General features: G+C 41.7%; 4 protein-coding genes and 1 long non-coding RNA gene across 19 annotated transcripts; 3 read left to right on the plus strand and 2 right to left on the minus strand.

Annotated features, from left to right (window-relative positions):
* The first annotated feature begins 2,068 nt into the window (after positions 1-2,068).
* LOC115156927 (high affinity cAMP-specific 3',5'-cyclic phosphodiesterase 7A) lies at positions 2,069-58,714 on the plus strand. 14 transcript variants are annotated; one of them, XM_029704760.1, is made up of 13 exons: positions 2,069-3,010; positions 37,280-37,349; positions 38,249-38,338; positions 39,748-39,902; positions 40,020-40,083; positions 40,453-40,548; positions 40,696-40,796; positions 41,091-41,222; positions 42,840-42,931; positions 55,919-56,063; positions 56,299-56,395; positions 56,525-56,605; positions 56,918-58,714. In XM_029704760.1, exons 1-13 carry the CDS (start codon positions 2,873-2,875, stop codon positions 57,142-57,144), a joined length of 1,488 nt encoding a protein of 495 aa, XP_029560620.1. In that variant the 5' UTR covers positions 2,069-2,872; the 3' UTR covers positions 57,145-58,714. The 14 variants fall into 14 exon arrangements, with proteins under 14 accessions (XP_029560620.1, XP_029560621.1, XP_029560622.1 ...); XM_029704761.1 differs by having other exon boundaries at positions 38,252-38,338; XM_029704762.1 differs by having other exon boundaries at positions 37,280-37,340.
* Positions 58,715-58,854: 140 nt separating this feature from the next.
* On the plus strand, positions 58,855-67,366 carry LOC115156928 (armadillo repeat-containing protein 1). The gene is made up of 7 exons (XM_029704776.1): positions 58,855-59,456; positions 60,005-60,192; positions 60,429-60,520; positions 62,705-62,894; positions 63,126-63,242; positions 64,448-64,522; positions 64,811-67,366. The coding sequence occupies exons 2-7, from the start codon at positions 60,031-60,033 to the stop codon at positions 65,000-65,002; spliced, it is 828 nt and encodes a 275-aa protein (XP_029560636.1). The 5' UTR covers positions 58,855-59,456; positions 60,005-60,030; the 3' UTR covers positions 65,003-67,366.
* An 8,158-nt stretch (positions 67,367-75,524) lies between these two features.
* LOC115156930 (uncharacterized) lies at positions 75,525-95,039 on the minus strand. Of its 2 annotated transcripts, none has more exons than XR_003868348.1 (3): positions 94,902-95,039; positions 86,593-86,727; positions 75,525-75,746 (listed from the first exon to the last, which is right to left on the minus strand). It is a non-coding gene; the product is annotated as an uncharacterized LOC115156930 (long non-coding RNA). The 2 variants fall into 2 exon arrangements; XR_003868349.1 differs by having other exon boundaries at positions 94,849-95,039.
* cyp7b1 (cytochrome P450, family 7, subfamily B, polypeptide 1) lies at positions 94,036-106,065 on the plus strand. Its single transcript, XM_029704759.1, has 6 exons — positions 94,036-94,278; positions 100,401-100,537; positions 100,761-101,360; positions 103,245-103,451; positions 104,521-104,699; positions 105,333-106,065. The coding sequence occupies exons 1-6, from the start codon at positions 94,202-94,204 to the stop codon at positions 105,636-105,638; spliced, it is 1,506 nt and encodes a 501-aa protein (XP_029560619.1). The 5' UTR covers positions 94,036-94,201; the 3' UTR covers positions 105,639-106,065.
* Positions 106,066-106,736: 671 nt separating this feature from the next.
* On the minus strand, positions 106,737-108,019 carry LOC115156929 (class E basic helix-loop-helix protein 22-like). Its single transcript, XM_029704777.1, has one exon. The coding sequence runs from the start codon at positions 107,795-107,797 to the stop codon at positions 107,093-107,095; it is 705 nt and encodes a 234-aa protein (XP_029560637.1). The 5' UTR covers positions 107,798-108,019; the 3' UTR covers positions 106,737-107,092.
* Positions 108,020-144,179: the final 36,160 nt, after the last annotated feature.

Genomic DNA, 144,179 nt, shown 5'->3' on the forward strand with positions numbered 1-144,179 from the left:
GCTGTATTAGTGACTTCCTGGCTGGCTCCTCAAGGGTCCCACTGGTGAAAAGCATGTCTACGCTGGGACTAGTCTGTGGTGAAAACACTGTGTTGGGGAAGTCATTAATTGAAATGAATACCCTTTTACTTGGCCGTTGGAATAATATGTGTAGTAAAGCTTCAGTTACAATCATAGAGAACATGAAATGATGTAGAAAAGTGTATTAGTGTAAACAGATCTTATATCCATTTAACGAATCCTTAAAAAATGTGAAACAACCTTTTGCTTGTGAAATGGAGTACCTACAAGGTTGGTGTTATTTTTCACTTTGATTCCTCTATCTGTCTTGATACAAGCTAGCTGCCATAAGGTCTGTACTGTATGCGGTGAGTTCATGTTGCAGCATCAGCACTGTAACTTAGTTTAGCTGCAGATGTAAATCCTTGCCCCATAGCTTGCCTTTGCTGGCCTGGAGCTCCCATGCATGACCTACTTTTGGACTGGAACACTCTCTCTCGCTCGCAGGCAGGCAGGCAGGCACGCACACACACATACACTAGCACAATGTTACTGTACCAAATAATACCTCCCCTATCCTATCATGAGCTCATGGTTTGATGAGGCTTTTTCTCTCTCTCAATGTCCAGGGGTCAGAAGTAGTACACTATATAGGGGATAGGGTGCCATTTAGGAAGGGGACAACGTGTTTAATGTTCTGTCAGGCATGATTCCTGTGTTAAGTCAAAATTACTCTCTGTAAATGACATATTTGTTTAAAGGGACAATCTGCAGTTGCCACATCCATGTCTGGATTTATGAATTAATTATATATACTCATTGATTTTTTTGTTTATTTATTTAACCTTTATTTATCTAGGCAAGTCAGTTAAGGACAAATTCTTATTTACAATGACGGCCTACCCCGGCCAAACCCGGACGATGCTGGGCCAATTGTGCCCTATGGGACTCTCAATCACGGCCGATTGTGATACAGCATGGAATCTAACCAGATGCAGTACCATAGACCGCTGCGCCACTCGGGATTCTTGAAGAATATAAGTTATAAATGACTCATGAGCTTAGTTCAACTGTCGTACCCCATCAGAACCCGAAATATAAGCTTGTTTTACGCCAATGTTTGTAAACAATTGAAATGTAAACAAACCCTGTATAGCCTCAACACATTTAAAACGATCATTTTGATATATTGGATGGTCAGTCTTTGCATCAATAGCTCTGTCTATGAATTTAAGAATGGTTACATTTCTCCAGGCTCATCGCTCAGCTTTTTACCAAAACAGAGGTGGGTTGTCCGCTTTGTTATTGATTCTTCTGCCCCTTTAAGAAGGTTTGCCTATACTCCTCACCCCTATTCCATCTAGACTGTCCTCTAGACTTCCTTTGGAATCTGAACAATGTAGACCAACAATGCAATAAACACACACATCAAGTAAAAACAGTAGTTTCAACTAAAATGTGTCCAGACTAACATATAACTGATTTAGATTTCTTCCAAAGTAGGCCTATACATATCATGACAAAGTAAGCCACATTTACATTCTGTTCTCCATTGATTCAGCAGCTATCTCTGCAATAATCCACTAATCATGTTACCTGTAGTTTAGGGCTGTGCACAATTGGCCCAGTGTCGTCCGGGTTAGGGTTTGGCCAGGGAAGGCAGTCATTGTAAATAAGAATTTGTTCTTAACTGACTTGCCTAGTTAAATAAAGGTTAAATAAATAAATAGTTTACACTGTACAATTGGTATTTTAATATAAGAAAACCTAGGTAGCGTATAAATACATTATATCTGTGACAGGGTCATCTGGGGATAGGATAATCTGTGATAGTAAGTAAACAAACAAGACCTACTCAATCAAATACGGGGTCCTAGTTTCCCTGGTTGGGAACCACTGTACTACAGTGACAAAATGGGACGAGAGAGCGCTGCGCTTTTCATGCTGCCAATAGACTTCTATGTATTATATGAGCAGTTCATCTTCATCCAATCACAAAGAGGGTAACATCCCATAGATAAATACAATTGGACGTTTCAGACAGGGCGCATTAGATAGTCGACAGCTCCACCTACCTCTGGTGGGAATTTATGTTTGGGAAGAAGGTAGAGTCAGCTAAAGGAAATACACGGACTCCGGTGGCGTTGTAGTCTTTGTTGTTACTGTTAATTATTGGACCCATGGTAAATGATTTGTTTCGGAGTGTACGGTCATGAAGAACCCATATTAACCCCGTGTTGCTACATGGACAGTCTGTGCGCTACGGTAATCTATGCCAGCAACGCGGTGAAAATGGACTGAATGCATGCAGAATACTTTCTCTACCACCACCACTTCAAGCAGGGACAGAATAAATACACATTTAGTTGTACATTTCCTTTTTATATAACATTGTAGATGAAGGCTCTTATTTTCTGAATATTTTTTCCGTCTACGTTTTCATCGTCTGGTTTTGATTTGCTTTGGCGCGCACAGTCCCCATTAAACAAGGATATATATTGTTAAATATGAGGAAGCAATTTATTACAGAGATACCAAAAAGAAAGAGGCCTTTCCGTTTTCAGGCCCGGATTTGAGTTCAGTAGGGGAATAATGGTGAAAAATCCAAATGGATGAAATATGGATATTGGAACACAATATTAGAGCAGTTGGATTGCTATCGATAACGTGACGTGCAAGTTTGATGCATCAAAAAAAGAGAACAACCCATTTCTTCTACACTCAAATCTATTCGACTCAAATAAAGGGAAGTGGAACTGTTATTGGAATTACCACATTTTCAGTTGTGCCAGCAGCTTAAATGCACATTTTTCTATGCGTTTTATGTTGCTTTTTTATTGCAATTTGAGCTGGACCGAGCATTGACTGTTCAATGGAAGTATGTTATCAGTTACCGGTTTTGCCTCTAGACAGGCCGGTTCCTAAACATGTTCTCAGCCGCAGGGGAGCCATTAGCTTCAGCTCCAATTCTTATTTTTTTGGTGGACCTGCCCCAAGACAGCTGGCCAAGGTAAGAGCAAGGGAAATAGCAATCTGGGGAATAAACAAAAACAATTTGATGCTTTCATTTTCAGCTATCAAATCAAGATTGGGGTTGTGCTTGCTGCCAGGAAATATTTGTATAGTTATATATTTTTGATGGAAACAAAGTAGCCATATTCCTTTATCTGTTTACATTTTTAGTGGCCCACCAAATTAATTGTTATCACAATTGTTATCGCATCATATTGATCAAGTTGACCCTTCCACAGGAATGCTCACAGTGGACTGACTGATCTATCATCTTTATTAATCTTTATCATAATCTCTTAGATCAGTGAGATGCCTGACTTGACCTGGGTGACAAAACCCTCATCCCTAATAATGTGACCAAAGAAAACATTACCGTGATATTATTGTACTAATGTTTTAAGCCCCTCCTTATCTGTAATGCAAAGAGGTTTTGATCCATTAAAGCTGATTGAAGTGGACCAAAACAGCTCATCTGTCTCAAAGTGAACCACAATATTCCATGTACTCTCTGGTCTGGGCTGTTGACAACATTGCACAGTAGAGGTCTTGTTTTTCATGCCATGCGTTCAAAACAGTTTTTGACAAGTGTTTCTGTATGGCTCCAACAGCTCTGGATAGCTTGTAAAGATGGCACAGTAAACTTTTTAACTAGTCCAAATCAAGTTTTATTGGTCACATACACATGGTTAGCAGATGTTATTGCGGGTGTAGCGAAATGCTTATGCTTCCAGATCCGACAGTGCAGCAGTATCTAACAGGTGGTATCCAACAATTCCACAACAAAACCTAATATCTAACAAATTCCACAACAAAACCTAATACACACAATCTAGTACATTTACATTTTACATTTAAGTCATTTAGCAGACGCTCTTATCCAGAGCGACTTACAAATTAGTGCATTCACCTTATGATATCCAGTGGAACAACCACTTTACAATAGTGCATCTAAATCTTTTAGGGGGGGTTAGAAGGATTACTTTATCCTATCCTAGGTATTCCTTAGAGGTGGGGTTTCAGGTGTCTCCGGAAGGTGGTGATTGACTCCGCTGTCCTGGCGTCGTGAGGGAGTTTGTTCCACCATTGGGGTGCCAGAGCAGCGAACAGTTTTGACTGGGCTGAGCGGGAACTGTGCTTCCTCAGAGGTAGGGAGGCGAGCAGGCCAGAGGTGGATGAACGCAGTGCCCTTGTTTGGGTGTAGGGCCTGATCAGAGCCTGAAGGTACGGAGGTGCCGTTCCCCTCACAGCTCCGTAGGCAAGCACCATGGTCTTGTAGCGGATGCGAGCTTCAACTGGAAGCCAGTGGAGAGAGCGGAGGAGCGGGGTGACGTGAGAGAACTTGGGAAGGTTGAACACCAGATGGGCTGTAAATGAATGGGATGAGAATATATAAGTATAAAATATATGGATGAGCAGTGACAGAGCGGCTAAGATGGAATAGACAGTATATACAATATAATAGATAGTGAAGGATACAGTATATACAGTCGGATGTTTACATACACTTAGGTTGGAGTCATTAAAATTTGTTTTTCAACCACTCCATACATTTCTTCTTAACAAGCTTTAGTTTTGGAAAGTCGGTTAGGACATCTACTTTGTGCATAACACAAGTCATTTTTCCAACAATTGTTTACAGACAGATTATTTCACTTACAATTCACTGTTTCACAATTCCAGTGGGTCAGAAGTTTACATACATTAAGTTGACTATGCCTTTAAACAGCTTGGGAAATTCCTGGAAATGATGTCATGGCTTTAGAAGCTTCTGATAGGCTAATTGACATAATTTGAGCCAATTGGAGGTGTACCTGTGGATGTATTTCAAGGCCTACCTTCAAACTCAGTGCCTCTTTGCTTGACATCATGGGAAAATCAAAAGAAATCAGCCAAGACCTCAGAAAAATGTGTAGACCTCCACACGTCTGGTTCATCCTTGGGAGCAATTTCCAAATGCCTGAAGGTACCACGTTCATCTGTACAAACAATAGTATGCAAGTATAAACACCATGGGACCACGCAGCCATCATACCGCTCAGGAAGGAGACGCGTTCTGTCTCCTAGAGATGAACGTACTTTGGTGCGAAAAGTGAAAATCAATCCCAGAACAACAGCAAAGGACCTTGTGAAGATGCTGGAGGAAACAGGTACAAAAGTATCTACATCCACAGTAAAACGAGTCCTATATCTACATAACCTGAAAGGCCGCTCAGCAAGGAAGAAGCCGCTGCTCCAAAACTGCCATAAAAAAGACTACGGTTTGCAACTGCACATGGGGACAAAGATCGTACTTTTTGGGGAAATGTCCTCTGGTCTGATGAAACAAAAATAGAACTATTTGGCCATAATGACCATTGTTATGTTTGGAGGAAAAAGGGGGAGGCATGCAAGCCGAAGAACACCATCCCAACTGTGAAGCATGGGGGTGGCAGCATCATATTGTGGGGGTGCTTTGCTGCAGGAGGGACTGGTGCACTTCAAAAAATAGATGGCATCATGAGGTAGGAAAATGATGTAGATATATTGAAGCAACATCTCAAGACATCAGTCAGGAAGTTAGAGCTTGGTCGCAAATGGGTCTTCCAAATGGACAATGACCCCAAGCATACTTCCAAAGTTGTGGCAAAATGGCTTAAGGACAACAAAGTCAAGGTATTGGAGTGGCCATCACAAAGCCCTCACTTCAATCCTATAGAAAGTTTGTGGACAGAACTGAAAAAGCGTGTGCGAGCAAGGAGGCCTACAAACCTCACTCAGTTACACCAGCTCTGTCAGGAGGAATGGGCCAAAATTCACCCAACTTATTGTGGGAAGCTTGTGGAAGGCTACCTGAAACATTTGACCCAAGTTAAAAAATTTAAGGCAATGCTACCAAATACTAATTGAGTGTATGTGAACTTTTGACCCACTGTGAATGCGATGAAAGAAATAAAAGCCGAAATACATCATTCTCTTTGCTATTATTCTGATATTTCATATTCTTAAAATAAAGTGATGATCCTAACTGACCTAAAACAGGGATTTGTTACTAGGATTAAATGTCACGAATTGTGAAAAACTGAGTTTAAATGTATTTGTCTATGTAAACTTCTGACTTCAACTGTACATATGAGATGAGTCATGCAAGATATGTAATCATTCTTAAAGTGGCATTAATAAAGTGACTGGTGATCCATTTATTAAAGTGGCCATTGATATCAAGTCTGTAGGTAGGCAGCTACCTCTCTGTGCTAGTGGTGGCTGTTTAACAATCTGATGGCCTTGAGATTGAAAAATAGTTTCTATCTCTCTGTCCCAGCTTTGATGCACCTGTGCTGACCTTGCCTTCTGGATGGAAGCGGGGTGAACAGGTAGTGGCTTGGGTGGTTATTGTCCTTGATTATCTTTTTTGCCTTCCTGTGACATCAGGTGTTGTAGGTGTCCTGGAGGGCAGGTAGTTTGCCCATGGTGATGCGTTGTGCAGAACGCACCACCCTCTGGAGAGCCCTGCGGTTGTGTGCGGTGCAGTTGCCGTACCAGGCGGTGATACAGCCCGAAAGGATGCTCTCAATTGTAAAAGTTAGTGAGGGTTTTCGGTGACAAACCACATTTTTTTCAGCCTCCTGAGGTTGAAGAGGTGCTGTTGTGCCTTCTTCACCACACTGTCTGTGTGTGTGGATCATTTCAGTTTGTCGGTGATATGTACACCGAGGAACTTAAAACGTTCCACCTTCTCCACTGCTGTCCTGTTGATGTGGATAGGGGGGCGCTTCCTTTGCTTTTTCCTGAAGTCCACGATCATCTCTTTTGTTTTGCTGACATTGAGTGAGAGGTTATTTTCCTGACACCACACTCCGAGGGCCCTCACCTCCTCCCTGTAGGCTGTCTTGTCGTTGTTGGTAATCAAGCCTACTACTATAGTGTCGTCTGCAAACTTGATGATTGAGTTGGAGGCGTGCATGGCCACGCAGTCATGGGTGAACAGGGAGTACAGGAGAGGGCTGAGAAGACACCCTTGTGGAGCCCCAGTGTTGAGGATCAGCGGAGTGGAGATATTGTTTCCTACCTTCACCACCTGGGAGCGACCTGTCAGGATGTCCAGCACCCAGTTGTACAGGGCCGGGTCGAGACCCAGGGTCTCAAGCTTAACTTCTTACATCTAGACGTTCCGCTAGCGGAACACCGCTCCAATATCCAATGATAGGGCGTGGCGCGAAATACAAACTCCTCAAAAATCCGAAAACTTCAATTTTTCAAACATATGACTATTTTACACCATTTTAAAGACGACTCTCCTTAATCTAACCACACTGTCCGATTTCAAAAAGGCTTTACAACGAAAGCAAAACATTAGATTATGGCCTGCCATATGAGTTCTGTTATAATCACAGACACCATTCAAACAGTTTTAGAAACTTTAGGGTGTTTTCTATCCAAATCAAACAATTATATGCATATTCTAGTTTCTGGGCAGGAGTAATAAACAGATTAAATCGGGTACGTTTTTTTATCCGGCCGTGAAAATACTGCCCCCTATCCATAACAGGTTAAAGATGAGTTTGGAGGGCACTATGGTGTTGAATGCTGAGCTGTAGTCAATGAACAGCATTCTTACATAGGTATTCCTCTTGTCCTGATGGGATAGGGCAGTGTGATGGCGATTGTATCGTCTGTGGACCTATTGGGGCGGTAAGCAAATTGGAGTGGGTGGAGGTGATATGATCCTTGACTAGTCTCTCAAAGCAATTCATGATGACAGAAGTGAGTGCTACAGGGCGTTAGTCATTTAGTTCAGCTACCTTAGCTTTCTTTGGAATCAGCATCTGTAACTGCCACTCCTTGGTGTTGAACCATCCATGCAGAAGGGGTACATATTGGGTTGGCCTACTGGGATGGTCTGGTGTACTCTGGAGGTTTCTATGCCCCATATGACCTCTGTCTGCATCTGTATAGCAGATATACTGTAGTAGAAGCCTGCTGACACTTTAACAAACAAACCTACAGAAGAAGGAAAAACGCATAATAACCACAGCATAAGCCTAAAATATACACAAAGCTGTTATTTTAATTAAAAGGTGCTCAATCTAAGTAGCCATAATAAAGGACATTGGATAACACTTAAAGTGGAATTGACAGCCCTTTAATTACTTTGCAGATATGAAACAAGTGATTAATATTACATTCCCAGTTTATGCTACAAAACCAACTTTATAAGAGGTTTTAAAAATAGGTTCTATTTGGCTCAACGTTCCATGACTTACACTAAGGCATTGCGGGCAGAATAGATGGATGCAGTTCAATGCATGTTTAATATAATTCACCAATACATTTCTTGCTAGTCCATAAAATATTGCTATCAGGTTGTAAATCACAGCTGGCCTGGTACATTGTTTGCTGCCTCCATTTGTGATGCACTGTTTCAATGACTCAATATTTTGGACAAAAACGGACGAATGTAAGTAAAGCTGGGAATGTCAATACAATCAGACTAGCAAGGGCAATGATCAGAAGTGGTGAGTGACTGACTTTTTCCCCTCAGCGTTTTTTCGGTGGCTATACACCGCTAGAGATGCAGGTGTCATTTGGTTAGCAAGCAAGAACCTGAATGACTGTTATCCAGTTAGCTAGCATATCTCTTGCGTTCGCAAATGCACTCTGGCTATCTAGCTACTCTGATTTCAGAGTACTCTCGTCTGAGTGTGCCAGAGCTCAGAATAACTGATGAATTTACGAACGTGCAACACCCGCTGAATATGACCGTGTCAATAAACATAGGCAGGCCAAAAAAAATTATAGTTAGTAACAAATGCTCTGGATAACATGTAAACAGCCTAACCAACTCTGTTAGGGTGAGTAAAATGATCAGAGTGGGGTGTTCTCACATTGTATCTGTGAGTAGCAAGCTAGCTAACTTTAGCCAGTTAGCCTGGGTACTTGGTTGGGACAAGCGTGCATTGGCAGGCAAGCTGGAAAAGGATGAGTAGGCTACAATTCCCCATCGTTTATCAGTGCAGCATTGATAACCTAGCTGAAAGTTGGAGAGGGTTTATCTAATGTTCCTTCGTTAGATTTTAGCACATCTTGCTCTGTGCATAACTGAGGGGGAGAGAGCCTACCTTTTCACAGTTGTTTGATCAATAGGACTGTAAAGTTCCCCAATGTAAGAGGACTCCCGTGGTATTTGCAGAAATCCATTCAGGTGTATTTTGTGACATTTAGTGAATGCATTCTAATGATCTAAAGTTGCGCTGTTGCAACTGCCTGTGGCAAATGGCTTGTTTGTATAAAGGCCTACTGTAGCTCTGACTGGCTATGGCATATAGGTCTGCGTAAACTCTGGTCCTGGACGAGACATGTTTTTATTCCGTTTTATTTACTGCAGTGTCTATTAATCGCTTTCCCACTCTATATTGCTATAGAATTTTCACAAATGCCTTAGTATACGTATACCCAATGAAATGACCGTATCTCAGTGCTTGCTTGTCAGAAAATGTAAAAAAAAATAAAAAAGTGTCATATTCTTTCTGGGCGTGTATATGAACAGATTTTAATAAGACATTTGATAAAATGCTGTCAGTTCCACTTTAAGGTGGTTGTAAAGATTAAAAAAAAATATTTGGTGCATGTGACCAATAAAAGTTCATTTGATTTGAAAGGGTTTATGATAGAGGTCGACCGATTATGATTTTTCAACGTCGATACCGATTTATTGGAGGGCCAAAAGAAGTTGATACCGATTAATCGGACGATTTTTATATATATATTTGTAATAATGACAATTACAACAGTACTGAATGGACACTTTTATTTTAACTTAAAATAATACATAAATAAAATCAATTTACTCTCAAATAAATAATGGAACATGTTCAATTTGGTTTAAATAATGCAAAAACACAGTGTTGGAGAAGAAAGTAAAAGTGAAATATGTGACATGTAAAAAAGTTCCTTGCTCAGAACATGAGAACATGTGAATGCTGGTGGTTCCTTTTAACATGAGTCTTCAATATTCCCAGTTAAGAAGTTTTAGGTTGTAGTTATTATAGGAATTATAGGACTATTTCTCTCTATACCATTTGTATTTCATATACCTTTGACCAGAGGTTCTTCAACTATTTCAGCCTGGGACCCAAATGAGAAATTCTGTTTTCCTGGGACCCAAGCTTAGGAAAATATGCAACTATATGTAAATATCGGTACATTTCATTGCCCTTATGCCTAAAAAAATGCAATATAGACAAAAACAAATAACAATGAAATACCCATAAATCTTTTCATGTTTATTTTTCCCCATTAAAAACACTTTTACATACCTGTCTAGGTTGGAACTGTTGCGGTTAAAATACATACTTTTTATTCTGAACTGGAATAAACTGATTGATCACATCACACAGATGTAGACCAGAAAACACACACATACACACAGTCCTAATGAGAGGTGTGTGGCTGGTTGAAGTTTTCAACAAGCATGTCTATTCTGGGCTCAGTTTTTGACAGTACAACACTGAGGTGATGCTCAGCATTGACACTGTTTCTGTACTTGAGAACTCTGACTTGCATAGGTATGTGGTGCCAAACTGGATCAGAACATCTACTGCTTTCTCAGTCAGGTGAGGAGACCACTTCCTGCTGCAGATGAGCAACCCAGAACTGTATGAGTGTTTATATCAAAAAGCATCTTGCTTTAATCAGTTTATTCCAGTTCTGAATAAAAAATATTACTTGTAACAGCAACAGTTCCAACCTAGACTTGTTATCAACAATTTATACAGTAAAATGTACAGTAGGCCTGAATTTTTCATCTTCATCTGTACTGTTTCTTAGGGTTGCACTATCAGTAGCTAGTTAGCTTCCTTTGGCTAACGTTAGCTATTAGTTAAGTAACGTTACAAGGCCAGGGGATTGTTTGAAAGAGAAACTCACATCTACTACTATGAGAGATAGTACTCCCTTATTTCTGCTTGTCATCACCTGTTATAAAATGACAACAATGCCTTGTTAGTTGACTTACTTTTCCTCTTTCGAAGCACTGTTTCCTGAAGCATTCTGCCCTGTTCTGAAATAACTCCCTGGGTTTACTGTCATGTTGTGCCTGGATGTTTGGTCAGGACGTGTAGTTTTATTCATTTGTTCGTTTTGAGAGACTCATTACTAAGCACTTCCCCACACAAAACACATTGTGGGCACTCCTCGTTATTTCTCAAAGTTTGTATGAAAGAGACACAAAGTCATCACTGTATTTGTGTTTCATGACCTCAGTCAGAACTTTTGGCTAGCATGAGTCCATTTCATGACAGCGGTGAGTGATGGCGAGCGGGAATAAGTCAGTGGCTTGAACGACAGCGCTGCAGCGTGTGTGTCGCGGAGTGATCTTCAAGAAAACTGCAGAAAAAAACATCCGGTAAACCGCGAAGCACACAGGCATCTCCCTCTCCCAGCTGCCAAACAGAGCAGAGACCGCTGCTAAACAGAGAGCGCACTGAACCGAGAGCGCAGTTGCACTTGGCCAAATCAATTCCAGTAATGAATGAAATAATTATACATTTACGTCGCGAGCCACCATTAACAGGTCCGCGACCCATACTTTTTAGAAACGCTGCTTTTGACTATTAGATGTTCTTATAGGCACTATAGTATTGCCAGCCTAATCTCGGGAGTTGATAGGCTTGAAGTCATAAACAGCACTGTGCTTCAAGCATTGCGAAGAGCTGCTGGCAAACGCAGTAAAGTGCTGTTTGAATGAATGCTTACGAGCCTGCTGCTGCCTATCACCGCTTAGTCGGACTGCTCTATCAAATATCAAATCATAGACTTAATTATAATATAATAAACACACAGAAATACGAGCCTTTGGCCATTAATATGGTAAAATCCGGAAACTATCATTTCGAAAACAAAATGTTTACTCTTTCAGTGAAATACGAACTGTTACGTATATTATCGAACGGGTGGCAACCCTAAGTCTAAATATTGCTGTTACATTGCACAACCTTCAATGTCATGTCATAGTTATGTAAAATTCGGGCAAATTAATTACGGTCTTTGTTAGGAAGAAATGGTCTTCACACAGTTCGCAACGAGCCAGGCGTCCCAAACTGCTGCGTATACCCTGACTCTGCTTGCACTGAATGCAAGAGAAGTATTGATTTTAAGAAAGGCATTGAGGTTTATGGTGAGGTACATTGGTGCAACGACTGCTTTTTTCGCGAATGCGCTTTTGTTAAATCATCACCCATTTGGTGAAGTAGGCTGTGATTCAATGATAAATTAACAGGCGCCGCATTGATTATATGCAATGCAGGACAAGCTAGTTAAACTAGTAATTTCATCAACCATGTGTAGTTAACTAGTGATTATGTTAAGATTGATCGTTTTTTTATAAGTTTAATGCTAGCTAGCAACTTACCTTGGCTCCTTGCTGCACTCTTGTAACAGGTGGTCAGCCTGCAACGCAGTCTTCTCGTGGATTGCAATGTAATCGGCCATAATTGGTGTCCAAAAATGCAGATTACCGATTGTTTTGAAAACTTGAAATCGGCCCCAATTAATCGGCCATGCCTATTAATCGGATGACATCTAGTTTAGTTTATAAGTAGTTAATGCCCTTAATTATTAGGTAAAATCTAGTTGAAAAGTCATTAACAAGCAGTTGTTTTACTACTTTTATTGAAAGAAAACTGTAGACTATACTTGATTTGTTTCTTGCCTAGTGTTAGCGCAATGACTGGAAGTCTTTGGGTATCTGCTAACATGCTAGTAGATACCTATAGACTTCCTGTCATTGCGCTAATGCTAGTTAGCAGTGGCTCATGAAACTACCTCAAACTTCCTTCATACTGGACACAGAGACATAAAAATGGTATCCACAAGTTCATCTGACTCTGGTGAAGTAGATAAAGGGCTTCATGGCCAAAATCCCGAAGTATCCCTTTAAAAGTTTCTGAGAGGTTTCTTTCTTTTAGTTGAAGACATCATCATTGTATAAAGTTGTTTTCTGTTATTAGAGATATTCTCTTCATATTCATACTTGATCAATGGAATCTTTATCTACTTTAAATTGTTATATGTTTACATAATACGATTGCAAATGGAACTATTCATGAGGTAGATATGACATGATGGTTCTTACCTCACACTTCACCTCCAACTCCCCTGCAGGCTTAACAGCCCTGCATCACTCTGTGTTCTGTGAGAGGCCAGTAAGGGTCTGTGATTAGTTTATGAACCCCTCACAATGCTCCAGTACAGACTGTTTGCCTTTCCCCTATATTGCTGATTGTCTTTTATGGCCCTCCATGAGCCAGACCTCATGGTCTGTTCCATTAAGAGAAGAGCCCATCCAGTACACACACAAACACCCTCTGAAGTGGGATTTACTACAGGTAACGCACTGAAAGGAATGTGGAGATGCTCACGCTACTCTCCACACTGAAGTGCCACAATTCATGGGGATACTTTAAATTTGTGAAGCACCTTAGAACAGTTTTAGCTCTTGTTTCTTTTACAGTTTAGAGACCGCATGTGTTTTGGGGACAGGACACACAGAGGCTAAGGGAGAGTTCATCTGTCCTGTACTTTCCTCCTCTTTTAGCTTTATTAGTTACATCTCTGTAGTCAGCCAGCCCACTAGAACTGATATGGGATAAACCTGAGCAATGCAAGGTTTACTTGCCCTAGAGTAATAGCCCAGACTAATAAACCTGATTGGTCTGTCTGCTTGATTGATGGATACAATTCAGATTTTAAATGTCAAGGCACCTCAAACACCAAGTCGTTCGCTGCAATGGACTTAGTGTACAGCTACAGCATAATTTTATTTTATTTATTTCACCTTTATTTAACCAGGTAGGCAAGTTGAGAACAAGTTCTCATTTACAATTGCGACCTGGCCAAGATAAAGCAAAGCAGTTCGACAACATACAACAACACAGGGTTACACATGGAATAAAACAACATACAATCAATGATGCAGTAGAAAAAAATAAGACTATATACAATGTGAGCAAATGATGTGAGATAAGGGAGGTAAAGGCAAAAAATGCCATGGTGGCAAAGTAAATAAAGTATAGCAAGAAAAACACTGGAATGGTAGATTTGTAGTTTGAAGAAAGTTCAAAGTTAAAATATAAATAATATGGTGCAAAGGAGCAAAATAAATAAAATAAATAAATACAGTAGGGGAAGAGGTAGTAGTTTGGGCTAAATTATAGATGGGCTATGTACAGGTGCAGTGATCTGTGAGCTGCTCTGACAGCTGGTGCTTAAAGCTAGTGAGGGAGTTATAAGTGTTTCCAGTTTCATAGATTTTTGTAGTTCGTTCCAGTCATTGGCAGCAGAGAACTGGAAGGAGAGACGACCAAAGGAGGAGTTGGCTTTAGGGGTGACCAGAGAGATATACCTGTATATAGAGATATACCTATATATAATGAAGATTACAGTCCAGGTATTTTCTGAGTCGCTCAGTGACGCAGATGCTATGCATTTTTTCAGAAGCACGCCAGAATGTGTCATCTGCTGTGGAAGTGAATAATCTGTTTTAGCTGTCTAGTCATGTAGCCAGCCTGCCGGGCTACTCATCAGACTAGCTTGTAGTTAATAGATATGGCTGTCTAAGGTGTGTGTATACTAAACTTTGCTCAGATGTTTAGACCTTATGAATAATACAGGATGATGCAGATGGAGATAAGGAGACTGCTGTTGAATGGGCCAGTGACGTCAAGAGGTGCAGGATGCTGTATGAGTGATGTGGGTAGGACTAGGGAGCCTGTTTAAACATGAAAGCCAAAGCCCCTGTGACTGTGTGATTGTGTGTCCATAGTTGAACCACATCAAAGGCATCTGATCTGACTGACAAACAGTCATCTGAACATGTACATTGCATTGTCTGTCCTCTGCAGCAACAACATAGTATTGGATTGCAGGTACTGTCTCTAGCTAAGTCAGGGATGGGCAACTTTGAGAGAAAGAGAAAAACTGCTGATGCACAACCAAATTTTGAAATTGAGACCCTGACTGAGTTTTTTTTACTATTTTCTACATTGTGGAATAACAGTGAAGACATCACAATTGTGAAATGACACATGGAATCATGTAGTAACCAAAAAAGTGTTAAACAAATCAAAATATATTTTATATTTGAGATTCTTCAAAGTAGCCACCTTGGCGTTTTCTCAACCAGCTTCATGAGGTAGTCACTGGAATGCATTTCAGTTGGCAGGTGTGCCTTGTTAGAAGTACATTTGTGGAATTTCTTTCCTCCTTAATGCGTTTGAGCCAATCAGTGGTGTTGTGACAAGGAAGGGGTGGTATACAGAAGATAGCATTATTTGGTAAAACACCAAGTTCATATTGTGGCAAGAACAGCTCAAATAAGCAAAGAGAAATGACAGTCCATCATTACTTTAAGACATGAAGGTCAGTCAATCCGGAAAATGTCAAGAACTTTGACAGTTTCTTCAAGTGCAGTCCCAAAAACCATCAAGCGCTATGATGAAACTGGCTCTCGTGAGGACCGCCACAGGAAAGGAAGACCGAGAGTTACCTCTGCTGCAGAGGATAAGTTTATTCGATTTAACTGCACCTCAGATTGCAGCCCAAATAAATGCTTCACAGAGTTCAAGTAAAAGACACATCTCAACATAAACTGTTCAGATGAGACTGCTTGAATCAGGCCTTTGTGGTCAAATTTTCTTCTTTACATTTAACCAGGCAATTCAGTTAAGAACAAATTCTTAACAGTGGGTTAACTGCCTTATTCAGGGGCAGAACAACTGATTTTTACCTTGTCAGCTCAGGGATTCGATCCAGCAACCTTTCAATTACTAGCCCAAAGCTCTAACCACTAGGCTACCTGCCAAATTGCTACAGAGAAACCACTACTAAAAGGCACAAATAATAAGAAGAGACTTGCTTGGGCCAAGAAATATGAGCAATGGACATTAGACTGGTGGAAATCTGTCCTTTGGTCTGATGAGTCCAAATTTTGAGATTTTTGGTTCAAACCGTGTCTTTGTGAGACGCAGAGTAGGTGAACAATACCCCATAATGTGAAGGAAAAATGGCGCCGGAAGAAATGGCAGCAGTTTTGCGGCGCCCAACCAATTGTGCTATGTGTTTATTTTCGCGTTGTTTTTAACTTATTTTGTACATAATGTTTCTGCCACCGTATCTTAAGGCAAAAAAGAGCTTCTGGATATCAGGACAGAGATCACTCACCTCGGATTAGACAAAGATTTTTTCTACAACAAGGAGGACGCACAATACATTCTCCAAATACCCCACAGGGCCGACATCCCCGTTATTTGCAAGAGGAAGCGACACAGGTACAGAGGACAAAGAGCCGGATGCCTGGTCAGGACCTGGAGAAAGCGTTTGGAAAGCTGCCATTACCGTCAATACTACTCGCCAATGTGCAATCATTGGACAATAAATTAGACGAGTTACGATCACGAATATCCTACCAACAGGACATCAAAAACTGTAATATCCTATGTTTCACGGAATCGTGGCTGAATGACAACATGGATACTCAGCTAGCGGGATATACGCTGCACCAGCAAGATAGAACAGCACACTCCGGTAAGACGAGGGGGGGCGGTCTGTGCATATTTGTAAACAACAGCTGGTGCATGAAATCTAAGGAAGTCTCTAGATTTTGCTCGCCTGAAGTAGAGTATATTGTGATAAATTGCAGGCCACACTATTTGCCTAGAGAGTTTTCAGCTATACTTTTCGTGGTTGTTCATTTACCACCACAGACAGATGCTGGCACTAAGACCGCACTCAGTCAGCTATATAAGGAAATAAGCAAACAGGAAACCACTCACCCAGAGGCGGCGCTCCTAGTGGCTGGAGACTTTAATGCAGGGAAACTTAAATCAGTTCTACCAAATTTCTATCAACATGTTAAATGTGCAACCAGAGGGAAAACAATTCTAGATCACCTGTACTCCACACACAGAGACGCGTATAAAGCTCTCCCTCGCCCTCCATTTGGTAAATCCGATCACAACTCTATCCTCCTGATTCCTGCATACAAGCAAAAATTAAAGCAGGAGGCACCAGTGACTCGGTCTACAAAAAAGTGGTCAGATGAAGCAGATGCTAAACTACAGGACTGCTTTGCTGTCACAGACTGGAACATATTCCGGGATTGTTCCGATGGCATTGAGGAGTACACCACATCAGTCACTGGCTTTATCAATAAGTGCATCGAGGACGTCGTCCCGACAGTGACTGCACGTACATACCCCAACCAGAAGCCATGGATTACAGGCAACATTCGCACTGAGCTAAAGGGTAGAGCTGCCACTTTCAAGGTGCGGGACTGTAACCCGGAAGCTTACAAGAAATCCTGCAATGCCCAGCGACAAACCATCAAACAGGCAAAGCGTCAATACAGGGCTAAGATTGAATCATACTACACCGGCACCGATGCTTATCTTATGTGGCAGGGCTTGCAAACTATTACAGACTACAAAGGGAAGCACAGCCGCGAGCTGCCCAGTGACACGAGCCTACCAGACGAGCTAAATCACTTCTATCCTCGCTTCGAGGCAAGCAACACTGAGGCATGCATGAGAGCATCAGCTGTTCCAGACGACTGTGTGATCACGCTCTCCGTAGCCGACGTAAGTAAGACCTTTAAACAGGTCAACATACACAAGGCTGCGGGGCCAGACGGATTACTAGGACCTGTGCTCCAGGCATCTGCTGACCAACTGGCAAGTGTCTTCACTGACATTTTCAACATGTTCCTGATTTGAGTCTGTAATACCAACATGTTTCAAGCAGACCACCATAGTTCCTGTGCCCAAGAACACAAAGGCAACCTGCCTAAATGACTACAGACCCGTAGCACACACGTCCGTAGCCATGAAGTGCTTTGAAAGGTTGGTAATGGCTCACATCAACACCATTATCCGAGAAACCCTAGACCCACTCCAGTTTGCATACCGCCCAAACCGATCCACAGATGATGCAATCTCTATTGCACTCCACACTGCCCTTTCCCACCTGGACAAAAATAACACATATGTGAGAACGCTATTCATTGACTACAGCTCAGCGTTCAACACTCTAGTACCCTCAAAGCTCATCACTAAGCTAAGGATCCTGGGACCAAACACCTCCCTCTGTAACTGGATCCTGGACTTCCTGATGGGTCGCCCCCAGGAGGTGAGGGTAGGTACTAACACATCTGCCATGCTGATCCTCAACACGGGAGCTCCCCAGGGGTGCGTGCTCAGTCCCCTCCTGTACTCCCTGTTCACCCACGACTGCATGGCCAGGCACGACTCCAACACCATCATTAAGTTTGCAGACGACACAACAGTGGTAGGCCTGATCACCGACAAAGACGAGACAGCCTATAGGAAGGAGGTCAGAGACCCGGCCGGGTGGTGCCAAAATAACAACCTATCCCTCAACGTAACCAAGACTAAGGAGATGATTGTGGACTACAGGAAAAGGAGGACCGAGCATGCCCCCATTCTCAGCAGGAGCAGGTTGAGAGCTTCAAGTTCCTTGGTGTCCACATCAACAACAAACTAGAATGGTCCAAACACACCAAGACAGTCGTGAAGAGGGCACGACAAAGCCTATTCCCCCTCAGGACCCTAAAAAGATTTGGCATGGGTCCTGAGATCCTCAAAAGGTTCTACAGCTGCAACATCGAAAGCATCCTGACTGGTTGCATCACTGCCTGGTACGGCAATTGCTCGGCCTCCGACCGGAAGGCACTACAGAGGGTAGTGCGTACGGCCCAGTACATCACTGGGGCTAAGCTGCCTGCCATCCAGGACCTCTACACCAGGCGGTGTCAGAGGAAGGTCCTAAAAATTGTCAAAGACCCCAGCCACCCCAGTCATAGACTGTTCTCTCTACTGCCGCATAGCAAGCGGTACCGGAGTGCCAAGTCTAGGACAAAAAGGCTTCTCAACAGTTTTTACCCCCAAGCCATAAGACTCCTGAACAAGTAATCAAATGGCTACCCGGACTATTTGCATTGTGTGCCCCCCCAACCCCTCTTTTTACGCTGCTGCTACTCTCTGTTTATCATATGCATAGTCACTTTAACTATACATTCATGTACATACTACCTCAATTGGGCCGACCAACCAGTGCTCACACACATTGGCTAACCGGGCTATCTGCATTGTGTCCCACCACCCGCCAACCCCTCTTTTACGCTACTGCTACTTTCTGTTCATCATATATTCATAGTCACTTTAACCATATCTACATGTATATACTACCTCAATCAGCCTGACTAACCGGTGTCTGTATGTAGCCTCACTACTTTTATAGCCTCGCTACTGTATATAGCCTGTCTTTTTACTGTTGTTTTATTTCCTTACTTACCTATTGTTCACCTAATACCTTTTTTGCACTATTGGTTAGAGCCTGTAAGTAAGCATTTCACTGTAAGGTCTACACCTGTTGTATTCGGCGCACGTGACAAATAAATAAACTTTTCGCACCAAAGTACGTTCATCTCTAGGAGACAGAACGTGTCTCCTTCCTGAGCGGTATGACGGCTGCGTGGTTCCATGGTGTTTATACTTGCGTATTATTGTATGTACAGTTGAACGTGGTACCTTCAGGCATTTGGAAATTGCTCCCAAGGATGAACCAGACTTGTGGAGGTCTTGGCTGATTTCTTTTGATTTCAAGCAATGAGGCACTGAGTTTGAAGGTAGGCCTTGAAATACAGGTATAAAATACAGAAATACAGTAGACATTGTTGTACATGACTATTGTAGCTGGAAATGGCTGATTTTTAATGGAATATCTACATTGGCGTACAGAGGCCCATTATCAGCAACCGTCACTCCTGTGTTCCAATGGCCCGTTGTATTAGCTAATCCAAGTTTATCATTTTAAAAGGCTAATTGATAATTAGAAAACCCTTTTGCAATTGTGTTATCACAGTTGACAACTGTTGTCCTGATTAAAGAAGCAATACAACTGGCCATCTTTAGACTAGTTGAGTATCTGGAGCATCAGCATTTGTGGGTTTGATTAAAGACTCAAATTGGCCAGAAACAAAGACTTTCTTCTGAAACTAACCAGTCTATTCTTGTTCTGATTAATGAAGGCTATTCCATGCAAGAATTTGCCAAGAAACTGAAGATCTCGTACAAAGCTGTGTACTATTCCCTTCACAGAACAGCGCCAACTGGTTCTAACCAGAGTAGAAAGAGGAGTGGGAGGCCCCGGTGCACAATTGAGAAGAGGACAATTACATTTGAGTGTCTAGTTTGAGAAACGGACGCCTCACAAGTTCTCAACTGGCAGCTTCATTAAATAGTACCCGCAAAACACCAGTCTCAAAGTCAACAGTGAAGAGGCAACTCCGGGATGCTGTCCTTCTTGGCAAGAGTTCCTCTATCCAGTGTCTGTGTCCTTTTGCCCATCTTAATCTTTTCTTTTTATTGGCTAGTCTGAGATATGGCTTTTTCTTTGCAACTCTGCCTAGAAGAGTTATATAAACAAACAAACATAGGGTTGGAAATGTGTCCGCTGGCCAACAGACTAGGGTCGCCAGTTGCCCATCCCAGAGCTAAGTTCTTCTGAAAATATACATTGATATTTGTCATTTCAGCTTTTGCATATGTTATTTCACCTTTCAGCGCAATTGTCATTTTAGTTTTGTCGCCCTACGCCCTAAGGTTCTATGCAAAATAGGGGGGAGATTACAGTACGCTACATGTTACAGTATGCTTTCCACGGGCCTGTACTTGATAGAATAGCCTTGTTCGAGCTTCAGGTAAATTTACCTGTCATACTATTTGTGGACGAGTGTCCTGTCAGATTTGAATATATGGTCAACTTTAGTTTGCATGAAGTCTGAATTTGCATATTTTGACAGCTTTGAGGCCTAAAGGAAGGTTGAACTGATACTAAACGCAAGCCAAGGTTCCGTCCTAATAATCTGTCCTTTGATAAAGAAAAGTTTGTCTTCTGACCTTATTTTCAACCAGTTTCATTTGCTTGTTTGTGTCATGCCAAACCTGAATTACAGTTCAAACTAGTCTTCTTTCAATCCAGCTCACACATGCTTTCAAACTAGTCTTCTCTTCAAAGCTGATTTCAGAAAGAAATGCCTTGTAAATTCTTGAATGGGAGGGCCTAGGACGCATCTTAATATCTTATTGTAGCTCTCCCCAACCCGCCAGAAACATGATGAGCTGGAAAAACCTGTGTTATGCTGTTTCCTGCACTCAGATGGCTTTATCATCATCACACGTGACTATGGGACAGAAGCTATGTCGAAAAATGGCACCCTGTTCTCCATATAGTGCACTATTGACCACAGCCCTTTAGGCCCTGCTCAAAAGTAGTGCAAAGGGGTGCCATTTGGGATGTAGACAGACGTCCAGTATGAGATGGTTTGCTGTCATCACATTATTCAACTGGAAAGTATTATGTGGAATATTATCTATAGTGCGTTCGGAAAGTATTCAGACCCCTTGACTTTTTCCACATTTTGCTACGTTACAGCCTTATTATAAAATGGATAAAAAAATGTTTTTAAATCCTCATCAATCTACACACAGTACCCCATAATGACAAAGCGAAAAACCATCAACCCCGACCAACCATCCTCCTTTCGTTTTTTGCCTTAAGAAACCTTCTGTCTTATGTAACCATGCTAAACGTAACATATCATACTAATTTGAATGTCCAGGATTTACTTTTCCTATGTTACATCTAGTCTATGAGACCAGGTTGCCCACTCAATCTTAATCGGCTCCTTAGTTGCTGGACTGCCACTAGGCACAGATGGTATGTGGTTTTGTAGGCTTTCCAATGTGTACAGTGCCTTCAGAAAGTATGGATTAAATAACAAAAAATCCTCAGCAATCTACACAAAATACCCAATAATGATAAAGCAAAAACAGGTTTTTAGAAATGTCTGCAAATTTATATTAAATAAAAAAAATGAAATACCTTATTTACATATGTATTCAGACCCTTTGATAAGAGACTCGAAATTGAGCTCAGGTGCATCCTGTTTCCATTGATCCTCCTTGAGATGTTTCTACGACTTGATTGGAATCCACCTGTGGTAAATTCAATTGATTGGACATGATTTGGACATGAAAGGCACACACCTGTCTATATAAGGTCCCACAGTTGACAGTGCATGTCAGAGCAAAAACCATGTCATGAGGTCAAAGGAATTGTCCATAGAGCTCCAACACAGGATTGTGTTGAGGCACAGATCTGGGGAAGGGTACCAATAGATTTCTGCAGCATTGAAGGTCCCCAAGAACACAGTGGCCTCCATTTTTAAATGGAAGAAGTTTGGAACCACCAAGACTCTTCCTAGAGCTGGCCGCCTAGCCAAACTGAGCAATCGGGGGAGAATGGCCTTGGTCAGGGAGGTGACCAAGAACCCGATGGTCACTGACAGCTCCAGAGTTCCTCTGTGGAGATGGGAGAACCTTCCAGAAGGACAACCATCTCTGCAGCACTCCACCAATCAGGCCTTTATGGTAGAGTGACCAGACGGCAGCCACTCCTTAATAAAAGGCACATGACAGCCTGCTTGGAGTTTGCCAAAAGGCACCTAAAGGACTCTCAGACCATGAGAAACAATATTCTCAGGTCTTATGAAACCAAGATTAAACTCTTTGGTCTGAATGCCAAGCGTCACGTCTGGAGGAAACCAGGCACCATCCCTACGGTGAAGCATGGTGGTGGCAGCATCATGCTGTGGGGATGTTTTTCAGCGGCAGTTACTGGGAGACTAGTCATGATCGAGGGAAAGATGAACGGAGCAAAGTACAGAGAGATTGTTGATGAAAACCTGCTCCAGAGTACTCAGGACCTCACTGGGGCAAAGGTTCACCTTCCAACAGGACAACAACCCTAAGCACACAGCCAAGACAACGCAGGAGTGGCTTCAGGACAAGTCTCTGAATGTCCTTGAGTGGCCTAGCCAGATCCCGGACTTGAACCCGATCTAACACCTCATGAGAGATCTGAAAATAGCTGCGCAGCGTCTCACCCCAACCAACCTGACAGAGCTTGAGAGGATCTGCAGAGAAGAATGGGACAAACTTCCCAAATAAATCAAATAATATGTTATTGGTCACATACACATTTTAGAGTCATAGCCAAGAAGACTCAAGGCTGTAATCACTGCCAAAGGTGCTTCAACAAAGTACTGAGTAAAGTGTCTGAATGTAAATGTCATATTTCAGTTTATTTTTAATACATTTGCAAAAATGTCTAAAAAACAGTTTTTGCTTTGTCATTATATTTCAGTTTATTTTTAATACATTTGCAAAAATGTAAAAAAAAACAACAGTTTTTGCTTTGTTATTATGGGTAATTGTGTTAGAATAAGGCTGCAACGTAACAATGTGGGAAAAAGTCAAGGGGTCTAAATATTTCCTGAATCCACTGTATCTCTTAGGTGAATTATCTATGAAAGAGCTTATTTTACACAGTTGCTCTGAATGCACCCGTTTTTGTAGGACACTGCACATTTAGTTTTTATATTCCCATTTCCACCAAATGGAAAAGAGGAAGTTAAATCTACAACTGACATTTGGTTGATATTTAGGCTTGCTTTCAAATGTCTGCAATCTTTTTTAATAAAAAAATTCTAGTAACTAACCTTTTGAAATATGACATGTTTAACATTGAGGTCTGATGTTTGTCATTTTAATATTTTCTAGGAGTAGGCATTTATCGTAGAGAAATCGGAACTGTCTTCACCACTAGTGTATTAGTGGCCCCTCAATGACACTGAAGTCGAGGGAATAATCAGGAAACATCCCAAGTGTCCTGTTAGCTAGATTTTAGAGTGGAATGTTTGCGTAGCTGTCCTAACAGGACACTTGGGATGTTTCCTGATTATTCCATCGACTTCAGTGTCATTGAGGGGCCACTAATACACTAGTGGTGAAGACAGTTCCGATTTCTCTACGATAAATGCCTACTCCTAGAAAAGGAGGATGACAATTTCCCAAGCCGTGTGTGTTGAGTTCACAAGACTTCCTGTGCCGTTGGTTTGAGGCCCTTGCCTGATGATGGTGTGTGATGGTGATCTATTTCTGGTCCCCGTTCACCAGACTTATCAGCTGTGATGTCGACGTATGTTGAGGGTCTAATTCAGGCTGTGCGCTGCCTGAGTATGACTGCATACCTAACCCCTGTTTTGGGACAGCATTTATTCAAGGCTACAGACCCAGAGCGTCTCAGAGAAACTTTTCCCTTTGTCTCTCTTCCTACAACAATCTGCCAGACTGACTTGTATTGTATAAGATTGTAACTTATGTTAATGGTATAACTGAATCTTTCTCTAAGTTTATGTAGCGAAAGGAGCCACATTGTTCTGATGACGTTAAGTGCATAGTAGAACAGAGACTTGGGAACGTCAGTGATCTCTTTCCCCTCGTTTAATTTGGGCTTATTATCAGAGATAATTTCTCATAGTATAAACCTTTTGTCTTCATCTTGGCAGCAGAACCCACGTTTTTACATTGTTGGACTCGTGTTGCTGTGGCAAACTCAAATACCTGTACCTTAAGTGCAGGGAAAGAACACTGGTATGATCCTCTGCTGGGAGGTCCAATGGGAATTGTACCGATCTGGTCCTTGGTTGTGATTCTAACAAGGGGGATTTCCTAGAAGGTAGGTCATTTGACCCCAGCACACAGTCCATTTGGACTACTAGGTATCACTGCCTTTTTATCAACACAGTTGATTTGACTAAAAGGATATCTCTGTCATTGTGTGTCCCATGTTTCATATTGACAATTCATATGTACTGTATGCCAACTCCCCAAACCACCATGCCTTTAGCAAGGCACACATACTGTTGAAGCCAGGCTATGCAGTCATCTCCTTCTGACCTTTTTGGTTTCTCGAACCCCTACGTCATGAATAACGTGACATTGAGGTGTAGTAATGTTGGTACACCTTGTCCCCTCTACCCCCCACCCCCTTCTCTGTGTCAGAGTGTTTATGATGGTGTTTGGCCGTTGCCACAGTGCAACACCATCCGTCCATATGGGGCTGAAGGGAGAGAGTGTGGTGTGTACCCCTCACACCAGCCCTTCGGTCGACTGGCAGTGAGTCAGCCAGCCCAGCCAGTCAGTCTGTCAGGCAGTCCCAGGAGTGTTAGGACTGGGCAGTCAGTCAGGTGATAGGTAGCTAGCGCTGGAGCTAAGACAGCTGCACAAGGCTCTGCTTACTCTCTGTCCGTCCCCTCCTGCCTGCCTGGGCCTTGAGCTGTCCTTCGTCTGCCTGTCTGCTAATATTTATCCGGGCTGGACCCACGACACAGAAACACCCATGTACATCCAGGGAGAGGGAGTATGATCCTCGGCCACACGGTCCAATGGGAATTGTACTGATCTGGTCCTTAGTTATGATTCTAACAAGGTGGATTTCCCACAAGGTAGGTCCTCTGACACTAGCAGACAGTCAGTTTGGACTACTAGGTAAACTGCCTCTTTATCAACACTGAGTTGATTTGACTTTGAAAAGGATATCTCTAGCGCAGACAGATGACTGTGTCTGTTTACTGCCTTACTAGGAAAGGAGGTGTGGTGAGTTACTATGAGCTCACATTGTGATGGTGTGTACAGTATGTCTGCAATTTTCAGGGACTGATATTTTGAGGGTGTTTTTATTTTGACTGGTTTCATCAGGAACAGTTAAGACTTGGTAATGATACAGCGTAAGCAGAATACCACATTGGATTTAAGTAAAATATTGTTATGAGTAGTTTTGTCAAGTGTTTTTAGTTTAGGACACCAGTGGGGACCTGTTAAGGTTCCATCATGATTTGAGTTTTTAATGATAAAAGCTCTGTCCAACATCATTGAGGCATCTTTGGGTGGTGGGAAAGTGAGTGGTGCCATTGGAGTGGTTCTCTTTGCTCCATGTGGTTTGTGTGATTTTCCCAGTGGCAATACCGAAACCCATCCTGTTGCTGCTAATTAGACAGCATTCTCTGGGTGAGCAATTTCCCACAGGCCAGCTGTGTTTAGCTTCATTAGCTGAAACTGAGCTTGGGCAAGGGTTTGGACAACAGTTCTGGGAATCTTTCACAGATCCCTTTAAATACCATTAACTACATACTTTACCAAGAAGAGGCACATTTAATTGTGAGTTTGTATTGAGAGTTTGACTACCATCTTAATTATAGGTCTAAGTTAAAGACAGTGATTTTTGTGTATGTAAGAAGTGGTAGTTATAGTTGTTGTAGTAGGGTAAATCCATATGAATTCAATTACTTTTTGACAACATCCTTTTTGATTTAAACAAACATTTCCATGCATGTTTGCCCATGGAAGAAGTGGTCAGAAAGTAACTTTTAGACCTGAATGCCAAAACATTCAGGAGATAAAGATGCTCAAAAAAACAAAAACCTCAGATTATATAAAATAGGGTCTAAGCTACAATTTATGAGAATATGAAAAATGGGACTTTGTGCATTTTTTGATCATTGACAATTAAGCTTAATAAATTGTATAAGAACAGTTTGACAACCCTGTTTGTAAGCTTTTAAATAATATAAATCTCAACCGTTTCTATTTTCCAGTGATGAAGACATGGATGTCTCATGGTATGGTGGGGTATGCAAAATGGGTCAACTTAAAACACCTTTATCCCTTGAATGTTTTGGCATTCAGGTCCAAAAGCTCACTTTCTGACCACTTCTTCCATGGGCAAACATATATGGAAAGTTTTGTTTAAATCAAAAGGGATGCTGTGAAGATGTTATTGAATTCAAATGGATTTACCCTATTGTAATATTAGTAGCAGAAGTAGTAGTTGGTTTATTGATTTAGCAGTAGAATCATAAACATATCATCCATTTCACAAGACATAACATATACTGCACATCGTGTACATTGCACAGTTATTTTTTGCATAATTTTATTGGTGGCTTAAAAGATGTAGTCTTGAAAGCACAGGCCATTTGTAGCTTGTCTTAGGAGTTTGTGATGGATAATTGAATTGAAATAAAATATCAGAATTTGATGTTGAGTTGGAAGAAATTATGGGTAACAAGGAATACCATTGCATTTCTGTTCATTCACCAAACTTGCTGGGTTTTCACAACACTGTTCCACTGTGTGATGTTTAAAAGGATGTTGTATCTGTACCAAATGTCCGACAACCATGGAATCAATCACGATGACGTACTGAGATTTACTGAATTATGAAGCCAGTCCACTTGCATTGAAGATTGCATTGAGAGCAGGAGCCATATCCACAAATCGTCTGAGCAGAAAATATTTTACTCCTACTCTTATGGGTAAAAACAAAAGCTATGCGTGAAGCCTCTTTGATCATAAGAGTCCCACCTAGTTGACAGATATTTAGGAGACCTCATGAGGTGTCCTAACCAGTTAAGAGTTAACAGAAAAATTATAATAGAAAAATGCAGCCAGTCAGTGGTTACTGTGTCACATGCAGTTGCTTTAGAATTGTTGAAAGAATGTTTTGATATTTAATATATGATCAATCCACATATAATCTCGACCTACATGTTTTTGAAAATTATTTCACATTAGCCCTATTTCACATGATATGCCACATAGGGTAATAAATCATGTCATTTTTCTTTAAATTATTTAATTAACCGACATGTTATTTCATTCACAAGTGAACATACGTTATGCCTTTGGAGCACAATAACAGGTTGTTAAAAAATATGCCTAGAAGTTGGGCAATTAAAAGCATCTAGGGCCAATGTTAACTTTGTATTGAGTGAAAATTATAGACCCTTCAAATGTTTTATGCAACATTATCGGCAAGTTTTTGGATGCCAAACTGTGCCAAAGCGTTGTTAAATGGTAGTGACAAGTGTGTTGATATAACGGTAATATTATAGGACCTTTTCTGAGATGCTTTGTGGATACGGGCCCAGAATCGTGAGCAGCAGTCATGTGTTGACTTGTGAATGTAGCATTGAATGTCAAGCATTTTAACAGGAGCGAGTGGCATGAGGGATGGAGGCATATGTCCGTCCCAGCCTGACAGACGCCACGGTGTTTGGAGTGCAGCGAGGCAAGCCGGTAGTGACGCACGCTGGGCTTGACACAGCCCACATAGCGCCATGTGAAGGGAGATGCCAGTTGCTTGTCTGGATAGCTTGTGTGAAGCACATATGGGCATGGCAAGGTTGGATGTCTAACAGCCCCCGTCCCTGTGAGAGCCTGATATACCCCGGCTCTGGCTGCCATAAACAGAACTGATTTGTGTGAACACTGGCATTGTTTATGTAAACACTGGCGCCTTCAAACCAAGGTTTTTATATACTGCTTTGTCTGTTTAGTTCATATTTGATTAGCTTTTTTAAACAAAAGCCTAGGCTGTATGTAATGTAGTAGTATTGTGTCTGCCCATAAACTACGACCCTGCTGTTTGTGTAATTGCCAGTATCTGGCTTGAATTGAGGATGATAAACTAGAGAGAGGATGAGTTGGACATCGACGTCTCGCTCTCAGACAAATTAAACAACTTCTTTGCGAGCTTTGAGGACAACACAGTGCCACCGACACGCCCCGCTACCAAAGACTGTGGGCTCTCCTGCAATGCGGCTAATGTGAGTAAAACATTTAAACGTGTTAACCCTTACAAAGCTGCCGGCCCAGACGGCATCCCTAGCCGCGTCCTCAGAGCATGCGCAGACCAGCTGGCTGGTGCGTTTATGGACATAATCAATCCCTATCCCAGTCTGCTGTCCGCACATGCTTCAAGATGGCCACCATTGTTCCTGTTCCCAAGAAAGCTAAGGTAACTAAACTAAATGACTATCGCCCCGTAGCACTCACTTCTGTCATCTTGAAGTGCTTTGAGAGAATAGTCAAGGATCATATCACCTCCACCCTACCTGATACCCTAGACCCACTCCAATTTGCTTACCGCCCCAATAGGTCCACAGACGATGCAATCGCCGTCACACTGCACACTGCCCTATCCCATCTGGACAAGAGGAATAACTATGTAAGAATGCTGTTCATTGACTACAGCTCAGCATTCAACACCATAGTACCCTCCAAACTCATCATTAAGCTTGAGACCCATGGTCTCGACCCGGCCCTGTGCAACTGGGTCCTGGACTTCCTGACAGGCCGCCCCAGGTGGTGAAGGTAGGAAATGACATCTCCACCCTGCTGATCCTCAACACTGGGGCCCCACAAGGGTGCGTTCTCAGCCCTCTCCTGTACTCCCTGTTCACCCATGACTGCGTGGCCATGCACGCCTCCAACTCAATCATCATGTTTGCAGACGACACTACAGTAGTAGGCTTGATTACCAACAACGACAAGACAGCCTACAAGGAGGAGGTGAGGGCCCTCGGAGTGTGGTGTCAGGAAAATAACCTCTCACTCAACGTCAACAAAACAAAGGAGATGATTGTGGACTTCAGGTAACAGCAGAGGGAGCACCCCCCTATCCACATCGACAGGACTGTACTGGAGAAGGCGGAACGTTTTAAGTTCCTCAGTGTACACATCACGGACAAACTGAAATGATACACCCACACAGACAGCGTGGTGAAGAAGGCACAACAGCACCTCAGGAGGCTGAAGAAATTTGGCTTGTCACCTGAAACCCTCACAAACTTCGACAGATGCACAATCGAGAGCATCCTGTCGGGCTGTATCACAGCCTGGTACGGCAACTGCACCGCCCTCAACCGCAAGGCTCTCCAGAGGGTGGTGCAGTCTGCACAATGCATCACCGGGGACGAACTACCTGCCCTCCATGACACCTACAGCACCCGATCTCACAGGAAGGCAAAAAGATCAGCAAGGACAACAACCACCCGAGCCACTGCCTGTTAACCCTGCTATCATCCAGTACAGGTGCATCAAAGCTGGGACCAAGAGACTGAAAAACAGCTTCTATCTCAAGGCCATGAGACTGTTAAACAACCATCACTAACATAGAGAGGCTGCTGCCAACAGACTCAAATCACTGGCCGCTTGAATAAATGAATTTAATAATGGTATCACTAGTCACTTTAAATAATGGCACTTTAATAATTTTTACATATCCCACATTACTTATCTCATGTGTATATATTGTATTTTATACCATCTATTGTATCTTGCCTATGCCGCATGGCCATTGCGCATCCGTATATTTATATGTACATATTCTTATTCCATCCCCTTGCATTGTGTGTGTGTGTGTGTGTGTGTGTGTGTGTGTGTGTGTGTGTGTGTGTGTGTGTGTGTGTGTGTGTGTGTGTGTGTGTATAAGGTAGTCGTTGTGAATTTGTTAGATTACTTGTTAGATATTACTGCACTGTCGGAACTAGAAGCACAAGCATTTAGCTACCCTCGCATTAACACTTGCTAACTATGTGTATGTGATTTGATTTCACACTGATTCAGCCCCATACAGTATGATGGAATAGATTACTCTCACTCAGTAAAAGAATAGTGAAGTAGTACAATGTCCAATCTGTGTCAGCATACTTTATCATTAGCTGCCACATAAACACAATAAGAAAACACTCCGCTAACAGACACAGGGAGCAGCCAGTATTAACAATAACACTGTCAAACTTTGGCAAGGCTTTTCAATTTTTGAAGTTGACGTAGGCTGTGATTCGATGATAAATTAACAGGCTCCGCATTGATTATATGCAACGCAGGACAAGCTAGTTAACCTAGTAATATCATCAACCATGTGTGCAGTTGTGGCAAAAGGTTTTGAGAATGACACAAATATTAATTTTCACAAAGTCTGCTGCCTCAAAATTGATGGCAATTTGCATATACTCCAGAATGTTACGAAGAGGGATCAGATGAATTGCAATTAATTGTAAAGTCCCTCTTTGCCATGCAAATGAACTGAATCCCCCCAAAACATTTCCACTGCATTTCAGCCCTGCCACAAAAGGACCAGCTGACATCATGTCAGTGATTCTCTCGTTAACACAGGTGTGTGTCGACGAGGACAAGGCTGGAGATCACTCTGTCATGCTGATTGAGTTTGAATAACAGACTGGAAGCTTCAAAAGGAGGGTGGTGCTTGGAATCATTGTTCTTCCTCTGTCAACCATGGTTACCTGCAAGGAAACACGTGCCGTTATCATTGCTTTGCACAAAAAGGGCCTCACAGGCAAGGATATTGCTGCCAGTAAGATTGCACCTAAATCAACCATTTATCGGATCATAAAGCTCCAGCATGATGGAGCACCTTGCCATAAGGCAAAAGTTGATAACTAAGTGGCTCTGGGAACAAAACATCGATATTTTGGGTCCATGGCCAGGAAACTCCCCAGACCTTAATCCCATTGAGAACTTCTGGTCAATCCTGAAGAGGCGGGTGGACAAACAAAAACCCACAAATTCTGACAAACTCCAAGCATTGATTATGCAAGAATGGGCTGCCATCAGTCAGGATGTAGCCCAGAAGTTAATTGACAGCATGCCAGGGCGGATTGAAGAGGTCTTGAAAAAGAAGGGTCAACACTGCAAATATTGAATCTTTGCGTCAACTTCATGTAATTGTCAATAAAAGCCTTTGACACTTAAATGCTTGTAATTATACTTCAGTATTCCATAGTAACATCTGACAAAAATATCTAAAGACACTGAGGCAGCACACTTTGTGAAAATTAGCATTTGTGTCATTCTCAAAACCTTAAGCCACGACTGTAGTTAACTAGTGATTATGTGAAGATTGTTTTTTAGAAGATAAGTTTAATGCTAGCTAGCAACTTACCTTGGCTCCTTGCAGCCACAAGGTCCTTTTGACGCTGCAGTCGCGTAACATGTGGTCAGCCTGCCACGCAGTTTCCTCATGGATTGCAATGTAATTGGCCATAACCGGCATCCAAAAAGGCAGATTACCGATTGTTATGAAAACTTGAAATCAGCCCTAATTTATCGGCCATGCCGATTAATCGGTCAACCTCTTATATATACGTACGTACACACACACACACACACACACACACACACACACACACACACACACACACACACACACACACACACACACACACACACACCAACAGTGCCTTCGGAAAGTATTCAGACCCTTTGACTTTTTCCGCATTTTGTTACGTTACAGCCTTATTCTAAAATGTATTAAATGTTTTTCCTCATCAATCTACACACAATACCCCATAATGACAAAGCAAAAACAAGTTTTTTGAAATTTTAGCAAATGTATTAAAAGTAAAAACTGAAATAGCTTATATTCATAAGTATTCAGACCCTTTGCTATGAGACTTGAAATTGAGCTCAGGTGCATCCTGTTTCCATTGATCATACTTGAGATGTTTCTACAACTTGATTGGTCCACCTGTGGTAAATTCAATTGATTGGACATGATTTGGAAAGGAACACACCTGTCTATATAAGGTCCCGCAGTTGACAGTGCATGTCAGAGCAACAACCAAGCCATGAGGTCGAAGGAATTGTCCGTAGAGCTCCGAGACAGGATTGTGTTGAGGCACAGATCTGGGGAAAGGTACGAAGGGCCTTGGTCAGGGAGGTGACAAAGAACGTGATGGTCACTCTGACAGAGCTCTAGAGTTCCTCTGTGGAGATGGGAGAACCTTCCAGAAGGACAACCATCTCTGCAGCACTTTACCAATCAGGCCTTCATAGTCAAAAGGCACCTAAAGGACTCTGACCACGAGAAACAATATTCTCAGGTCTAATGAAAACAAGATTGAAGTCTTTTGCCTGAAGATCAAGCGTCACGTCTGGAGGAAACCTGGCACCATCCCTACAATGAAGCATTGTGGTGGCAAAATCATACATTGGGGATGTTTTTCAGTTGCAGGGACTGGGAGACTAGTCAGGATTTAGGGAAAGATGAACGGAGCAAAGTATAGAGAGTTCCTTGATGAAAACCTTCTCCAGAGCGCTCAAGACCTCAGTCTGGGGTGAAGGTTCATCTTCCAGCAGGACAACAACCCTAAGCACATAGCCAAGACAATGCAGGAGTGGCTTCGGGAAAAGTCTCAATGTCCTTGAGTGGCCCAGCCAGAGCCCGATCGAACATCTCTGGAGAGACCTGAAAATAGCTCTGCATTGACGCTCCCCATCTAACCTCACGGAGCTTGAGAGGATCTGCAGAGAAGAATGGGAGAAACTCCCCAAATACAGGTTTGCCAAGCTTGTAGTGTCATACCCAAGACAGCTGGAGGCTGTAATCGCTGCCAAAGGTGCTTCAACAAAGTACTGAGTAAAGGCTCTGAATACTTATGTACATAAAGTATTTCCGTTTTAATTTTTTGCACAAAAAAATAAAAATGTTTTTGCTTTGTCATTCTGGGGTATTATGTGTAGATTGATGAAGGAGAAAACAACTATTTAATCAATTTTAGAATAAGGTTGTAACGCAACAAAATGTGGAAAAGGTCACATACATACATACATACATACATACATACATACATACATACATACATACATACATACATACATACATACATACATACATACATACATACATACATACATACATACATACATACAATACCAGTCAAAAGTTTGGACACAGATACTCATTCAAGGGTTTTTCTTTAGTTTTACTATTTTCTACAATGAAGAATAATAGTGAAGACATCAAAACTATGAAATAACACATATGGAATCATGTAGTAACCCAAAAAGTGTTCAACAAATCAAAATATATTTCATATTTGATAACAGCTTTGCACACTCTTGGCATTCTCTCAACCAGCTTCATGCGGTACTTTTCAATTAACAGGTGTGCCTTGTTGAAAGTTAATTTGTGGATTTTCTTTCCTTAATGTGTTTGAGACAATCACTTGTGTTGTGACAAGGTAGGGGGTGGTATACAGAAGATAGCCCTATTTGGTAAAATATAATTGAAGACTTTTCTTTGTGTCATAAAAATTTATTTAAATTGCTTAGGAACTTTGCACACTCCAACCCTTATCATTTTTTTGTCTTATGTTGCACCTAGCCCACATTTTCAATGAGTAGTCTTATCGTGTAACTGAATGTATCCAGAGTGTTCTCAGATTTCGTTATCAACAATGTACAGTAAATGTAAAATGCACATAAAATCAACAGTTTAATGTTTGGATTCAGTTTTGTGTCAGTTGAACTATTGTGTTCTCACCTTTTGATCTAATCATTTCCCCATTATCTCCAAACACTGTTGCCTTTAAATTGCTACCATGGTTATGCATATACTTTTCATACTTTCAATTTAGCCCTATCCATATAGGCCAATTCCCACGAGTATAAAGGATTAAAGTAACAAATTACAGTATGTGTGATGCCCTAAGCTAAGCACACAACACAGGCTTGTCCATACATGCACTAACATGGTTGATTCTAGTTCATTGCTGTGCTGGTTGCCTGCTACTCACGATCAGTTGGTTTCATATAGCGAAGAAGCGCTTGATGACCCACCACCACAGTTTTGTGTCGTCTGTCAGCTGGGCCATTCCATATGAGGTTGGTCCAAAGATATTTATGATGTTTAGGATCTTACTGAAATGAAATCCATAGAAAGGTCATTTGGTGGAAGGATGCATTTGGCATACCTTTTTAAAATCTGAATCCAAAATAACTATTGAGAAATAACAAATTCAATTTAGGAAATGCGGTTTTGGCCTTACCCAGGCCTTCTTTAAGACACTACAATGATGAGTCTGTACATGCTACAAAACCAGTCTTTGGTGTCATTTGAAACTTACTGTGTGCTCTGAACTGTAAGTACTGTTTAGATAAAGAATACAATTTCTGTGCATTCATTTATGGAAACTAAAAAATATATGTAAATATCTTTAAAGTACCCTTTTTTGATTTTGTAAATTTTTCTACATATTTTTTAAGCAATATAATCTACATGCAATGTTCCCTCTAAGCTGCGCACCGGCTCCCCCGGGACTGCTGCGCAGAAGAAATATCAGCCGTTCTGCACAAGATTGAACTTCACTCAACCTTCTAAATTTCCCCTTTAGTTAACACTAACAACATTTCCTTCTACTGTGGGAATTGCCAATATTAGCCACTTTCAATAAAACATACAGAAACAAAATTAACTATGCAATACTTAGTATGCAAGGAATTTTCTTGTAGGCTGAACGCACTGGAGAAGGATTCTATTGCATTGACAGGCATGATTCTACAGACCAGCGCGGCATAACCAATCAGAGCTGCAGTATCTCTATATTCAAATAGACCATTGCCATACAGTATATGGATCTGTGCCATTCCTTTGAACTGGACTGTGTTTACAGCATGAGTGGTCGCAAGTAGATGCGCTTGTTTTGAGATCTGCATGTAGCCACTTGTTTATATTCTTTGCTAGTGAGTTAGTAGCCCAGTTATAGATCATTTCTAGTTATAAATGGGGGTGTGGTTGCTTCTGAACAGAGCACTTAACGTGTGCATTTCTAGCCATCTTTAAAAAGCGAGTCAGGTAAAGAAATGTTTTTCTGTCTTAAAGGGGCAGTGTTGTATTTTGAGACAGGCTTGAATAAGCTAAGTAGCCAATAGGCAGAGGGTAGCATAGTTTGTCTGATTCACTGTAATAATGGTATGGGAATAATAATAATAACTTTATTTTGTAAAGTGGTTTCTTTCATCAAACAACAAATCTTCAGTCACTTCCTTGTCTAAAAGACAAGTGGATAAACAGGTTGTCAAGCCCTGCATATTTTTTCCAAAAGTCTCACGGAATCGAGGCCTACATTGAACACCACACATTGGCTGCTACTGTAGGCTGAATGATTGAAAAGCTATTTCCATGTTAAAATGTTATGGGATGCATTTTCTCTATTGTTTATGTTAGGGCACTCTGATAGGCATACATTATGATCCAATAGCCACAGTAGCCTACTTGGCCATGGTTATAACTGTAACTTAAAGCGGGTACAGTCTGTGTTCACAAAAAAACGCACGCCAGAAGTTGCACAGAATTTTTACAACCTTCACGTTTCCATTCAGCAGGCTTGAAATGTACTCAGTGCTGAAAAAAATGAGGGAACATTGTCTACAAGTACCACACATTTCAGGTCTTGTATTCTAAACTCAGTGCAAAGTCACATGCAAGACTGTATAAGTACAGCCACTGGCCAGAGAAGCCGGTATGGCATATGTCTTAAGCCTTTGCATTCAACAGCACTTATGCGACTAGGGCTTGGCTGATGGAGGAATGTAAATTATGCAAATATGTTGAGGAGATTGACGTCATAGTTCGAAGTTTATGCCATCTGGGGACACCCCGGTGAGCTGAGAGAGCATTTGCATCAGAGGGCGAGGGGAGGAGCAGAAAAAGAGAGGAAGGGACGGGGAGGAGAGGAGCATAAAAAAATACTGTTAGAGGTTTTGTCAAATGTAGTTTTTGTTGTTTATTGTTTAGGACACCAGTGGGGACCTGTTAGTGTTCCATCATTTGAGTTTTTAATGACAAAAGCTCTGTCCAAAATCATTGAGGCGTCTTTGGGTGGTGGGAAAGTGAGTGAGTGGTGACATTTGAGTGGTTCGCTTTGCTCCATGTGGTTTGTGTGATTTCCCAGTGGCCAATACCGAAACCCATCCTATTGCTGCTAATTAGACAGCATTCTCTGGGTGAGCAATTTCCCACAGGCCAGCTGTGTTTAGCTTCATTAGCTGAAACTGAGCTTGGGCAAGGGTTTGGACAACAGTTCTGGGAATCTTTCACAGATCCCTTTAAATCCCATGAACTACTTTGCCAAGAAGATGCACATTTAATTGATAGTTTGTCTTGAGAGTTTGACGAGATGGATAACTGAATTGGGACAACACAGAGTTGAAATAAAATATCTGAATGTTTTGTTGAGTTGGAAGAAATAGTAACAAGGAATAACAGTGCATTTTCTGTTCATTTACCAAACTTGCTGGTTTTTGGAAGAAACTGTGGGCTCCAGGGGCCTCTCTCTCGCTGCAGGGAGCTCTGCATGACCCCTGAAGTATAAAGAATGACTGGGTCCTGCAGAGGGCTTTAATGTCCTCCACTGTCACATGGTTACAGCTGCATGTGACACAGCAGAAGGGCACCCCTCACCTCCCCTGACTGTTACAGTAGAAGTGCTGCAGGGCAGTCACTAGGGGAGGAGAGGCGGTTCGTTCAATGTTTCTGTTTTTACTGCGTATTATGTTACCAACTCTGTGAAATGTGCGTCGCAAATGCTTTTGTAAGACCACCCACTGTAGATGTCTGACTGCGAAATTCTTCACACGATTCTACATGTAAGATTGGTGCGCACTCGGCCAGCAAACTCTATTGGTGTGTCTGAGGCCTTAATGATCCCTTCCTTGTGTCCTTGCAGAGACGAGGGGCGATCTCTTATGACAGTGAGAATCAAACAGCTCTCTACATTCGGATGCTCGGTACGTATGGTATGATATTCACTTGATTTTTCTCAATCCATATATAGAAACATATCGTATGACCTTTTTCAGCACACATATGAAAATTGATGATTTAAGTAATGTTTTGATGCATGTTTGTTAATTAGTAGATAAGCAATAGCTCTACTGCTGTTCCATGTCTAATCTTGTATGTACATCTATGGGTAATCTTACCCAGCAAGGTGGCTGGTAGCCTAGTGGTTAGAGCGTTGGGCCAGTAACTGAAAGGTTGCTGGTTAGAATCCCCGAGCCGAAAAGGCTCTGTCGATGTGCCCTTGAGCAAGGCACTTAACCCCAATTGCTCCTGAAAGTGGCTCAGGATAAGAGCGTCTTCTAAAAATGCAAATATAAGGTCTAATAGTACTTTAGACATACTGACTAAGAAAGGGTATGTGTTTCTGTTTTACGATCCTGTCTCTTATGAATACAGGATCTTTAACATGTACTCTTTCTTAGTCAGCATGGCTAACAGTTCTTAAGATGTTTTATATCACAGGCGAGGAATGTAAGATGTCTCCCAACTAAATAACTACCTAACTCTATCTAATATAACTGCAGAGTCTGTTTTGATCTAGTCTGAATAGAGAAGGCTTCCTCTTCTCCAGCTCACTGACACCAGTGTGAATACTAATGTGTCAAAGCCATGCTTCCTCTTCAGCTGTGTCTGTGTTGCCTCAGCCTTTATCTCCCAAAGGGCACCCTATACCCTATGTTGTGCACTACTTTTGACCAGAGCCCTATGGGTCCTGGTCAAAAGTAGTGCACTACATAGGGAATAAGGAGCTATTTGAGACGCAGCCTCAGTCTCTGCAGGCCCAATGCTTTATTAAATGAAACACCTCTTTATTGCCAGTACCTTGAGGACCGTGTTTTCCCATTCCTTCTAGGAGATGTGAGAGTCAGAAGCCAGGTGGGGTTTGAACCGGAGCCAAGAGGGTCCCATCCCTACTTGTATGTCGATTTCCGAACTTTGCACTGTAAGTATGAACCAAAAACTCCCATTCATTGTGTGACCACCCCTTAAAACCCCTTCTATCAATAAAGAAGCTGAACCATTTTACAACCCATGATTTGTTGCTTGTTGCTCTTATGATTGAAGTAACCCTGTATGATAACTTGGCTTATGAACTAAATGGCAGATGTAAAGTGGACACTCAACAATCCCTCATCTAAATGTAGGCAAGATACACATCCACATGCTGTAGTGGATATGATTATATCATTTTAACTGATATGACATTTAAACTGTCATGTGCTTGAATTAATTAAATTAAAGCATTTGATATTATTCACTTGTCAAATTGGATCTTCTGAAAAGGTCTATGAAAAGACCATTGTACAAAGTCTCTCTAGCAAATTGATCAATGGAAGCCATCTAGCTGGCTGTCCTATTGACGTGATCGTAAGTGTTGTGTTTGCTGACTGTGCAAAACTTTCCAGCAATCAATATTGCATTTTAGAATGTTTTAGGACCATCACCTATTAGACATTAGACATTAATCCTGGCTTTGTTTGTTAATGCCTTGATCTTTCCAAGAGTTTTCTAGAATGCAGGTTTGCTACAAGAGGCCATTTGAGGCTTGCTAGTCTGCAATGGTTGGTGAGTGTGCGTTGACAATGCGGTACTCAGATTGGTGGGCTGCCAGCTGGCTGGAGAATGGGCTGCTGTGTCAGCAGCATGTCTGCACACTCACACCTCTTTGCACTAGTCACAGTGGTGGGGGTGGCCACAGCATGGCGGGCTCAAATCCTCTCTTGTGTTTGTCCTCTGTCAATGCTACTCACTGTTTGAATTGACTTGGGACTCTTGACACTTCCCTCCTCCTTTCAAAAAGTTTCACAGTAAACAGGTTATTATTCTAACTCTTTCTTGAAATGCATCTGTTCTATATTGAGGTTATTACAGTACAGTACAGTATTAACCCTAATGTTATTGACTTTTTGACGTGTTTTTTTACTTTGTCCTGAATGATATGCTGTGCTCTGCTTTTAGTACAGAGTGTAGATTAGAGTTGTGTGCACATATGGAGAATGGAATTCTGTAATAGAACTGTTTGAAAACCTTTCAGTGTTCTAGAGCTCCAAAAGCCAACTGATGGTGTTTTTTTGTTTTTTTTTAAATCACCAACGCATGTGAAGTAGCTAGCTAGCCAACTGCAACTTGAAATATTACTTAGCTATGGAAAAAAAAGGTGGTAAGCGAACTTCTGGCGGTTGTGGAGATGGACATCTCTTGAAAGCTACTTAAAAAATAATGCAACAAAGCATCATGTTACTCTTACCTGGAAATGAATTAAGTTGTTAGCTATATAAACTTGGCTTAGCTTTAGAGCAAAGTGAGTACATTTCAACCATAGCTAATCATCCTGTGCTTTTGTTTCCACAGCCCGACCCCAGTCTGCGGGACCTGTGTCTGCCAGGAATGTCCGCAGGCTGCTGAGCTTTCAGAGGTACCTCCACTCGTCACGGTTCATCCGTGGCATCCCAGCCTCCAACCCACTAGGATACCTCCTTGACGATGACTACACAGGTCAAGCCAAGGTTAGTGGCAATCTATCCAGCAACAATACTTCCTAAATATGTAAGTATTGTAGTATCACTGAGTAAAAATTGGTCAGGTGATAATTGTAACCCAATAAAATTCTTAATGTATTTCAGTTAATGCTGGAGAAGGTTGGAAACTGGAACTTTGACATGTTCCTTTTTGACAGACTTACAAACGGTAAGGTGTTTTCCTAGGTGATTGTTGCCCTCTACTGTTTGAGAATTGCAAATGCAGTGCATGCCTGCTTTATTTTCTCACCCTGACACGTATTGCTCTCTATTTTCATTTGGAAAATGTTCACTCACATAATAGTTTTCTATAAATGTGGATGGAGATGGCTAGTGATTTTGTTGTGGATGGCGTTTTGCTAGTGATTTTGTTGTGGATGGCGGTTTGCTAGTCAGACTAAGTAGATGTGGTTAGAGTTCAGCTTTAGATTAAGGAGTAGGACTATTACATCATGTGTCCCTTCCCTTGTCTGTTATTACAAACTGCAGTGTTATTATGCATTTGTTGATTTATTGTTTCTGTTCTGCTTACTTACAGGGAACAGCCTCGTCAACCTGACCTTTCACTTATTCAACAGTTATGGGTTAATTGAGCTCTTTCAGCTGGACATGGTTAAACTTAGAAGATTTTTAGGTATTGAAATTAAATTAAATACACTGTATTGCACTGGGACATGGGTTTATTTAAACTCAATATTGTCTACTTGAATGAAGTGGTGATGCATAGTTGAAACTCTCCCCAAATGAAATGAATACGTAATGTTGTTGTTGTTGTTGTTAGTCATGATTCAAGAGGACTACCGCAGCCAGAACCCCTACCACAATGCAGTCCACGCTGCGGACGTGACTCAGGCTATGTATTGTTACCTGCAGGAGCCCAAGGTGAGAGAGAATTACACTGTTAACCACTAACAAATGACTCATCTACAACTGAATGTCCTCAAAACAGATCAATACGCTTAAGCTTTTCACATTTCTTTGAAAATGTGTTTATTTTTTGTAGTGTTTTATTTTGTAGAAGGATGTGTATATCTTTGTAAGTGCTGTAGCCTTCAAAATGTGTGGACCAAAAAAAGAATAACCTACAAGTACACCTGGAGAAGTACACCTGGAGAAGTTTGTTCCAACTGTACCTCTTCATGAGGAGTCTGATGAGGAGAGTTCTCTGTTTTGCAGCTTGCTGAGACGATGACTTCCTGTGATCTCCTGCTGGGTCTGCTGGCTGCTGCCACCCATGATCTAGACCATCCAGGTGTCAACCAGCCTTTCCTCATCAAAACAAACCATTATCTAGCAGCACTGTACAAGGTAAGGCCCTATACTGAAAATAGCCTCTGGGCTCAATGTTGATGCTTGTGGTGATAAAACCAATTTTCTCAAACTGGGATCAATGCGTACTACTCCACTTTCTCTACAAGGGCAGTCGACCGAGAGTCGTCCTGTTCTTTCGACCAATCGATTGGTCTAAATGTTTAAACTTATTTTTCCATATATAGACAGACACACCCTGTGTTTGAATAAAACCAACTGCATATGCGTTGAGCTTGTCTGACGCTTTAAGCACACTGTTTAATTAAATAATTAAGACACGCAAATGACTCAAGAAAGAGCCCGATGGTCACACTGTGTTAGGCAATAATTGGGCTACACTGATAACTTGAGCATGGTTCCCAAGTTTCTAAACCATACCAAACCATATTTGGTATACAGTAGTGTCGCCATAATATTTGAATTGATGAAGTATGATCATAATCATTAGGATATTTTAGCGATCCGCAGTAGACGTCCAAAATGCCCCCCAGCCTACAGCACTTGAGATGCGTTCTAAGGCTATGGATGAGAAAGTGAACTTGTCATTTCCAAAAGTTTAGATAAGTTGTATGCTGCTTTGCGATCAATTAACAGCAAGGGTTACATTAAATAGGCTCAATATTTTTTACTGATACATTTGGCAATATTCAATTCATACGCGCAAAACATATAAACAAAAGCATTCACTGTGAACGTTGGTACATGTAGGCCCTTCATATATAGGCTATATACAGCACTACGTTCAATTTATGAAATCAGTTATTGTTTTCTTGCTCATACCATGAGCAACACAGGGATGTTGATTCACACGGGACTAGTATTATCAGTGGACCTTGGCGTTCACCAAAAAACAGTCGTTTATTCTGGTTGGAATTGTTACTCTCCTACCATGTACAAATTACTGACATGGCAGATTCGGCGGGACTAAAATAACATGTTTTGTGCTTGTGCACATAATTACATTACCCGACCAACCCCAGTAAAACTAATCCTGTCCGAATAGGGCTTAAGGCAAGGGCTGTTTCCTCGCCTCTGCTGCTGCTACCCCTGCTGCATTGTTCTCAATCCCAATATGCTGGTTAATTTTGCTGTTATGCACATAGCAACATAGGGAAAGGCGGCAATTCTACAGCGCACTAAAGATTCTGTTTCAGAACGGCGGACAGCTACCATATCCAATGCGGAAGAAAGTGCATTTTTATAAAATAATATTAGATTGCACCATTATTTTTACATAAACATACACAATTGCAGTATCACATGTCTTAGAGTGATGGACTGTGCCATCCCCGTGGCCTCCGCAATTTATTAGACCACTGAGACGGGTGCGAATCAGACAGGTGTCTTGTGCACCATGAAAAAATGTATTAATTGTGACTGCTCGACTAAAGAAATCTCGGTCGACCAGTCAACTAAATGAGGTTAGCCCTACTCTCTACTCATCATTATTTTAGTCTCTTTGATGGATAAAATGCTGATATAGTTGTCCATAAAATATTGAATGACTTTAAAATACATGTTAATGGTTGGCATCAGACATCATCTAGCCCATGTACAATATAATTACCTCTTTAATACTCTGAGTATTTTTTTGGGTTGTGTTTTCCATTGTAGAATAGCTCAGTTTTGGAGAATCACCACTGGAAGTCTGCTGTGGGCCTGCTCCGAGAGTCAGCACTCTTGTCCCACCTTCCCACTGAAGACAGGTCAGTTCAGAGACGGGGCATCTTCTATAACAACTTTATTTGTGCCCTCAAAGCAATTCTATACAGTGCCTTCAGGAAGTATTCAGACCCTTTGCCTTTTTCCACATTTTGTTAGGTTACAGCCTTATTCTATAATTGACTAAATCGTTTTTTTCCCCTCATCAATCTACACACAATACCCCATAATAACAAAGCAAAAACAGGTTTTTAGAAATGTTTGCTAATTTGATAAAAAATAAAAAGCTGATATTGCATTTACACAAGTATTCAGAGTCTTTACTCAGTACTTTGTTGAAGCATCTTTGACAGTGATTAAAGCCTCAAGTCTTCTTGGGTATAACGCTACATGCTTGGACAAGGAAGATGGCGCCGACAGACATGGAAACACTGTTTCTCGCTCCTAAGCAACTTTGTAGTATTTTTTTCATACAATATTAGCACAGAACGTTTTTTTGTGTTATTACATAAAGCCGGAAATGTTTTTTTTATTTATTTTTACATTTAACCTTTATTTAACTAGGCAAGTCAGTTAAGAACAAATTCTTACAATGACAGCCTACACGGGCCAAATCCGGATGACGCTGGGTCAATTGTGCGCCGCCCTATGGGACTCCCAATCACGGCCGGTTGTGATACAGCCGGAATCGAACCAGGGTGTCTGTAGTGACGCCTCTTGCACTGAGATGCAGTGCCATAGACCGCTGCGCCATTCGGGAATCCAAAAAGAACTGTTGGATATCAGAACGGTGGTAACTCACCAGCATTACGACCAGGAATATGACTTTCCCGAATTTGATCCTTTGTTCGTAGCCCCCAGGGCAATTGAACTTATCCCAGACGCTGCTCCAAGACACCGCCAGCGGAGAGAGGTATTTGGAGTGGACTTCTAGTCAAACTCAGGAGGCGTGCACACCATCCACCGCTTCCGAGTATATTACTCGCTAATGTTCAGTCTCTGAACAATGAAGTAGACAAGCTCAGGGCGAGGATCTCCTTCCAGGGAGACATCAGGGACTGTAACATACTCTGTTTAATGGAATCATGGCTCTCTCAGGATATGCTGTCCCCGTCCATATAGCCAGCTGGGTTCTCAGTACATCGCGCAGACAGGAATAAAGAACTCTCTGGGAAGAAGAAAGGCAGTGGTGTATGTATCATGATTAACTACTCATGGTGTGATTGTGATAACATACAGAAACTCAAATCCTTTTGTTCACCTGACCTAGAATACCTCACAATCAAATGCCGACCGTATTACCTCCCAAGAGAATTCTCTTTGGTTATAGTCACAGCCGTGTATATTTTCCCTCAAGCCGATACCACGATGGCCCTCAAGGAACTACACTGGACTTTATGCAAACTGGAAACCACATATCCTGAGGCCGCATTTATTGTAGCTGGGGATTTCAACAAAGCAAATTTGAGGAAAACGCTACCGAAGTTCTATCAACACATTGACTGTAGTACCCACTCTGAAAAAACTCGACCACTGCTACTCCCCCTTTCGAGATGCCTACAAGGCCCTCCCCCGCCCTCCCTTCGGAAAATCAGATCACGACTCCATTTTGCTCCTCCCTTCCTATAGGCAGAAACTCAAACAGGAAGTACTCGTGCTAAGGTCTATTTAACACTGGTCTGACCAATCGGAATGCATTTTGATCACGCAGATATGTTCTGGGTAGCCTCTGAGAATAACATTGACGTATACATGGACAAGGTGACTGAGTTCATCAGGAAGTGTATGGGGATGTTGTTCCCAATGTGACTATGAAAACCTATCCAAACCAGAAACCATGGATAGATGGCAGCATTCGCGCAAAACTGAAAGTGTGAACCACCGCATTTAACCATGGCAAGGTGACTGGGAATATGACAAACAGTGTAGTTATTCCCTCCGTAAGGCAATCAATCAGGCAAAACGTCAGTACAGAGACAATTCAATGGCTCAGACACGAGACGTATGTAGTAGGGTCAACAGACAATCACGGATTACAAAGGGGAAACCAGCCATGTCACAGACACAGACGTCATGCTCTTTTTCACCCTGAGGATAACACAGTACCACCGACGCAGCCCGCTCCCAAGGACTGTGGGCTCTCATTCTCCATGGCCGATGTGAGTGAGACATTTAAGCATTAACCCTCGCAAGGCTACCGGCCCATCCCTAGCTGCGTCCTCAGAGCATGCGCAGACCAGCTGGTTGGAGTGTTTACGGATATATTCAATCTCTCCCTATCCCAGTCTGCTGTCCCCACTTGCTTCAAGATGTCAACCATTGTTCTTGTACCCAAGAAAGCAAAGGTAACTGAACTAAATGACTATCGCCCCATAGCACCCCCTTCTGTCATCATGAAGTGCGTTGAGAGGCTAGTTAAGGATCATATCACCTCTACCTTACCTGACACTCTAGACCCAATTTGCTTACCGCCCCAATAGATCCACAGACGATGCAATCGCCATTGCACTGCACACTGCCCTATCCCATCTGGACAAGAGGAATACCTATGTAAGAATGCTGTTCATTGACTATAGCTCAGCCTTCAACACCATAGTACCCTCCAAGCTCATCATTAAGCTCGGGGCCCTGGGCCTGAACCCCGCCCTGTGTAACTGGGTCCTGGACTTCTTAACGGGCTGCCCCCAGGTGGTGAAGGTAGGAAACAACACCTCCACTTCGCTGATCCTCAACACGGGGGCCCCACAAGGGTGCATGCTCAGCCCCCTCCTGTACTCCCTGTTCACCCATGACAGCGTGGCCATGCACGCCTCCAACTCAATCATCAAGTTTGCAGATGAATGCTGTTCATTGACTATAGCTCAGCCTTCAACACCATAGTACCCTCCAAGCTCATCATTAAGCTCTGGGCCCTGGGCCTGAACCCCGCCCTGTGTAACTGGGTCTTGGACTTCCTGACGGGCCGCCCCCAGGCAGTGAAGGTAGGACATAAAATCTCCACTTTGCTAATCCTCAACACTGGGGCCCCACAAGGGTGCTTGCTCAGCCCCCTCCTGGAGTCCCTGTTCATCCATGACAGCGTGGCCATGTACGCCTCCAAATCAATAATCAAGTTTGCAGACGTCACAACAGTAGTAAGCCTCATTACCAACAATGATGAGACAGCCTACAGGGAGGTGAAGGCCCTGGCAGAGTGGTGCCAGGAAAGTAACCTCTCTCTCAACGTCAACAAAACAAAGGAGCTAATGGTGGACTTCAGGAAACAGCAGAGGGAGCATGCCCCTATCCACATCAACGGGACCGAAGGGGAGAAGTTCCTCAGCGTACACATCGCTAACAATCTGAAATGGTCCACCCATACAGACAGTTTGTTGAAGAAGGTGCAACAGCCCCTCTTCAACCTCAGGAGGCTGAAGAAATTTGTCTCGTCACCTAAAACCCTCACAAACTTTTACAGATGCACAATTGAGAGCATCCTGTCGGGCTGTATCATCGCCTGGAACGGCAACTGCATCGCCAGCAACATGCAGGGCTCTCCAGAGGGTGGTGCGGTCAGCCCAACGCCTCACCGGGGGAACAGTGCCTGCTCTCCAGGACACCTACAGCACTCGATGTCACAGGAAGGCCAAAAAGATCATCAAGGACATCAACCGCTCGAGCCACGGCCTGTCCATCCCGTTATCATCCAGAAGGTGAGGTCAGTACTGGTGCGTCAAAGCTTGGACCACGAGACTGAAAAACAGCTTCTATCTCAAGGCCATCAGACTGTTAAATAGCCATCACAAGCCGGCTACCACCCGGTTAATCAACCCTGCACCTTTGAGGCTGCTGCCCTATATACATAGACATGGAATCACTGGCCACTTCAATAATGGAACACTAGTCACTTTAATAATGTTTACATACTGCTTTAATCATCTCATATGTATATATTGTATTATATTCTACTGTATTGTAGTGCAATGCCACTCCGAAACGGCTCATCCTAATATTTATATACACTGCTCAAAAAAATAAAGGGAACACTTAAACAACACAATGTAACTCCAAGTCAATCACACTTCTGTGAAATCAAACTGTCCACTTAGGAAGCAACACTGATTGACAATAAATTTCACATGCTGTTGTGCAAATGGAATAGACAACAGGTGGAAATTAGAGGCAATTAGCAAGACACCCCCAATAAAGGAGTGGTTCAGCAGGTGGGGACCACAGACCACTTCTCAGTTCCTATGCTTCCTGGCTGATGTTTTGGTCACTTTTGAATGCTGGTGGTGCTTTCACTCTAGTGGTAGCATGAGACGGAGTCTACAACCCACACAAGTGGCTCAGGTAGTGCAGCTCATCCAGGATGGCACATCAATGCGAGCTGTGGCAAGAAGGTTTGCTGTGTCTGTCAGCGTAGTGTCCAGAGCATGGAAGCGCTACCAGCAGACAGGCCAGTACATCAGGAGACGTGGAGGAGGCCGTAGGTGGGCAACAACCCAGCAGCAGGACCGCTACCTCCGCCTTTGTGCAAGGAGGAGCAGGAGAAGCACTGCCAGAGCCCTGCAAAATGACCTCCAGCAGGCCACAAATGTGCATGTGTCTGCTCAAACGGTCAGAAACAGACTCCATGAGGGTGGTATGAGGGCCCGACGTCCACAGGTGGGGCTTGTGCTTACAGCCCAACACCGTGTAGGACGTTTGGCATTTGCCAGAGAACACCAAGATTGGCAAATTCGCCACTGGCGCCCTGTGCTCTTCACAGATGAAAGCAGGTTCACACTGAGCACGTGACAGACGTGATAGAGTCTGGAGACGCCGTGGAGAACGTTCTTCTGCCCGCAACATCCTCCAGCATGACCGGTTTGGCGGTGGGTCAGTCATGGTGTGGGGTGGAATTTCTTTGGAGGGCCGCACAGCCCTCCATGTGCTTGCCAGAGGTAGCCTGACTGCCATTAGGTACCGAGATGAGATCCTCAGACACCTTGTGAGACCATATGCTGGTGCGGTTGGCCCTGGGTTCCTCCTAATGCAAGACAATGCTAGACTTCATGTGGACTGGCCCGCCCGTTCCCCAGACCTGAATCCAATTGAGCACATCTGGGACATCATGTCTCGCTCCATCCACCAACGCCACGTTGCACCACAGACTGTCCAGGAGTTGGCGGATGCTTTAGTCCAGGTCTGGGAGGAGATCCCTCAAGAGACCATCCGCCACCTCATCAGGAGCATGCCCAGGCATTGTAGGGAGGTCATACAGGCACGTGGAGGCCACACACACTACTGAGCCTCATTTTGACTTGTTTTAAGGACATTACATCAAAGTTGGATCAGCCTGTAGTGTGGTTTTCCACTTTAATTTTGAGTGTGACTCCAAATCCAGACCTCCCTGGGTTGATAAATTGGATTTCCATTGATTATTTTTGTGTGATTTTGTTGTCAGCACATTCAACTATGTAAAGAAAAAAGTATTTAATAAGATTATTTATTTCATTCAGATCTAGGATGTGTTGTTTAAGTGTTCCCTTTATTTTTTTGAGCAGTATATTTCTTCAATTCCATTAATTTACTTTTAGATGTGTGTATTGTTGTGAATTGTTAGATACTACTGCACTGTTGGAGCTAGGAACCCAATAATTTCTCTACACTCGCAATAACATGTGCTAAATACAGTACCAAACAAAAGTTTGGACACACCTACTCATTCAAGGGTTTTTCTTTATTTTTACTATTTTCTACATTGTAGAATAATAGTGAAGACATCAAAACTATGAAATAACACATATGGAATCATGTAGTAACCAAAAAAAGTGTTAAACAAATCAAAATATATATTATATTTGAGATTCTTCAAAGTAGCCACCCTTTGACTTGATGACAGCTTTGCACACGCTTGGCATTCTCTCAACCAGCTTCTTGAGGTAGTCACCTGGAATGCATTTCAATTAACAGGTGTGCCTTGTTAAAATATAATTTGTGGAATTTCTTTCCTTAATGCGTTTCAGCAAATCAGTTGTGTTGTGACAAGGTAGGGGTGGTATACAGAAGATAGCATTATTTGGTAAAAGACCAAGTCCATATTATGGCAAGAACAGCTCAAATAAGCAAAGAGAAACAACAGTCCATCATTACTTTAAGACATGAAGTTTAGTCAATATGGAACATTTCAAGAACTTTGAAAGTTTCTTCAAGTGCAGTCACAAAACCATCAAGCGCTATGATGAAACTGGCTCTCATGAGGACTGCCATAGGAAAGGAAGACCCAGAGTTACCTCTGCTGCAGAGGGTAAGTTCATTAGTGTTACCAGCCTCAGAATTTGCAGTTCAAGTCAATCAATTGTCATGACGTGGCACTTTTTGGGTATAGCTAGTGGCTTCCACCTCTCTCGCTCCTACACCCAGGTTCTGTTATCTCAGGTTGTAAATTCCTGGAGGAGACTCTCTCTTCCTGGCCATGCAGAAAGAGACACATAGAGAGAACAAAGGATTTCACATGGTGAACTCCTAAATCCCCAAAAAAGAGGATTTGATACAAAATGTCCACTCGTGAGACGATGGGAATGGTCCGTGGACACTTGTCACAGGTGTTGTAAGAGACGGACCAAGGCGCAGCGTGTTGAGGTCCACATATTTATTTAACGTGAAACTTCTTCAACAAAACAACTAACAAGCGACAAAAGGTGACTACGTGGTGCAACAAGCACAAAACCAAACAATATCCCACAAACACAAGTGGGAGAAATGGCTACCTAAATATGATCCCCAATTAGAGGCAACAATTACCAGCTGCCTCTAATTGGGAACCATACAAAACACCAACATAGAAATGTTGAACTAGAACACCCCCTAGTCACACCCTGACCTACTACACCATAGAGAACCAAGGGCTCTCTATGGTCAGGGCGTGACAACACTTAAGGGACGCGTATGACGAGTGTGTTTCATTTGGTGACCTCATAGAGGACAGGAAACACACATGACTATATCTCTGACTATTTTATATTTCTCAATTTTGGGGTTTTCATCTAATTCTTGTATAAAATGAATGAGTGAAGATGAAACTATTTGTGAAATGATGTAAGGTGGTGTTAAACCTTTTTAATGAAAGAGAATTGTATTCCCTTTCAAGTTGAACTAAGTCATTGGCCCGCCCCCGTGAGCACAGACATGATCTGGCGTCATGGAACTGCCCTTTTCTACTGAATAAAAATTCCTCCTGAGGAAATCCTCTTCAGACCACGCGTACCTCGATGGACACCGAGGGGGCACAGGTTGAGTTCAGACCACGCGTACCTCGGTCAGCTGAGGGGGCAAAGGTTTGAGTAGAGACCACAAAAACCTCAGTGTCCGCTAAGGTTACAATGGTTGTTGAATTCCTAACCATACCACATGGAGCATTGGCTACACGGGTGGAAATGGTTCAACTCTGAGACTATCAATCCCGACAGAATAAGAGCAAGTCTTAGATACTAATTACTATTCTGCAGCTAGAAATTATGTCAACCTGGGATGCGAAGACTGACAACCATCGAAACATCTATTCTATGAGAACATTTCTGAATGGTACTGAAGACTTCAGGGAAGCAGAGAGAGAGACGCTCGGACGAACTCTCCAACAGAAGGACTGATGATTCCAACAGAGATTAGGACGACACACTGGGCGTAAATACAGTTGAAGTCGGAAGTTTACATACACTTAGGTTGGAGTCATTAAAACTCGTTTTTCAACCACTCCACAAATGTCTTGTTAACAAACTATAGTTTTGACAAGTCGGTTAGGACATCTACTTTGTGCATGACACAAGTAATTTTTCCAACAATTCTTTACAGACAGATTATTTCATTTATAATTCACTGTATCACAATTCCAGTGGGTCAGAAGTTTACATACACTAAGTTGACTGTCTTTAATTAGCTTGGAAAAATCCAGAAAATGTCATGGCTTTCAAAGCTTCTGATAGGCTAATTGACATCATTTGAGTCAATTGGAGGTGTCCCTGTGGATGTATTTCAAGGCCTACCTTCAAACTCAGTGCCTCTTTGCTTGACATCATGGGAAAATCAAAAGAAATCAGCCAAGACCTCAGAAAAGAATTGGAGACCTCCTCAAGTCTGCTTCATCCTGGGGAGCAATTTCCAAATGCCTGAAGGTACCACGTTCATCTGTAGAAACAATAGTACGCAAGTATAAACACCATGGGACCACGCAGCCGTCATTACGCTCAGGAAGGAGACACGTTCTGTCTCCTAGAGATGAACGTACTTTGGTGAAAAAGTGCAAATCAATCCCAGAACAACAGCAAAGGACCTTGTGAAGATGCTGGAGGAAACAGGTACAAAAGTATCTATATCCACAGTAAAACGAGTCCTATATCGACATAACCTGAAAGGCCACTCAGCAAGGAAGAAGCCACTGCTCCAAAACTGCCTTAAAAAAAGCCAGACTATGGTTTGGAACTGCACATGGGGACAAAGATCGTACTTTTTGGAGAAATGTCCTCTGGTGTGATAAAACAAAATAGAGCTGTTTGGCCATAATGACCATCGTTATGTTATGAGGATAAAGGGGGAGGCTTGCAAGCCGAAGAACACCATCCCAACCGTGAAGCACGGGGGTGGCAGCATCATGTTGTGTGGGTGCTTTGCTGCAGGAGGGACTGGTGCACTTCAAAAAATAGATGGCATCATGAGGATGCAAAATTATGTGGATATATTGAAGCAACATCTCAAGATATCAGTCAGGAAGTTAATGCTTGGTCGCAAATGGGTCTTCCAAATGGACAATGACCCCAAGCATACTTCCAAAGTGTTGGCAAAATGGCTTAAGGACAACGAAGTCAAGGTAGGTATTGGAGTGGCCATCACAAAGCCCTGACCTCAATCCTATAGAAAATGTGTGGGCAGAACTGAAAAAGCGTGTGCAAGCAAGGAGGCCTACAAACCTGACTCAGTTACACCAGCTCTGTCAGGAGGAATGGGCCAAAATTCACCCAACTTATTGTGGGAAGCTTGTGGAAGGCTACCCGAAACGTTTGACCCAAGTTAAACAATTTAAAGGCAATGCTAACAAATACTAATTGAGTATATGTAAACTTCTGACCCACTGGGAATGTGATGAAAGAAATAAAAGCTGAAATAAATCATTCTCTAAACTATTATTCTGACATTTCACATTCTTAAAACGAAGTGGTGATCCTAAGACAGGGACTTCTTACTAGGATTAAATATCAGGAATTGTGAAAAACTGAGTTTTTAAATGTATTTGGCTAAGGTGTATGTAAACTTCCGACTTCAACTGTATTTTCATCAATGTGTCAAGAGATGTAGTATTAAAAAACTTAAGTGTCTCCCTTGATTCTGGGTCCTGGCAGTGTTGTGCAGACTCAGGACAATGGAGCTTTGGAGAAACACGTAGATTTAAAGAGGAGTCCGTAATTTGCCTTCTAATGATCATGATCTTTTCTTCAAAGAAGTAAATGAATTTATCACTGCTGAAGTGAAAGCCATCCTCTCTTGGGGAATGCTGCTTTTTAGTAAGCTTTGTGACAGTATCAAAAATACATTTTGGATTGTTCTTATTTTCCTCAATTAAGTTGGAAAAATTGGATGATCGACCAGCAGTGAGGGCTCTTCGATACTGGACGGTACTGTCTTTCCAAGCTAGTTGGAAGACTTCCAGTTTGGTGTAGCGCCATTTCTGTTCCAATTTTCTGGATGCTTGCTTCAGGGCTCGGGTATTTTCTGTATACCACGGAGCTAGTTTCTTATGACAAATGTTTTAGGGGTGCGACTGCATCTAGGGTATTATGCAAGGTTAAACATCCTTGGGTAGGTGGAGGGAGTCTGGAAGGGCATCTAGTATTCTTTGGGTTGTCCGAGAACTTATAGCACGGCTTTTGATGACCCTTGGTTGGGGTCTGAGCAGATTATTTGTTGCGATTGCAAACGTAACAAAATGGTGGTCCGATAGTCCAGGATTATGAGGAAAAACATTAAGATCTACAATATGTATTCCACGGGACAAAACTAGGTGTGGCAGTGAGTAGGTCGGAGACATGTTGGACAAAACCACTGAGTCGATGATGGCTCCAAAAGCCTTTTGGAGTGGGTCTGTGGACTTTTCCATGTGAATATTAAAGTCAACAAAAATGTGAATATTATCTGCCATGACTACAAGATCTGATAGGAATTCAGGGAACTCAGTGAGGAACGCTGTATACGACCTAGGAGGCCTGTAAACAGTACCTATAAAAAGTGATTGAGTAGGCTGCATAGATTTAATGACTAGAAGCTCAAAAGATGAAAACGCAGTTGTTTTTTGTAAATAGTTTTTTGTAAATTGAAATTTGCTATCGTAAATGTTAGCAACACCTCCGCCTTTGCGGGATGCGCCGGGGATATGGTCACCAGTGTAACCAGGAGGAGAGGCCTCATTTAACACAGTAAACTCATCAGGCTTAAGCCATGTTTCAGTCAGGCCAATCACATCAGATTACGATCAGTGATTAGTTCTTTGACTATAACTGCCTTGGAAGTGAAGGATCTAACATTAAGTAGCCCTATTTTGAGATGTGAGATATCACAATCTCTTTCAATCATGACAGGAATGGAGGGGGTCTTTATTCCAGTGAGATTGCTAAGGCGAACACCGCCATGTTTAGTTTTGCCCAACCTAAATAGAGGCACAGCCACAGTCTCAATGGGGATAGCTGAGCTGACTACACTGACTGTGCTAGTGGCAGATTCCACTAAGCTGACAGGCTGGCTAACAGCCTGCTGCTTGGCCTATCTCATTAATTCAACTAACAGACACATTTCAACATCAACTGTTCAGAGGAGCCCGCTTGAATCAGGCCTTCATGGTAGAATTTCTGCAAAGAAACCACTACTAAAGGACACCAATAAAAAGAAGAGACTTGCTTTGGCCAAGAAACACGAGCAATGGACATTGAACCTGTCATCCAGGCAAAGGGAGGCTACTTTGAAGAGTAAAATATAAAATATATTTTGATTTGTTGAATACTTTGTTTTTTCATAGTTTTGATGTCTTCACTATTATTCTACAATGTAGAAAATAGTAAAAATAAAGAAAAATCATTGAATGAGTAGGTGTGTCCAAACTTTTGACTGGTACTGTATGTGTACGTGACCAATAAAATGGCATTTTATTTATTTGGGAATTTGTCCCATTCTTCTCTGCATGCAGATCCTCTCAAGGTTTGTCAGGTTAAATGGGGAACGTTGCTGCAGAGCAATTTTCAGGTCTCTCCAGAGATGTCCGGTCGTGTTCAAGTCCGGGCTCTGGCTGGGCCACTCAAGGACATTCCGAGACTTGTCCCAAAGCCACTCCTGCAATGTCTTGGCTGTGTGCTTAGGGTTGTTGTCCTGTTGGAAGGTGAACCTTTGCTCTGATCTCAGGTCCTGAGCGCTCTGGAGCAGGTTTTCATCAATGATCTCTCTGTACTTTGCTCTGTTCATCTTTCCCTCGATCCTGACTAGTCTTCCCAGTCCCTGCTGCTGAAAAACATCCCCACAGAATGATGCTGACACCACCAGGCTTCACCGTAGGGATGGTGCCAGGTTTCCTCCAGATGTGACGCTTGGTAATTCAAGCCAAGGAGAGAATATTGTTTCTCATGGTCTGAGAGTCTTTAGGTGCCTTTTGGCAAACTCCAAGCGGGCTGTCATGTGCTTTTTACTGAGGAGTGGCTTCCATCTGGTCACTCTACCATAAAGGCCTGATTGGTGGAGTGCTGCAGAGATGGTTGTCCTTCTGGAAGGTTCTCCCATCTCCACAGAGGAACTCCAGAGCTCTGTCAGAGTGACCATCGGGTTCTTGGTCACCTCCCTGACCAAGGCCCTTCTCCCCCGATTGCTCAGTTTGGCCGGGCGGCCAGCTCTAGGAAGAGTCTTGGTGTTTCTGAACTTCTTCCATTTAAGAATGATGGAGGCCACTTCATTCTTGGGGACCCACAGTCCTGTCTCTGAGGTCTACGGACAGTTCTTTCGACCTCATGGCTTGGTTTTTGCTCTGACATGCACTGTCAACTGTGGGACCTTATCTAGACAGCTGTGTGCCTTTCCAAAGTATTTCTAATCAATTGAATTTACCACAGGTGGACTCCAAGTTGTAGAAAACATCTCAAGGATGATCAATGGAAACAGGATGCATCTGAGCTCAATTTTGAGTGCCATAGCAAAGGGTCTGAATACTTATGTAAAAGATGTTTCTGTTTTTATTTTTAATACATTTGCAAAAATTTCTAAAAACCTGTTTTTCGCTTTGTCATTATGGGGTATTGTGTGTAGATTTGTATTACATTTAATACATTTTAGAATAAGGCTGTAACGTAACAAAATGTGTAAAAAGTCAATGGGTCTGAATACTTTCCGAAAGCACTCTATATATTGCACCTGTAGGAGAGATGTTTTGTTACTGGAGACAGAGAATGACAGGACATCCTCTGTGACTCTGAATTGTGTTTCCTCTAATCTGGGGTTTTGTTGCATGCCATGAAAACATTTTGATTGGATTAGGATCTTTATGTAATGTGGTTGATTTTTGTTTTATCAGATCCATGTGATTACTGCTAGCATAGACTTATTGTTGTGTTCGGTACTTCTTGCAGCAGTTCATTTGCCACAACTTGGTAGAAAAATATGAATAGGTTTAAGCCCTTGAAGTTTTTAATCATGTTTTCTTTAACTTTATTAAATGTATTTTATCTAGTGAGCTATATTAGTGAAGAGCTAGGGTTCTTTCCAAAGTATAATTTCATCCATTCATTAGGCATAACCCTTGTTGGCTGTCAGATCTAGTGTATTTTTAACTACATCTACATCCACTAAGACATTTAGTTGATGAAATACTAACTATGGAGTCCCCAGATTTAGCTAATTTAAATGTATCTTCAGACTTCGGTGTAATCACCCATTGCCATTGGAACATTGCAGTAAAAAAAAGGCATTACCTTTATGTTTATGAAAATGACTCTGTTTCATTAGTATGTGCTAATGAATATTGATTGGATGCTGTTGTCATTTAGATTGAACATGGAGGAGCGGCTTGGATCCCTGATTCTGGCCACGGACATCAGCAGGCAGAATAACTATCTGTCAGAGTTCAGGGCACACTTGGACAAGAGAGATCTCTGCCTCACTAATGGAGGACATCGTCACTTTATCCTTCAGGTGAGCAATGTGTACCAAATAACAAAAAGAGCATTAATGACTGACTGTATTATCCATCACCCTTTTCCACTGTTGTGGCATTAAGATATCATCTCAGAGGCAATGAAGTGTTGCTAAAAGTGAATCGTCCATGTGGTTGAGGCTGATGGAGGAAAGGGAGAGAGCGAGACAGACTGAGCGATATGTTGTCCTTTTCCTGAGTCTCCGCTCTGTTTTCCCCATTGACCCTGTAAAGATAGCTCTGAAGTGTGCGGACATCTGCAACCCCTGCCGACCGTGGAAACTCAGCAAACTGTGGAGCGAGAAAGTGACAGAGGAGTTCTTCCACCAAGGTACTATATCATGAAACCCTGTACTGGGCTAATCCCCTTTAATATTAATCCAGGTGTTTATTAAGCGTGCACCCAAGTGTGACAGTATGGTTTATATAATGAGTATTAACCAATCCTTCTTTTCATCAGGTGACATTGAGAGGAAACATCATCTTGAAGTAACCCCACTCTGTGACAGGCAATCCAACTCAGTTGCCAATATACAGATTGGTAAAGTTACCCCACTTAATCTAAGTCCGCTATAAGCATATGATTAATTTAGATTTTATTATGATTTGGTGTCCTGTCCAGGGGGTGTACGTCCAGCTGCCTCACGCTACAGAAACAATAGATCCTCTTGTCCTCTGGGCCATTCTGGTTCGGACAAGGCTACTTACTGTACTTGTAATGATTTAAAATGTGTCCTACTTAATATTTGTACATTTGCTTGTGGTTGGGTTTTTCTCCTCCTGACTTTAGCAGCATTGTGTTATTTATTAGTCAGAACTTGCTCTGAATGAGAGATGTCTCCTTCCCCTGCAGGCTTTATGACGTACGTGGTGGAGCCTCTGTTTGTGGAATGGTCACGCTTCTCCGACACACGGCTGTCCCAGACCATGATGGGCCACCTGAGCCTAAACAAGCAAGGCTGGAAGGAGGGTAGGGACAAGCAGGAGGCTAGCACTAGTAGGGCCTCAGAGGAACAGAGGACTTCTGCTGCCAAGGACTCAAACTCCAAAGAATTACCTCAGGGAAGTAAACGGTCATGACTCGCCAAGAGAGTGAAGCGTCAGGAAGCGAAGAAAATCTCCACACCGGACAAAAACTACATTACCCATCACTCCCTGCACCACAGCACCTCAGCCACATGCTCCCCATCTAGGTTAACCACTGTTTTTGTTTTTCACATAATTTAACTTAATTTATTGAATTTGGACCCTTTACTTTAACAACATAGAGCAATACATAGATACCTCATGTTGCTTCTGCTGTATTTCGTTTATTTCATATTTTATTTATTTTTACCGTAGTTCTGCTCTGACATCACTAATTTGACATGCCACCCTTTGAATAGAGGAGACCTGAAGGGAATTATTTTAAAAAGACCCTTCTGATTAAAGTGCCATCTGCAAACAATTGTTTTAATGTTTTTAAAGTGAGGTTCATGTTGAGTGATTGAGACAAGCTTCTGTGGGTTTCTCTATTTCAGACTTAGTAATACTTCCTCGTACAATAAATAATGTGAAAAGCCCACTTCACTGCTGCCTCTTTAAAAGCATCTACTTTGTGTTGTATTTTACAAATTAAACATTGGTTCTGTAAAAAAAAGTACATACTGTATGTGAATAACAGCTCACATGAAATAGTTGTCCTGTACATACTGAACAAACGTCTGATTGCAGATCAACACACCAAATGCCCTGAAACGACTGTTTTGGTCCATTTGTTGCTACTTGCACTGTGAATTATAACATGTCTTATGACCCAAGACTCAGTCAGCTCAGAGACTAATTGTGTGAAAAAAGTATATTGGATGTGGTATGAAATCAATTTCTTTCTTTACCTGTATGGTGTTGGGGATTTAACTATAGTCTGATGTTTTGTTAGGGGGGAAAGGGGGCATGCGTGTGGCCTTAACCATAGAAATAGAATCTATATTCTATTTCTATGACCTTAACATTCTTTCAACACTTGAATAACCACTCTTCCATATTAGTCACGGATGACCAGAGTTAAGTGTGTTGAAGGTATAAACAGCATGACTACTTATTAAGAGAAATTGGGAGGTCTGCCTCTGGTAGAGCTGTGCCATGACATACAATGTTATTTTAGAGAGTTGAAGCCCTTTCTAGAATGCAAACAGGCAACATTTAAGACTGGCAACGGATGCCTTTAAGCTATGCACAAAACTAAGTGACCAAACCAGTTGTTTTTTAATAAGGTGGATCATGTATTCTCAATGCATTGTCCGACTGTTTGCCTCTGATGTGGAAGGAAATTACTAGGCATTAGTAGATTGGTCAGTGACTCAGTCAACATAAAACATTCCATATTTAATTTATTTTTGTTATTGTTTTTTGATTCTATACACAAGGCACGATCGTGTCTCTGGTTGGACGTTCAGTACATTGAATGAAAACCGGTGCTTTTCATTATGGCAAAAAAAAAATGTATTTTCTGGTAACTGAAAGACTGTTTGATATAACTGTTTACCATTTTGATGTACGTCGTTTTTGGCTAGAAACTTGCGTGGCAAACTATTTTGTGAAAAGCTTTGCCAAATTGATATTTTGATACTTGCCATTTGCAGTTACATTTTCATTAAAACAACTTGTCACACGTGCTTGCTTTCTTTTCCTCTCTTTTCAGCAGTCTCAGTCGTTCTTTACAGTTTTACAAATATATTTCTATTCTCTGTGGTGTTTTGCAAATTCGAGAAATGATTTATTTAATGTTTTATTAAAGATGCTGGGGCGTATTCATTAGGCCAATTCTGTTACAAAACGTTTCCTAAACTAACGGAAGGAAACGGGGAGGGACCTAGACATAAGTAAATGTTAGTAATTTAATAGGATATATATGGTACCTACCAGAATTTGTCCAAAATAAACTCGTTATAGTTGAGAACGTTTTGCAACTGTTTGGACTAATGATTACATCACAGATAACTAAGTTTTCTCTTTGATCTGTGTTTTGTTTAAAAATATCGCGTTGTAGAGGTGACAATACAGATCTAGGATCAGTGCATTGAGGATCCGTGTTACAATATTAACCGTAAAACTGATCTTAAATCAGCATACCGAGGCATCGTCTGACCAGGTCTATGCAGCCGAATGGCTTGTGCAATGGGCATGTCGCCCTCAACGTCCAATCGGAGGGGTTTATATTGCAGAGTGGCCGCTTGGAACAGTCCTGTCCAGTTTGTCGGTAACCGAATACCACATTTTGTAATGCAATAATAACAGAAAATAAAAGCGTCTGGCTACATTTGTGCTATTTTTACCCGTTGGATTTTGTTCATGCTGTCTTTCTTGGACGCTGTGTGCACATTGTGCAGGTCTGAAGAGGCATTTATTTGAAGGTAAACGGCTGTGTTGCTAGCTTATGTTAGTTAACTAGCGAGGTTGTGTCCAATGTGTCATGAGTTGAGTCATTGTTTTGCTAAATACTTTTGTATTTGCCCGCCAAACATAATTGTGTATCTATATTTCAAACTTGGCTGCTAACATAAGTATTCAGTTAATAACTTTAACTAGAGCGAACACATTCACCCAATCCCACCAGTATAGAGTTAGCGTATTTACTACGTTAGCTAGTTAACTATCATCCACGTTGGCTCGAGCATAAAAACTAACTTGCATATTCTCCTACTGACAAACACGTCAGCTATATAGGTAATTAAGTAAAAACCTAGTTATCTATATCTATATCTACTAAACACATGTTATATTGGAGCACAGAATGTTGCCCTGCGGGATGTAATTTAACTATCTAACGTTAGCTACATACTGTGTTTACAGTATAGTATTGAACTTACTAATGAGCTAGTTAATACATTTAATAGCAAAAGTTGCTGACTTGTTTCTGAATGTCAGTCCCTCCATATCTTTTCTCTCTCTGTCGATTCAGTCTGGTATGGGTCTGTAAGAGGCATCATGAGTAGGGAGCCAGACGCTTTGGCTGTGGTGAACCAGTTGAGGGATCTTGCTGCAGATCCTATGAACAGAAGAGCTATTGTTCAAGACCAAGGTTGCTTACCGGGACTCATCCTTTTTCTGGAACATCCCAATCCCCAGGTTGTCTACTCAGCACTCCTGGTAAGCCCCCTTGTAGTGGATGCATTGCATTCTAAAAGTCAATGCACCTGGTTACTGAAGTGACTGGGCTGCTTTGAAGTCTGTGTACTAGCTACTTACACCCAACAACAAATAAATGGTGGTTGGGTGTCTTATCGTAATCTTAATTCAAATACCATGCTCCTTAACCTTGTATGTGGGAATGTCATTTTGCTGTGGGTGAATGTATTCTCTTGTGTTTCTTGTGTCCCCTTCAGGCTGTGCGCTACCTTGCAGAACGTCGTCAAAACAGGGAGAAAATGAAGGGAGAGCTGGGGATGATGTTAAGTCTTCAGAATGTCATGCAAAAGTGAGTATTTGACCCTTGCGAAAGCCCAGATCATGATTGTGTAGTCTCACTCATCTTGTCTGTTGTCAAATAGAAAATATTTGGTATTCTTTGCAACTGTTCTTTTTCCCTGTGAGACCCAAGGTTGCAAAAATCCAACAGGTCCTAAACTCATGTCAAACACTACATAGCTCATCTTAGACCCAGTTGGGTTGCTACCATGTTGTCATGTGTTGTTGCTACCATGCTGTGTTGTCATGTGTTGCTGCCACGCTATGTTGTCGTCTTAGGTCTCTCTTTATGTAGTGTTGTGGTGTCACTCTTGTCGTGATGTGTGTTTTGTACTAAAAATATATATTTTTTTAATCCCGACCCCACAGGAGGCCTTTTGCTTTTTGGTAGGCCGTCATTATAAATAAGAATTTGTTCTTCACTGAATTGCCTAGTTGAGTAAAGATTAAATACAAAGTAGGTAGAGAAACAAACATTCTGAGGCAGAGCTAGAAGGTATTTTTGTAAGTGCTGCAAAACTGTATTTGTAATTTTACTTGGGTCTCACAATTAAGAGCCTGTACATTAATAAATCAAATCAAATTTATTTATATAGCCCTTCGTATATCAGCTGAAATCTCAAAGTGCTGTACAGAAACCCAGCCTAAAACCCCAAACAGCAAGCAATGCATGTGAAAGAGGCACGGTGGCTAGGAAAAACTCCCTAGGAAAAACTCCCTAGAAAGGCCAAAAACCTAGGAAGAAACCTAGAGAGGAACCAGGCTATGAGGGGTGGCCAGTCCTCTTCTGGCTGTGCCGGGTGGATATTATAACAGAACATGGTCAAGATGTTAAAATGTTCATAAATGACCAGCATGGTCAAATAATAATAATCATTGTAGTTGTCGAGGGTGCAACAAGCACGTCCGGTGAACAGGTCAGGGTTCCGTAGCCGCAGGCAGAACAGTTGAAACTGGAGCAGCAGCATGGCCAGGTGGACTGGGGACAGCAAGGAGTCATCATGCCAGGTAGTCCCGAGGCATGGTCCTAGGGCTCAGGTCCTCCGAGAGAAAGAGAGAATTAGAGAGAGCATATTTAAATTCACACAGGACACCGGATAAGACAAGAGAATACTCCAGATGAAACAGACTGACCCTAGCCCCCCGGCACATAAACTACTGCAGCATAAATACTGGAGGCTGAGACAGGAGGGATCAGAAGACACTGGCCCCATCCGATGATACCCCCGGACAGGGCCAAACAGGCAGGATATAACCCCACCCACTTTGCCAAAGCACAGCCCCCACACCACTAGAGGGATGTCTACAACCACCAACTTACCGTCCGAAGACAAGGCCGAGTATAGCCCACAAAAATCTCCGCCATGGCACAACCCAAGGGGGGGGGGGGGGGCGCCAACCCAGACAGGAAGACCACGTCAGTGACTCAACCCACTCAAGTGACGCACCCCTCCCATGGACGGCATGGAAGAACACCAGTAAGTCAGTGACTCAGCCCCTGTAATAGGGTTAGAGGCAGAGAATCCCAGTGGAAAGAGGGGAACCGGCAAGGCAGAGACAGCAAGGGCGGTTCGTTGCTCCAGCCTTTCCGTTCACCTTCACACTCCTGGGCCAGACTACACTTAATCATAGGACCTACTGAAGAGATAAGTCTTCAGTAAAGACTTAAAGGTTGAGACTGAGTCTGCGTCTCTCACATGGGTAGGCAGACCATTCCATAAAAATGGAGCTCTATAGGAGAAAGCCCTACCTCCAGCCGTTTGCTTAGAAATTCTAGGGACAATTAGGAGGCCTGCGTCTTGTGACCGTAGCGTACGTGTAGGTATGTACGGCAGGACCAAATCGGAAAGATAGGTAGGAGCAAGCCCATGTAATGCTTTGTAGGTTAGCAGTAAAACCTTGAAATCAGCCCTTGCCTTAACAGGAAGCCAGTGTAGGGAGGCTAGCACTGGAGTAATATGATCAAATTTTTTGGTTCTAGTCAGGATTCTAGCAGCCGTATTTAGCACTAACTGAAGTTTGTTTAGTGCTTTATCCGGGTAGCCGGAAAGTAGATCATTGCAGTAGTCCAGCCTAGAAGTAACAAAAGCATGGATTAATTTTTCTGCGTCATTTTTGGACAGAAAGTTTCTGATTTCTGATTGTTGAGACTAAAGATTTTAGTCATCTAAAATCTATCTTTTCCCCCCCTTAGGACAACCACCCCAGGAGAGACTAAGCTGCTGGCCTCAGAAATCTATGAACTCCTCCAGGCTTCTAACGGTGAGGATGCAGACAAGCCAGAGGAGGGGCCCTCTTGCAGACGCAAGGCCCAGTTCTTCCTGGGCTCCACCAACAAGCGGGCCAAAACAGTGGTCCTCCACATACATGGCTTGGATGACTCTGTGAGTGCCCCCATACTGACCAATAAGTGTATCAATAAGGAGACGGAACACTGTCATGTTAGCTCCAGTAACATCTTTACTAAGATAAAACCGGATATGTTACACAGAGCATTATGGGTTATGTAATACATCATGCGTCAATAAGTAGCTATTAGCTCAGGTGACAGTTCTTGTAGTCCACTATAAGAGGTAAAGTGAGTTTATACAGTTATTCCCATTAATCTCCTCCAGAGCCGGAGGAGCCTTTGTGAAGAGTCCTTGTTGAAGATCCGAGGCGTCATCAGCTTTACATTCCAGATGGGTGTTAAGAGGTGCATTGTCAGAATCCGCTCAGACCTGAAGGCAGAGGTGAGTCGCCTCCTGTCTGTCCTATTAGCCAACAGCATGCTCTAGGGAGGCAATGGAGGCCAGAGGCGAGTCTGTCTAATCCCGGCAACCCAGAACCAAAATCTCACAGCTACTCTATTAGGTTCTGGGCGGAGAGGTATGAAGGCACATCACTGCATTCTGTATCAGAAAGTAGGCTCATCCTCCTTGAAGCCATGTAGATCGATGCATTGCACTCTTTTTGTTTATAAAGCCCTTCTGCATGAACTTCTGCCGTACCTTACTTCATTGTTAACTTATAGACGTACGAGATACCAGAACCGGTCTCAGTGATGACTAACTCTGGAGATCCCTTCGAACTCCACTGAGTTAGTTAAATCTGCGTTTAGATTTTTTGCACCTTACTTGTGGAAAAATCTTCAAGGCTCTCTAAAATTGGATGAGTTGGTGCTTCTAGGGCAATTCAGCAGGACCTTTTTACTGAAGAATGTTTGTTTTCTATGATTGTTTTGCTTTTAGTGTATTAATGTATATATTGATGTGCACAGGGTATATAGATGTTTTGATATGTATACAGGGCTCATCTGAGAAAGAGTCCTTGGTCTCAGCATGACTCCCTGTCGAAATAAAGTTTCAATAAAAAATACATAAACCTAGAGTGAGTGGCAGAATCAGAATGGATCCCCTTTGGTAGGTCAACCCAACTCTCTCTGCAAGTCTTGGGCAGGTGTCTGGGCCAAAAGTCCCCTTCTTGAAGATGCCAGGTGTAGGTTCACACCCATAAAGTCTTGATTTGTCAAATAACCAGCAGTTGCTCCTCGTTAAACGCCTGTCCACGAGCACCCTCAGCGTGGTCGGAAACCTGACACATCCGGTTTTCAGGGGAAATGAAAGAGATTCTGTGATGCGCCTTCTGCTTTGGGACATTAACCAGTATTTCTGCGTTAATAAGGCGACACTCCATCTTAACTCCTCCACATTTACTGGATTGGTTGAACAGTGCAGAAGAGAACCTCCCCCGACAGTTATTTTTCTCTCGCCAGGACCGGTAAGAAGTCAACTTTGCTGATGCGTTTCTTTTACGCCTGCTTCGTTAGATTAGTCCACGAGAGATTAAGGTGGCAGACAACCTGGTGTCCTGTTAGAACATTCTGGAGATGGGATGGAGGAGGGAATCATGGTTGATGTGTTGTTGGTGTTAATTTAAACCTCTGCTTCGTCTGTAGGCTCTGGGTTCTGCCATCGCCTCAACCGAAGTAATGAAAGCTCAACAGGTGGTCAGGGGAAAGGATGGAGAAGAGGTTTTGTATTTCTGAATTAACGTCCAGTGTTTTGTTTCTGTTGTCTTAACAACAGCCTTAGATGAATCACTGTTTTATATACTTTGTTGCAATTGATTTCCCCGAGAAGGTCTGTTTTGGTCTACAAATATTATTAAGAAATTATCTTATCTCAAGGATAAAGCTTACAGAAAGGAGTTGTATCTAATTCGACTCTAAATTCAAATACCATGCTCCTTGACCTTGTATGCAGGAATGTCATCTACCTTATGGTGCACATCGAATTGAACACTTCCTTTTGCTGTTCAGGTAATCATCCCATTCCCGGAGGATGGTTCGGTAACGGTGGAGCAGAATGTGGATCTTCCAGACTACCTTCCAGAGGAGGAGAGTCCGTCCCAGGAGCCAGACAAGGCTGTGACCTGCGTGGGCACAGGGCAGGATGGAGCAGGCTGGCTAGGCACTGCAGCTAACTTCCTGTCCCGCTCGTTCTACTGGTGACTCTCCCAGACCACCCACACCTGTTCAGATACAGAATCAGCCAAAGAGCTGGACTGCCAAAGGCCATGTGTAACAACAAACTATTCCAATGCGTACAGTACACACATGCACCCACAATCCCACACCCACCTTGCACTATACAGAATCACCAAGCCATTAAGAGAGAGGACTGGCTTCTGGAATGGACTCTTATTTCTTATCTTTAGGGTTCTGATTCAGAGCTAGACTATTCTTTCTGCACATTTAAATGTTTTGAAAACCAAATTGTCTTGTTGTGAGGAGCATTATTGTGGCAGCATTAGGACTTGATCCATCAGAAAGGGTCCAAACTTTGCCACAAAATTAATTTCCTGTAGTTAGAGCACTTTAAGGATCTGAAAGCGTGTTTGCATTAAGTGTCTGTTCTCCCTACCTTTTTCTGACTTTTTAGACCAAGAACTGACCTATCCTCCCCTTTTTTGGCAATGGGTGTTCCAGAATATGCAGTAATCAACGTGTGTTCAGTTATCGTGCCTTTCGTTTCATTCTGTTTACATGGAGACCCTTGTGACTGACTGTCAGCTTTAGTTCTAAAATGTATTCTGCCTGTAATATATTCCAAAGGTTACTGATGTAGACACTGGATAAACTCCAATCTAGGTACTCATCAATTCCAATGCCTACAGAAATCATTAATGGAATCTGTCGTGAGATATGAGAAATGTTTACAGGACTGGGTGGCTGGTTGGAGACGGTTTCCTCTCCAGAAACAGCATGGAGATTTTACACAGTCTGAACACTGTGGTATTCTCTAACAATGTGGTGTCATGCATTATTAGCTTGTTTTATGTTAAGTATTACTCATTCAAAGGACAATATTAGAATATCTTTCCTAAGGAAGAGCATTGTTCCTCTATCAAGGACAGCCTCTGCCATTTCCCCAATGTCTTGCATGATTTAACACAGTTAAAAATAATACAAGGCTAAACGTAATCTCTCGTGGACAGACTACATAAACATAAATGGTTAAGCATCTGACCAAATTACGTGAGATTTAAGTTCTGGTTTAACCAAGATTAGGCTAAGCCTAACATTAATAATCTCTGAATATATGTTGATGGAAACAAACATTGTTAGATTTCATTGGAGATGGATTGGTCAGCAGTGTCCTTAAACCTGTGGTTAAAGGGAGCTGAAGTGGGTGCTGCCTTTGTTTAGGGTTATCTGTAAGTTTAGAATTCTGAATATTTTGGCTGGTTCAGTCAATATAGTGGATCAATTGCCCAGCCTCTGAAATAGCTATCAGTGCATGTTAGTGTATGAATGGGAAATGTTTGTGCTGAGCTTATTACTGTTCAAAGTAAATCTCAGCATAAGAAGTATTCAGTTTGGACCACCTATTTTACAGGTAACAACCTCTCAGTGGGAGAACTTTCAGAAGAGGTTATCTTTTGAAAGTGTTTCTTGAAAGTCAATATCTGTCTGTGGAGGGAAAAAAATCCTTGTATAGAAATGTCCTGTTGTCCACTCATGTATTTGTGTTGTTTTGTCCTATAAAGACTCCTATAAAGACTTGTCAGCTTTATATCACACCTGACCGGATTGTGTTCATCATGCCAGGGCAGCGTGCATCTTATTTGCGAATACTGTGTAGTTCACACTCATCAATACTGTGGATTGGTTGCCAATGAAGTCATTCAAAAATAAATATGTAAATATATTTGTCTTGTCATTGACATGCTTTTTGTTCAGAAACCATTATTAGGTCAACTATCATAATTTAAGTCAGCCTTTTGTTTGTCAGCTTTATTTGACTCAGGTGACATTTCTTATCGCATAATCCACAGACTAATCACTTATGTATTTTAAATTAAATATTTCCTTTCCCTCCTGACTATTAAAGGGCAATTCCACCACTTTTCAACCTCATTTTCATTATCTCCAGCACAATACCAGTGTCTACTGGCAATAAAATACCATCCCTCTGGCTAGAAACTCATTGCAGATTTTGAAAATCACTTTTTTTTAAAAACTTTTTATCCAACACTGTGATGTCACAAATAAGCATTTTATAGGACCTTGTCTTTTTAACCACAGATAATAGAAACACTGTTTTCAGATGGTTTGGTGCTGGAGATAATGAATGAGGTTGAAAAGTGAATTGCTCTTTAACATTACAACCTATTTATGCTTGAGTTGTGTTTCTTTCCACCAATACAGAATGAACACCTATCGCACAGGAATGTTATGTACAGTATGTGTATGCATCACAGGTATGTTTGCTGCCTGTCAGTTTGTCTGTAGTGTTGTGGGCCATTGTGTTTTTGATGTGAGTTATGATTCCTAAGCGTTACCTCAAATATTAAAAATCTATATTATATGAAATATGTAATTGTTCATTTTATTGACACTGATGGGATAGGGTACTGCCTCATATGGAGGACATGACAGTTTTTTCAACATAATAAACGATGAAAGATGTTGACCATGTTTGGTTTCAATGAATGAGATGTCCCTTTTACTGACAACTGATGTCCTTCTCTGAGAAGTGTCTATCACTTTCATTTAGTGACAATGTTCTGTATAGTAGATAACTAATGCCCTTATCAGTATCGAAAGAGTCAAACCAACTGACTTGGCTTCCCTCTAATGTACTGTACAGTATGATTCACTTGTGATTGCATTCCCATAAAAGTGGAAAGAAACAATGTTGGTCCCCTGGGACATTACTAAAGGGCCTTGTCGTAGAGCTCCTTCCCAAAATGCATGTTCTTCTTGCTATTACTTTGGACCCAATAGGCTTGGCAAATGTCCAACCTCCCACATTTGAAACTAGTGGGGCCCTGGAGAGGAGAACAGAATTGAGGATTATGCTATTGTCTATCTTGGACAAGGGCCTCATTTATAGGTTTAGACTACAGCTCTCGCCACTGAGTTGCTGCAATCCCAGCGCTCATGGAAGCTGCTCAACTGCAACCTGCTCAACTGAAAGAAAAACATGTTTCAACTTGCACTTCCAGACAGCTATGTCCACACAACCAGTCTAGATTTTGTGGGGTTGGTAGTTTATTGAAGTAGATGTGAAACAGTTGCAAGACAGACAGAAAAGAGCAATGCCGTCGTCGTCTTGGCAGACTGTAACTGACTGACAATCCCAATGAAAATGCAGAGGAAGCAAAGCCCCATGTGACAGTATCAATGGGATTCCCTTTGGGAATCTTCCTGCTGATTGTCCCTTTTATTCACATTTATTCACATTGCAACAATGGGCAAACTATTCAGCAGCACACTCCATGCATACTGTAAGAACAATCAAAAAGGAAGCCTCTGCTTTTTACCCTTGTTTTCTGGACCTTACCTCTTCGTCTGAAATACAATGAAGTAGACATAAGGTGTCAGTGTTGCATCACCACTGCAGTTTGCCACCAAGCCGCTTGAGGTGAATGAACTGAGAAATGCTTGATCATATAGACTGTGCCTATATATATTCTCTTATTTTGTCATGTTAATACGTTTTGTATTAAAAGTCATCCAAAATTATCAATCAATTACAGTAGAATATAATACTTCAGTTAATCTTGTGATATTACAGTAGAAAGAGCAGAAAGAAACATGCAGAGCCATGATATGTAAAAAAAAGGTGGTAATTGACCCCCTGACAATAGCTATTCCCATACAATACAATATGTTGTGTGCATGAATGCTGTGATGTATTATGTTTCCTCTTAGTACCCTCTATTCATAGTTACTAGAGGAGAAGACTTTTGTCGTCAGAGGGGCATAAGAGAGACCTGTGCCAAGACCTACTGAAAGCTGTTACCTAGCAACACAGAAACTACCACAGGGGGGGTTTTAGGGACAAGAGGAAGGTGGCATGAGAGAGGCCACAGGACGTTGATATAGCTATGCTAAATAGAATAGTACTTACCGCGAGTACATACAACATTATTTTGAATGAGAACCACTAACACCATTAATGGTATTAACTCTCAGAGCCTGTCTGAACTTGCTGTGGGTGGAACAAGCAAATGATAATGGCCATACTGAAATCTCAATAGAGGTTGTAGATGATTTGTTGCTGTCACAGCAAGTGTGTCCTTCAAGAGGGGCTAGAGTATGGGGAGCACATAGTTCAGAGTATCTAAATAATATATCACCATGCAAATATGAGAGGGGGTGGAGTAGCCTAAAATTTGAAATATTTATGTTTTAACAATGCTATGAATGCCATCATAGCCCTGACCTGCACTTCCTTAAATTACCTTGTTTATCCCCTTTCCCTGTTTGGTGGTATGTAATCAATCAAGATCAATTAACCAAAATGTTGAATCATTAAAGTCATTATCATTAGTTGAGGTAATTAGGTAATTATCGCTATTTGGAAAATGAATGGCTCATTAGCTTTGTTGTATATTTAATCTCTTGCGCTCTAGATTTGTTGTAATAAACCGTTTTCAGAGTATTACATCTTTCCCCCTGAAGTTGATTCTTTACAACAACCATTTAGATCTGAGTGATAAGACCAACATGTGATCCTGTATCTGAACGTCAAGAGAGACAAAACTTCCAAATACTGAACACCGGCCTCTATTATGTTGGTCAGATTAATCCAAATTTACATACAGGTCTTTTTTTGTAGCTTGTCTGCTGGACGCTAATGTTGTAAACTGAGGATCATGACACATTGAAGGTCATTCATGCCTGGTTTCATCTTGAGGGGAGCCTATGTAGAAGAAGCAGAGAGAACAGACCAATGAAGTCCCAACCCATATGGCACTCCTCCCACAACCAGCTGGGCTCGCCATGTGTGGCGGCAACACACTGCAACATGCATGGAACACACACACACACACACACACACACACACACACACACACACACACACACACACACACACACACACACACACACACACACACACACACACACACACACACACACACACACACACACACACACACACGATTACCATTCAGCATTCAGGTCTTGCAGAGTGTGTTTATTTAGTCATTACTGTGTCTGAACCAAAGACAGTCAATAGGCTGTAGAGAGAGTGTGGACTCTGCTGAGGTGACTACAGTAAGTGTGTGTTAATGGACTATAGTACCATGCCATCATCCAGGCAGTTCTTAGTTAACAGATTGGTTTTGGCTTACTTAGAATAGCCTTAGTGAAGCTGATGCTTCATTTCCCCCAGAGTGCAATGGAATGCAAATATTAGATGGTACTGTAAAACTGTGCATTACATTGCATCACTTGAATAAATTTACATTTTGTTCCAAGAGCTAGCCACCCCCCATGGCCATTTTACTAGAAGCCAGAATCTTTATACCTCTCAACCTCATCAATTTGGCCATAAGTGTCATTGGACCTGAGCCAAGCCAAGATGTAGTTTTGGGTGGGAGTCATTCGAAAGCAGTTATTGTCAGTGATGGCCAGCTGTTTTCTAACAGCCTGTGACTGACTAATAGAGGTGTAAAGGGGTTTTTGACACTTTTCCAGGATTTCTGTATCTTTCCTTGGCCATTGTCAACATGTTTCACATTCCAGAAAATAACTTTTATTTATACAGGGTGGGTCACCATTGAGACCAGGGTCTAACTTACAACATGAACTTACACAATAACATGTAATACAACAAGATGAATCAAACCAAACACAACTCTCACATATCACCTCCGTTAAACTCAAAACTGTCCAATATGGTTTGTATTTGTATTTATTAAGGATCCCTAGTATTTGTATTTATTATTTATTTGTATTTATTATTTATTTAAGAACAAATTCTTATTTACAATGACAGGCAGCAGCTACTCTTCCTGGGGTCCAGCAACATTAAGGCAGTTGACTGAATGAACTCATAAAATCTCGAATTAATTAAGAACAAAAAAATTTGAATCACACAAAACTGTAATAAAAAAGGCACACGTTAAATATGAATATCTTGGTCTTTTCCCTCACGAACACATTCCAACAGTGTCTAGGACATGATGACCGGAGCGTTCTCCTATTGTGAAGGTATACACTGAGTGTACAAAACATTAAGGACACCTTCCTAACATCAAGAACACCTTCCTTAAAAACATTAAGAACACCCTCCCTCCACAGGGATGCTGGCCCATGTTGACTCTAATGCTTCCCACAGTTGTGCCAAGTTGGCTGGATGTCCTGTGGGTGGTGGACCATTCTTGATACACACGGGAAACTGTTGAGTGTGAAAAACCCAGCAGTGTTGCAGTTCTTGACACAAACCTACTACCATACCCCGTTCAAAGGCATTTAAATATTTTGTCTTGCCCATTGACCCTCTGAATAACATACATGCACAATCATGTATCAAATGTCTCAAGGCTTAAACATTCATCTTGAACCCGTCTCCTCCCCTTCATCTACACTGATTGAAGTGGATTTAACAAGTGAAATCAATAAGGGATCACAGCTTTCAGCTTGATTCACCAGGTCAGTCTATGTCATGGAAAGAGCAGGTGTTCATAATGTTTTGTACACTCAGTGTACATCTGTAGGTAGTAGTAAACAAGTCACAATCATTTACAATTATTTGAAACTCATATTAAATAAACAACAGATTAAATATTCAGTACATCCAGGCCTTGGGAGAAATGCAAAGCAAACAACAACGTTGATTATAGCGGTGTGTGAATCATCTTTCATGGCAGAACCCATGCCAGCTAGGAGGCCTGTCTGTCTGTGTATGTAGGAGGAGGAACAGCTTGGGTGTACGGAGGAGTGAGGCTCCTAAGGGGTATGGTTGTACACTCTAAAGACTCAAAATAAGCGAGTCTGTGTGCGTGTGTGTGCCCACCACCATCTGGCTCCGTGCATGTGGTCCGACTGGAGGCCAGAGCCCAATCTGTACCATCATGACTCTCCAGAGATGCCGGCTGCCATGCAATTATGGTGACAGATGGCAACGCTGCTGCTTGCAGCCTCACCAAGGAGACCAAATTCACCTTCATTAAACTCTGACTGGCATCATGGGTCCTTGGCCCCCTTCAAAAGATGACTTATTTTTTTTGTAGAAGGAATTGTGGGTGAGATGTGTGATCTACAGAAGCCCGTTCCTGCCAACCCCCCCCCCCAAAAAAAATATTTAAATGAGTTATGAGTATGGTGGTGTATTGCTGCCACTCAGATTATTATTTTATTACAAGATAAGATCACATTATTACAAAACAATTCAATAACTTGGTATAACAAAATAATCCATTACCTCATTATTACGAGAAAGATCACGTTCATAACGAGAAAGTTGTTATTATTATTACTAAATAATCCTTTATGATGAGAAATATCCTTTATTACGATGAAACGTTAGCAATGGCTGCTTGGCAAGCTTGGCTTCCTCTCATGCACAGGTTGACATTATGGCCAGTCTCCTTGAGTTGATCAACTTTGATTTTCTCCTCGGTTTATGGCATTGGGAGATATTAGTATCATTGAGCAATATAAATAGTGTTGTCATTAGTTTACGTACATTGCAGAGAATTCTGTGTTCTTCAAGGCTCAACAAACAAAAAAAACCAAATCAGACTTCCTTGACATAGCGTTATTCTTTATTGATCAATTGGGCTGACATGGGAAGCTTCATGGATACAAACTAATGCATCTTAAATGCATCCAAGCGGGATTTTCGGTGACCCAAAACACAGTCAGGCGTTTACTTCATAAAATTCTAGATCCCCATGGAGTGGGATCGAGATTAGCTAGCTAGCTATCTTACCTTCACAACCAATAGGACTTGTAATTTCACATTTGGAAGGTCCATTGAAACAATTAACTATCATGGTTATACAATTTCTTTTTTTGTCCTTTTACCCCTTTTCCTTGGTATCCAATTGGTAGTCACAGTCTTGTCCCATCGCTGCAACTACCCTATGGACTCGGGAGAGGCGAAGGTCGAGAGCCATGCGTCCTCCGAAACACAACCCTGCCAAGCCGCACTGCTTCTTGACACACTGCTCATTTAACCCAGAAGCCAGCCGCACCAATGTGTCGGAGGAAACACCGTCCAGCTGGCGACCAGCCAATTTCCCCCGCTTGGTGGGGGGGGGGGGGGGGAGACCCCTCCTCCAACCAAATCTCGCTTTGGGTCCCCAAAAAGCTAGAGCTGGCCCTTTGTGTGTGTCTGTCTGCAATCCTGTCTGTCTTGGAGTTCCAGATGTGGCTGGAGGAATAGTGGTGGCCACTGTATGGCAACTTTAATACTGGAGCGCATGTAGGAACTCATGGTCATGAAATGAATCTATAACAGTTAATACAAGTATCCTATATTCGGTACTACTACAATGCTAGCTAGCTAGTACATGTACATATGGATTTACAGTACCAATACTATTTTATTAATATACAAGGTCCACTTTGACCCAAGAAAACAAATCACACTAAGGATTTGCAAAAGGTAAGATCATAATGAATACTACAATACTATTAAATAGACAGAGGACCTGATCCTAGATCAGCACTCCTACTCTGATGGCAAATGATCTCTCCCCCTCATCCTTTCTATAACTTCAGATAGACCTACTGGTCTATGATTAGTTGATGTGGGTGATTGGAAAAACAGATTTGGGACTAGCCTAGCAACATAAGCTCTTCTCAACTATTGGCAAGGATTTATTTCACATCCAATCACCATGAGAGATGCTTTATTCTGTATTCAACACTTCTATTGCAGGAGCGGTGAGCACCTATCAGATCCCTCTGCTCTCCTTCACCCCTTGGGGGAGCCTTTGGGGCAACCATTGCTGAGGCCAGGAAGAAGTCTGCAAGCCAAAGTAGAAGCCAAGTTAATCGCCATGCAATGCTCTACTGACCAAGGTAGACTATGCTTTAAAGGGATACTTTAAACTACTTAGCCAGAGTCAGATGAAGTTGTGGATGCATTTTTATGTCTCGGTGTTAAGTATGAAGAAAGTTAGAGGTAGTTTCGCTAGCCAATGCTAACTAACGTTAGCTTCCAGTCATTGCGCTAATGCTAGTTAGCAATTGCGCTAGCTAGCAACTTCCTTCAAACTGCTGGCAAAGGCATAAAAATGGTATTGTCGTGTCTTTGGGGTACCATTAAACTGAAGACATGTTTATCAATTAACTCCCTGTAATTAATATCACGCGATTAAACTGATTAATCGTTTAATTGTAATTAACTAGGAGATCGGGGCACCAAGGAAAATATTCAGATTACAAAGTTATATTTTCCTAATATAACTTCCCTATATTATAATATAGGCCGATTATCTTCTGGTTTAAATGTTGTATTTTACCTCGCGTTCAGTCTCATTCCAAACGTCGTAAATTGTTGTATCTGCACGAACCCAGTCTTTACTAAAATCATCCATACATCAATTGTCTTAAAATCATTTATTTACTACACTAAGTAATTAACAGAAAACATACAAACAGTAATTATCATCACAAAGGATTGGTATGGTGTAATGTGCCCTAATGGCTAACAGGCATGGCTGGTCTGTTAGACAATGGGTCATAAACGGTCAGCTGAGGAGGTACACAGAGTTCATTAATATTAACAATTGACAATTGAAGGCTCACTCATTCGGGAACAATTGCAATCAATATATATTTACGCTCAGTGTGTCGTCGGGATCCTTGTTCGAGCGTCGTTCTGATGGAGAGTTTTCTCTCTCTCTCTCTCTCTCTCTCTCTCTCTCTCTCTCTCGGTTAGAATGGATCTTTCAAAGCGACATTCATTAATGTCGTCATAGAATGGGTGTTTCATTGGTCTTCGCGTTCGATGATATAATTTACTTAGCTGCAGACTAATAATTAATATCAAAGACTTGTTCTTATTCTGTCGGTCTCGATAGTCTAAAAGTTAACCACGTGGTGTAGTTCACTTTCAGTAGAGGAATTGGATGGTAAAACCTACTGGCCAACTCACTAATGGAGTGGAGGCCTGGTCTCCAGAAATGTAGCTCAGGGTATAGTTTTATAGTGACCCTAGAACAGGCTTGTCAAATGACGCCTGGTCCTGTCTGTGTCCCTGGGGGGGCGTGCCGATGGCTGAGTTAAGCTTGGTACAGAAATCCACTTCTATCACATTAACATCAGTACATAGCATCTCAATGTATTACAAATAGCTTTATCCTTATTAATACATTTTATACAACCATTATGATGCAAGTCTCATCGCTGAGGCTATTATATAAACAGTTTTATGGTAATATGGCTATATTGTCTCTTCTGAGTATCACAAAATTGTACCAAGCGGAAAAGTTCGTAGCTGGATTCTTCACCAATCTTCCATACCTTCTCCAGAACACACATGTCGCTCGGTTCTCCAATTCTATGAGTTGGAAGAATTTCCTTTGTCTCTCTATGAAACATGTGGTAGGAGATTCTCCTCTTAGAGTTTTTACAACCCTTTCACACAGGGCCTGGGTTGGGGGGAAGGTAGGTTGGGGGATGGTACAAAGGGGGGGAGGTCAACTGTCCTCCCTGTACCCAAAGAGGCCAACGTCATGACAGTATCCATGAGTTCATCTGACTCTGAGGAAGTAGATAAAGGGCCTCATTGCCAAAATCCCAAAGTATCCCTTTAAGTAGCAACTGACTGACTGACAGGCAGTCAGTCAGACAGGGACTTGACAGCACTCTACTCACAGATATCCCCCTCTCCCATTTATCTCCCGTCTCCACCCTAGGTGCCACGTGGTCTCCCATCTCCTTCATAGTGGCATCAGCTGGACCCCATCGCATAACCTCTTGGTCTAGCCAGGTGAATCAAGAGCTTCAACAGAGACGGAAGATGAAGCGAGACATGTTTCAGTGGATGTCAATGAACTAAGTAGACCAGACCCAGCTGATATCACATTGGGTGTCTATGGGAGATCCACCCTCTTAAGTAGACAATGGTAAACGGCCTTGTCTTCACCCCAACCTAGTAGGAGACTCTGAAATTCCACCCTCAGTGTTTCCCTTAAAGATGGAGGAAGCTCACCTGCTTGCTCTACCCATCCAGTACTGTTACATCATATTTGCTTGAGTCAATACTTAGGATACATCTTACTACACAATAGTGAAAATCCTACATTCAATGCATATGAAATGTTTGTGTGAAGTATAATGTAAATAGGTCATTGATTTGTCATGCCCAATCTGAACATTTAAACCATCACAAGTTATGTTGACAATATACCCTTACTGTAAATAGTGCAGGCTCTACTGCAGCCTCTGGACATTTACACCTGGATCTTGCAGCTAGCTAGCTGCTACCCGAGTGACTATTGGCTAACGTTGGTCCCGGAGCTAACATCAATTATTCCGGAGCTAGCGAGCTGAAGAGTTCCATCAGCCACTCCTGGGCTACAATCACCTATCCGGACCCGTTTTACTGCCGATGCGGAGCCCCATCGGGCCTTCACGACCGGACTACCGACATTATCTGCCCGAGGGAGTTATCCAACTGGCCCCTCCGTCGCGACGTAACCTGAACACCCATCTGCGGCCCGCTAATCGTTAGCTGTCTTATTGGCTGCTATCTGAATAGGTCTCTCAGACAATTTTTTTTGGGGGGGCCACTATAACTATTTTGCCAATTGGACTGGTCCCCCCTACCACACGGAACCCCACTAATCTACAGACGGAAACGCACGAGGTGGCTAAAAACAGACCTCATTCCATCTTCTGCCAGCTTGCTACCTATGGCCCGGCTAGCTGTCTGAATCTCACGGGACCCTTATGATCACTCGGCTAAGCATGCCTTGTCCATTGCTGTTCTGGTTAGTGTTTATTGGCTTATTTCACTGTAGATCCTCTAGCTCTGGTCATTATACCTTATCCAAACGTTCAGTTCCACCACCCACACATGCTATGACATCTTCTGGTTTCAATGATGTTTCTAGAGACAATATCTCTCTCATCATCACTCAATGCCTAGGTTTACCTCCAATGTATTCACATCCTACCATACCTTTGTCTGTACATTATACCTTGAAGCTATTTTATCGCCCCCAGAAACCTGCTCCTTTTACTCTCCATTCTGGACGTCATAGACGACCAATTCTCATAGCTTTTATCCGTACCCTTATCTTACTCCTCCTCTGTTCCTCTGGTGATGTAGAGGTGAATCCAGGCCCTGCAGTGCTAAGCTCCACTCCTATTCCCCAGGCGCTCTCTTTTGATGACTTCTGTAACCGTAATAGCCTTGGTTTCATGCATGTTAACATTAGAAGCCTTCTCCCTAAGTTTGTTTTATTCACTGCTTTAGCACACTCTGCCAACCCGGATGTCCTAGCCGTGTCTGAATCCTGGCTTAGGAAGTCTACCAAAAACTCTAAATCTTCATCCCTAACTACAACATTTTCAGACAAGCTAGAATGGCCAAAGGGGGCGGTGTTGCAATCTACTGCTGAGATAGCCTGCAGAGTTGTGTCCTACTATCCAGGTCTGTACCCAAACAATTTGAACTTCTACTTTTAAAAATCCATCTCTCTAAAAACAAGTCTCTCACCGTTGCCGCCTGCTATAGATCACCCTCTGCCCCCAGCTGTGCTCTGGACACCATATGTGAACTGATTGCCCCCCATCTATCTTCAGAGCTTGTGCTGCTAGGTGACCTAAACTGGGACATGCTTAACACCCCAGCCATCCTACAATCTAAGCTTGATGCCCTCAATCTCACACAAATTATCAATGAACCTACCAGGTACCACCCCAAAGCCGTAAACACGGGCACCCTGATAGATATCATCCTAACCAACTTGCTCTCTAAATACACCTCTGCTGTTTTCAACCAAGATCTCAGCGATCACTGCCTGCATCCGTAATAGGGTCAGCGGTCAAACGACCTCCACTCATCACTGTCAAACGCTCCCTGAAATATTTCAGCGAGCAAGCCTTTCTAATCAACCTGGCCCGGGTATCCTGGAAGGAAGCCTCATCCCGTCAGTAGAGGATGCCTGGTTATTTTTTTTAAATGCCTTCCTCACCATCTTAAATAAGCATGCCCCATTCAAGAAATTTAGAACCAGGAACAGATATAGCCCTTGGTTCTCTCCAGACCTGACTGCCCTTAACCAACACAAAAACATTCTGTGGCGTTCTGCCTGAGCATCGAACAGCTCCCGTGATATGCAACTTTTCAGGGAAGATAGAAACCAATATACACAGGCAGTTAGAAAAGCCAAGGCTAGCTTTTTCAAGCAGAAATTTGCTTCCTGCAACACAAACTCAAAAACGTTCTGGGACACTGTAAAGTCCATGGAGAATAAGAACACCTCCTCCCAGCTGCCCACTGCACTGAGGATAGGAAACTCTGTCACCTCCGATAAATCCACTATAATTGAGAATTTCAATAAGCATTTTTCTACGGCTGGCCATGCTTTCCACCTGGCTACCCCTACCGCGGTCAACAGCACTGCACCCCCCCACAGCTACTCGCCCAAGCCTCCCCCATTTCTCCTTATCCCAAATCCAGTCAGCTGATGTTCTGAAAGAGCTGCAAAATCTGGACCCCTACAAATCAGCCAGGCTAGACAATCTGGACCCTTTCTTTCTAAAATTATCTGCCGAAATTGTTGCAACCCCTATTACTAGCCTGTTCAACCTCTCATGTCGTCTGAGATTCCAAAAGATTGGAAAGCAGCTGCTGTCATCCCCCTCTTTAATGGAGGGGACACTCTTGACCCAAACTGCTACTGACCTATATCCATCCTACCCTGCCTTTCTAAGGTCTTCGAAAGCCAAGTCAACAAACAGATTACCGACCATTTCGAATCCCACCGCACCTTCTCCGCTATGCAATCTGGTTTCAGAGCTGGTCATGGGTGCACCTCAGCCACGCTCAAGGTCCTAAACGATATCGTAACAGCCATCGATAAGAAACAATACTGTGCTGCCGTATTCATTGACCTGGCCAAGGCTTTCGACTCTGTCAATCACCACATCCTCATCGGCAGACTCAATAGCCTTGGTTTCTGAAATGATTGCCTCGCCTGGTTCACCAACTACTTCTCTGATAGAGTTCAATGTGTCAAATCGGATGGCCTGTTGTCCGGGCCTCTGGTAGTCTCTATGGGGGTGCCACAGGATTCAATTCTAGGGCCAACTCTTTTCTCTGTATACATCAATGATGTCGCTCTTGCTGCTGGTGAGTCTCTGATCCACCTCTACGCAGACGGCACCATTCTGTATACTTCTGGCCCTTCTTTGGACACTGTTAACAACCCTCCAGACGAGCTTCAATGCCAAACGAACTCTCCTTCCATGGCCTCCAACTGCTCTTAAATACAAGTAAAACTAAATGTATGCTCTTCAACCGATTGCTGCCCGCACCTGCCCGCCCGTCCAGCATCACTACTCTGGACGGTTCTGACTTAGAATATGTGGACAACTACAAATACCTAGGTGTCTGGTTAGACTGTAAGCTCTCCTTCTAGACTTACATCAAACATCTCCAATCCAAAGTTAAATCTATAATTGGCTTCCTATTTCGCAACAAAGCATTCTTCACTCATGCTGCCAAACATACCCTCGTAAAACTGACCATCCTACCGATCCTCGACTTCGGCGATGTCATTTACAAAATAGCCTCCAATACCCTACTCAGTAAACTGGATGCAGTCTATCACAGTGCCATCCATTTTGTCACCAAAGCCCCATATACTACCCACCACTGCGACCTGTATGCTCTCGTTGGCTGGCCCTCGCTTCATACTCGTCGCCAAACCCACTGGCTCCAGGTCATCCACAAGACCCTGCTAGGTAAAGTCCCCCCTTATCTCAGCTTACTGGTCACCATAGCAACACCCACCTGTAGCACGCGCTTCAGCAGGTATATCTCTCTGGTCACCCCCAAAGCCAATTCCTCCTTTGGCCGTCTCTCCTTCCAGTTCTCTGCTGCCAATGACTGGAACGAACTACAAAAATCTCTGAAACTGGAAACACATCTCCCTCACTAGCTTTAAGCACCAGTTGTCAGAGCAGCTCACAGATCACTGCACCTGTACATAGCCCATCTATAATTTAGCCCAAACAACTACCACTTCCCCTACTGTATTTATTTATTTAGCTCCTTTGCACCCCATTATTTCTACTTTCTTCCACTACAAATCTCCATTCCAGTGTTTTACTTGCTATATTGTATTTACTTTGCCACAATGGCCTTTTTTGCCTTTACCTCCCTTATCTCACCTCATTTGCTCACATTGTATATAGACTTATTTTTCTACTGTATTATTGACTGTATGTTTGTTTTGCTCCATGTGTAACTCTGTGTTGTTGTATGTGTCGAACTGCTTTGCTTTATCTCGGCCAGGTCGCAGTTGTAAATGAGAACTTGTTCTCAACTTGCCTACCTGGTTAAATAAAGGTGAAATAAATTAAAAAATTAAAAAAACTGTACCCTTGGGGACCTGTGATGGAGAAATTGTCCTGAAGGTTACAGTAATTATTGTCCTAGAAAAAGCACATGTGGTCAAGAAACAGGTTATAATTTGTATGTTTCATAAAATATATACCCTGAGAACACCTTCCTAATATTGAGTTGCAAACCACCCTTTGCTTTCAGAACAACATCAATTCATCTTAGCATGGACTATACATGGGACACTGGCTCATGTAGACACCAATGCCTCCCATGGTTGTGTCAAGTTGGCTGGATATCCTTTCGGTGGTGGACCATTCTTGATACACACAGGAAACTGTTGAGCATGAAAAACAGTACACAATCAGTACACAATCCAAGAAATTATCTCAAGGCTTAAAAATCCTTCTTTAACCTGTGTCCTCCCCTTCATCTACACTGATTGAAGTGGATTTAACAAGTGACATAAATAAGTGATCATCACCTGGATTCACCTGGTCAGTCTATGTCATGGAAAGAGCAGGTGTTCTTAATGTTTTGTATACTCAGTGTAAGTTTCTCTTTAAGTTACAAGATTAAAATCACTGTCACTTTTTGTTTGTTTGTGAGCCAGTACCAACAGTTATCAAACAATAATACATACCCGGATGGTAGTCTCTAGAACAGCGTTTCCCAAACTTAATCCTGGGGACTCCAATGAGTGCACATTTTGTTTTTTGCCCTAGCACTACACAGCTGATTCAAATGATCAACTCATCATTAAGCTTGAATTATTTGAATCAGCTGTGTAGTGCTACGGCAAAAACCAAAACGAACACCTTCTGGGATCCCCAGGACCGGATTTGGGAAAGGCTGCTCTAGACAGACAGGTTGCTTCCCACAATGTACTTATATTTCGGCTTACATGTCTGTACGTAAAGAACGTCAGTTTGGCATAGAGGAAAGGGCGGAGTTGGGACATCCGACCTTCCTACGTCACTGCCTTATCCAATTGTCCTAGCAAAGCGTTTCCCAACTCTAATCCTCCAGTACCCCCAACAGTACACATTTGTATTGTAGCCCCAGAAAAGCACACCTGATTCCATTTGTAAACTAATCATCAAGCCCTTGATGAGTTGAATGTGTTTGTCCGGGGCTACAACATACATTAGTATGGTTGGGGGTACTGGAGGACCGGAGTTTAGAAACACTCTCCCAGCACAATGAGGGAGCACTATTAACCTGAGCTGCGGTGCCCGGGTCTATGGCCTATGACGTTAACAGGCAAACATGGTGAGGGAGGAGTGCCCTTCTCAGATCGAACAATAATCTGCGCTGCTCTGTCATGTTGTCAACAAGGCAGCATGGTGCATCATCCAGAAACATACAGTACCGGTCAAAAGTTTGGACACACCTACTCATTCAAGGGTTTTTCTTAATTTGTACCCTTTTCTACACTGTAGAATAATAGTGAAGACATCAAAACTATGAAATAACACATATGGAATCATGTAGTAACCAAAAAAGTGTTAAACAAATACAAATATATTGTATATATTTAGAGTGTGCCAAGCTGTCATCAAGGCAAAGGGTGGCTACTTTAAATAATCTCAAATATAAAATAAATAACCCTTTTTTGGTTACTACATGATTTCATACATGTTGTTTCATAGTTTTGATGTCTTCAATATTATTCTACAATGTAGAAAATAGTAAAACTAAAGAAAAACCCTTGAATGAGTAGGTGTGTCCAAACTTTTGACTGGTACTGTATATAAAATATATGTTCAAATGTTCAAACTAATACTCATTGGGAAGGCAGCTAAAGCGTTTTTATCTAAAGCAATCACTTTTGCATGTGAAAACACAGAATCCTACTCAATACTCCACATGCTTAATTTAGCCTAGGCTACGTCACTTGTGTTTTGAGCCAACTTTGCAATGGGCTTTGAATGGGGCACCTGGCTGACGTCCAAGAGGCAATTCCAAAAGAAATGCAATCACTTTTCACCCGGTGAAAACTCTCCCCATCGGGGTAACCCGGGCCAGATAATCAAATCTCCTCAATTCCTGACTGCATTTTAAGCCCCGCCCACCCAAACATATGATTTATTAGGAGAGTTGTCTGTCTGAGGAGGACCCTCCCCGGAACAATTTTTTGAAGTTACCAAAAGAGTCCGTCATTAATCCCAAACCTAATCACTGCTGTTGCCTTGGTCTGGTTTTCCAAAACTACCCAGATGGTGGCTTGCGCTCCACTCAATCAATACCTTAAATATCTTGGACTACAAAGCATTAAGTTACTTTACTTACATTTCATAATATTAATAAATACCTTACTGAAGTCACCATCACACCAAGCATAGGGAAGCACGTGGAGTAGTGCTTGGGGAAAAAACTACAAAAACAACGATAGCCGACAACCATGAATGCAGGGCAAACTATATTAGGACAGACGCAAGATTGTAGCTAGCTCCAACCAGAGCTCTGCAGCTCAGACATTTGCAGTTTGGACCGACAGCTTTTTCTTGGACCCAAGTGCCATGGTCACGTTCCTGCTCCCCGCACTGCCCTAACATCTCTCTTCGAAGGACACATATCTTTTTTTGTTTTTACAGCTTTTCAGCTACATATACATACTTTAACATATATGTTACTTTTATATACAGCAATCACATAACAATAATACATTACCAAACATAAGATCCTTAATCCCACCCCTCAGACACTCTCAGCCCATCCCACCTATCACCATAGACCTCATTTGGTTTCCATATTTTTCAATTGTGCTGTGATGTTTTACATTTTTAACCTTTCTAAATCGCATAGAATCCACAGATTGTGAGCTAAAGATGAAAACCTTTCCTACGAGTATTATTATATTATTGATTGATTGACTATTGCTTTCCAAATCGCCCAACACTGCTATTGGTAAGGTTAATTTGAAGTTAATGATTTTTTTAACCATTCCTGAACCTGTGACCAGAAACAAGCTACATAGGGTCAGTACCAGAATAAATGATCTAGTGATTTTGTTTCTTCGCAGCACAATCTATAGAGCTGAGATTGTTGTATGCCCCATATATTTAGCATTCTGTTGGTGGCAAGAATTTTGTATAATAATTTAAAATTGAAAAACTCTATGTGTTGAATCAAGTGTTTTTTTTTGTATCAGTTCATAAACCATGTGCCATGGAATCGGTACATAAAAAATCTCTTCACGTGTATTTTGCTACCTGTATGGAGCAGCTGTCAACATTTTTGTTCTCAAATGAAACTGCTATATTTTTCTATTTATGCCAATCTTTTTCAGCCTGTTTTGGTCTTTAATATAAGGCAGACAAACAAATTCCCTACCTTCTCCCTCTTCCACTTACCTCCTCCATTTTTTGTTGTAGTGATGCAGTCAGTTGGTTGTAAGTTTGTATTGAGCAGGCATTCCCATATATTTTCGATAGCTGCATATGTGACACAACTCCATCGTTTCGATTCATAATATCATTAATGACTATAATACAATTTTTTTATCCATAAATAATGTTTTTTTTATGAATAAGTATATTTGAGTTTAACCATACTATTTGTTTTAATATTTGTTCTATTTCTTCTGGAAGATAAAACTGAAATTGTGACCAGCTTTGTATGGTTTGTTTAAGTAAGGTCGATACTTTAAACAAAATGTAATTTTCAATTAGTCGGAAATGAGCAGTTGTAATCTGTATAAAGACAAAAAGGCAATTTTTTTAACAAAGGATGAACCTTTCTTAATAATCTACTGGAGAACCATTTTGGGTTTAAGTATAACTTATGTATGAGTGAAGCTTTTAGTGAGAGGTTTAATACTTTAATATGTAATCATTTTAGCCCCCCAAACTCATATTCATGATATAAATAGGCATGTTAGAGGCTGTCAGGCTTAGCATTCTAAATAAAGTGAAATATGTTTTGCTCATATGATTTAAAAAACGAGTTGTCAGGAGTAGGCAGCGCCATTAATAAGTAAACTGTGATAGGACCAAAGAGATAATCAATGTGATTTTTGCATAAATAGGCAAGTATTTACCTCTCTATGGTTGCATAATGTTATCTATTTTTGCAAACTTTCTATTGAAATTGATTGTAGTAAGTTAATTTATATATTATTTTAAATATGAATACCAAGTTGGTCTGTATTTTTTTCCAGACTGAAAATATTTAATTGCCTCAAAAAGTTCCTCCTCTGCAAGTTGGCCTTCACACAGGTCTTTCTGTAAATGTGTTATTTTTACATTATTATTATTAGGAAATAAATCCTTACAGTTAACATCATTCAGTGGAGATGGAGGAGACTGAAAAGAATACATATGTTTGAAATATTTTGCTTCCTCTTTCAAAATATAATTTGGTGAACCATAGATGACTGTCATTTGTAACTAGTTTCTGTAAATCATTTTTGGTAGCATTCCTGTTTATTTAAGAAGAATTTAGTGCATTTTTCACAATTTTCCATCCAATTCGTTCTATTTAAAAAGAAAATACATTACACTTGATTGTTCTTGTATAAGTTCCTGCAATCCTTTTTGTTTTTCCTAACCTATTTTGTGCCTCTATTGTACAGTTTCTATTACCATCTACCTGCACTGTTATCTACCTGCACACACATACAATACGGGGATCTGCTGTACCTATGTTATGCAGAAGAATGTCAATTATTAATTATTTTGTCTTAATTAAGAACAAATCGACATCCAGTAGGCTTTGATTAAATTTCCAATATCCCCATCCACATGGAAATTCTGTAAGAGTTACTTGGAGGCCAATTAGATGGTGGTCTGATCGCATTTGGTCTCCTATTAATACTCATAAACTTTTGATGCCAGTAAGAATGAGGTACTTAAAACCATATTATAATCTTCCACCATAATAATAGATTCAGTCGTTGCTTGTGAGATCAATAGATTATTATATATATTTTCAACAAAGTGTGGATCGTCATTATTTGGCCCACAGATTCATTAGCCAGATCTGGTTTTGGTCCAATAGCATACTTAAAAGGATCCATCTTCCTTGAGGATCTGTTTGCACAGTTTGCACAATTGGATTAAAATAGTTGCTAATTAATATAATCACCCCTTTTGAGTTTCCTTGCCCATGACAGAAATATATTTCTCCCTCTCAGTCATTTTTCTACCCAACTTCATCTATTTATTTAGAGTGAGTTTCCTGTAAACAATAGATATTATATTCTTTCTCTTTTAGCTAGGTAAAAATGTATATTTTTTTATGTTCTGCTAAGCCATTACAATTGTAACTGGCTATTCTTATTTCACCACTTACCATAATGATACCCAAGTTTCCATTATACTTACCACAACCAATGTTTGTAAACCTACCATCAAAAAGCACCATGATGATTAAGTGTCCACATAGCTGTACCATAATATTTTCACTGTTAAACATACTGTAGCTGCAACTGTGTAAACCTTCAATTGTCCTAATATTCCACCCACTAACCCCCCCCCCCCCCCCCCCCCCCCCATTTAGGTCTGCTGTCACTAAGACCATCAGACCATCTCCCTGACTCATGACGCACACTTGCTTCCTAAGGCAAACCCTTGGCTGCCAGTTGGCGCAGGCCAGAGGAAAATATGGGCAGTCCCATGATAACATAATTAAGTACTGCCACCACACATTCAAAGCCCCATAGGTCTATTGCATATCTGTGGGGGTGCTTTTTAAGAGAGAACCAACCAAATAACATGGAAAACAGTCAGATTGCTTTTTATATTAACAACAATAATAGATAATATTAAAGGAAATAATAACAGCACAATACTATAAATTCATGCTCATTTAAGAAATGAAAAGAAAAATACCTATAAATATCGCAAGACCAGTTATTTTTGTCCATTACATGCACTCTGCCTTTCGGCAGAGAAACATATTTCATCTAGTCCTCATTACATCCTGTTTTATTCTGACAAAAAGGAAGAAGGAAAAAGGAACATTCATTCTTATGGCTGCTAATGACTGCCAGTTAAAATTCGTAATTTTTAATTGTACTCTTCTCATGCACAAAGAGCTTGAACATAACACTACTTTCAAACTCTAAATATATAAAAACAATATATTCATACCAAGAGGATAGAATGATAATCTACTGTACAAATAGCAAACAGAGAGAGATGTAAATTGAATCTGCACAATTTACATTTGTACAGTAAATACATAAAACAGTAATATAAAACAGTAATTTACAATCTATCAGGTGCCACAACAGGTGCCCTTCCTTTCCATGGGAGAGCAAACTCACCTGGCTGACAGTGGACCGTTTCAGCAGGATCTAAAAGACAGGAGGAGGTCTGCTGGAGCACCTAGAGGAGCTGACGGAGTTAACCACACACAGCAATAGCGTTGGTCAGGTGGCCCACTCCCTTCTCATAGTCTCCTGAGGGTTGGAAAAAAAAATACATTAGTTGAAAAGGAACACTGTCAGGTCGGGATTAGATGAACACTAAACTAATAGAAAATAATATAGAAATAATATATTTTAAAAATAACTTCTGAAAACTTCTAATCAGGCAACAGCCCCCTTACAGTCTCTGGTACTGTCCCCTGAGATAATTTAATACTTCATTATTGTAAGTCATCCAACCATGATAAAATGTAAAAGGATCTGCAGGACTTTTCAATTTCCATGATCCAGACTTACTATGTAATAATTATGATTTACATATCTCATAATAATGACTTACTATCTCATAATTATGACTTATAACTATAAAATGGAAACTATTGGCTATAACATAGTCAGATAATTTTTTGGGGTGGGGGGAACGGGCTTCCACATTCCATAGTGATCAAAACATAGCACTGTGTTAGAGAGGAAGAGGCAAAGTGAGAGGGCTCACTCTCGCCAAAATCTCTCAAGAATGAGCCCAATGCATGTCTATTGGCTTAATATGCAGACCTAAGCTTGTCGCCTGTCTTCCCGCCTTTGGGAAAACGACTCCCATTGTTATGGCGGAGACATGAGCATCTTGTCATTATACACAGATCTCTGACTGAGTGATATTTTGTAATCAGAATAATCTGACGTCTGGCGTCAAATCTGTGAGCTTCATGTAGCTTTCAATTATGCCCGAAGATGTGAGGAACAAATTATACTGTTTGATTTCAGATATTCTGTATATTTGAGATCACATCCATTTATGGGTTGGTTTACGTACATACAAACACTGGTACCCAAAGTAATACTAAATAAGCAATGGTATCCCCTCTGAATGTTGTTATACTTTTTGGATAAGATATTTAAGAGCCAGAAGCCTTATGTGGTTCTAGACACTATGACAGTATGGACTTGGCTGGTGAACAAGACTATCCAGCCACGCCCACTGCTAGTGAACAACATATAGGGTATCAGGACAGAATGTTCTAACCAAAAGATGTGACATGTTCTGAAAGCTATGATCATCTTTGGAGACAACCATTTTTACTTTCATTTTACTACCCTCTCACTAATCTAAAATTATCTGGAGAAGGTTTGTCATTTCCTTTGCAAAGGAATGAAGCAAAGTCTCCTCCGTGGCAAATGGAAACTATTGGCCAAAGCCCTCCCTTCCGCTAATTTCACCGTGTTTATCAAGGCTAAAAATGACATTTTTGTTTTCATACATTTTTACGATATAGCCAATTTTGACATTGTGGCTGTGGAATCTAGTGGAAACTGTTCATCATCCGCACATGGGCTTGAAAATCACAGCACCAGATTAAGCACCGCCTTCTCCCAATCCTTATTCGTCCAAATAATCAATTAAGAAAACCCCAAACTAGGAACTACTGCTACGCGTAATCACATAATTCTATGTGAGCTTTTTAATTATATATATATTTTTTATTAACTACAAATCAATACAGGAAGTACATGTGGGAACACAAGTATATATACATAATATACAAAGGACAATTGGGCTAGGGGCGGGGCTAGGGAGTACAATATCACATTATACAAGGACCTTAAGGGACATACATACACTATTCTAACAGCTGTTTTGTCAGTAGAGTTTTAAATTGTCTTAAAATACAGTTCAATTTCCTTTTGTAAGGTAAGGAAATGTGGTGTTTTGTTTGTAAATTTACATTTGTGAATATGAAATTTGGCCAAAAGAATAATGAAATTAATTACATAAAAATGTTTTAGCTTATTTCTATCGTAGGTAAAGAATCCAAGCAGTACATCTCACCACAATAGTGTAAGATCTTCATAAATGTGTTCAAATATAAATCTACTGATGTCTTGTTTTCTTACATGAATACAATGCCAAAAAAGATGCAACACTGTTTCTGGGTGGTAATTACAAAAGGAGCAATTAGAGTTTATGCTTTCCTTATACTTCTTCATATAGTGGTTGGCAGGATAACATTTATGAATAATTTTAAAGGAAACTTCGTTAATTTTGTTAACAAGTACGTATATGTGGCAACATCCAAAATTTTTCCAACAGATATTAGCAATAAATCCATTCCAATAAGGCATGACATAAGGTGTAGATACAACATCCTGTTGAAACAAGGCTCGTACCGCTCTGTTATTGAATAGACCAAAAGAGAAACAAATCTTTCCTACTGATGAGTCAGGGTCAACGGAAGGTAGGCACTGAGGGTCAGGTCTTGACATGTTCCTGAATAATAAAGCAACACCTGAGGGAATGGCATCTAAAACAATTGCAAAATCTTTAGGTGTTACAGGGACCTTGTAAAGTGATAAGAATTCCTTATAACTGAGCAAAAGACCCTCTGTATTTACCAGTTGGCTCACAATAGGATATTATTTTGGAACCAATATTCTAAAAACAAAGAAGTATTTTTATACAATATATTCAGATTCTTCCATACAGTGAGGGAAAAAAGTATTTGATCCCCTGCTGATTTTGTACGTTTGCCCACTGACAAAGAAATGATCAGTCTATAATTTTAATGGTAGGTTTATTTGAACAGTGAGAGATGGAATAACAACAAAAAAATCCAGAAAAACGCATGTCAAAAATGTTATAAATTGATTAGCATTTTAATGAGGGAAATAAGTATTTGACCCCCTCTCAATCAGAAAGATTTCTGGCTTCCAGGTGTCTTTTATACAGGTAACGAACTGAGATTACGGGCACACTCTTAAAGGGAGTGCTCCTAATCTCAGTTTGTTACCTGTATAAAAGACACCTGTCCACAGAAGCAATCAATCAATCAGATTCCAAACTCTCCACCATGGCCAAGACCAAAGAGCTCTCCAAGGATGTCAGGGACAAGATTTTAGATCTACAGAAGGCTGGAATGGGCTACAAGACTATCGCCAAGCAGCTTGGTGAGAAGGTGACGACAGTTGGTGCGATTTTTCGCAAATGGAAGAAACACAATAGAACTGTCAATATCCTTCGTCCTGGGGCTCCATGCAAGATCTCACCTCGTGGAGTTGCAATGATCATGAGAACGGTGAGGAATCAGCCCAGAACTACACGGGAGGATCTTGTCAATGATCTCAAGGCAGCTGGGACCATAGTCACCAAGAAAACAATTGGTAACACACTTCGCCATGAAGGACTGAAATCCTGCAGCGCCCGCAATGTCCCCCTGCTCAAGAAAGCACATATACATGCCCATCTGAAGTTTGCCAATGAACATCTGAAGGATTCAGAGAACAACTGGGTGAAAGTGTTGTGGTCAGATGAGACCAAAATGGAGCTCTTTGGCATCAACTCAACTCGCTGTGTTTGGAGGAGGAGGAATGCTGCCTATGACCCCAAGAACACCATCCCCACCGTCAAACATGGAGGTGGAAACATTATGCTTTGGGGGTGTTTTTCTGCTAAGGGGACAGGACAACGTCACCGCATCAAAGGGACGATGGACGGGGCCATGTACTGTCAAATCTTGGGTGAGAACCTCCTTCCCTCAGCCCGGGTATTGAAAATGGGTCGTGGCTGGGTATTCCAGCATGACAATGACCCAAAACACACGGCCAAGGCAACAAAGGAGTGACTCAAGAAGAAGCACATTAAGGTCCTGGAGTGGCCTAGCCAGTCTCTAGACCTTAATCCCATAGAAAATCTGTGGAGGGAGCTGAAGGTTCGAGTTGCCAAACGCCAGCCTCGAAACCTTAATGACTTGGAGAAGATCTGCAAAGAGGAGTGGGACAAAATCCCTCCTGAGATGTGTGCAAACCTGGTGGCCAACTACAAGAAACGTCTGACCTCTGTGATTGCCAACACGGGTTTTGCCACCAAGTACTAAGTCATGTTTTGCAGAGGGGTCAAATACATATTTCCCTCATTTCTTTGTCAGTGGGCAAACGTACAAAATCAGCAGGGGATCAAATACTTTCTTCCCTCACTGTATATTATATCTGTGAGGAGAAAAATCCTTTGCAATGGTTATGCCTAAATATGTAAGTTCTTCTTTTACTGGAATACCATAATATGAAGGTGTCACACAATCTCTGACAGCCATGAGTTCACATTTATTAATGTTAAGATATAGACCAGATGCTTTGCAAAAGGCTTGTATCACATTTATCGATATGGGAATTTGGTTAGCATCTTTCAGAAAAAGTGTAGTATCGTCAGCCAGCTGACTTATACTTTCTTTACCAGCTATGGAAATACCTTGTACAGGACTATTATTTAAAGAATTTGTAAGAAGTTGGGTGATTAATAAAAACAGGTACGGAGAGATAGGACAACCTTGCCTAATTCCTCTCTTTAACTCAAATCTAGGTGAGGTGCCATATTTCAATTTGATAGAGCTGTTACCATTTGTATAGAGAGTCTTAATAGCCTTACAGAAAAAATCCCCAAAGCCAAGTCTCTCAAGGGAGTGGAAGAGGAACTGATGCTCTACTGTGTCAAATGCTTTATAAAAATCTAAAAATAATATGAAGCTATCCTCGGTTATTAGGTCTGAGTAGTCAAGTATGTCTAATACTAGTCTGATATTGTTAGAAATATGTCTGTTCCTCATAAAGCCAGACTGTGGTTCGTCAATGATTGCATCCAGGACTTCTTTAATTATTTTTGCAAGTAGTAAGGCTAATATCTTATAGTCATTATTAAGAAGACAAATTGGACGCCAGTTATCGATGAGCAGCACTTCTTTTTCAGGCTTAGGTATCAGTGTTATTAACACCTGACTCATTTTAGGAGGGAGAACATTGTTTTTAATACTCTCTAAAAATACTTCAAATTCTATGTGAGCCTTGACAGACTGGGACATACTCTTTTCACACCACTTCGATACAGCTACGTCCGGAAGTGATTTTCGTAGCAGATTTGGAGAGCATTTTTGCTAACCCTAATAACACTGTACACAAACCGGCCCCGCGTGCACGATCGTGCGCACATTGATTTTGTCCCCCAACACCAAACTCGATCATGACACGCAGGTTGAAATATCAAAACAAACTCTGAACCAATTATATTAATTTGGGGATAGGTCAAAAAGCATTAAACATTTATGGCAATTTAGCTAGCTTGCTTGCAGTTGCTAGCTAATTTGTCTTGGGATATAAACGTTGAGTTGTTATTTTACCTGAAATGCACAAGGTGCTCTACTCGACAATTAATCCACACATAAAACGGTCAACCAAATCGTTTCTAGTCATCTCTCCTCCTTCCAGGCTTTTTCTTCTTTGGACTTTATATGGTGATTGGCATCTAACTTTCATAGTTACCATGACAACTGACCGAACTCAATTCATCTTTCAATCACCCACGTGGGTATAACCAATGAGGAGATGGCACATGGGTATCTGCTTCTATAAACCAATGAGGAGATGGGAGAGGCAGGACTTGCACCGCATTCAGCGTCACAAATAGAACTGACTTCTATTTTAGCGCTTGTTGGCACGACGCGAGTGGTGTGGTCAGCATGTTAACTCTTTTCCTAACCTTAACCTAATTCTCCTAACCTGCCCCGATAAAGTAACTTTGTCATAGCAGTATTGAAGTTGTGTGAAAAGAGTGTTTTTCTGACAGATTCTTGCCGTTTCACTGGCAATGAGAATTTGTCCACAAGACGAGAGATTACTACTCACTAACAACATGAACAGTGTTTGAATGTGTTCTGATTTGTCATGTTGTTTGCCAGGAGATGTTCCCTGCTATTCTTGTATTAACTTAATCTACTGTACAAATGGCAAACAGAGAGAGATGTAAATTGAATCTGCACAATTTTTTACGTTTGTACAGGACTATTATTGAAGAATTTATATTAAGAGAGACGAGATCACTACAGATTGTAATGAGGAGAAATGTACTCTTATAAGAAATACCCCATCAACACCCCTCCTCACCACCCTCAGCACAGAGGACACTTTCCTGGAAACTGGAAACAGCATGATAAGAGGGACACAAAGTGCAGAGCCCTAGTCAAAAGTAGTGAACTACAAAGGGAATAGAGTGCCATTTGGGACACAGGCAATGTTAACTCTAATAAGACTATCTAAATGCACATGGTCTGAAATCGATGCTCTTCATTATAATGCTAATAGACAATTTGTTTTTCAATAAATTCCCTGGATTTCCAGAATTAGGAGGGAATAAACTGGAAATCCTGAATCTTTCAACCATGATTTCTTGGAAACCAGTGAATTTCTTTATTGCAACCTATTTGCAACCTTAATCTGAATTATATTAATCATATGAGGTGTGCTGATGACATACTTCCTGCTCTGATTATTTACAGTAGCTAGTAGGCCATATTAGTAGGCTAATATTCTCTATCTAGGTGTTTGTTTGAGACAATGGAGAACAGGCTCTTTTGATATGTGTACATTTCTGGCACTGAAAGCATTCTTTCTCAGGTTTTCAAGGACGTTTGTCTCGACATGGTGTTACAGAGAAGCATTTCAGGAAGGTGTGGACTTTGTTCAAATCAACAGTATACGCCCCTACAGTTTACCATGGCCGTTAGTCAGTTGGAGGTTCATTCTGTTAGTTGTCTTGGAAAATGCCTCTGTCTCTGTCCTATGAATTCCACTATGACTTCCACTATTCATCAATACACTGATCCTTTCCAGCAAACACTTCTCTGTTTGTATTAGCCACAAAATGCATTAATCATACATTGAACTGTATGATGTTGACATCACTTCTGTATTCTCTGTAATTCTTTCTTCATAGATAAATGGATATTACAATTTTACATGCAGCACAACACAACCTACTTAGACATCAATGATAAGATACTGCACAGTATGTGGTGAATCCATGGTATTTGTTGAAGGGTTGAAGCCTGTATAATCTCTTGCGGACAGATTTGACCAAACTAGGCAAAATTTTAGTTCTGGGTTAATCGAGAGTAAAGCCTATATAAAGTTAAGATACATCTGAGTCAAACGGAAGGGACATTTTCATCAGATAGCAAGCCTCCAGTAACTGTGCATTGATGGTGACATTTCTATTATGGCTCATTTTTTTATTTGTTTACATTAGTAGGCAAGGCAGATAGGCTAAGCCACAATTATTTTGACATTGTTTGAGCACATGCAGCAACAAGATAGAAGGGTGTGCGTGCGTGGAATGAACGCTATCAATTAGAGACTGCAAAAAACTATCCATCTGGAAAATGTCTTGAACTGCGCTTTGAATGTCACGTTTCATTTATTTTCTCACACTGTTGCTCAACAGCATTGCTTCATTACTCAATTCTTTGAACTATTGTACTTCCTGTAATAAAAGCCACGTCGTCCTGCATTACACAGGTCTGGTTCGAATTAGATAGTAGTCATGTCAGAAACAGCGCGCCCACGTGACCAAACACGAACTGTGGCAATATGAAGGAGAGCAGTTGACTTCGACTATCAATTACAACTATTGATTTACAACTTTCCGAAGTTTTCCCTGTTGTGGAACGTTTTATAATCTCCCAAGGAAATGTTAGAGTTTGTTTTACCTTTGTTGTTTGGCTTTTTGGCACTCTACTTAATCAGCGTGCGGTTCAGCAGAACAAGGCAAGTGGTGAATGAATTCCGAGTTTATTTGAAGAGTTTGTGGTGTTCGCGTAACTGTTTAGGAATCTAACTTTCGCCTAAACACTACATAAAATATTTGCATAGCGTTCATGCAGGAGATTATTTTCACAAAGGTTATCAAACTGTTGTGTAAGAACATTGCCTCAATTAAATAGATAAGACTGTCTGTTGTACAGCTTATCCTAGATGGTTATGTTTCTTGAGTGAGCTTCTTGTTGCTTCATTTGAGTTTTAGCGAAATTGTTACATAACTTCTTCTTTTTTTATATATAACTAGTGTAACTATAGCCAACAATTTATAACCTGCAACTTCATGTGAAAAGTTGTGACAATGTTGTAACAATGTCGCAACCATAAATGTGACGTGTACAAATTTGCTGAAATGAAATGCGTTATTTTAGGAATTATACAATCTGCATTGGCCAACGGCCAGATAGGTGAGGAATGTTTTCCCAATTAGACTGAAAAGTTACATTGTTAAAAATACTATGACAGTGTAGCCTATGTATGCCACTGAGTGTAGCTATATCCAAACAAACAGTCCTTTACCTTTTCTTCAGTGTTGTTTGCTCTATGAACATAGTTTTCATATTCTTAAATACCTTTATTACTTCCCCTTGAAAAGATAGTAGGTTGCAGTTAATGAATGTCTTGTTAAGTTCCATTTGCTGCTGTTACTGCGAGTTCATAGGACTGCAAACCCAGTGTTCGTCCCAAATGGCACCCTAGCCACTATAGTGCACTACTTTTTACCAGAGCCCTGTCAAAAGTATTGCACTATAAACGGAATAGGGTGCCATTTAGGACTGCAAACCTACTGTGTTCTCTGTGAGAAATAGGTCAGCCACAGACACAGTCTCTAAAGGAATTTCCTTCAGCATTGTTTGCAATGGCTGGTCAACTCCCAGAGGGGCAGTCACTGAGGATCAGACCTGGTGGGTTCAAATACTATTTGAAATCTTTTGGATTCTTTGAGCATTTGCTTTAGAGTCTAGACTGCCTGTAGTGCCAGATGGTGGGTTTACAGTTTTGGGACTATTCTATTGGTTAAATTGTGCCAGACAAGCTCAATCAAGCTCAGATAAAGTATTTAAAATGATTTCAAATAGTATTTGAACCCAGGTCTGCTGAGTATAGTCATCATCCCCAGTGTTCCCCACCACCCTCTTCTTATCTATGCCAAAGGGAAGTACCTTGCTGTTGATGATCTTGAGTAAGAGAAACATGTTATGGATTGCATTTTGTTGCCCCTGCAAGCTGATTGCAACATTACTTAATGATGGGTTGCAACTTCCTAGCAAATAGGGCCTCAACAGTAAAGGTAAATGGGATTCCATATTCTACATACAGTATCATCCTATTTTGTTTAATGTGAAGTATAACAAATGACAGGTCTAATAGATAAACACTCATTGCTGCAGTGTGGGCATCTGTTGTTATATTGTTACTGACGCATGGGGCCCTTATTCTGATGCTGTCCTCTCCAAATGTGCTCACTGCTGGCAGACACTATCAGCCTCCCTGATTGCTTCTGACAAGTGGCTGGCAGGCAGACAGGCAGGCAGGCAGGCGGCAGTGTGGACTAGGTGGGGGCACAAGCACAACAACAAGCAAGCCTGGCCTGAGACTTGTCAGTTTGAGGCCTCACAAATAGCAGATAGTCTCTCATGACCAGCTCTCTCCACACACTAGCAGGAGAAATGGAATATTATCCCTTGGATGGATAAGCACACACATGAGTTAGTTTAGCACTGACATTGCACAGATTAGTATTGTTTTGTTGATTCTCATGCATTATTTTGTGACACAGGACACTGTGCTCCGTGCTGCACCACGTCAGCTCTAGATACAGTATTTTCCTGCATAATACCTTATTTGTTTTGTGTTTCCAAAAACAAGTACAGGACAGGAATGATGTTGAAATCTATGGTAACAGTTAGCCTATGTATTTGTTTTCAATGACACAATACTTTGTAGTATACTGCACCTTACAATGCTGCCTCTATTTTATCAGTATAATGACCCACTGACATTGTGTGTCTATAGGGCAAATATGGGAGAAGATGACAGGTAACATTGTGCCCCTAACTCAGCTACTGTATGCTAATAGTCTTGTGTACACACCCTGTGGCTATAGACTATATAAGTACATGTCTCGCCAGCTCAACCTCGAACTGGTCAAATAAACCCTGATTGGTAAACATATCCTTAAGCTTCAAAAATCATTGAACAAATATTTGATAATAGCTTTCTGAATCTGCTCAGTTTGTATTACAGTGTTCTGTCCACTACTGCAAGATCATCCACAATAAAGGAGAGAGGGTGTTCTTTGCTTAGCGTTAAGGGTGTTCAGTGTTTTTCTGTAATGTAATGTAATGTAATGCACATACACACCAACACACACTCACAGCCAACGCTGCTGTCCCATGTTGTAAAGGCATTGAACCACTGGTCACTTCCCATTTCACACTGTGTATTGTCGTGGAAATTCAGTACTGAGAGAGACTTGGTAATTTCTTCAAACAATCATCTTTATTTAATATCGATTCATTATTGCAATAATGAAACCGTCGACCCCACACTCTGAAGTGCGTTGCCGAGTGCTTAACTGATAAGGAAAAAGCAGATGTTATATAGGACCTAAACATGCCTAGTCAGACTGGTTCCAACTCCCATAAGCCACCTTGGTTATCTACACAGGATGGTGTTTTACCCATAACCCGGCTTCGTTTGTCTCTGGAATGCCAGCTTTTAGGTTTTTATCAATCAAGTCATTGTCAGCTCATGCTATTTCTAGCAAAACCCATTTTCCTTGACCCTACGCCCAGACTAACTGCAGGAAGCTAGAGTGGAAACCATCTCTTTAACAGTTGCCAGCCCAAGCTTCAAAAGACTCCTCCCAGTTAACTCAGAAAGGGAGCAAGAGAGTCCTAAGAACCTTATTCTATTTCATAAAACAACCATTTGGTGCCCTTTCCCACCTGGACAAAAGGAACACCTATGTGAGAATGCTATTCATTGACTACAGCTCAGCATTCAACACCATAGTGCCCTCAAAGCTCATCAATAAGCTAAGGACCCTGGGACTAAATACCTCCCTCTGCAACTGGATCCTGGACTGATCCTGATGGGCTGCCCCCAGGTGGTAAGGGTAGGTAACAACACATCCGCCACGCTGATCCTCAACACAGGGCCCTTCATAATTGTGGACTACAGAAAAAGGAGGACCGAGCACGCCCCCATTCTCATCGACGGGGCTGTAGTGGAGCAGGTTGAGAGCTTCAAGTTCCTTGGTGTCCACATCACCAACAAACTAACATGGTCCAAGCAAGAGGGCACGGCAAAATCTATTCCCCCTCAGGAGACTGGAAATATTTGGCTTGGGTCCTCAGATCCTCAAAAGGTTCTACAGCTGCACCATCGAGAGCATCCTGACTGGTTGCATCACTGCCTGGTACGGCAACTGCTCGGTCTCTGACCGCAAGGCACTACAAAGGGTAGTGCGTATGGCCCAGTACATCACTGCGGCCAAGCTTCCTGCCATACCAGGCGGTGTCAGAGGAAGGCCCTAAAAATTGTCAATGACTCCAGCCACCCTAGTCACAGACTGTTCTCTCTGCTACTGCACGGCAAGCGGTACTGGAGCGCCAAGTCTAGGTCCAAGAGGCTTCTAAACTGCTTCGACCCCCAAGCCACAAGACTCCTGAACATCTAATCAAATGGCTACCCAGACTATTTGCACCCCCCCCTATTTTACACGCTGCTAATCTCTGTTATTATCTATGCATAGTCACTTTAATAACTCTACCTACATGTACATATTACTTCGATAACATTGACTAACCGGTGCCCCCGCACATTGACTCTGTAACGGTACCCTCTGTATAAAGTCTCGCTATTGTTATTTTGTTGCTCTTTAACTACTTGTTACTTTTATTTCTTATTCTTATTTTTTAAACTGCATTGTTGGTTAGGGGCTTGTAAGTAAGCATTTCGCTGTAAGGTCTACTGCTGTTGTATTCGGCATATGTGACTAATACAATTTGATTTAATAAATATAACATTATCTTGTAATCCTGCTACCACAGTATTTAAATACTTGTCACGTCCTGACCAGTAAAGGCGTCATTTTGTTATTGTAGTTGGTCAGGACGTGGCAGGGGTGTGTTTGTTTTGCGTTGTTTTTTTGTTGTTGGTTAGTTCTATGTTATGTATTTCTATGTATGATTTTCTAGTATTTCTATTTCTATGTGGTATTGTTTGGGATTGGTCTCTAATTGGAGGCAGCTGTATCTCTTTGCCTCTGATTAGAGGCCATATTTAGTAGGGGTTTCTGTCTTGTGTTTTGTGGGTGGTTGTCTCCATGTATAGTTAGGTTACCTTACAGGACTGTCGTTCGTTTTCTTTCAGTGTTCATGTTTAAATAAAAGTATAAGTATGGACACTTACCACGCTGCGTATTGGTCCGATATTTCTTCCTCCTCAGAAGATGAAACTTATGACAATACTCTATCCCTGACATAGCTTTTTGTAATATATCTACTACTGTACATTGTATTTTAGTTACACTGTTTATTCACACTTCATATTTATTTATATACTGGATTCTTGACATAGCTCAAACTAATATATGTACTGCTGTACATGTCATTCTTAGTTCATCTTGTGTAAATTCCCCCGGTGTACATATGTATAGATTGCATTTTGATACTGCGAGAGTGCTATTGGGGTTGTTAATTGGATTTGTCCGCCGTTCTTGATTTCTTGCCGTTTTTTCGGTGTATTTTGTTTTGTACATTTTACATTTGACTACATTGTTAGGAGCTAGTAACATAAACATTGCCCTGCTCCGCTATAACACCTGCTAACTCTGTGACCAATAAACTTTGATTTGATGTGTTCTGAAGGACCTGTGTGTGTGTGTGTGTGTGTGTGTGTTAAGGGCCCAGTGTGTGTGTGGCTGTCCTGTTGACAGGGTCAAAACTGCCCCTGCCTTTCTTTAAGCTAATGCATGCATGATTTTTACTGCACACCCGTGCATGCACATACATGCACATGCTCACAGACACATGCTCACAGACACACACAGACACACACCCTCACATACATGGATAGAAGGTAATATTTAATTCGATCTGTAGGATAGACAGTGAGAGAACAGAGCAGTGTTAGATGTACAGTGTTACATTTCCCTGGGAAAATAACCAGCCTACTCTTCCTGTAATCACTAAGCGATTATATTGCTATGCAGGACTCCCATGTTGCCTTCTTTGTAATTGTCTTCCATCTGTATTCACTTAAGGTTTAGGGTTGCAAAATTCCGGGGACTTTAAAAAAAAAATCGCTGGTATTCCTGAAATCCCAGTTGGAGGTTTCCTGGAATCAGGGGGGAATAAGCAGGAAATCTGGCATCATCCAACCAGGATTTCTGGAAAACCACAGAATTTGTAATAATTTTGCAACCCTACAGCTATTTATAGCTGTTTGAGTTGGATACAATTTGTAAGGGAGTGATTCATGCTCTGTCATCGAATTTTGTCTGAGATGATGCTCTGTGTTATAATTTCAACTCGGCACAGCCAGAAGGGGACTGGCTACCCCTCAGAGCCTGGTTCCTCTCCAGGTTTCTTCCTAGGTTCCTGCCTTTCTAGGGAGTTTTTCCTAGCCACCATGCTTCTACATCTGCATTGCTTGCTGTTTGTTGTTTTAGGCTGGGTATAGCACTTTGACATTGGCTGATGTAAAAAGGGCTTTATAAATTTGTTTGATTGATTGTGTCGTGTCTTTGTGCTCAATTCTTGGTCTTTAAATTCTTCCTTTAAACCTTGCCACCCAGCATCTGCTGTATTTGTCTTTTACACTGTATATGTGTTATTAAAAGAGAATAGATGTTGGGGATAGCTGATACGAGTCCAGCTTGAAGGTTTGGGAGACGCTCAATCACATGGCTACGCCTTGTTTCTGTTACCAGTTCCTTTGTCCATAAGATCTTATTTATATTGTATCTGAATCCGATAGATCAATGCTTTATCTCGTACTTCGCCTGAAAGATTTTAGATGCATATATTTGTTGATGATATGACATGTTATCTCTTTTATAGGAGAGATGGGGAGCCTCCACTTGTAAATGGTTGGATTCCATTCCTTGGGAAGGCTTTGGAGTTTCGAAAGAATGCACATGGATTTCTGGCAGCACATAAGGAGAAACATGGAGATGTATTTACTGTGCTGATTGCTGGTGATTGATACTAATGTTTTATTACACATTTTAAAATAGTGTAGTTCTGAAAAGAAGCAAATGAATGTTACTGAAATGGTTGACAAAATCTATCTATTCTATTGCGCTTATTACTTATGCTTATTACTTATGGCATAATGCTCTTTTAAAACAGTAAAGTTTTACACAGTTTATGTGTTTCATGTCTATTGAAATACAATCCTGTCCTCGTATTTCCACTCAGGTAAATACATGACGTTTATAATGAACCCGTTGCTGTATCCGTACGTCATCAAACATGGCAAACAGCTGGACTTCCATGAGTTTTCTGACCAAGTGGCTCCCGTGACGTTCGGCTACCCCCCTGTTAGGAGCGGCAAGTTCCCCGGAATGGACGAGCACATCCAGAGGTCCTTCCGCCTTCTGCAGGGCGACAACCTTGATAACCTGACAGAGAGCATGATGGGAAATCTCATGCTTGTGTTCCATAAAGACTACCTGGATGGGGAGAGCGAGTGGAGGACTGAAAGTATGTACCAGTTCTGCAATTCGGTCATGTTTGAGGCTACTTTCCTGACCATGTATGGCAAGCCTGCCCACACAAACAGACACAGCGGAATGGTGACACTCCGACAGGACTTTGTCAAGTTCGACAACATGTTCCCCCTCCTCATCGCCAGGATCCCCATCTCTTTGCTGGGAGGAACCAAGACCATCCGGGATAAACTCATCAACTACTTCCACCCTCAGAGGATGTCTACATGGTCCAACACGTCTGGGTTCATAAAGGAAAGAGCAGCGCTGTTTGAACAGTATGACTGCATGGGAGACGTAGATAAAGCAGGTATACACAGCCGATATACTGTAGTACCTAGGCTTATTTATATGTTTCTGTGATGTACTTTACCTTACTTCCTACATTTGAATATGTTAATCCATCTCGGTAATATGCCTTGCCACCGTGATATATAGGCCTAAGGCCGAGACAATAAGAAGACATAATGGCAGAACAAATTTAACCACAACTTTGTTCACCTATAATTAGTCTAATACAGTGACAACTAAAAGATGGTAAAAAATGTTTTAGTCCAATCAACGTAAGCTTAATATGATATGGCTGTCCATGGCACTGATTTCAGATGTGGCTGTCCATGGTACTGATTTCTCTCTCTGTGTGTGTGTGTGTGTGTGTGTGTGTGTGTGTGTGTGTGTGTGTGTGTGTGTGTGTGTGTGTGTGTGTGTGTGTGTGTGTGTGTGTGTGTGTGTGTGTGTGTGTGTGTGTGTGTGTGTGTGTGTGTGTGTGTGTGTGTGTGTGTGTGTGTGTGTGTGTGTGTGTGTTCAGGTATCCCCCTTTCCCTTTCAAGTAGAAAAAACATGTTGACTCACCCTACTGGTAGAAAAACGCCAATGCCATCCTCGTCTTTCATGTTGCCTAAACGGTCTATGACTCTGTCGTACAGTATACGCTCTTAGTTTTTGTCGTACTAGGCTACCTGACTAAAATGCTTGCTCGCTAGCCTAACTTCCTTTCATTGGCAATGATGCGCCAGGCCAGCTAGTTAACATTAAGCTACTATATCTAGCTACATGTTGAACTTCCATCCTCTCAGACCAGGGGCACAATGTATGAATTTATGGTTGGTTCAGAATCGCCGTTATACTCATTGGCCAGTACGGAGAATTAAGTAAAACCACAAGTCCAAATCCCTATCTATATCCATGGCTAATTTAGGAAAGGGACAATGACATTTTGCTTTTGATGTGATGTGATTGGTGTGAAGAGAAATCCAAACTGGCTTCCCTTGACACTTTTTTTGGTACACCAGGACCATTCACAGCTGAGCTCACTCAGTTTACCTCAACGCTGATTGGCTAGAATTGTTTTCTTTTTTTATCAAAGGAGGCCAAATGCTTGTTGGCTTCCCTTGCATTCAATGCTACGGGCGGCAACAATGTCATACTCTTTTTGATTAGAAAGCATCAGATAGATGGGCTACACATACTGAGACAGAGGGGTGCTGTTTTGATGCTAATTCCAGTGAGATACATTCAGCTTCTTGGGAATTGAAGTAAATTTATGAAACACAGAGAGATGAAAGATACATTATTTTGTATGTTTCTTTGTTTGTTTTTTTGGTAAATATTTTGGTGAAGCCTGGTGTCCCTTGGCATCCATGAATACATGACACTGGTTAAGCTACACTAAAGCCACCCTTAAGAAACATATATTTTACTTAACTGAAATGACTTTGAAAAAGTAGTTCACTACATCCAAACTTCTTCGTGAAAAATGATCATATGTAAATCTGAAATGCCGTAGACCGCAAATTGCAAGACAGATCACTTTGGGGTCATATGTTAACAGAATGTGTAGTTTAGCCTATTAAACAAAAAAACATGTTCAAGTAAGAATTAGGCAGGTCTGATTCCCCAAAATAAAGGAAATTATTGCCGACGTACTGATCCTAGCCTAAGTTCATAGGATTTCACCCCGATCATGAAAATGTGTCCAGGACGGAAAGATCGTGGCGAAATTGTGTAGTGTATACCCGACATTACCCTTAACTTTACCATATACACTTATACCTACACAGTAATAACTGTAGGAACAATATGGTATTACCATGTAGCTGCATCTCTATATACATACAACATAACATGTGCTACTTTGACTTCAACCAGAACCTCCCAAACCTAACTAATAGACTCTTCTCTGTACCTGCCACAGCTCATCATTTTGCAATTCTATGGGCGTCGGTGGGAAACACAGTCCCAGCCACCTTCTGGGCCATGTATTACCTGTTGACACACCCAGAGGCCCTTGCAGTAGTGCGTGAGGAGATCCATTGTGTCCTGAAGGTCTCAGGACTAGAAGCAGACCACAACCAAGGCGCCACCTTCACCCGAGAACAGCTGGACAGCCTACTGTATCTTGGTAGGGTTTCATTGTATTCTACTCTATCTGGCTTATCATTGTTGCCTACTTTATCTGGGTAGGTTATAATTGTGGTGTATCGTTGTTAGGTCTGTCTGCGTAGTGTTCAATTTGTCCTCAGCATTTTATGACTGATATAATGTATAATTGTATTCCTCTTTGATTTGACTAAGTGGTCTTTTTGGCTCAGCCCCAACTAGCACAGACAGAGTTCAGTTGTCTATGGTAGTGTGTCTTTGAGAGGGCCTTCCAATCCTCTGTATAGCTGACTATACTTACATATATACCCATAGGTCTTCTTATCACACTGCTACTGTATAGTGTCAGGTGTTCTATGTGTGGCTCTGTGTACAATTTAGGGCAAATCGTCCTGTCCCACCCCCCAACAAACCAGTGTCTGTGATTGTAGTAATGAAGCCAGTTCAAAAGGATCCCTCCAGACTCTGTACCTGTCACATTAGATCACACTGCTGCACCCACCATGCTGACTGTAGCCTCATCTCTTCTGACAACTGCATGCTCAGGGACAAATGCCACTAGTCTAGGCTGGCTGTGGCTCTCTCTCTCGCTCTCTCTCTCTCTCACACACACACACACTACTGACAATTTCATCTCCTCAGGGGAAGACAGTCAAATATCCGTTTCACATCTGTTTGTTCTTATAAGTGATAGGGGGTAGGATGAGTCCTTAGTTAGATTTTGGAATCTTCTCTCTTTTTTGACCTATAGTGTCTTGTCTCGGTTAAGATTGTAATGGTTTTAATGAAACACTGCTAGTCAGGATTCCTTGATGGATACATGTGGAAACAAAGCTATGTATGACTTGGTCACTCAGCTTGTGCTTTAGCCATTTTGCTAGAGCATTTCATATTGCTAACTAATAGCCTTCAAGTCTCCAAGCTTTCTCTTCTGTGTGAGTACATGTATGTAGTGAGTCAGTAGTATTGTGGCCACTCAAGGTAATAAAAAAAAAGAACAGATTGGCCAGAATAAAACCGATGGCAATGTTGGTAGCTATAAAACAAAAACCCATGGTGACTAACTGAACCGTTCTGTGTTCTGTTTTCAGAGAGCTCCATAAACGAGAGTCTGAGGCTGTCTTCAGCCTCCATGAACATCCGTGTGGCCCAGGAGGACTTCAGCTTGCGGCTGGAGGGAGAGCGCTCTATCGGAGTGAGGAAAGGAGATATCATCTCCCTGTATCCCCAGAGCATGCACATGGACCCCGAGATCTACGAGAATCCAGAGGTAAAGAAGACCTCAGAATTCTGTGGGCGTTCTAGAAAAGCTGTAGGCTTTCACTGTGTCTAGTCTAGTCTGTTCTGGGAGTTGTGTAATGTTCTACTGTATTGCCTCCCTCCACCACCCACACCACCTGCTATTTGTGTGTGTGTGTGTGCATGTGTGTGTGCGTGCATGTGTGTGTGTTTGTCCCCAGGTTAGATTAATGAGGAGCATGCATGGACTGTGAGTGATTGAATCCACCCACTGGCCTTCAGAAGGTCACAACATGCATGCTAATGTAATCAGGGTGTGATGGGTGATAATCTTGCCATGATCTGTGACTGAACAAAATGGAATCTTTCCTGGAATATGCAATAAACAGGAAATATTACCCTTTGTTATATCACTCCTTTGGGGTGAAGGAGCTTTAAAATATAGGAGGTCGATAATAATAATAGCCTGAGTGCCAGTCTGTGCTATCATGCCAACTCCTTGTCACTCCTTGTCACTCCTTGTCATGCCAAACATGGACTTGGTTTGGCTTGACAATGACATCAATGGAGTTGGCAAGAGCATAAAAAGATCTGGGATCAGGCAAATAATAATAATCCCGAAAATAATGCACTAGAAACATATTATTTATTACCCGTCCAACAGATGTACAAGTTTGACCGATACGTCGAAGACGGAAAGGAAAAGACGGACTTCTTTAAGGATGGCCAGAAGCTGAAGTACTACCGGATGCCATTTGGCTCGGGCTCCACTAAGTGCCCAGGAAGGTACTTTGCTGTGAATGAGATAAAGCAGTTCCTGTCTCTGCTGCTGCTTCATTTTGACATGGAGGTGGTGGAGGGGCAGGAGCCGTGTTCCCTGGACTCTAGCCGTGCTGGCCTGGGTATCCTGCTCCCTGCCACAGACGTCCAGATCCACTACAGACCACGTCAGGCCAGAGAGGAAGAATAGAGGGCTGAGCCCCATGCAGCTCATATGGATTTTTACTATTTTCTCATGGGGTGCATCCCAAACGGTACCCTATTTATTCCCCACATAGTGCACTATTTTAGACCAGGGCCCATAGGGCCATAAGTACTGCTCTATATTGGGTATAGGGTGCCATTTGAGACGCACCCATGTATTTTACTATTTTCTCATAGACTGATGTTAACTCTATGGTTATTCACACGAGAAGTTATTGACTTGCTAATTTGTCAATTTATTATATAGGCAAGCTCCAGCTGTGGGTAAGGCTAGTGAATCTGCTAGCTAGGAACCTTTTGTTGTTTTATTCCATAGGACATAATGAGCCAATAATTAGATATAGTTAGCCGTTTTTGCTGTTAAAAAACAATGACCATATCTTGTATTAAAATAAAATACAAATGTTTATTATTATGCCTTGCTTATATTATTACATAAGCAGTATCCTACAGTACAGTAGTTGAATAAAATAGTTGAACTATTTTACAAGGTAAAGCACAACGTGATCATAGCTTTATGTATTAGATGGTGGTGTCCCTAAACATTTCTGATGGCATATTTATTCCTATAATGTTTCAATAACAATAACTGACCATTTAATGTTATACATTCAAATGTCTTTCCTATTTTAAGACACTAACAGGACACTTACTATTTACTATTCATGAAATCAAATAAATTAAAACCTAACAAACCAGTCCTGCACATGGCTGTAATTGTATTCATAAATTTTTAGCTAAAAGTGACCTATATTCTTTTAATGGGGTCATTGGAGTCTGCAAGGTTATCAACTATGATCAAAGACTAATTGTTTTGTTTGACAACCTCACTGTGGCTATGACCTTCCGATCCTTGTTTGAGCATGTTGTTTTCCTTGCTACTGAAAAGACCCCATTTATGTTTTTTTAGGCTATATGGCTGAGTTTTTACATAGTATTTAGGGGAAATTTAAATAAGACAATAAGAATTAATAACAATCTTAAATTGTTGGAAATAAATTGTTGATACATTGTGACTTTCAGATGTTAAGTGTGGTTGTACATACACGATTTAGAATATAATGCAGAAATATAGACCATATCATCTCTATTATATCACCAATACAATTTATTCATCGAAAATCATCGAATCAAACTGAATAAAATTAATAAAGGCCTACATAATGGTCAAATAAATAGACTGGACTTGCATTGTAATTTGTTAAAGACAAATTAGCCTCACCATTTTGACCATGTTATGGAGCTGTGATTTCGTTTGGTGTTGCAAAAACAACAGGTATTTCGATACATAATCACCATGAAATATATAACATCATCATATACAGTAAGAATCCATATTTTGGTAATGTGGTTACTTCTCAGTCAGTCACGCTTGTCCCATCAATTGAGTTGTGTGCACGAAGCTTGAAGTCCCCTGTTAGTGTCGTCGGCCACAACTGTTCAAGGTTTATGGTTGAAGTGTTTATTAAAGAGATTTGCATTGCTATGGAAAGGGTCTGGAGTCCCAGCAGAGAACGGGTATCCTGTCTGCTGGTCATAGAGCCCTAATCCGGGTGCACCAGATGTATTCGCCGCGGTAACGCCGGGTCCATGGTTAAGATAAGTGACAAGTCTTCTCATCTCTTCAAGAGCCTGCGCTTGCATGAGGATGTAGTTTTTGGCGAGGAGCAAAGTGGCTATTTTGGATAACTTCCGTACGGACGGGCTGTGCGCGTAGGGGATCACCGACCTCAGTTCATCGAGCGCGTCGTTCAGGTCATGCATCCTCCTCCTCTCACGGGCGTTAATGTTCAGCCGCAGCACTTTCTGCTCTTTGTGTTTCTTACCTGCGTCACATTTGGCCATTGATGCCATGAGCCTTTCCTCAGGAAAAAGCACCATGTCACTCCTGCCAATGCCATCGCTGTCATCATCCTGACTCTGCTCCCCGCCACTGCTCTCAGCGGCTGCTGCGGCGGCAGCGGTGTGTTTTAAAAATTCCCCGTACTTTACGCACAACGATTCAGATGGGAAGCCAAGTGTTCCCGCCTGAACTCCGGCCATTGTTCCCGGTTGTGAGTGCTCCTGATCAAAACTCATGGATGATTGTCGATCTCTGGGAGAGGGAGACAGTCTTATGCTAGAGCCCGATCTGAAAGAATCCATCCTTTTGCGCCCAAACGCTGGACCTTTGTGAAGAACTTCTCCTACAGAGTTCTGGTGTGCGCAGTCCTGTTAAGTCAGTGGTCCCACCCCCCACTCTTTCTCGACCACTTGTGATTGCCCTGGATTCTGCGCGCCACTTTTTTGATGTTACACTTGTCCAGTGACGGTTTAATATGATACAGTACAGTGCGCCCTCAGAGGTTCACCTTCAGGAGATAATAAAACACATTAGGAGAAGCAGGATTATGCTGCAGGCAGTTTTCTACTTGATTAACTCCAGGAAGCAGTGAGAGGCTTATTTTATGGACCAAATGGAGAGACAACAACCCATGTGTAATAGGCTACATGGTGATGCCATTAACCATCATTCATGTTAATGTGCACTGTGATGACAGGGATGAAGATAATGATTGCATCCCCTGTCAATCTTTGGTTTCAATCATAAAACCGATCATCAGTTGACTTGACTACTGTTTTAAATGCATCTGAAAGTTAACTCATTATGGTATTGGGCAGCATAGCACAGGTGGACTGTGGACTGGTCCATAGCAGGCTACTGTGGTCTGTGGCCTTCTTTCTGATTTTGTTGCAAATCCTCAAATGAATAGATATATGATTTCCTTTTATTTGTCAGATGAGCTCAATTTTGTCCTAACATAAAATATTTTTCTCCAAGGCCCAAAACAATTGAAAATTTGAACTTTTAAATGACATGGAGAAAATAACATTCAAAAAATTGATATTTCATGCTGCTAATCATGCTTCCGAGTAATATTTGGAAGCATGACATATCATTTTTTTTTTATGTGATCTTATAATGATATATTATATCAAACTAAATCAACTGGAGAAAGGTAGCATTTAACAAGGACTCCCTCTAGCAGTTAAACTAAACAATTGAATATACAATGAGCTCCTCCCCTACTGCAGAGCCCCACAATTATGAGACTTCTCAGCTACAGTGGATAGAACATAAAGTCTATAACAGTCTATTCTTCCTCTATACAAGAATCATAATGGAACATTGGCTTAGGAATACTTTACTTATCCTGGCTGCATGCTATTTTGGTATGGTATAGTGCTTGTCATTTCTACATTCTCATTCTCTGAACCTTAGCCTATTATGTATTATAAAACCAAAAAATATAAATTTTTCAGATTGCAAAGGTGAAGAGGCTGTTGACCAGCAGAGTGGACAGGTTACTGCCCTTGAAGGAGGACTGGTAACACTCAGCTGTAATTACACTACCAGTAGTACATCTCCTGATCTCTTCTGGTACATCCAGTTAACCAGGGACTCTCCTCAGTATGTCCTGAGAAGAGATCGTTATTCAGAAGGGAGCAATAGTGATGAGTTCAAGAAGAGGTTTGATTCCAGGCTGAATTTCACATCTAGCTCTGTCCCCTTGAAGATCCAGAGGTTGCTGCTGTCTGAATCTGCTGTGTACTACTGTGCTCTGAGGCCCACTGTGACAACAGGATATTCAGTCACTGTACAAAAACTCAGGGTAGAGTGTTGTTCAGACAATGTCACAAGGTTCTCAATGTTTGATGACACACAAAAAGAGGAGGAGACAAGGATTTCATAGTCTCATCATGGCCTAGCTACATCAGAGTGGTATTACTCTTCTCCACTGATCTCACAGTAGCAGGCATGGAACCCTGGCTGAGGAATTTACTGATTCTTGCTGCATGTTGTTATGGTATTATAATATTTTTCTTATTCGTTTACTGCCTTTGCTCCCATTCCTTTCTTGTATCAAACATATATTTTTTAGTACAATACTTCTACTATTAATTGTATACTTTTTATTTCCTCAATCATGTTGCTTTATTATTTTCTCCCTAATACAAATGTGTATTACATTATTTTCCAGAATGCAGAGGAGAAGACTCAGTCTCTCAGCCACCAGGAGATGTTATTGCTACTGAGGGAGAACAGGTCACACTAGACTGTCAATTTGATACTCTAGATACAAGTCCATACCTGTTCTGGTACAAGCAGGGAGCTAATGACTTCCCAAAGTATATGCTGAGGAGAGTGACTTTCGGATCAGATAATGTCATTGAATTCCAGAGGAGATTCGATGCCCATCTCAATTTAACTACATTTAAATCAGCATCAAAATCAGTCCCCTTGACGATCCAGAGGTTGCAGCTGTCTGACTCTGCTGTGTACTACTGTGCTCTGAAGCCCACTGTGACAACAGGATATACAGCCCCCCTATTGTGGTAACAACTGTATTTAGAGTAAGTAAAAACACACTTAGCATAATAGGGGAAATTCTATACACATTAGAGAATATTATCAATATGGAAACCAAATCATTTGAAAAGGCATTTTTATTCTGGTTATTCATTCACTTCAGAAGATCCTCTGAAAATGAGTTGTGTGTGTTTACAGGAGGAGCTAGTATGAGAATGAAAAGGAGACACTCAAAATGACATGGTCTTTCCTCAGTGCATTGTAAGCTTGTCATATATATATATTTTTTGAATTTTACCCCCTTTTGCTCCACAATTTCAATCTTGTCTCATCGCTGAAGCTCCCCAACTACCTCAGGAGGCGACGGTCGAGTCATGCGTCCTCCGAAACATGACCCACCAAACCGTGCTTCTTAACACCCGCCCGCTTAACCCAGAAGCCAGCTGCACCAATGTGTCTGAGGAAACACTGTTCAACTGATGCCTGAAGTCAGCCTGCAGGCGCCCAGCCCTCCAAAAGGAGTCACTAGAGCGCGATGAGCCAAGTAAAGCCCCCCCCGGACAAACCCTCCCCAAACCCGGACGGCGCTGGGCCAATTGTGCGCCGCCCTACGGGACTCCTGATCACGGCCGGTTGTGACACAGCCTGGCATCGAACACAGGTCCGTAGTCACACCTCAAGCACTGCGTTCCACTCGGGAGGCCCCACCTTGTTCTTTTTTTTTGTTTGTTTGTTTTTTACATTTGTGGGTAAGTCAAATTAATTTAACAGTAATGATAATGTGTAGTTGCAGTATTTATAATGTGTAATTACTTCCTTACAAACTTGGAAAAACGACACACAAGCTTTGACCGTTAATGTTGACAAAGTGGTTGAACGTGTGGATCTGGAGGTCTCCTCTGTTGAAGTGACAGACTGCTCTGTACTACTGTGCTCTGAAGCCCACAGTGACAGGAAACCCAGAAACACTACAAAAACCGTACTGCAATAATTCCTACTAGTAAACACCATGTAATAGGCAAGCATCTGCATATAAATAATCAGAGATCATGTTCATGATGATCCATCAATTAAGTCACATTTGTTCATCACAGATTATAATGTTGATGTAATGTGGTTCAATTTACTGAATAGGAGGAGCTAAGATGAGAGGTGGAGAGATGATTCTCCTCTATCTGACTGGAACAGGGGGATAGGATGTCTTCAGTTCTGCCTCCTGATAACACACTGTTACACCCATCACCATGTTTCTCTACCCAGTGTTTATCCTCTCTGCACTTGTTGGTGAGTATTAGTCTGACATTACATACTTTTAGTTTATTCAAGGTAACTGTCAAGTGTACGGGAAAGTACGGGGGGGAAAAAAATTATGAAATGTATTCACTACTGTAAGTCGCTCTGGATAAGAGCGTCTGCTAAATGACTAAAATGTAAATGTAAAAAATGTGTCATTTGTAAATAGCACTTCCTAGAAGAAATGTAAATGACTGATTATCTTTTCACTTGTATTGAATATGACACATAGTATGTAATAATTTCCCATGAACTGAAAATGTTAATTTAATCCTAACTTCATTACAGGTGGCAGTTATGAAAATGACATAAAACCAACTTCAGAGACAGAACATGGCATGGAGGGGAGCAGTGTTACACTGTCTTGCAACTACTCTGGCTCAGTAGACTACCTTCAATGGTATCGTCAATATCCCAGATCAGCACCGCAATTCCTGCTCTAAACTACAGTCTCCTTAAAGCCCTCTGTATTTAGAGCTAAACCTGATGACCCTCGACTGTTTGTTAATCCGAATAAAGAGAGAACCCCTGTGGATCTGGAGATCTCCTCTGCTGAAGTGACAGACTCTGCTCTGTACTACTGTGCTCTGAGGCCCACAGTGACAGGAAACCCAGACACACTGTACAGAAACCTGACAGCTCATGATAAACTCCTCTCATGCATATTTTAGCGCAGGGGTGGGGTGTCCTACTGTAGGTTCATGAAAATAAATTATCCTTTAAAATACTGTGTTGAACTTTACCCCAGCATATATCCTCAGCTACAATATGATGGTTCTCTACACAGTTATTTTACTTTCTGCTCTGACAGGTTAGTAAATTACTGTATTCCTGTCATTCTTTTGACTACATTTTGTAGGCTAATGTATAGTTTATCTGTTTTGGGGGGGGGGGGGGGGATTTTAGAGTAAATAACAAGATCTTTCCTAATTTCAAATACATCTACCTGTGATTTATCCATCACCTCATCACATTAGCAGGTGACAGTCTTCAGGCCATGCAGCCAAACTAACAAGAAGTGTATGGAGAGGAGGGTGGTAATGTTCAGCTTTCCTGAAACTACTCCTCAGCATACAGTGAACTGTGGTATAAACAGTATCCAGTATCAGCTCCTCATTTCCTCCTCTTCATCCTCCATGCCTCTAGGACTGTAGTGAGAGATAAACCTCCCTACCCTCGCCTCCCTGTTAAACTGACCAAAGAGAAGACGTGTGGATCTTGAGATCTCCTCTACTGAAGTGAGAGACTCTGCTCTGTACCGCTGTGCTGTGATGTCCACAGTGACACTTAACTCATTGACTCAGCACTCAGCAGAATACAGACCTGTCACCTGTCAGTTAGTTATAGATTTACATGCATCTGATTTATTTTGCTTGACCACAGCACCATCAAGTGGAGTATTCAGTGCATAAATAATTTTTAAACTGCTATTAAATGTACATATAAAATACATTTGTTTCAACATAGTCAGTAGGAGGAGCTAGAGTATAAAACTCAGGATTAGATTATTAATCCTCAAGATAAAACATGATACTACCATGAAGAACATAGTCAGTTGATGCTGTGCTTTTCATCAGCAGCTGGTGCTTATTCTACACATTCTGCCATCTACAATGTTGTTCTGTTCACTATTACTCTTCTTTGACTTGATAGGTAAGTAATTACATTTTCATTCAAACTGAGTGTGATTATGTTTAGGTGTATTTGTTTTTCAAATCAAAGAATTTAAAGATAATTCACAACATTTTTATATTTACACTGCATTTGGAATGAATTACATTTTCCATGTGGGTTTAAAGTATTAACATAATATATGTGTTATAATCATAATTATACAGGTCTCAGTTCTGAACAGGTATTAACACCCTACACTGATATAGAAGTGGCTTCAGAAAGGGACAGAGTTACTCTCTCTTGCAACTACACCATCTAAGTTAAAACTCTTCTATGGTATCGACAGACAATTACGGACTACAAAAATAAAACCAGCCATGTCACGGAGACCGACGTCTTGCTTCCAGACAAACTAAACACCTTCTTTGCCCGCTTTGAGGATAGTACAGTGCCAACAACGTGGCCCGCTACGAAGGACTGTGGGCTCTCCTTCTCTGTTGCCGACGTGAGTAAGACATTAAACGTGTTAATCCTCGCAAGGCTGCCGGCCCAGACGGCATCCCTAGCCGCGTCCTCAGAGCATGCGCAAACCAGCTGGCTGGTGTGTTTACGGACATATTCAATCTCTCCCTATCCCAGTCTGCTCTCCCCACATGCTTCAAGATGGCCACCATTGTTCCTGTACCCAAGAAGGCAAAGGTAACTGAACTAAATGACTATCGCCCCATTGCACTCACTGCTGTCATCATGAAGTGCTTTGAGAGGCTAGTCAAGGATCATATCACCTCCACCTTACCTGTCACCCTAGACCCACTTCAATTTGCTTACCGCCCCAATAAATCCACAGACGATGCCATCGCCATAACACTGCACTCTGCCCTGGACAATAGGAATACCTATGTAAGAATGCTGTTCATTGACTATAGCATTCAGCATTCAACACCATAGTACCCTCCAAGGTCATCATTAAGCTAGAGGCCCTGGGTCACAACCCCGCCCTGTGCAATTGGGTCCTGGACTTCCTGACGGGCTGCCCCCAGGTGGTGAATGTAGGAAACAACATCTCTACTTTGCTGATCCTCAACAATGGGGCCCCACAAGGGTGCGTGTTCAGTCCCTTCCTGTGCTCCCTGTTCACCCATGACTGCGTGGCCATGCACGCCTCCAACTCAATCATGAAGTCTGCAGACGACAAAACAGTGGTAGGCTTGATTACCAACAATGTCGAGACAGCCTACAGGGAGGAGGAGAGGGCACCTGGAGTGTGGTGTCAGCAAAACAACCTCTCACTCAACGTCAACAAAACAAAGGAGATGATCGTGGACTTCAGGAACCAGCAGAGGGACCACCCCCCTATCCACATCGACAGGACAGCAGTGGAGAAGGTGGAAAGTTTTCAGTTCCTCGGCGTACACATCACTGACAAACTGAAATGGTCCACCCACACAGATAGTGTGGTGAAGAAGGCCTCCCCTCCAGGGGCGCCAACTTGCGTCCTACCTGGGCGCATACCTGGTTGAGCAGGGTGCCGGTGTTGGAAATCCGCGATGAGGCCTGCGTCCAGGATGTCCCTAGCCGGGACCCAACACCTCTCCTCCAGGCTATAACCCTCCCAGTCAACCAGGTACTGAAACCCCCTGCCCCGAGGTCGAACCTTCAGGAGATGCCTCACTGTGTACGCCGGTTGGCCATCGATGAGACAGGGGAGAGGGGTGGGCCTGGAAACAGGAGACAAAGGGCTGTGAGACATGGGTTTAATTCTGGAAACATGAAAAGTGGGATGTATAAAAAGGGTACGGGCCAACAGAAGACAAACAGCAGAGGGTCCAATAACCTTGGAGATGGGGAAAGGGCTGATAAACTAGGGGGAGAGTTTGCGGGATTCCACCCAGAGAAGCAGATCCCGGGTGGACAGCCATACCTTCTGCCCAAGACAATACCGGGGAGCCGGGGTCTGGTGGCGATCCACTTGTCGTCGATACCTAGTGGTGGTCTTGAGAGGGGCCAACCGGGCTCTCTTCCAGGTACTTAGACAGTGGCAGACAAACATCTGGGCTGAAGGTATGCCGACCTCTTCCTCCTGCTCAGGGAGCAGCGGGGGCTGATACCCCAGGGAACACTCAAAGGGTGATAGACCCGTGGCAGAGCAAGGAAGGATGTTGCAGGCGTATTCTACCCACACTACCCACACTAGTTGCTGGCTGGAGAACCGATCCACTATGGTCAGAATGGCGGTGTTACCATCAGACGGTGGGAGACCCGTTACAAAGTTCAGGGATTTGTGAGACCAGGGACAGTGAAGGACAGGCAGAGGTTGAAGGAGACCAGCTGGAGCTTGCCGACGAGTCTTGTTCTGTGCACAGATCGTGCAAGCGGCGACGAATGCGGCGACGTCAGGAACCATGGTAGGTAACCAAAAGCGTTGTCACACAAAGGCCAGGGTCCACCGGGAGCCCGGGTGGCAGGCAAGCCTGGAGGAGTGGGCCCACTCCAGGACCGAGGACCGGACCGCTTTTGGAACTAACATCTGGTACTCAGCAGAATACAGACCTGTCAGTTTGTGGTTTTTAAAACACCTGCTCTCTTTTGTTTGACTACAGCGAATCATGTGGAACATGTGGATCTGGAGATCTCCTTTGCTGAAGTGATAGGCTCTGCTCTGTACTACTGTGTTCTGAAGCCCACAGTGACAGGACACCTGTAAACACTGTACAAAAACCTAGAACATCTGAATGCGGGGGAAAAGTTATCAACAGGCACATGAATGAATATGTCCAGAACACTAGCCAAACCCTGACCCCAAACCTTTCTTAATATCCCCATCCCATCCCAGATCAATCCTAACCCTAGCCATAACTCTAACCCTAACTCTAGCTTCGTTTCTACATTCATTATTAATTTCTAACTTTTTCTTGATAATGCAGTATGAAATAAATGGCCTGGATTCATTCAAAAAAATGCATCAATGCTACTACGTACATTAAACAAGGATTTCATGGCACACACAGAAACAAAGTTGGTTGTTCACCACCCCCTGTCTTTGGCAGTAGGTGGAGCTACAACATTTTCTCCAATCAGCAAGGCTGAAAGATTGGAGTAGAGAGAGATATTCAACTCTGCCTGTAAGTCCTTGTTTGTGAGTGCTGTATTCAATTTGACCATTTTAATTGAAACACCAGAATGCATTTTATAGTTGTCAAAAAAGCTATCAAAAATAGCTACATGTTTTTCCTTTTCTGACAGATGGTAGTTTTGAAGACGACATTAATTCCACTAGGTCTATGGTAGGTGGTGTGGAGGGTGATACCATCACACTGTCCTGCAGTTACACTGTCTCTGTAAACAATCTACAGTGGTATAGTCAGTATCCTAGGTCTAAACCAGAGTTTCATCACCAAATCAGGGTATGTCCAGAAAACTGTCCCTTCTCGCATGTCAGCTCAGGTTCATACCGACCGTGTGGATCTGGAGATCTCCTCTGCTGAAGTGACAGACTCTGCTCGTCCTCGCTCAACTTCTTTCATTCAACTTTTTCACCCCGGAAGGTTTATCCGGACATGGTCCTACAGGACCTCCACCAGACAAAAAAACAAAGTAGTAACATTAACTTTATGCCCTCTAATTGCAGTCGCTGTACTCATAAAATGCAGGAGAACAATCGCCTTATGGTGAGGATAGCCGATTTGCAATCCTAAGTTCAGAGGCAATCATTAGGCAAGAGCAGTTTAAGTGTAGGAAAGTATGAAACAGCATCTGTGTCACCAGTAAGTGCAGATAGTAGTATTAACCCCCCCACACAGTCCCAACAATTTTCTCAAGGCTTCTGGAAAGAAATGCTGTCGGCATGCTCAAACGGTGTCACTCATTCAGCCGACAGAACCTTTCAATCAGTTTTCCCCATTAAGCAATGAGTCTGTGTCAAAGGCCGTGCCTTCTCAGGTCCCTCCACCTGTTATGGGGTCTGAGCCGCCGAAGCCTCCCACTATTAGCTCAGAAAAATTGAAAACCCTAGTCATTGGTGACTCCATTACCCGCAAGATTAGATTTAAAAATAATAATTCAACGATCATACACTGTTTACCAGGAGGCAGGGCTACAGACATAAAGGCTAATCTGAAGATGGTGTTGGCTGAGGCTAAAACTGGCAAGTGTTGGGAGTATAGGGATATTGTTATCCACGTCGGCACTAACGATGTTAGGATGAAACAGTTAGAGGTCACCAAGCACAACATAGCTTCAGTGTGTAAATTAGCCAGAAAGATGAGTCAGCATCAAGTAATTGTCCCAGTTAGGGGGAGTGATGAGCTCCACAGCAGAGTCTCACAACTCAATTGCTGCTTGAAAACTGTTTTCTGCCCCTCCCAAAAGATGGTATTGGAAGATAATTGGCCCTCTTTCTGGGACTCACCCACAAACAGGACCAAGCCTGGCCTGCTGAGGAGAGACAGATTCCATGCTAGCTCTCATCTTATTTATCAACATAGACCGGGCTAACTCCTCTAGCTCCACAATGAGATTGGGTGCAAGCCAGGCAGCAGAATGTTAGACAGCCTGCCAGCATAGTGGAGTCTTGTCGCAAGCACAGTCAGACCGTAGCACAGTTTCCCCATTCAGACCGTGGCTGTGCCTCAATCTATGTCTGGAAAATATTAACATAGCAGTGTTCACCTTAGCAATCTCACTGGAATAAAGACCTCCTCCATCTCTGTCATTTTTTTAAGAGACTGCGATAATACCTAGGACTACTTAATGTTAGATCCCGCCCTTCCAAGGCAGTCATAGTCAATGAACTAATCACTGATCATAAACTTGATGTGATTGGCCTGACTGAAACATGGCTTAAGACTGATGAATTTACTGAGTTAAATGAGGCCTCTTCTCCTGGTTACACTAGTGACCATTTCCCCCGTGTATCCCACAAAGGAGGAGATGTTGCTAACTTTTTTTTACAGTAAATGTAAATTTATAAAAAGAAAATACAACTTGTTTCGTCTTTTGATATGCTAGAAATCTATGCAGCTTACCCAAGCTCTTTTTATAGCTACAGTGCCTTGCAAAAGTATTCACCCCCTTGGCGTTTTTCCTATTTCGTTGCATGACAACTTGCAATTTAAATAGATTTTTATTTGGATTTCATGTAATGGACATACACAAAATAGTCCAAATTGGTGAAGTGAAATGAAAAAAATGACTTGTTTCAAAAAATTCTTTCAAAAAACCCCGGAAAAGTGGGGAGTGCACTATGAAGCCCCTAAATAAGATCTGGTGCAACCAATTACCTTCTGAAGCCACATAATTAGTTCATTAAAGTCCACCTGTGTGCAATCTAAGTGTCACATGATCTGTCACATGATCTCAGTATATATACACCTGTTCTGAAAGGCCCCAAAGTCTGCAGTCACCACTAAGCAAGGGGCCCCACCAAGCAAGCGGCACTATGAAGACCAAGGAGCTCTCCAAACAGGTCAGGGACAAAGTTGTGGCGAAATACAGATCAGGGTTGAGTTATAAAAAAATATAAGAAACTTTGAGCATCCCACGGAGCTCCATTAAATCCATTATTAAAAAATGTAAAGAATATGGCACCACAACAAACCTGCCAAGAGAGGGCCGCCCACCAAAACTCACAGACCAGGCAAGGAGGGCATTAATCAGAGGCAACAAAGAGACCAAAGATAACCCTGAAGGAGCTGCAAAGCTCCACAGCAGAGATTGGAGTATCTGTCAATAGCACCACATTAATCCGTACACTCCACAGAACTGGGCTTTACCAAAGAGTGACCAGAAAAAAGCCACCTCACTAGGGTAGGGGCACTATTTTCACCTCCGGATGAAAAGCGTGCCCAAAGTAAACTGCCTGCTACTCAGGCCCAGAAGCTAGGATATGTATATAATTAGAGGATTTGGATAGAAAACACTCCAAAGTTTCTAAAACTGTTAAAATAATGTCTGTGAGTATAACAGAACTGAAATGGCAGGCGAAGACCTGAGGAAAATCCATCCAGGAACTGCCATTATTTTGAAATGGCTGTTTTTCCAATAAAAGCCTATCCACCATTTAAAGGGATAGGACCCAGATTCCATTCCGAAAAATTAGGGAAAATGACCACTTTGAGTGAGTGGATAGTGGGATGTCCCCAGAGCTGTTTCTGCGTGTGACTGAGAGCGCACCTTTCTTGTTTTTCTTTTATATTGACGACGCTATTGTCTGGTTGAAATATTATCGATTATTTAGGCTAAAAACAACCCGAGGATTGATTATTAACATCATTTGACATGTTTCTACAAACTTTACGGATACTACTTGGAATTTTCGTCTGCCTGTTGTGACCGGATTTGAGCCATTTGATTACTGAACAAAACGCGGCAACAAAATGGAGCTTTTTGGATATAAAGAGGGACTTTATCGAACAAAACAAACATTTATTGTGTAACTGGGAGTCTTGTGAGTGCAACCATATGAAGATCATCAAAGATAAGTGATTCATTTTATTACTATTTCTAACTTTCGTGACTAATCTACTCGGCTGGTAAATGTATGTAATATTTTGTGTGCTGAGTGCTGTCAGATAATCGCATGGTCATCCCCACAGTGAAGCATGGTGGTGGCAGCATCATGCTGTGGGGATGTTTTTAATCGGCAAGGACTGGGAAAGAAGAAGTGAATAGTTATGTACGCTCAAGTTTTCAGTTTTTTGTCTATTTCCTGTTTGTTTCACAATAAAAAATATTTTGCATCTTCAAAGGGGTAGGCATGTTGTGTAAATCAAATGATACAAACCCCCCAAAAGACAAAATACTTTCGCAAGCCACTGTGCTGTTTACAGGCATCCTGGGCCGTATACAGCATTCTTCACTGAGTTCCCTGAATTCATATTGGACCTTGTAGTCATGGCAGATAATATTCACATTTTTGGTGACTTCAATACTCACATGGAGAAGTCCACAGACCCACTCCAAATGGCTTTTGGACCGTTATCGACTCAGTGGATTTTATCTAACATGTCTCGGGACCTATGCATTGCCACAATCATACCCTGGATCTAGTTTTGTCTTGTGGAATAGATATTGTGGATCTAAATGTTTTTCCTTATAATTTTGAACTATCAGACCACCATCTTATTACGTTTGCAATCGCAACAAATAATGAAATGCTTAGACCGCAACCAAGGATTATCAAAAGCTGCGCATTAAATTATCTGACATCCCAAAGACTCTTTGATGCCCTGAAGCAAGCTTCCAGAAAATTGGAACGGAAATGGCGCTCCACCAAATTGGAAGTCTTCCGACTAGCTTGGAAAGGCAGTACCGTGTAATATCGAAAAGTCCTAACTGCTGCCCGATCAGCCTATTTTTCCAACCTGAATGAGAATAAAAATATTCCAAAATGTATTTTTCATACTGTAGCAAAGTTAACTAAAAAGCTGCATTCCCCAAGCATTCCCCGAGGTTGGCTTTCACTTCAGCAGTGATGAATTCATGAACTTCTTTGATGAAAAGATCATGATCATTAGAAAAAAATTACGGACTCCTCATTGAATTTCTCCAAAACTCAGTTGTCCTGAGTCTACACATAACTGCCAAGCCCTCAGATCAATGGAAACACTCAAGTCTTTTAATCCTGTATCTCTCAAATCATTCACGAAAATAGCCATGGCCTTTAAACCTGCCAGCTGTCTACTGGAGTCTATTCCAACTAAACTACTGAAAGAGCTACTTCCTGTGCTTGGTCCTCCTATGTTGAACATAATAAACAGTTCCCTATCCTCCGGATGTGTACCAAACTCACTAAAAGTGGTAGTAATAAAGCCTCTCCTGAAAAAGACGAATCTTGACCCAGAAAAAAAAACTAAACGAATGGCCTATATCAAATCTCCCATTCCTCTCAAACATTTTTGAAAAGCTGTTGGTCAGCAACTCACTGCCTTCCTGAAGACAAATAAGGTATGTGAAATGCTCCAGTCTGGTTTTAGACCCCATCATAGTACTGAGAACGGACTTGTGAAAGTGGTAAATTACATTTTAATGGCATCAGACCAAGGCTCAGCGTCTATCATCGTGCTCCTAGACCTTATCACCACATTATTTTGGAAAAATTTGAAACCGTAATTGGTCTACGCAGACAAGTTCTTGCCTTGTTTAGATCCTATCTGTCGGAAAGGTATCAGTTTGTCTGTGGATGGTTTGTCCTCTGACAAATTAATGGTACGTTTCGGTGTTCCTCAAAGTTACACTCTAGGACCACTATTGTTTTCACTATATATGCTACCTCTCGGTGATGTCATTCGGGAACTCACTGTCAACTTTCACTGCTATGCAGACAACACACAGCTGTACATTTCGATGAAACATGGTGAAACCCCAAAATGTCCTATCCTGGAAGCCTGTGTTTCAGACATAAGGAAGTGGAAGGCGGAATATGTTTTACTTATAAATTCAGACAAAACAGTTCGAGGTACCAAGAAACAAAGAGATCTGCTCTCAGATCTGAAATTAAATCTCGACGGCTGTACAGTCTTCTCAAATAAAACTGTGAAGGACCTCCACGTTACTCTGGACCCTGATCTCTCCTTCGACGAACTTATAAAAAATCTTTCAAGAGCAGCCTTTTTTCATTTTCATAACGTTGCATAAATCTGAAATGTTTTGTCCAAATTTGATGCAGAAAAGCTATTCCATGCTTTTGTCACTTCAAGATTAGACTACTGTAATGCTCTACTTTCCGGCTACTCGGATAAGGCACTAAATAAACTTCAGCTAGTGCTAAATACGGCTTCTAGAATCTTGACTAGAACCCCACAATTTGATCATATTACTCCAGTGCTAGTCTCCCTACACTGGCTTCCTGTTAAGGCTAGGGCTGATTTCAAGGTTTTACTGCTAACTTACAAAGCATACATGGACTTGTTCCTACCAATCTCACCAATTTGCTTCCGCCTTACATACCTATACGTACGCTATGGTCAGAAGATGCAGGACTTATTGTTACTAGAATTTCTAAGCAAACAGCTATAGACAGGGCTTTCTCCTAGCAAGCTCGATTTTTATGGAATGGTCTGCCGATCCACCTGAGACACAAACTTGATGTTAACCTTTAAGTCTTTACTGACTACTAATTGAGTGAGTGTAGTCTGGCCCAGGGGTGCGAAGGCGAACAGCAAGGCACTGGAGTGATGACCCACCCTTGCTCTGCCCAGCCGGCTCCCCTATCTCCACTGGGATTCTCTGCCTCTGACTCTATTACAGGGGCTTAGTCACTGGCTTTCTCACGCTCTTCTATCCGTCCTGTTCTCTGGCTTGTGCGGTGGGAAGATCTTCGTGGGCTATACTTGGCCTTGTCTCAGGGTAGTAAGTTAGTGGCCTGTTGATATCCCTTGGGGGTGTGGGGACTGACCCTAGCACCATGCCTCAGGACTACATGGCCTGAAGACTCCTGGCTCTCGTCATCCCTAGTCCACCTGGTCGTGCTGCTGACCCAGTTTCTGCTGTTCTGCCTGCGGCTATGGAACCCTGACCTGTTCAGAGCCTGGTTCTTCTCTGGATTTTTTCCTAGTTTCCTGCCTTTCTATAGAGTTTTTCCTAACAACCGTGCCTCTACATCTGTATTGCTCGCTCTCTGGGGTTTTAGGCTCTGTTTCTGTATAAGCACTTTGTGACAACTGTTGTTGTAAAAAGGGCTCTATAAATATATGTGATTGATTGATTGATAATCCTGTGCCCTGGAGCCCACAGTGACAGGAAACACAACTTCGTCACACAAAAAGAAGCCAGTCTGACACACAAATGAACTTAATCCTTATCAAGAGTCATAAAATATTATAACATTTGTATTATAAGTTTTATTTGCATATTGTACATATGGTATAACATGGTATAGTATTGTGGATCTAAAAAATAGAAAATTAAACAAGCATAGCATTCCCTAGACATTTCCAGATAGAAATTACGTCTGAAATAAACGGATGAGGAGGCCAATAGGGACCAAAAATCCTTAACCACAAACCACAGAAGAAGAGTTACATATCCAGTTATCAGAAGGGCCTCATAGTCAAACACAGGTATAGGCTGGGTATACCTGCAACCATGAGGATGTCTCTGTAGAGGAACTACTCAGCTCTCTCCCTGTCTTATCTCTCAGTTGGTTTATCTAGTCTGTATCAGGATGTCACTCATATTACGGTTGCTCCTCTTAGTGTTTGTAGGTAAGTGCTGAATTCTCATCTTAAACCAAATCATATTTTGAAAACTAAATGGTTGTAATACCTAAAAGTTTATATTTTTACTCTTTACGTCTTTACGTGATAGGGGTATCTAATCCAGATATTTTCCATTGACAGTTCAATTTAATTCGGATTTACATTAACTTAATGACAATACTTATGTTGTTGCAGCTCATAGTATGGAGCAGGAAACAATAACTCCAGTGAAGCCTGAAGTCAATGCCGTTCAAGGAACAGACATCACTCTCTCCTGCAACTACAAGGGCAACGTTAATCATCTACAATGGTACCGTCAATACCCCGGATCCAGACCAGGATGTCTTCTTTTGATCCTACAAAGCAGCATGTATGTACAGAATACATCCATTACGACACACTAGTAGACTGAATGAAGAGAAGACCTTTGTTGTTTCATGAGCAATTAAATGTATGTGTTTTAAAACCATTATCTATGAGGTGTCAGTTGTGAAGACCTCACTCTACTCAAGAAAGAAGAATACTGTTTAGAGAGATCCCTTGTTACCCTGTCTTACAACTACTCCAGAAGAGCTACTGCTGGAGATTAATTCTATTGGAATCACCAAGACACAGCACAAAGGCCAGAGTTCCTCCTGTACATCTCAAGTTCAGAGTTTATAAAGAAAGCAGATCCTCTGAACACTTGAATATCTGTCAAACTGAATGAAGAGAAAAACCATTTGGATCTGGAGATCTCTTCTGCTGTTGTGACAGACTCTGCTCTGTACTACTGTGCTGTGATAACCATAAAACCTCAGCAGGGACCACATCAGCAGGAATTTATCCAGTTTCTTTATGAACTTGTCTAACCCTTACTTTGTAGACATTAAAACACTAATGAATGATGTTAATATCTCCTATAAATAAAGCTTATGAGTCAAATGTTTCACCTGTCCTTAATTTGATTTGAGCATTGACAGATTCTGTTCATTTGATGAATATTCCTATTCTGCTACAGTCATGCCTTTAAACCACATCATATACATATAGTATGCATACATTATGCGACTTCATTGCTCTCAACATGGACCTGCTCAGTGGTTTGGTCCTCTGGTGGTAAATCCATGTTCTGCACTCTTAAGAAGAGCATAAACATACAGTAGCTAAAGCTACGTAACTGTCTGTTTTAGGCCAGGCAAACATAAAAAGGCTCTTACACTGTTTTGGTCTCGCTCAATAGATATGAAAAGGAATTAAAGTTTGTACATGTATTGTCGTGTAACATGGGATGGATGTAACTCTTACCTCCGCCTTCCTCTGCTGGCTGCGACGTCTCTCAGCTCTCTCCCTCCTATTCCTCTTCCCGTCCCATCCCGTCGACTCTCCGTCTTCTTGGCCCCCTGCTCTCTCCATCCCTGAACCCGTTGTATCTCGGCGGGGGTGAGAGTTACATCCACCCTATGCTTCCCAATAGTATACTAATTCATTATTTATGTGAGGATTTAGTGTCTTTATTCTCAGAACTTCCTTAACATTTAAATGCGGTCAGCAAAGTGAAAGTAGAGTATAAAGGTTTTTCTTTATATTTACTCACAAACAACCATTTCTGCAGCTCCTGGCTGATTTTCAGGTGAGGTACCTTCTTATCCTACATGTGCTGCCCACTACACCTCCTGAAGGATTTGTTGATCAGGCCCAAGTGAGCCAGGTGGATCGTCCACTGCTTCTCACTCTTCAGCCACAACCACAGAGGTGTTCTCTCTGTCTCTTTTTTATTGTAATTTTATTTCACCTTTATTTAACCAGGTAGGCCAGTTGAGAACAAGTTCTCATTTACAACTGCTACCTGGCCAAGATAAAGCAAAGCAATGCGACAAAAAAAACAACAGAGTTACACATAAACAAACGTACAGTAAATAACACAATAGAAAAATATATGTACAGTGTGTGCAAATGTAGAAGAATAGGGAGGTAAGCCAATAAATAGGCCATAGAGGCAGATGACGATGTGCAGATGTTTAGATGATGATGTGCAAGTAGAGATACTGGGGTGCAAAATAACAAGAAGATAAATAACAATATGAGGATGAGGTAGTTGGGTGTGCTATTTACAGATTGGTAGTGTACAGGTACAGTGATCGGTAAGCTGCTCTGACAGCTGATGCTTAAAGTTAGAGAGGGAGACATAAGACTCCAGCTTCAGTGATTTTTGCAATTTGTTCCAGTCATTGGCAGCAGAGAACTGGAAGAAAAGGCGGCCAAAGGAAATGTTGGCTTTGGGGGTGACTAGTGAAATATACCTGCTGGAGCGTGTGCTATGGGTGGGTGTTGCTATGGTGACCAATGAGCTGAGATAAGGCGGGGCTTTACCTAGCAAAGACTTATAGATGACCTGGAGCCAGTGGGTTTGGCGACGAATATGTAGTGAGGGCCAGCCAACGAGAGCATACAGGTCACAGTGGTGGGTAGTATATGGGACTTTTGTGACAAAACGGATGGCACTGTGATAGACTACATCCAGTTTGCCAAGTAGAGTGTTGGAGGCTATTTTGTAAATGACATCGCCCAAGTCAAGGATCGGTAGGATAGTCAGTTTTACGACGGTGTGTTTGACAGCATGAGTGAAGGAGGCTTGGTTGCGAATTAGGAAGCTGATTCTAGATTTAATTTTGGATTGGAGATGCTTAATGTGAGTCTGGAAGGAGCATTTACAGTCTAACCAGACACCTAGGTATTTGTAGTTGTCCACATATTCTAAGTCAGAACCGTCCAGAGTAGTGATGCAAGTCGGGCGGGCGGGTGCAGGCAGCAATCGGTTGAAGAGCATGCATTTAGTTTTACTAGCATTTAAAAGCAGTTGGAGGCCACGGAAGGAGTGTTGTATGGCACTGAAGCTTGTTTGGAGGTTTGTTAACACAGTGTCCAAAGAAGGGCCAGATGTATACAGAATGGTGTTGTCTGCGTAGAGGTGGATCAGAGAATCACCAGCAGCAAGAGCGACATCATTGATATACACAGAGAAAAGAGTCGGCCCAAGAATTGAACCCTGTGGCACCCCCATAGAGACTGTCAGAGGTCCGGACAACAGGCCCTCCGATTTGACACATTGAACTCTATCTGAGAAGTAGTTGGTGAAACAGGTGAGGCAGTCATTTGAGAAACCAAGGCTATTGAGTCTGCCGATAAGAATGTGGTGATTGACAGAGTCGAAAGCCTTGGCCAGGTCGATGAAGACGGCTGCACAGTACTGTCTTTTATCGATGGCGGTTATGATATCGTTTAGGACCTGAGGTGCACCCATGACCAGCTCAGAAACCAGATTGCATAGTGGAGAAGGTACGGTGGGATTCGAAATGGTTGGTAATCTGTTTTTTAACTTGACTTTCGAAGATTTTAGAAAGGCAGGGCAGGATGGATATAGGTCTATAACATTTTGGCCCTAGAGTGTCTCCCCCTTTGAAGAAGGGGATGATCGCGGCAGTTTTCCAATCTTTGGGGATCTCAGACGATGCGAAAGTGAGGTTGAACAGGCTGGCAATAGGGGTTGCAACAATTTCGTCTGATAATTTTAGAAAGAGACAGTCCAGATTGTCTAGCCCAGCTGATTTGTAGGGATCCAGATTTTGCAGCTCTTTCAGAACATCAGCTGTCTGGATTTGGGTGAAGGAGATGCGGGGGGCTTAGGCAAGTTGCTGCAGGGGGTGCTGAGCTGTTGGTCAGGGTAGGGGTAGCCAGGTGGAAAGCAATGCCAGCCGTAGAAAAATGCTTATTGAAATGATCGATTATCCTAGATTTATTGGTGGTGACAGTGTTTCCTATCCTCAGTGCAGTGGGCTGCTGGGAGGAGGTGCTCTTATTCTCCATGGACTTTACAGTGTCTCAATCAGTTATATGACAGATATTCTTTGTCTGTGCTCCTCCTATAGACTGCCCTCCACAGTTATGAAGTCCAGTGACAAGGTTTGTCTATGTATAATAATGATACAGTAGTTCCATCTAGTGTTCAACATTCTGCCCAACAAGGTGAAACCTTGACATTGCTTGTATTTTCAAGGGTAAGTTACTAGTGAGAGTCAATAGGTGTCAGTGGAGTCTCATCAAATTGCTCCTATTCCTTTAAATGATGCATGCAGAATGTCAACACTACAGGTGTCTGTATTGTATAATTTCCCCACCAAACAGAATATACATTAATTATGTTTTAACCCTTTCTTGTCACAATTACATATTCTGTTTGTGCTTCTTGTAATAACAATTTGCATTTATTTTATATGAACAGACTGTGGTTTTCCAAAGTGCATGCAGGCAGAGTCAACTGTATTTATTACTAAATTGTGTAGAACAATATATAATATAGGGCTAATAAACAATTTAATATGTTCCCTTGAGGCATTTACTTTAAAGGCTGAAGCAGTGCATCAGACACATACAACAACACAGACACTTTAATAAAATCAACACTAGAAATGTAATTAACTGTCAGAGTGCATTTAATAACTATAATAGTATAAAAACAGTGCCAAGGGTTGGTCAAGGTTAAGGTCGGCTCTAGCTCAATTCTAACCCTAGCTTCTAACCCTTGTCTACCTACTGAATTGACCATGATCCTGGTATTAACCCTAACCCTAGCTTCAGCTGACACAAATAATGAAACACATTAGGAGAAGCAGGATTATGAGGCAGGCAGTTTTCTACTTGATTAACTCCAGGCAGGAGTGAGAGGTTTATTTTATGGACCAAATGGAGAGACAACAACCCATGTGTAATAGGAAACATGGGGATGCCATTGACCATCATTCATGTTAATGTGCACTGTGATGACAGGGATGAAGATAATGATTGCATCCCCTGTCAATCTTTGGTTTCAATCATAAAACCGATCATCAGTTGACTTGACTACTGTTTTAAATGCTTACTGTAGTAAAGATAACTGTTTGTGGCATTGGGCAGTATAACCCAGGATTATATTGAACTGGTTCATAGGCTACTGTGGTCTGTGCATTTCTCTCTGATTTTGTTACAAACACCTTTACTGGATAAATGATTTAATTTAATTTGTCAGATTAGTTCAGTTTGGCCTGAACATAAAATATATTTCTCCAAGGCCCATAACAACTGACAAATTAGAATTTTCGAAGGACTTGGAGAAGAAGATAACATTCTTTAAAGGAGCCACTTCATGGTACCAAATATATCACATTTAACAAGGAATCCCTCAAGCAGTTCAACTAAACAATTGAATATACAATGAGCTCCTCCCCTACTGCTGAGCCCCACAATTATGAGATTTCTCAGCTACAGTGGATGGACCATAAAGTCTATGACAGTTTGTTCTTCCTCTATACATGAATCATAATGGCATATTGGCTCAGGAATACTTTACTTATCCTGGCTGCATGCTATTTTGGTACAGTATAGTGCTTCTCCTTTCTACATTCTTATTCTCTGAAACTTAGCTTATTATTGTATTATAAAATCCCAAAATATTTTTTTTCAGATTGCAAAGGTGAGGAGGCTGTTGACCAGCAGAGTGGACATCTTACTGCCCTTGAAGGAGGACTGGTAACACTCAGCTGTAACTACACTACTACCAGTAGTACATCTCTTGATCTCTTCTGGTACATCCAGTTAACCAGGGACTCTCCTCAGTATGTCCTGAGAAGAGATCGTTATTCAGAAGGGAGCAATAGTGATGAGTTCAAGAAGAGGTTTGATTCCAGGCTGAATTTCACATCTAGCTCAGTCCCCTTGACGATCCAGAGGTTGCAGTTGTCTGACTCTGCTGTGTACTACTGTGCTCTGAGGTCCACTGTGACAACAGGATATACAGCCCCCTTACAAAAACATATGGAGCTACTCAATGACAATACACCTGTCTGTACAGTATACATCACCACTTTGAAATTGTATCCTTCTCTCTACCTCCCTGATACCACCAAGTCGAGTAGTACTGTGGCAGATGATGATAATCGCAGTGATGATGATGATGATGATGATTTTATAGTAAGTAATTGTTGATGGAAATAAAGCTCCCTCTTCCAATTCAGCTCTAAATGTAGATCTAAGAGACATTAAAATTACATTTCAATATCTCATGGATTAGAAAATATACATTTTGTTCATAGAATTCCTCCTTAGGAGACAAAACCAATACTCAGTATTGTGTACAGAGTAATGAAAAAGCCAGCATCAACCACAATGGGGACACATTACCAAGTGAGTGTTGCTTTCTACTCTGGGATGACTTGTCTATTTGAGCATCCCCTCTGTGCTGTGCTGCATGGTCTAGGCCTGTGCTGCCACAAAGACAGGAATCAAGAGAGCACCAGCTTCATACAATCTAACGTGTTCATGCTCTTGCTCTTGCTACAGTATCAGAATACAGCGAACAGTAGCTGAGGTTTGATCTTCAGTGTAAGACTGTCATGCAGAAATGTCTAATTCTCCTTGTTGTCTCAGGTAAATGTATATGATATACAGCGCATCACTTTAACATGAGTAGCATTACTAGAATAGAAAATGATGCTGATACCATTAGATGATATGTTACAGTGAGTCAGAATGTTATGTACATTATTATCATTTGGATTTAATTGTTCTGTTTCTGTCTACAGTAGTAATACCGCATTCACCGCATTATCTTTACAGAACTGATTGCCGGGATCACATTACTCCTGTAAAGCCCAGAGTCATCCGTACAGAAGTAGAATCTGTAACACGGAGTTGCTCATATGATACAAGCAGTGATAATATTCTGCTTTATTGGTACCAAGAGTACACTAACCAGTCACCTCAGTTTCTAATGGTTAAGGTGCCACATAAAGTACCAGTGAACATTCCTCTGATAGTCAATATAAATCCACAACGTAAAGCATCTGAACTGGTCATAAAACATCTAACCCTGGCAGACACAGCTCTCTATGACTGTTCTTCTGGGAAAGCACGCACATTGCTTACATTTTTCTTTTTCTTGATGGATCCTTCTATCCTGGCGGAAACTGTTTCCAGATCAGAACTATATTTCAGATACACTGAACATGTTCATAGGCTAACAGAGGGATTGTGGATACACCTGTTAATGTTCTCTCTCCGTTCAGGAGTGATTAGTACAGCAGCCTATCAGTAGCAGCACTAGCGTAAAGAAAAATACAATATTTAACCTCTGTAGTGGATGTGACATTGTCAGGTCTGTCAGCTAATGTGACACAAAGTGACACACAGAGGAACACTTCAGAGGAAACTGAATGCATGCCAACATCAGTCTGACGATGGTTAAACCAAATCATATGAAAATGCATTTTTCTTCCTGTTATTCACTTCAGAAGATCCTCTGAAAATGAGTTGTGTTGTGTTTACAGGAGGAGCTAGTATGAGAATGAAAAGGAGACACTCAAAATTACATGAAGGTCTTTCCTCAGTGCATTGTAAGCTTGTCTCACTAACATTAACTATGCTGTGCTGGTTCACCTTGTTCTTTTTAACATTTGTGGGTAAGTTAAATACATTTAACAGTAATGATCATGTGTAATTACTTAATTACAAGCTTGGAAAAACAACACACAAGCTTTGACCAGAAAAATATAACTTTTATTTCAAGTCAGTTTTCTGCAGGTGATAGTTGTGTGGATGGAATTTTCTCCATCAGTCTTGAGGAGGATGTGATACATGGTGGCAGTGTCAAGCTTTCCTGCAACTACACATTATCTGGTGGAGGCAGTGTCTTATGGTATCACCAATATCCCACATCTGCTCCCCAATTCCTCATCCTCATCTCAATTTATTCAGCATCGGCTGAGACAATAGTTACTGCTGATCAACCTTATCCTCAACTGTCAGTTAATGTTGACAAAGTGACCGAATGTGTGGATCTTGAGATCTCCTCTGCTGAATTGACAGACTCTGCTCTGTACTACTGTGCTCTGAAGCCCACAGTGACAGGAAACCCAGAAACACTACAAAAACCGTACTGTAATAAAGTCCTACTATTAAACACCATGTAATAGGTAAGCATCTGCATACAAATAATCAGAGATCATGTTCATGATGATCCATCAATTAAGTCATATTTGTTCATCACAGATTATAATGTTGATGTAATGTGGGTCCATTTACTGAATAGGAGAAGTTAAGATGAGAGGTGGAGAGATGATTCTCCTCTATCTGACTGGAACAGGGGGATGTCTTCAGTTTTTCTTCCTGATAACACAGTGTTACAACCATCACCATGTTTCTCTTCCCAGTGTTTCTCCTCTCTGCACTTGTTGGTGAGTATTAGTCTGACATTACATACTTTTAGTTTATTTAAGGTAACTGTCAAGTGTCATTTGTAAATAGCACTTCCTAGAAGAAATGTAAATGACTGATTATCTTTTCACTTGTAATGAATATGTATGTAATAATAACCAATGAAGTGAAAATGTTTATCTAAACGTAACTTTATTACAGGAGGAAGTTATGAGAATGACATAAGACCAACAGAGACAGAACATGGCATGGAGGGAAGCAGTGTTACTCTGTCTTGCAACTACTCTGGCTTAGTAGACTATCTTCAATGGTATCGCCAACATCCCAGATCAGCACCCCAGTTCCTCCTCTCTACTACAGTCGCCTCAAAGCCCTCTGTATTTAGAGCTGAACCTGATAGATTAAATGAAATTCAAATGTTATCATTTGCTTTTAAAAAAAGTTTTAGATAATATATAATATTATGTTTTACAGGTGTCAGTTCTGAACAGGTTTTAACACCCTACACTGATGTAGAAGTGGCTTCGGAAAGGGACAGAGTTACTCTCTCTTGTAATTACTCTTCTGGTGTCACTCTTCAGTGGCAACAACAACATCCCAAATCAGCACCACAGTTACTGGTTATGGAACATATGACTGCAAAAACACCAGAGTTCACTCTTAATCATAACAAAAAAGCCAAACTTGTGGATCTGGAGATCTCCTCTGCTGAAGTGACAGACTCTGCTCTCTACTACTGTGCCCTGACGGCCACTGTGACAGGAAACCCAGAAACACTGCACAAAAATCTTCATATGTGATTCATACAATAATGGAGGGAATCTATTCCACTCCCCACCCACCCCCGATTCCCCCCAGTAGAGGGAACGAGAGATGCAGTATCACTGAAGAGAGGACAAATGAGAGGAGAGGAGAGATTGAGTATCTTTACAGCAACTGTACTTTGGGGTGGAGCTTGTAGGTAAACTAAGCAGAAATTATCAACAGAAAACCTTGCAGATGAAGTTGGTTTGGAGTTTTCAGCTTCTGCTGTGCTATTAGTCAGTTTGACTTCCAACCCCAGCCATGTTGTTCATCTGGTCACTTATTATGTTCTCAGTAATAGGTAAGATATGGCTTTCAAAGTAGTGTCATGTTGTCTGTTTAGAAAATTACAACAATACACTTTCATTTTAATAAAATAATTACTCAATATACATCTCTTCCCATTTGCAGGAGGCAGTTATGAGCAAACTATCGAGCCAAACCAACAAGAAGTGTATGCAGAAGTGGGAAGTAATGTTCTTCTTTCCTGCAACTACTCCTCAGCAGACAGTCTACTATGGTATAAACAGTCTCCAGGATCAGCTCCCCAATACCTTCTGCTCATCCCGCACTACAGTGGGATTGGACAGAGAGCTGATTCTCTTGACTCTCGCTTCTCTGGTAAACTGAACAAAGAGAAGACTCGTGTGGATGTAGATATCACCTCTGCTAAAGTGACAGACTCTGCTCTGTACTACTGTGCTCTGAAGCCCACAGTGACAGGAAACCCAGAAACACTGTACAAAAACCTAACATCGCCTGAGAAAGTACTTCTACACTATAGTTACAGGTTTCATTTGACAATAGTGCCATCAAGTGGAGTCAACATGCACCCATTCTATTGTGTCAAGAGGAGGAGCTTAGTTTCACAAATAACATGTAATGAGAGGAACTGAGTGAATGTTCCAGGAGAAGATCATTTAACAGAGAAGTCTCTGTCTAACACAATGAACACATTATGAACACGCACAAAATGCTAGCAATGGCTTAGCTAGCTTAATCGCTAGCGGCTTGTTCTCCCTATGAAAACTCACCAAACCCTGTCTTAAATCTTTCCCTCAACCCCTTTACAGCACGTTTGGATAGATAAGGGAGTGTTTTTATCTGTTTCTCTTTTTAGTTCAGTTTTATACAACTTCTCCAAACGATTTGAAACGTAGTTTTTCTTCATAAAATGGCTGTAGCTCTTCACGTTCCATTCTAGCTCCTTTTCAACATGTTGGCGCCCACCGTTGTAGAACGTGAGGTTAGGAGAGGGGCTAAGATAGAATATTGAGTTTTGATAGGCTCAAAGTAAACTGCTCGTCATGCAGCTTCTGACAGCTGATTTGTAATAGCTGTCAACTTTTAAACATATCACAATATAATATAATATGATTGGTTACTGGAATCTCACTAGTAACAATAAGTATTCAACATTACTTTACCTGCGGTACACAGGCGACACACAGCTGTACATTTCAATGAAACATGGTGAAACCTAAAAATGTCCTACTCTGGAAGCTTGGGTTTCAGACATAAGAAAGTGGATGGCGGCAAATGTTTTACTTTTAAACTCAGACAACACAAAGATGCTAGTTCTAGTTACAAAGAAACAAAGAGATCTGCTGTCAGATCTGAAAATTAATCTCGATGGCTGTACAGTGTTCTCAAACAAAATTGTGAAGGACCTCTGCGTTCCTCTGTACTTTGATCTCTCCTTTAACACACAGAAAAAATATTTCAAGAGCAGCCTTTTTTAATTTTCAAAACATTGCACAAATCGGAAACTTTTTATCCAATTTTGATGCAGAAAAGCTATTCTACGCTTTCGTCACTTCAACAATAGACTACTGCAATGCTCTCCTCTATGGCTACCCGGATAAGGCACTATAATCTTGACTAGAACCCCCAAAAAGTATCATATTACCTCAATGCTAGCCTCCCTACAGTGGCTTCCTGTTAAGGCTAGGGCTGATTTCAAGGTTTTATTGCTAACCCACAAAGCATTACATGGACTTGCTCCTACCTATCTCGCCGATTTGCTTCTTCCGTAAATACCTACACGTATGCTACATTCATAAGATGCAGGACTCCTTATTGTTTCTAGAATTTCCAAGCAAACAGCTTGAGGCAGGGCTTTCTCCTAAAGAGATCAATTTGTATGGAATGGTCTGCCAATCCATGTGCCAATCTGTAAATAGCACAAACAACTACCTCATCCCCATATTGTTATTTATCTTCTTGCTCTTTTGTACCCCAGTATCTCTACTTGCACATCATCATCTGCATATCTATCATTCCAGTGTTAATGCTAAATTGTAATTTTTTCGCCTCTATGGTCTATTTATTGCCTTACCTCCCTACTCTTCTACATTTGCACACAATGTACATAGATTTTTCTATTGTGTTATTGACTATACGTTTGTTTATGTGTAACTCTGTGTTGTTGTTTTAGTTGCACTGCTTTGCTTTATCTTGGCCAGGTCACAGTTCTAAATGAGAACTTGTTCTCATCTGGCCTACCTGGATAAATGAAGGTGAAAAAACAAAAAAATGTGAGAGACTCAAACTTGGTCTCAACCTATAAGTCTTTACTGAAGCCTAATTTCTTCAGTAGGTCCTATGATTGAGTGTAGTCTGGCCCAGAGGTGAGAAGGCGAACAGCAAGGAACTGGAGTGACGACCCACCCTTGCTCTGCCCGGCCGGCTCCCCTATATCCACTGGGATTCTCTGCCTCTGACCCCATTACGGAGGCTCAGTCACTGGCTTGCTCTCTCTCTTCCATCCTTCCTGTCCTCTGGCTCGTGCGGTGAAGAGATCTTCGTGGGCTATACTTGTCCTTGTCTCATGTTAGTAAGTTAGTGGCCTGTTGATATCCCTTGGTGGTGTGGGGACTGTGCTTTGTAAAAGTGGGTGGGGTTTTATCCTGCCCGGTTGTCCCTGTCCAGGGGTAACTTTCCCCTGACCCCCCGGCCCATCTCATTCTCCTGTATCTATCCTGCAATAGTCCATGTGCCGGGGGGCTAGGGTCAGTTTGTTATATCCAGTGTAATTCTCCTGTTTTATCTGGTGCCCTGTGCGATCTTAGATATACTCCCTCCATTTCTCCCATCTCACTCCCCCCTCCCAGAGGACCTGAGCCCTAAGACCACGCCTCAGGACTACATGGCCTGATGACTCCTGGCTCTCCTCGTCCCTAGTCCACCTGGTCATGCTGCTAACCCAGTTTCTGCTGTCCTGTCTGCGACTATGGAACCCAATCCTGTTCACTGGACTTGATACCTTGTTGTGCTGCTGACAAAGTTGCTGCCGTTCTGCCTGTGGCTATAGAACCCTGAGCTGTTCAGAGCCAGGTTCCTTTTTAGATTTCTTCCTAGGTTCCTGCCTTTCTAGGGAGTTTTTCCTAGCAACCGTGCCTCTACATCTGCATTGCTCGCTCTCTGGGGTTTTAGGCTCGGTTTCTGTATACAAAAAGAAGCCAGTCTCAGGTATGTCCTGAGAAGAGATCGTTATTCAGAAGGGAGCAATAGGGATGAGTTCAAGAAGAGGTTTGATTCCAGACTGAATTTCACATCTAGCTCTGTCCCCTTGATGATCCAGAGGTTGCAGCTGTCTGACTCTGCTGTGTACTACTGTGCTCTGAGTTCCACTGTGACAACAGGATATACAGCCCCCTTTCAAAAACATATGGAGCTACTCAATGACAATACACCTGTCTGTACAGTATACATCACCACTTTGAAATTGTATCCTTCTCTCTACCTCCCTGATACTACCAAGTCTAGTAGTACTGTGGCAGATGATGATAATCGCAGTGATGATGATGATGATTTTATAGTAAGTAATTGTTGATGGAAATAAAGCTCCCTCTTCCAATTCAGCTCTAAATGTAGATCTAAGAGACATTAAAATTTCATTTCAATATCTCATGGATTAGAAAATATACATTTTGTTCATAGAATTCCTCCTTTCGGAGACAAAACCAATACTCAGTATTGTGTACAGAGTAATGAAAAAGCCAGCATCAACCACAATGGGGACACATTACCAAGTGAGTGTTGCTTTCTACTCTGGGATGACTTGTCTATTTGAGCATCCCCTCTGTGCTGTGCTGCATGGTCTAGGCCTGTGCTGCCACAAAGACAGGAATCAAGAGAGCACCAGCTTCATACAATCTAACAGTTGTTTTAACTCTTGCTCTTGCTACAGTATCAGAATACAGCGAATAGTAGCAGAGGTTTGATCTTCAGTGTAAGACTGTCATGCAGAAATGTCTAATTCTCCTTGTTGTCTCAGGTAAATGTATATGATATACAGAGCATCACTTTAACATGAGAAGCATTACTAGAATAGAAAATGATGCTGATACCATTAGATGATATGTTACAGTGAGACAGAATGTTATGTATAATATTATCATTTGGATTTTATTGTTCTGTTTCTGTCTACAGTAGTAATACCGCATTCACCACATTATCTTTACAGAACTGATTGCCGGGATCACATTACTCCTGTAAAGCCCAGAGTCATCCGTACAGAAGGAGAATCTGTAACACTGAGTTGCTCATATGATACAAGCAGTGATAATATTCTGCTTTATTGGTACCAAGAGTACACTAACCAGTCACCTCAGTTTCTAATGGTTAAGGTGCCACATAAAGTACCAGTGAACATTCCTCTGATAGTCAATATAAATCCACAACGTAAAGCATCTGAACTGGTCATAAAACATCTAACCCTGGCAGACACAGCTCTCTATGACTGTTCTTCTGGGAAAGCACGCACATTGCTTACATGTTTCTTTTTCTTGATGGATCCTTCTATCCTGGCGGAAACTGTTTCCAGATCAGAACTATATTTCAGATACACTGAACATGTTTATAGGCTAACAGAGGGATTGTGGATACACCTGTTCATGTTCTCTCTCTGTTCAGGAGTGATTAGTACAGCAGCCTATCAGTAGCAGCACTAGCGTAAAGAAAAATACAATATTTAACCTCTGTAGTGGATGTGACATTGTCACGTCTGTCAGCTAATGTGACACAAAGTGACACACAGAGGAACACTTCAGAGGAAACTGAATTCATGCCAACATCAGTCTGACGATGGTTAAACCAAATCATATGAAAATGCATTTTTATTCTGGTTATTCATTCACTTCAGAAGATCCTCTGAAAATGAGTGGTGTTGTGTTTAGAGGAGGAGCTAGTATGAGAATGAAAAGGAGACACTCAAAATGACATGGTCTTTCCTCAGTGCATTGTAAGCTTGTCTCACTAACATTAACTATGCTGTGCTGGTTCACCTTGTTCTTTTTAACATTTGTGGGTAAGTTAAATACATTTAACAGTAATGATCATGTGTAATTACTTAATTACAAGCTTGGAAAAACAACACACAAGCTTTGACCAGAAAAATATAACTTTTATTTCAAGTCAGTTTTCTGCAGGTGATAGTTGTGTGGATGGAATTTTCTCCATCAGTCTTGAGGAGGATGTGATACATGGTGGCAGTGTCAAGCTTTCCTGCAACTACACATTATCTGGTGGAGGCAGTGTCTTATGGTATCACCAATATCCCACATCTGCTCCCCAATTCCTCATCCTCATCTCAATTTATTCAGCATCGGCTGAGACAATAGTTACTGCTGATCAACCTTATCCTCAACTGTCAGTTAATGTTGACAAAGTGACCGAATGTGTGGATCTTGAGATCTCCTCTGCTGAATTGACAGACTCTGCTCTGTACTACTGTGCTCTGAAGCCCACAGTGACAGGAAACCCAGAAACACTACAAAAACCGTACTGTAATAAAGTCCTACTATTAAACACCATGTAATAGGTAAGCATCTGCATACAAATAATCAGAGATCATGTTCATGATGATCCATCAATTAAGTCATATTTGTTCATCACAGATTATAATGTTGATGTAATGTGGGTCCATTTACTGAATAGGAGAAGTTAAGATGAGAGGTGGAGAGATGATTCTCCTCTATCTGACTGGAACAGGGGGACGTCTTCAGTTCTGCCTCCTGATAACACACTGTTACACCCATCACCATGTTTCTCTTCCCTGTGTTTATCCTCTCTGCACTTGTTGGTGAGTATTAGTCTGACATTACATACTTTTAGTTTATTTAAGGTAACTGTCAAGTGTCATTTGTAAATAGCACTTCCTAGAAGAAATGTAAATGACTGATTATCTTTTCACTTGTAATGAATATGTATGTAATAATAACCAATGAAGTGAAAATGTTTATCTAAACGTAACTTTATTACAGGAGGCAGTTATGAGAATGACATAAGACCAACAGAGACAGAACATGGCATGGAGGGAAGCAGTGTTACTCTGTCTTGCAACTACTCTGGCTTAGTAGACTATCTTCAATGGTATCGCCAACATCCCAGATCAGCACCCCAGTTCCTCCTCTCTACTACAGTCGCCTCAAAGCCCTCTGTATTTAGAGCTGAACCTGATAGATTAAATGAAATTCAAATGTTATCATTTGCTTTTAAAAAAAGCTTTAGATAATATATAATATTATGTTTTACAGGTGTCAGTTCTGAACAGGTTTTAACACCCTACACTGATGTAGAAGTGGCTTCAGAAAGGGACAGAGTTACTCTCTCTTGTAATTACTCTTCTGGTGTCACTCTTCAGTGGCAACAACAACATCCCAAATCAGCACCACAGTTACTGGTTATGGAACATATGACTGCAAAAACACCAGAGTTCACTCTTAATCATAACAAAAAAGCCAAACTTGTGGATCTGGAGATCTCCTCTGCTGTAGTGACAGACTCTGCTCTCTACTACTGTGCCCTGACGGCCACTGTGACAGGAAACCCAGAAACACTGCACAAAAACCTTCATATGTGATTCATACAATAATGGAGGGAATCTATTCCACTCCCCACCCACCCCCGATTCCCCCCAGTAGAGGGAACGAGAGATGCAGTATCACTGAAGAGAGGACAAATGAGAGGAGAGGAGAGATTGAGTATCTTTACAGCAACTGTACTTTGGGGTGGAGCTTGTAGGTAAACTAAGCAGAAATTATCAACTGAAAACCTTGCAGATGAAGTTGGTTTGGAGTAGTCAGGTTCTGTTGTGCTATTAGTCAGTTTGACTTCCAACCCCAGCCATGTTGTTCATCTGGTCACTTATTATGTTCTCAGTAATAGGTAAGATATGGCTTTCAAAGTAGTGTCATGTTGTCTGTTTAGAAAATTACAACAATACACTTTCATTTTAATAAAATAATTACTCAATATACATCTCTTCCCATTTGCAGGAGGCAGTTATGAGCAAACTATCGAGCCAAACCAACAAGAAGTGTATGCAGAAGTGGGAAGTAATGTTCTTCTTTCCTGCAACTACTCCTCAGCAGACAGTCTACTATGGTATAAACAGTCTCCAGGATCAGCTCCCCAATACCTTCTGCTCATCCCGCACTACAGTGGGATTGGACAGAGAGCTGATTCTCTTGACTCTCGCTTCTCTGGTAAACTGAACAAAGAGAAGACCCGTGTGGATCTGGAGATTTCCTCTGCTGAAGTGACAGACTCTGCTCTGTACTACTGTGCGTTGAGGCCCACAGTGACAGGAAACCCAGAAACACTGTACAAAAACCTAACATCGTCTGAGAGAGTACTTCTACACTATAGTTACAGGTTTCATTTGACAATAGTGCCATCAAGTGGAGTCAACATGCACCCATTCTATTGTGTCAAGAGGAGGACCTTAGTTTCACAAATAACATGTAATGAGAGGAACTGAGTGAATGTTCCAGGAGAAGATCATTTAACAGAGAAGTCTCTGTCTAACACAATGAACACATTATGAACACGCACAAAATGCTAGCAATGGCTTAGCTAGCTTAATCGCTAGCGGCTTGTTCTCCCTATGAAAACTCACCAAACCCTGTCTTAAATCTTTCCCTCAACCCCTTTACAGCACGTTTGGATAGATAAGGGAGTGTTTTTATCTGTTTCTCTTTTTAGTTCAGTTTTATACAACTTCTCCAAACGATTTGAAACGTAGTTTTTCTTCATAAAATGGCTGTAGCTCTTCACGTTCCATTCTAGCTCCTTTTCAACATGTTGGCGCCCACCGTTGTAGAACGTGAGGTTAGGAGAGGGGCTAAGATAGAATATTGAGTTTTGATAGGCTCAAAGTAAACTGCTCGTCATGCAGCTTCTGACAGCTGATTTGTAATAGCTGTCAACTTTTAAACATATCACAATATAATATAATATGATTGGTTACTGGAATCTCACTAGTAACAATAAGTATTCAACATTACTTTACCTGCGGTACACAGGCGACACACAGCTGTACATTTCAATGAAACATGGTGAAACCTAAAAATGTCCTACTCTGGAAGCTTGGGTTTCAGACATAAGAAAGTGGATGGCGGCAAATGTTTTACTTTTAAACTCAGACAACACAAAGATGCTAGTTCTAGTTACAAAGAAACAAAGAGATCTGCTGTCAGATCTGAAAATTAATCTCGATGGCTGTACAGTGTTCTCAAACAAAATTGTGAAGGACCTCTGCGTTCCTCTGTACTTTGATCTCTCCTTTAACACACAGAAAAAATATTTCAAGAGCAGCCTTTTTTAATTTTCAAAACATTGCACAAATCGGAAACTTTTTATCCAATTTTGATGCAGAAAAGCTATTCTACGCTTTCGTCACTTCAACAATAGACTACTGCAATGCTCTCCTCTATGGCTACCCGGATAAGGCACTATAATCTTGACTAGAACCCCCAAAAAGTATCATATTACCTCAATGCTAGCCTCCCTACAGTGGCTTCCTGTTAAGGCTAGGGCTGATTTCAAGGTTTTATTGCTAACCCACAAAGCATTACATGGACTTGCTCCTACCTATCTCGCCGATTTGCTTCTTCCGTAAATACCTACACGTATGCTACATTCATAAGATGCAGGACTCCTTATTGTTTCTAGAATTTCCAAGCAAACAGCTTGAGGCAGGGCTTTCTCCTAAAGAGATCAATTTGTATGGAATGGTCTGCCAATCCATGTGCCAATCTGTAAATAGCACAAACAACTACCTCATCCCCATATTGTTATTTATCTTCTTGCTCTTTTGTACCCCAGTATCTCTACTTGCACATCATCATCTGCATATCTATCATTCCAGTGTTAATGCTAAATTGTAATTTTTTCGCCTCTATGGTCTATTTATTGCCTTACCTCCCTACTCTTCTACATTTGCACACAATGTACATAGATTTTTCTATTGTGTTATTGACTATACGTTTGTTTATGTGTAACTCTGTGTTGTTGTTTTAGTTGCACTGCTTTGCTTTATCTTGGCCAGGTCACAGTTCTAAATGAGAACTTGTTCTCATCTGGCCTACCTGGATAAATGAAGGTGAAAAAACAAAAAAATGTGAGAGACTCAAACTTGGTCTCAACCTATAAGTCTTTACTGAAGCCTAATTTCTTCAGTAGGTCCTATGATTGAGTGTAGTCTGGCCCAGAGGTGAGAAGGCGAACAGCAAGGAACTGGAGTGACGACCCACCCTTGCTCTGCCCGGCCAGCTCCCCTATATCCACTGGGATTCTCTGCCTCTGACCCCATTACGGAGGCTCAGTCACTGGCTTGCTCTCTCTCTTCCATCCTTCCTGTCCTCTGGCTCGTGCGGTGAAGAGATCTTCGTGGGCTATACTTGTCCTTGTCTCATGTTAGTAAGTTAGTGGCCTGTTGATATCCCTTGGTGGTGTGGGGACTGTGCTTTGTAAAAGTGGGTGGGGTTTTATCCTGCCCGGTTGTCCCTGTCCAGGGGTAACTTTCCCCTGACCCCCCGGCCCATCTCATTCTCCTGTATCTATCCTGCAATAGTCCATGTGCCGGGGGGCTAGGGTCAGTTTGTTATATCCAGTGTAATTCTCCTGTTTTATCTGGTGCCCTGTGCGATCTTAGATATACTCCCTCCATTTCTCCCATCTCACTCCCCCCTCCCAGAGGACCTGAGCCCTAAGACCACGCCTCAGGACTACATGGCCTGATGACTCCTGGCTCTCCTCGTCCCTAGTCCACCTGGTCATGCTGCTAACCCAGTTTCTGCTGTCCTGTCTGCGACTATGGAACCCAATCCTGTTCACTGGACTTGATACCTTGTTGTGCTGCTGACAAAGTTGCTGCCGTTCTGCCTGTGGCTATAGAACCCTGAGCTGTTCAGAGCCAGGTTCCTTTTTAGATTTCTTCCTAGGTTCCTGCCTTTCTAGGGAGTTTTTCCTAGCAACCGTGCCTCTACATCTGCATTGCTCGCTCTCTGGGGTTTTAGGCTCGGTTTCTGTATACAAAAAGAAGCCAGTCTCAGGTATGTCCTGAGAAGAGATCGTTATTCAGAAGGGAGCAATAGGGATGAGTTCAAGAAGAGGTTTGATTCCAGACTGAATTTCACATCTAGCTCTGTCCCCTTGATGATCCAGAGGTTGCAGCTGTCTGACTCTGCTGTGTACTACTGTGCTCTGAGTTCCACTGTGACAACAGGATATACAGCCCCCTTACAAAAACATATGGAGCTACTCAATGACAATACACCTGTCTGTACAGTATACATCACCACTTTGAAATTGTATCCTTCTCTCTACCTCCCTGATACTACCAAGTCTAGTAGTACTGTGGCAGATGATGATAATCGCAGTGATGATGATGATGATTTTATAGTAAGTAATTGTTGATGGAAATAAAGCTCCCTCTTCCAATTCAGCTCTAAATGTAGATCTAAGAGACATTAAAATTACATTTCAATATCTCATGGATTAGAAAATATACATTTTGTTCATAGAATTCCTCCTTTCGGAGACAAAACCAATACTCAGTATTGTGTACAGAGTAATGAAAAAGCCAGCATCAACCACAATGGGGACACATTACCAAGTGAGTGTTGCTTTCTACTCTGGGATGACTTGTCTATTTGAGCATCCCCTCTGTGCTGTGCTGCATGGTCTAGGCCTGTGCTGCCACAAAGACAGGAATCAAGAGAGCACCAGCTTCATACAATCTAACAGTTGTTTTAACTCTTGCTCTTGCTACAGTATCAGAATACAGCGAATAGTAGCAGAGGTTTGATCTTCAGTGTAAGACTGTCATGCAGAAATGTCTAATTCTCCTTGTTGTCTCAGGTAAATGTATATGATATACAGAGCATCACTTTAACATGAGAAGCATTACTAGAATAGAAAATGATGCTGATACCATTAGATGATATGTTACAGTGAGACAGAATGTTATGTATAATATTATCATTTGGATTTTATTGTTCTGTTTCTGTCTACAGTAGTAATACCGCATTCACCACATTATCTTTACAGAACTGATTGCCGGGATCACATTACTCCTGTAAAGCCCAGAGTCATCCGTACAGAAGGAGAATCTGTAACACTGAGTTGCTCATATGATACAAGCAGTGATAATATTCTGCTTTATTGGTACCAAGAGTACACTAACCAGTCACCTCAGTTTCTAATGGTTAAGGTGCCACATAAAGTACCAGTGAACATTCCTCTGATAGTCAATATAAATCCACAACGTAAAGCATCTGAACTGGTCATAAAACATCTAACCCTGGCAGACACAGCTCTCTATGACTGTTCTTCTGGGAAAGCACGCACATTGCTTACATGTTTCTTTTTCTTGATGGATCCTTCTATCCTGGCGGAAACTGTTTCCAGATCAGAACTATATTTCAGATACACTGAACATGTTTATAGGCTAACAGAGTGATTGTGGATACACCTGTTCATGTTCTCTCTCTGTTCAGGAGTGATTAGTACAGCAGCCTATCAGTAGCAGCACTAGCGTAAAGAAAAATACAATATTTAACCTCTGTAGTGGATGTGACATTGTCACGTCTGTCAGCTAATGTGACACAAAGTGACACACAGAGGAACACTTCAGAGGAAACTGAATTCATGCCAACATCAGTCTGACGATGGTTAAACCAAATCATATGAAAATGCATTTTTATTCTGGTTATTCATTCACTTCAGAAGATCCTCTGAAAATGAGTTGTGTTGT

This window comes from Salmo trutta, chromosome 21, assembly GCF_901001165.1.
Source record: "Salmo trutta chromosome 21, fSalTru1.1, whole genome shotgun sequence".
NCBI lineage: Eukaryota > Metazoa > Chordata > Actinopteri > Salmoniformes > Salmonidae > Salmo > Salmo trutta.

Coding starts and splice junctions, on each gene's coding strand:
- LOC115156927 (XM_029704760.1), top strand. CDS start 2,873: ATGGAAGTATGTTATCAGTTACCGGTTTTGCCTCTAGACAGGCCGGTT. Junction 37,350..38,248: donor TCGGATGCTCGGTACGTATG/GTATGATATTCA, acceptor CATTCCTTCTAG/GAGATGTGAGAGTCAGAAGC. Junction 40,797..41,090: donor GTTACCTGCAGGAGCCCAAG/GTGAGAGAGAAT, acceptor TCTGTTTTGCAG/CTTGCTGAGACGATGACTTC.
- LOC115156928 (XM_029704776.1), top strand. CDS start 60,031: ATGAGTAGGGAGCCAGACGCTTTGGCTGTGGTGAACCAGTTGAGGGAT. Junction 60,193..60,428: donor TTGTCTACTCAGCACTCCTG/GTAAGCCCCCTT, acceptor TGTCCCCTTCAG/GCTGTGCGCTACCTTGCAGA. Junction 60,521..62,704: donor CTTCAGAATGTCATGCAAAA/GTGAGTATTTGA, acceptor TCCCCCCCTTAG/GACAACCACCCCAGGAGAGA.
- cyp7b1 (XM_029704759.1), top strand. CDS start 94,202: ATGTTAGAGTTTGTTTTACCTTTGTTGTTTGGCTTTTTGGCACTCTAC. Junction 100,538..100,760: donor ATTTACTGTGCTGATTGCTG/GTGATTGATACT, acceptor ATTTCCACTCAG/GTAAATACATGACGTTTATA. Junction 101,361..103,244: donor GGGAGACGTAGATAAAGCAG/GTATACACAGCC, acceptor TACCTGCCACAG/CTCATCATTTTGCAATTCTA.
- LOC115156929 (XM_029704777.1), bottom strand. CDS start 107,797: ATGGATTCTTTCAGATCGGGCTCTAGCATAAGACTGTCTCCCTCTCCC.